Source organism: Rattus rattus, chromosome X, assembly GCF_011064425.1.
Source record: "Rattus rattus isolate New Zealand chromosome X, Rrattus_CSIRO_v1, whole genome shotgun sequence".
In the NCBI taxonomy this organism is placed as follows: Eukaryota; Metazoa; Chordata; class Mammalia; order Rodentia; family Muridae; genus Rattus; species Rattus rattus.
Genome location: NC_046172.1, coordinates 116,232,294 through 116,376,472, shown reverse-complemented (window position 1 = coordinate 116,376,472; position 144,179 = coordinate 116,232,294). Strand labels below are relative to the sequence as shown.

The window sequence follows — 144,179 nt, the reverse complement described above, 5'->3', positions numbered from 1 at the left end:
CCAGCAACACAAAAATCTGAAGAAGTTTATTATCACTGAATCTCGTTTTTAAAAGAAAGTTCAATTTAGGTGCTGGAGAGAGGGCTCAGCAGCTAAGAGCAGTTGTTGCCCTTGCAGGGGACCAGGTTTAGTTCCTAGAACTAATGTTACAGTTCTAGAAGATCCCATGTCTATGCCTACTGAGTGCATGTAACATACATTCATACATGCAGGCCAAGTATATATACACGCAAAATAAAATCTTTTTGTTTTTTAATTAAAAGGAGAGTACATCAGATCCCTTGGAACTAGAGTTATAGGCAGCTATGAGCCACCTAATATGGATGTTGGGCACTGAATTCAGGTCCCCTGCAAGAGTAGCCAACTCTTTAACCACCAATTATAAAACTATGTATTTTGTTTCACTGTGCTTCACACTGTATTGCAAATGACAAAAGACAGTCTTTGTGTCATTTGGTAAGTCAAAAATCCCTAATGTTTTCTCCATGTAGCTGTCACACCCTATGAACTCTTAACCCATAGTCTATAAAAATCTACAAAATTGAGAGCTTTCTTACACATTCTGAAGTCTTGAAGAAAACTCAAGCAAACGTGGCTTTTGGTCTGAGGAACTGCTCCTGAACTTAAGCTGGGGAATTTGGCCAGGCGGTGGTGCCATACCTTTAACCCCAGCACTTAGGAGGCAGAGGCGGGCAGAACTTGAGGACAGCCAGAGTTACACAGAGAAACTCTGTTTCAATAAAAAAAAAATGTGGGCGGTGGTGCTGGAGAAATGACTCGATGGTTAAGAGCACTGGGTGCTATTCTAGAGGACCTGGGTTTAATTCCCAGTACCCACATGGGAACTCACAATTGTCTATAACTTCAATTCCAGGGGATTCAACATCATTATACAGACACACATCCAGGCAAAACATCAATGTATATAAGAAAACAAGTAAGGTTTAAAAAAAAAAAAAGCCCAAAGCAAAACAAACAGAAATGTCATAGAAACTTTGAGTTAACATTTTCCCCCAAACTGAATCTTGTTCTTAAATTTACTCATGAACATTGCAAAGTTTTCTTTAATAACTCTTTAGACATCCCTCAATTTCTGTTGCGCAAGAAGTTGTAACCACCATTTTGCGCAGAAATTATATCAAGGAGGTGGAACAATGATTGCTGGATTTGAACGATGTGGTTACTTGTAAAGTAGATAGCCAAGGCCGAAACTAAGTTACCTACATTTGACATCAATTCATTCTACTCAATTCCAAGTGCTATTTGATGAAGAAATTTGAAAAGTCATCTCTCAATAAGAAAAAAACCTGTGGACGCTGACTGTTCACACCTATAAGAACAGACGGATTTTAAGGGTCTTCTGGCTATGTCCGTCTTTCACTACAATGCCCCTTGTGATGTGCTCACTAAATGGTTGTCTCCATGGTGCTTAAATACCTGCAGTGATGGTGAAGCCACTTCTGTTTTTAATACAGAAATTTAAACATACAGCTTTCACCCATTATTATTTCTTCCTCCTCCTCCTCCTCCTCCTCCTCCTCCTCCTCCTCCTCCTCCTCCTCCTCCTCCTCCTCCTCCTCCTCTTTAGATTTACTTAGGTTTTTATGTGTCTGGGCATGCTGGACTGTATGCTGAAAGCAGATGTGTGCTGCTGTTGGAAGAGGACAGTGACCTATATTTCAGACACATAGGACCTTATAAGTATATCCCAGTAGGTGCCCATGGACCACATGCAGCCCAGGACAGGTCTGAAGATGGCCCAACAGGAGATTATAAAATTAAGTAATCTATTTAGAGATTCTTTGCAATTTTTGGTCGTTAGCTTGATGGTGCAGCCCTGCAGTATGAACTATGTCGATGACTGACTATTGCAATGTCAGAAAATTGGACACCTCTTCATAAGATGACCAAACTTCATCTCAAAGTTTACAGGAAGTGGGTGATTAACTCCAAGCATGAGAGCAGCATGCTACAGTTTTCTAACTGGTCTGCAAGAAGAGTGGGGAATAAGTTGGACGGAAGCAGAAAGACCAGTAAAGAAGATGCCACCCAACAGAAAACCTCTGAACATCGTAGTAGTTTGCTGTCATGTAGTCCCGAGGCATCAAAGAGCATGGTCACTTGACCAAGAGAGAGCTGCAGCCTCTGGGGACAATGTTCTGTAACGAGAGGGATTCAAACAAAACTTAGCTCTTTACTCAACTGAATCCCAACCTTCCCAAGCTCAAACTGGGACTTGAGCTGACTGATCCACTCCTCCTATCTACTGTGAAAACATCCTAAAGGAAGTCTCAACACCTCCGTTTCCTTAAAATTTTATTGCATAGAATTATGTAAGGTCATTTTCATGCAAGCCTTTAATGTGCCTTGAACATTTTCCACCCCCATACTTGGCTAGTCTACCTCCTTTTCCTGGCATCTCCTCTTCACTGGAGTTCTTTGTTCCCCTAGAGCGGTGTTTCTCAACCCTCCTGATACTGAGACCTTTAATACAGTTCCTCATGTTGTGGTGACCCCAACCATAAATTTTTTATCATTGTTACTTCATAACTCATTTTGCTACAGTTGGGATTCATAATACAAATATCTGATATTCAGGCTATCTGATATGTGTCGCCCAGTGGGGTCGAGACCCACAGGTTCAGAACCTCTGCCTTAGACATTTCATTGCTTCTTTCTGATCATCTGAACATAGATGCTTGTGTGAAAATAAATCTCGAAGCCCCAAATGAGAGCAAACATGGCATGTTTCTCTCTGAGACTGGCTAGATTCCCTGCATGTGATTGTCTGTAATAGGATCCCTCGAGATTAAAAATATTCAGCAGAGCAAAAGAAATAATTAAGCAGTGAAGAGATAGTAACTAGAATGAGAAGAAATCTTTTCTAGCTATACATCTGACAGAAGATCCATACCTAAAATATACAAATAACTCAAAAACTAAATTACAGACCTGTGGCAATTGATTCATGGTGGCTTATAACCATTTGTAACTTCTGTTCCAGGGGATCTGACACCTGATTCTGATCTCCATAGACAAGAGTCTCCCTAGGACATATATGTGCATGCAAAACATCCATACACATAAAGTAAAAGTCAAAATATCTTCAAAACAAAATGGCATGAAATCAAACAGCTCAATCAACAAATGGTTTAATGACAGGAGCAGACAGTTCTCAAGTACAAATAAACATGAAACAGCTAAGAAAGCTGAATTTTCTTAAAGTTCACTCTAGAGGCCGTGGGACCTGGGAGAACGCAGTGGATAAATGAGGGAGTCTAAAGCCCCATGCAATCGCCAACTTTATTCAGAGCATCAGACAGTTCATCCTCTGAGAGTCAAAAGGACTCACTGTGTAAAGTGTAGAATCACAGGGGCAGCCACAGGACACAGGCAAGGTACACTGCATGTACTGGGCAAGTCACATGGTGTTTCCATAGAGACATAGAAACAGAGAACAATAGCCAATAGTAATGAATAATTTGAAGTAAACCCACCTTTTTCTACTATACTTAGGAGGAACACAAAAGCATAATCTAAGAATAATTCTGTGTTTTTGAAAAACCTGAGGGTACAAGACACTTGTTTTGGTTAGTTGGAGCTTTCTCATAAGCACTCAGAAATCTCTTCATAAGAGTCTGTTATTGGACCATGGTCCAACACCTACCCATAAAAGAAAGAAATACAAGTAAAAACTACATTGTGATTCCATTTCACCCCAATCAGAATTCAGCTGTCAACAGAAGATTAAGGTCCACAATGCTGACTGGGGTGGGTGGTATCTCACAAGGTCCCATCTCTAAATCAGGAGCATTCTCAATAGGTGATTCAAGCCCATATAGTCAGTTACAAACGTGCGCGCGTGCGCACACACACACACACACACACACAGGGGTGGAATATAGATGTATAATTAAAATGTACTAATTAAAGAACACATGAATTTTGGAGGGAAGGACACAGAAGGAGTTGAAGGAGGGGAGGGGGCAGAAATGATCAAATATGGTACCCATGTAGGGCATTCTGCAAAATAATTGTTCAGAAGTCTTCTGCTAGAGAGATATTTCAGTGAATAAGATGTTTACTGCACAATTTGAGGGCCTAAGTTCAGATTTCCAGCGCCTATGTAAAAGTTGAGTACAGTTGGGCCTGCCATTAACCCCAGCATGGGGGGAGGACACAGATCTCAGGGATTCACTGGCTAAGAAAATAGCAGTCATCTACAGTCCTAGTTTCTAGCTCAGGAAAATAAGGTGGACAGCAACAAAGGAAGACACTGACTCAACCTCTGTCTTTTACACTCACTTACATGGGTGAGCATATACACACATGCATGCAAGAAAGAGTGCATGCACACATGTGCACATATGCACACACACATACACACACACACGCAAAGATTTTTTTAAAGATTTATTTATTTTATATGAGTACACTGTAGCTGTCTTCAGACACACCAGAAGAAGGCATCAGATCCCATTATAGATGGTTGTGAGCCACCATGTGGTTGCTGGGAATTGAACTCAGGACCTCTGGAAGAGGAGTCAGTGCTCTTAACCACTGAGCCCCTCTCCAGCCCAAGATTTTTTTTTTAATTTGACTGAATATTTTTATATAACTCAGGCTGGCCTGGAACTTAAAATCCTCCTGCCTCCATCGTTCCAAGTGCTAGGATTACAGGCAAACACTGCCACACCTGGCTTAAAGACCATCTACATAAAAAGTAGCTACAGGGGAAAAAAAAGATGAATTAGCTTCATAAATAGCAGACTAGGTCTTCAAACTGGCATCTGTAGCCTACCTCAAAACCCTTTGCAATCTGTTAAAGCTGAAATTGCAGCCGTATTTTGGTGATGCCTTCAGTTGTTTTCATTACCGTTCCCATTTACTGTCAACACAATTGTTTTCAGTGCTGTGGACTCCCATATTCTGAGCAGTTCCTCAGGCAGAAGTCTGTCTCAGCAGGAGGCATTAGGGCATGGGGAAATGACAGGGCTCTGCCTCTAGCAAGCTGGGTAACCTTGAACAAATTAGTTCCCCTTTCAAAAGCCCAGTGATGTTTCTCATCAGTGAAATGTATCCATTTTATAGGGTTGATGTGGCAATTATGTGAAAATTGCTTTTACTGCAATATCTATTATGATCTAGGTGTTCTAGGAAATGCAGTCGATGTCCTCTTCGTGTTTGTTTGTTTGTTTGTTTTTAAAGACTTAAGACCAATTTTAGATTTCACAGCAAAATTGAGAGGGAAAAACAGAGTTCCAATCCCCCACTCCTCACCATCCCGTGTACAGACTCCCATTATCTTCCTTTTTAAGAAATAAAAAATCTCGGGCTGGGTATTTAGCTCAGTGGTAGAGCGCTTACCTAGGAAGCGCAAGGCCCTGGGTTCGGTCCCCAGCTCCGAAAAAAAGAACCAAAAAAAAAAAAAAGAAATAAAAAATCTCCAGTCAGGTATGATATCGAGTGTCTGCAATTCCAGCATTCAAGAGGTAGAAGTAAAGAGAATCAGAAGTTCAATGTCACCCTAGGCTACGGGACTTCTTGTACCAAATGCATTTCTTTCTTTTTTTTTTTAGAGACTTATTTATGTACACTCTCACTCTCTTCAGTCACACCAGAAGAGGGCATCAGATCCCACTACAGATGGTTGTGAGCCACCATGTGGTTGCTGGGAATTGAACTCAGGACCCCTGGAAGAACAGTCAGTGCTCTTAACCACTGAGCCATCTCTCCAGCCCCCAGATGCATTTCTTAAAGGAGGACTAGAGAACCGTCTAAGTCACTTAAACAGGGGCCATGCAAATATGAAAACCTAAGTCCAAACCCAGAGTGATGTTCACCTCAGCTTTGGGAAGGCGGAAGCAGAATTCTGGTCCTCCTGGGCAACAGTCTAACCAGTTAGCAAACTCCAGGTTTGGTGAGAGATCCTCTCTCAAAATATAATGTGAAAGGTTGGTGAGATAGCTCAGCAGGTTAAAGCAACCATTGCCAAACCTTGCAGACCTGAGTTTGACCTCCACAATCCACATGGTGGGAAGAGAGAACCAACTTCTGCAAGCTGTCCTCTGAGTGATCTCTCTCTCTCTCTCTCTCTCTCTCTCTCTCTCTCTCTCTCTCTCTCTCTCTCTCTCTCTGTCTCTGTGTGTGTGTCTCCTAAATAAATAAATAAATAAATAAATAAATAAATAAATAAATGTAACAAAAACTAAGGTGAAGAGTGATTGAGATGCATGCCCAAGTGCACATGCATTTATACCTGCATGCACAAGAAGGGGCATAAACACAATTTTTTCCTTTCATTGATAAAAGAGTTTATTCTTACACGATATATCCTAATTATGGCTTCCCCTCCCTCTAGTTCTTCCAGTCCCTCCCCACCCACCCCCTTTCCATCTGGATCCACCTTCTTTCATCTCTCATAAAAAAAAAATTCTAAGGGATAAAAATTAAAAAAAATAGTAAAATAAAACAAAAACAGTCACATCAATGTTGGACAAAATAAACAAACAGAAGGAAAAAGAGCCCAAGAAAAGGCACAAGGAAAAGAACCCCACTTGTTCACACACTCGGAAAAACCCATAAAAGCACTAAACTGGAAGCCATAATGTATACACAAAAGGACCTGTGGGGAAAAAAGAAAAGAGGAAAATATATAAATAACATAATATAAAACATCAAGATAAATATTTTAGAAAGAAAGAAAGATGCCCTGACACTGTATTATGAGACAAGGAACTTCCAAAGATGCTGTGAATTCCCATTTGCATGGGTTATCCATTGAAGAAAGCTTCTGTGTTAGGGATGGGGCATGTGTACACTTCTCCTTTCAGCTCTAAGACTCTTGCAGGCCCTGTGCATCCTGCCTCAGTCTCTGTGACTTCATATGTGTGTCAGTCTTGATTTAGAGGGTGTATTAGTGTTCTGTTGCTGGGAAGAGACACCATGACCCAAGAAAGTTTTACAAAAGAAAGCATTTAATTGTGGGCTTGCTTATGGTTTTAGAGGCTTAGTTAATTATCATCATGGCAGGGAGCATGGTGGCACACACAGCACTGGAGAAGTAGCTGGGAGTTCCATCCTAGTCCACAGGGAGAGAGTTGGCCTGGACTTTTGAAACCTCAAAGCCCACACTCAGTGACATGCTTTCTTCAATAAGGCCACCACTCTCTGATGACCAAACTTTTAAATCTGTGACCCTATGGAGTTCTCTCTCTTTCAAACAACCATAGTATGTGTTCCCATTGCTTTCAGGAGGAAGCTTCTTCAACGATTGCTGTGCAAGGCCCTGATCTATGAGTATAGCAAAATGTCCTTAGGATTTGTTTTATTGCTACATTTTTTAGAACAGTAATATTTGGTTTTAATCCACGTTCCTGGGCTTTCTAATCTCTGTTTCTTGGTCATCCAAGCAGTGCTGGGTATGGGTTCCATCTCCTGTAGTGGGCCTGAAGTTAGATTAAATTAGATACTGGTTGGTTACTCCCACAAGCTTTGTGTTTTTGCCCTAGCATATCATGCAGGCAGGGCACCACTGCAGATCAAAGGGCTTGTGACTAGGTTGGTGTTTGTGTTTTTCCTTTGGTAGCATACAGTGTGCTTTCCTGTATCAAAGATGCTAACACGTAGGGATGAAAGCTCTGTGTACCAGCCTGACTCTTCCATGTTCAATGAGTTGTATAGAGGTCGTCTTCAGCAATGGGACCTTGCTGTCAGTTTGTGGAGAGCAGGCTATAGTCTTGACAACAGCCTGTGTTGTTTGGGGGTTCTCATGGGACCCCTTTGGACAAAAATTCAACTAGATGTAACCCAGTCCTGGTACTAGAAGCTTCATTTGTTGAAAAGAGATGTCCAGTTGACATTATTTGGCAATTTCATTTAGAGAACCTTTTTTATGTATATATTTTAGGAAGCTTCTGCTATATTAGGTCTGATGCTATTCCTAAAATGGCCCTTAATTTTAGCTGTTTTTCCCCATATTTCTCTCTCAATCAAGGTTAATCTAAATAAAAACAAATGGGGAGAGAAAGGGGAACAGAAGATAGGCAGGTCAAATGGGAAAGGGTATTGAAAAGTCAAATGTTCTCTTTTTGCACATCTATGTTGAGAATGAAGACGACTTTCAGCTGTCACATTGTCCAGAATCCAGAAAATGCCACTACTACTCTGAATGGATGCACAGTTGTGGTAAAGGGATCCAGAGGAAACCTTTGAAAGGTGTTGAACCACATCAATGTATAGTGTCTCCTTGGAAAGAAAAAGAGGAGGTTATGGGTTGAATTCAAGATGGGCAAACAGAAAGGCCATTGTGTGAAATATCTGGAGTCACTTACAGAATTGATGAAAGGAATTACCCTGGGCTTCTGTTACACCATGATGTCTTTGTACCCCCACCCCTATCAATGCTGTTGGGTTTTTTCAATCAATATTGTCATTCAAAAGAATGGATCTCTTGTTAAAATCTAAAACTTGTTTCACTGAAATTTTCATCTGCAGGGTTTGGATCAAGATGGGTATTACCTGTTCTGTTTATCAAGTCCAGAAAGATGAATTAATATTGGAAGGAACCTATATCGAGGCAGTCCCTTGGTGACCCCTCCTTCTGTCAGGCTCCCAACTTGGGTTGCCCACTTTCCCCATGGCCTGGTACCTGGCTTTAGACTTCACCTTCTCACTCCCATGGTGAGTGAGGAGGAGGGGTCAGGAAGCCTGGAGTTGGGCTGGGTGAACCCTCAGACCTGGTTAGGGTCCCAGCCCCACCCAAGTGGGCCTAGAATGGGGCCAGGTATTGGACAAGGCACAGAGGTGCTGGGGATCTACCCATGTCCCCGCCACTGTGGTGGTTTGTATATGTTTGTCCCAGGGAGTGTTGGAACAGGTGTGTCCCATAGTTGTAGGCTTTAAAGTTCTCATCCTAGCTGCCTAGAAGCCAGTCTTAGCAGTCTTCAGATGAAGATGTAGAATTCTCAGCTCCTCCTGGACCATGCCTGCCTAGATACTGCCATTGTCATGCCTTGATGATAATGGACTGAACCTCTGAATCTGTAAGCCAGCCCCAATTATAAGAGTTGCCTTGGTCATGGTGTCTGTTCACAGCAGTAAATCCTGTGGACCTTAGGTTGGATTGGGACTAGTGCCTCAAGTTGGCCTAGAGTCTTTGTAGCCTGAAGGACAGGCAGGAGCACAAGTGGAGAGCAACTCAGAGAGGGCCTCCCTTGGGCACTGTACTGTCCACTCCAGTGCTGTGAAGTTGGAGAAGATGTAACCAAGTCCCCAGGAGTTCCAAAACAAGAAAGCCCCGCAGGCATAACTAGAGCAATTTGCCAAACTGCTGAAGCAGAAGAGTACACTCGGGCTGACATGGGCCCCCCATGGGTGTTCTCTTAGGAAAGGTGTTCAGCCAGACCACTATCCATGGCTTTGAGGTCCGGAAGCTCAGCTTCAAGGACTTGTGTAAACTGAGGCTCCTGCTGGAGAAGTGGGTGGAGGAAGCAGATAACATTGAGAACCTTCAAGGAGGTATGCGAAGCAGAAACCCTGGCGCAGGCCTGCAAGAGAAAGCCAATGAGCATTGAGAACTGTGTGAGGGGGAACCTGAAGAACACGTTTCTGCAGTGCCTGAAGCCTTCCCTGCAGCAGGTCAGCATCGTTACCAAACAGCTTGGGCTGGAGAAGGATGTGGTCTGTGTGTCATTCTGTAACCTGAGCCAGGAGGGCAAACAAATGATCAAGCACTGACTATTCCCAACAAGTATGAAGCTGCAGGGTCTCCCTTGGGGGCAGGCTCTATCCTTTCCTCTGCTTCCAGGGCCCAATGTTGGTTCCCCAGGCTATGGGAGCCTTCATTTCACCACACTCTACTCTCTAGTCCCTTTTCATGAGAGTGAGGTCCTTCCCTCCGTTCCTGTCACTGCTCTAGGCTCTCCCATGTATTCAAGCTGAGGTGACATCCTGGCCTGGGGATGAGGTGAGCCTGGGGAAAGGAGGTAGATAAACGGAACCTGGAGCCACCATGACTTTGGGATTGAGCTCATTTACTGAGGAGAGATTAAATCCCAAAGAGGGTAGGGGAGGATGAAAGTTAGTGATGCTTTAGAGCGTGAGCCATCGCTCATCATTCTGTTCTTGAATTAAAAAGGCCTGGGACAAAGTAAAAGAAAATACTGAATTTGTTTCAAATTTAGCAATCCATAACAGTGAAAATCAAAAGGATTCTAAAACCTTTTTGATAGTGTCTATGTTTCTGCAAAAGGAACTGAGCAACAGGATGAAAAGTTATCCAGCTCCATAAACAGGGTCCTGGATCATAAGAGCAATTTGGGACCTTTTTTGAAACAATAAAAGATTTCTATTGAAAAAACAAGTGCGAACACTGTTCATTTAATTGAGTGTGAATAGACGAATGAGGAAAAATCCTACAATTTCTCCTGCTGATGCTTCCATAGCTCCAGTAGCACATGGAAAGCTGTTGGATTGTACACTTAATACTAGAATATGTGCATTATATATCACTAAAGGTATTTTTATACAAATATATTAAACATACCAATCAAATCTTCTAGATTGCCAGAATAAAAGTAAGACCCAACTACTACACAGAACATACAGCAAATCCACTTTAAATGTTGAAAGTCAAAGAATGAAGGGAGGCATCTTTTGCTTATACTAAGCCTGAAAAGGTTGATGAAGCCATGTTTCTGTTACTAGATATATAGCAGAATATTTCATAATGATAGAAGACCAAGGGAAACATCAAGGTCTGGTTTTCAGTTATGACATGGAGCCAGAGTAAAGCCTGAAACTTTGAAACCCCTAATGGAGAACACAGAGAAGCACTTCAAGAAGCTGATGGAGGAGGATCTCGGTCGGCAGAGTACTTGCCAAATGGGTAAAGCTCTGAGTTCCATTCCCAGAACCACATAAAGCTGGCATGCTGGTAGCCATCTGCATTGTCAGAATGGGGGAGTTAGAGGGAAAAGGATCAGGAGTTGCAGGCCAGCCTTAGCTACATAGTGAGTTGAGGCAACCCTGTGCTACACGAGACTGTCTCAATTAAAAATAAAAGGTATGAATATAAGCAATGACTTCCTGAATGGGACACAGATGGCTGCAGAAATAATGGCAAGAATTGACTAATGGCATTGTAGCAAATGAGAAAGCATCTTCTGAGGACCACTGAGGTGGCCCATGGGTAAAGGTACTTGCTTCCAAGCCCGAGGACTTGAGTTCAATCCCAAGGTTCTTACTGAAGAAGGATACATTCAATTCCTGCATGCTGTTCTCAGCCCTCCACATGCTTGTTGATATGGCTGGCTTGTGTATCCCATAAAAACACACACACACACACACACACACAATAAAAACAAACAAAATGTTAAAAAATGGTCTTCACAGTAAGAGAAACAGCCAGGCAAAGAGGCAAGGTAAATAGGAGAGAATCTTTGTCAGGTATTTGTTGAATATGTAAATAAGTTTAAGAAATTAGGCAGAATTGGAGAGAGGTTCAATAACTAAGAGCACTTATTGTGAAATCAAGACGACCAGAGCTTGATTCCAGCATTCATGCACCAAGGCTGCTCTCTCTCTCTCTCTCTCTCTCTCTCTCTCTCTCTCTCTCACACACACACACACACACACACACACACACACACACACACACACACCCGTAACCACAGATCCCAGGAGAATAGAAACAAAGATCTCTGTGGCTTGCTGGCTTCTGGCCTAGATTCAGGGAGCGATCTCATCTCAAAGAACATGCAGTGCCCTCTTCTGCCCTCTGCATGTGCACTGGCCAGCCCCCACTTATGTGCATATACTCATACACAGATATACATGCTTACATATTGAAATAAGGAACGAAGGAAGGAAGGAAGGAATTTTAAAAATTAGCTCAAAGAGCAAGAAATGCAACCAATGAGTGGACAAATGAATAGGGAATTCTCAAATGCACAAATGGGCACTAGATACATAAAAAAATACTCAACATCTTTAGCCATGTCTTACTTCTTTTCCATTGCTGTGATAAAACACCATGACAAAGCACAATTTCAGAAGGATAAGAGTCCATCATGATTCAGGCAGTGGTGATGAACACTTTTAATCCCAGCACTCAGGATACAGAAGCATCTGGATCTCTGTGAGTTTGAGGCCACCCAGATCTACAGAGCAAGTTCTAGGACAGCCAGGGCTACACAGAGAAGCCTGTCACAAACAAACAAACCAAAAATCCCAGAGTCCTTCATGGCAAAGAGGCATAGTAGCAAGCAGCAGGCATGGTAGCAGGAACAGGAAGCTTAGAGCTCACATCTTCCAATAGAAGCAGGAGGCGGAGAGGGCAAACTGGATGGAGGGTGAGGTATATACTCTCAAAGCCTGCCCCCAGTGGCATATTTCCACCTACACCCCTAGAACAGTGCTGGCAACTGGGAATCAAGCGTTCAAATACCTGAGCCAATGAGAACCTTCTCTCATTCAAAGTGCCACAGCGAAGCACATCGAAGTGTGAATCAAGCCCACTGTGAGAGCTGAATGTGGCAGTGCACAAGCGTGGGCAGGAGGATGCCCTGGTGTACACTGCACTCAAAGACAGGCAGGAGGATGCCACAAGCTCAAGACCAGCCTGATCTACACAGAGAGTTTGAAACAAACAAAAAAGTACCAACGTTCCATCTTGCTTCAGTCAGAATGACCATTTTCAAGAAAATAAATAGCAACTACTGGCAAGGCTTGTTGTGAGGCTCAAAAGAGAAAACCAAATCCAGGTCTGAAAGTTATTTTTTTTAATTAGGATCTACATGTTTTTTATTTTTGTCTCTATGTGCACCGTGTATGTGTTCAGTGTCTATGGAAGCCAAACGAAGGTGTTGGATCCTTTGGCTGTGAGGTGCTCTGTGCTGAGAACCAAACTCGGGTCATCTAGAAGAGCAGCAATTGCTCTTAACCACGGAATCATCTCTGCAGCCACACTTAAAATACCTCTCGATTACATTTATTAATTGTATGTGCATGTGTGTATGTGTGTGCCTATGCCATGGCATGCATGTGGAGATATGAGGAGAACCTGCAAGAGTTGATCCTCTCCTGCTGTGGGTCCCACAGATAAAATACAACTCCCACAGTTCATCAGGCTTGGCAGCAAGCTCCTTTATCCTCTGAGCCATCCCAGAAGCCCTCAAATATACTTTTGTTGGGATTGTTAATTACTCCAAGAAGTAGAGAAAACAGTATGAAGATTCCTTAACAAACTAACAATAGAGCTACCATATGACCCTGCTATACTACGCCCAGGTGTTTACCTGAAGAAACCATAGACACCACACTACAGAGAGCCCTGAGCACCATTTTCTACTGGGCTATTTACTGTAACAGTGCAATCAGCCTTTGTGCCCATCAGCAGATGAGCAGATAAAGAAAATGTGTCGTGTGTACACAATGGAGTATTACTCAGCCATTAATAAAACCATGTAATTTTCAGGAAAATGGACAGAACCAGAGATCATAATGTTAAGTAAAAATACAATAGACTCAGAAAGAAAAAAATTATATATTTATTATCATGTGGCATCTTGAATATAAAAAAAGACATGAAAGTAGAAAAGGGATTACTGGGAATATAGAAGGAAATCAGGGGCAGGGAGATAAGTGGGAACAAGATCAAAGTATGGATATTTATACATGAAACTGTCGCAAAGAATCTCATTAATTTACACAGATAATATATGCTAATTTTAAAAGACTTGGTACATTAATTTTAATATTAATATGAAAATTAAAAGTGCCAAGAATAACCACCACGATCTCAAAATTAGAACAGTATTGGCAGATGGATTTGATTTGGTGGGGTTCTGGGCAAGGCTAAAGAGCAGGTGGATAAACTAAAGAAAGGCAATGGGGCCCTGGGTGCCAGTAACAGTGAAAATGCATTGCAGTGCTACTCTGAGGCAATTAACCTAGCTTCCCAGAACCACGTACTGCGCAGTAATCACGGCTGCAGCCTATGCCAAGAAAGAAGACTACTAGAAGCATTGTGAGAGTGTCAGCAAAACCAATGATCAGAAGCCTGACTGGGGAAAGGGCTACTTGCCAAAAGCAACAACTCCCGAGTTCTTTCCGTCTTTTCTTATGATGTGTGTGCATATGCTGTGTGCATGCATGCACACCTGCGGAGATCAAGGAAAGTGCAGAGTTGTTTCCCCCTCACCTTTTACCTTGATTGTGACAGGCTCTTGTTTGCAGCCGTGTGAACCAGGACAGTTAACCTGCAAGTTTCTCCAGAGTCTCCTATCTCAGACTCCCATCTTCCTCTATCCCTGCAGGCCTCTAGGGAGTCTCCTATCTCAGATTCCCATCTTGCTCTATCCCTGCAGGCCTCTAGGGAGTCTCCTATCACAGATTTCCATCTTGCTCCAGGCATACTGGAATTACATTAAGTGCCGTACGCATCCAGTTTTACAATACTGTGGATAGAAAATGCAGATTCAAAAAGTGATAGAGCTATTTAAAAGCTGGCCATTCAATCTAGGCATAAGACTATAAAGTCCTGGACTCATGAGAGCTCTTATTAGCTTCCTTTGGGTTGATCTGGACAGTACAGATGATGAGGAAGAAGTGGCAATAGCACTCCTGCTTTTTCCTCCTCCCCAAGAAAGGAGAGAAACTTAGAACCAAGGGACAATGTCCCATCAGAGAACAAGAAGTGGGTATTGAAAGAGAGTTGGGGGGGGGTTGGGGATTTAGCTCAGTGGTAGAGCGCTTTCCTAGCAAGCGCAAGGCCCTGGGTTCGGGCCCCAGCTCCGAAAAAAAAAAAAAAAGAAAGAAAGAAAGAAAGAGAGTTGGGAACTGATGCCTATGCGATGAAAAACTTGATCCCCAAGTGAAGTGGAAACTTCTAGTTTCTTTGGAAAGTTAGGTCAAATGATGGTTTGCTGGGGGCACGCAGGCAAAAGGAAGTTTTGCTAAAGCAGACACAGGTGAAAGAATGTTTTCCTGAAGCAGACACAGGTGAAGGGATGTTTTGACACAGCAAACACGTGGAAGGACCCAGGATGAAGGCGTATAAATATGACTCCACAGAGCGTGGGAGACGAACACTGAGCATTGGCTTGGTTCACTCCACATTGCTTTTCTCTTTTTTTCTCTCTCTCTTCTTTATTGGATATTTTTTATTTATGTTTCAAATGTTATTCCCTTTCCTGGTTTCTAGTCCATAAGCCCCCTATCCCATCCCTCTCCCCTTCTTCTATAAGGGTGTTCCCCTACATTGCTTCTCTAATGATACCCATGTATTGGTTCACCTTACATAGCATGGTTGAGCTTAACTTGTGGTAATGCAGCCATTGAGAGAAACTCACCCAAGAACTGCTCAGAAGGTTCCTGCAGCAGCTTAACTGCTTCTGTGGCCTTGCCTTAGGCAGGTTGGTGAGCCTGACAGTTTCTTCAGGATTGAGCTACAGCTGCCTGGTGTCTGCCTGCCTAGAGGCCTGGTCTGCAGCTGCTGAGTCATATTTGGTGTTTGCTACAGGACTGAACTCTTGCCAAAGAATATCAAGCTCGCCTCCACCCCCAAATCTATTGCTGAACAGGTCCACCTCCCCACATCCTAATAACTGTTCTCCTCCACACTTCTGCTGGGTGGTGGGCTAGAGGAGAGGTTGAACCCTTATGAAAAGTAGGTTGCAAAAAAATTTATGCCTACAACCAAGCCTTCTACCAAACGAGGTACCCCCAAAAGCCACTGCCTTGAAACATTAAAACTGAGTTGAGAGTAAGACTCAACCAAGATGTCTTGCATTACCAATCAAGAAGCACTGTACTTTAAGAAGGAATACTATAGTAAATGCCTGGTGCTGTAAGAGAATGGATGTCATTGGTGTGCGGAGAAGTCTACAGTCAGATAGCCAAGGTTTATGCTCAGATTGGCAGTTCCCAAATCAAAGAAGCAAAGTACAAGGATGCCGTTCACTTCAACAACAAGTCTCTGGCTCCAAACCCCAGACATTTCTCAAGATGTGGCTACAGGGAGTTGGAGAAATGGATTAGGTGCTCTTCCAGAGGACCGAGGTTAAATTCCTAACACCCACCTGGTGGCTCTGGTTTGAGGGATCCCGAACTCTCTTCTGGCCACTGCATGCACATGACACACAGACATATATGTAGGCAAAATACTCAAACATATAAAATAAAAATAAATCTAAAGAAACGGTGACAGGGAAATGCTGAAGGAGCAAGAGCTGGTGGTCTACGTCAACTCCCACTTTGCTTTGGAGAAGGCGAGTGGTATCCAATACTTTTAGAATGGGGCCGGCCCCAAGCTATAATGCACTATATGGAAGCAGTTAACCAGAACGCTGAGGTGCTAAATTGCACATGGAGGTGTCTGCTCCACTGCTCCTGGTTGTTTGATCACACACTGAAGAATGGATCCATCTGGAGCAGACATTCCTCACAAGTTACACATGGAAAACAGCTGCCTTAGAAGACATTGGGAGTGTGCAATAGCCATGGCTGTGCACCAAAAGGCACTGGACCTGGACTGCAGGTGGAAAGAGGGGGCAGATGGCTACCAGCAGTGCATGATGGTACAGTGCAAACCACTACGACATCCCTAAAGATGTGAAGAGAATGGTCATGGTCAACCTAACCTGTGGCTGATAAAGAATTGCCTCCAGGTCATACTGCTGCCCCTGGAGTAGCTGTTGAAAGACACCTTCTTTTTCAGCCATTCAGAAAACACTTAAAGAATCCTATGGTAGGGCCAGCAAGATGGTTCAGCTGCTAAGAGTGCTTGCTGCTAAGTCTGATGACCTGAGTCCAAACCTGGGAAGATATATGGCAGAGGAAAAGAATCAACCCCATATATGTGCTGTGGCCTACAACATCCCCTCCCCCTTACAATAAAAAATAGATGTTAAAAATTAAAAGTTTTGTTCACAGTCAGGGGGTGGTAGCCCATGCCTTTAATCCCAGCAACAAAAGAGGCAGAGGCAGAGGCAGATGGATCTATAAGTTTGAGGCCAGCCTGGTCTACAGAGTGAGTTCCAGGACAGACAGGGCTATACAGACAAACTCTGTCTCATAAATAAATGAATGAATGAATAAGTAAAGAAAAATTTAAAAAAGAATCCCAGGGTAGCACAGGAGATCCAAAATGGGATGCAAATGGGTCTGATTGGTATTCAGTGAAAACGACTATTCCCTTCTCCTGTTAGGTAAAAGAAAGCTGGGATGGATGCAAATACAACATAGGAGAACAAATTGGGCCTACCCTGAGCTGTATCTCCAGGCAAAATAGCTTATCTATATATTTATCCAAGCCCAGGAGGAAGGCAAACTCATTCCGACACTGCCCTGTGCACTTGCCACACAATTGTTTCTACATGGTAGCCCTGACTCTGTGTCTTCCCTCTGTACCCTGTCTTGGCTGCTTCCCCAACAAATGGTTATTGTTTATTTGGAGACTTGGGCACAGAAGGAGAAGAGAAAGTACCATTCCTAACCCAGACTCTCCACTGTCTTCACAGGGTTAACTCCAAGTCTCTTCTTTAACCCAAGAGATTGTAATACTTTGAGGGCAACCATAAATGTGGAGTAATAAAACCAGGTAGCACAGAAAGATAAACAGATTAAGGGTACAGGCAAAGGACAGACAGACAGACAGACACACGCAGCACACACACACACACACACACACACACACACACACACACACACAGAGCAGAGAAAGAGAGAGAGAGAGAGAGAGAGAGAGAGAGAGAGAGAGAAGGTGGTAATGGCTTTGGATACTCCCATAATTTAAAATAAATGGATATTTATCTCTTACATCACATCACACACAAATATCAATTTCAAATGTCTGGTGGATCTAAAGGAGAATGGTAAATCAATAAGCTTCTATAAGAAAGCCATGGAGAATATCTTCATGACCTTGACAAAAAGCAAGTATTCTTTCTCCAGACAGCAGCGTTTCTGGTTTCATTTAAGCACAAATAAAACACACACATGAGCTCTCTCTGTTTGCCTTTATGAACAGCTTGGCATTGGGGTGAGTTAATCTAGTGGCCGACTCAACTGCCTGTTTCCTGAGCAGTTTTGTAGTTCCTGGAGGAAATGTTATGATTAATCTCAGCATGGTAAGATTTGCTGCACAGTAGTAGTATTTCTGGCCCCATGACACAAGGGACTGGGAACTCTCGGGAGCCACTGACTTGCATTCTTGTTGCTCTTGTAAACTGGTATTTGACATCAGTATTCGGCCTTTAAGTCACTGATGCATCCTCTTGCCAGTGCCTTTGGGTTTTCATGCATTGTACTTCATTTTGACATGTCATTCTGATTGATGATGTATGATCTCTTGGTCTTCTTTTTTTATTGTCTTCAGCTTCACAAAAGTTCTGAGCATAGTGATGATGTCAAGCTGACAGTGGTCACCTCCATGGGCAGCACAGACAAAGGGCAATTGCTTAGAAAAAACAGAGGCATCAAAAAACGCTGATAAATGAAACTCTATTAAATGGAAAAAATTCCATTTATTAAAAGAATCTATGGAGAGAATACAAAACAGCTCAGGAAGTGAGAGACTAAACTGTCATTGGATAACTGGCAAAGGGCCTCCTGGTATCTGAAATACACAAAGAATTCCCACAGATAATTAAGAACAGTGTGGATAACTATTTAGAAATATGGTGTGGGATTTGTGCACAGAACAGCAAATAGATTAACAAAGCAGAGCGGGGCCAGAAACTTATTCACATGATGGAGAAAGATACGTGCTATACACGGCGGCCATGAGAAAGCTATAGAGGTAAAGAAAGCTGCCATGGAGATGCTAATATCAGCTGAATAAAGCAGGGTGGGAAGAACAGTGGCTTGTGCCTGCGATCCCAGCTAGGGAGAGTGAGGCTGGACCATTGCTGGTATTTAGGGCAACTAAAGAAGGCCCTCTGAGCTCAACCAGCAACACCCAAGCTGGAGAAGAATATTGTATATTTTTAACCAGGCTGGCAGGAAAGAGGATGTTCTAAAGAAACACTTGTGCCCCTCACGTTGGCTATCAGACCAATGAAACAATGGACCTCAAGAACTTGGAATTTCCTTAGGAGTCTCAAGCTGGGAGAAGGAAAGGGTTGGGTGCCTGGTGCCAGCCAGAGGGGGAACTCCTCTTCCAGTAAAAATTATCACACAGTTCTGATAACTTATGAGAGCAACCTGCAGGATGAGACAAAGCCATTAATGATGGCGCATTAATGATGGGTGAAACTACACCCTGCCCAAGATTTCCTACCTGTGCAAACCTCTCTACATAAACTGCATTTCAGGTCGCCAAACATGAAATTCGGGACTTATTGGATCTCTTTTTTTTCCTCTTCCCAGTGTGACAACATAGAATAAATCTCCCCTTATGGCCAAGGCTAGTTTGTTAGGGCTGTAAGAACCCAGGATCTGGGGCTGGAGAGATGGCTCAGGGGTTAAGAGCACTGACTGCTTTTCCAGAGGTCCTGAGTTCAATTCCCAGTAACCACATGGTGGCTCACAACCATCTGTAATGGGGTTGGGTGTGTCTGAAGACAGCTACAGTGTACTTATATATAATAAATGAATAAATCTTTAAAAAAAAAAAAGAGCCCAGGATCTGACCCTGTTAATTCACAAGCAGTTCACAAGCACCGAGAACTCCAGTCCCAGGGCATTCGGAGGCTCTTTTGACCTCAGAGAGTTTCTGCATAAACATGGTGTACATATGTACACTCAGGCACACACACAAACACATAAAAATAATGAAAAATTTAAAGGATGAAATGCTTTTTTAAAAGTTAATAATAGTGATGGGATAGATGTAAAAATCCAATAGTTGGAGATTTTAGTACAGAACTTTCTATAATGTGTTAAATTAGCTGAAGAATCAAGGAAATAAAATTCTTTTTTTTCAGTGCTAGGGTTCAAATACAAGGCCTTATAGATGCTAGGTAAGCACTTTACCATTATGCTACACTGTCATTGTGTTTTTTAAAAAACTATTTATTTATAGTTATTTTATATGTATGAACATTTTGCCTGCATGTATGTAAGTGCATTACATGTGTGCTTAGTGCCCTTGGAGGCTAGAAGACATTGTTAGACCCACTAGAACTGGAGGCACAGGTAGTTATAAGCCCCCTGATATAGTTTCAGGATCTCTGAAAAAACAAACAAACAAACAAACAGCAAGTGCTTTTAACTTCTGGGTCATCTCTCCAGCCCTTAGCCCTTAGGTTTGTTTGTTTCTTTCTTTGAGACGGTCTTACTATGTACCGACCTAGACCATGCTGGCCTTGAACTCACAAACATTCTTGCCTCTGATTCCGAAATGCTAGAATCATGGGTATGTGCCACTATACCCAGATGAAATAGAAATCTTAAATAATGTAATAAATAAGTAGAAGCTATTGCAAAATTCGAAATACACATTCTTTTGAAGAACACTTCAAAGATGTATATTAAGCATTGAAATAAGATCCATTTGAAATATACTTAAGAGGATTGAAACCACGCGGAGTGTGTTCCTTGTTCACAATAAATGAAGTTAGGAAATAATAATATAAGGAAATTGTAAAATACACAATCATGTAGAAATTAAACAACAATTCTTAAGTAAAAAATGGGACAAAGAAGAAGCTACAAAGGAAATTGTAAAATTCATTCAGATGAATGAAAATGCAGACACAACTATTAAAATTTATGGAATATGGCTAAAAGAAGACTTACAAGCAACTTTATAGGTATAAACACTTGCATTCTTTTTTAAAAAAAAAGCAAGATTCAGAGCTGGAGAGATTGCGCAGTGGTTAAGAGACTTGTTGGTGGAGCAGAGGACATGGGTTCAATTCTCAGCACCCAGAACCATCTGTACCTCCAGTTTCAAGGGCTCCGATATCTGTTTGGATCTTTGTGAGCATCAGATGCACACATGGGGGCACATACATACATGTAAGCAAAACCCTTATATGAATAAAATAAAATGAATAAAACAAGATCCAGGGCCAGATGAAGTGGTACCCACCTTTAATTACAGCACTTGAGGCAGAGGCAGAGGCAGGGGCAGGGGCAGGGGCAGGGGCAGGGGCAGGGGCAGGGGGCAGGGCAGGGGCAGGGGGCAGGGCAGGGGGCAGGGGGCAGGGGGGCAGGGGCAGGGGCAGGGGGCAGAGCCAGAGGCAGGGGCAGGGGCAGGGGGGTGGGGCAGAGCCAGGGCAGGGGCAGGGGCAGGGGCAGGGGCAGGGGCAGGGGCAGGGGGCAGGGGCAGGGGCAGGGGCAGGGGCAGGGACAGGGGAGGCAGGGGCAGGGGCAGGGACAGGGACAAGTGGGTCTATGAGTTTGAGGCCATCCTGGTGTACTGAGTTCCAAGCTAGGCAGGGCTGTACGTTGAGGTTGTCTACAATGAAAACAAAATCACAAGAACCACAACAAAAAACAACATTCAGAGGTAGCAAGATGGCCCAATGTGTAAAGACACTCACTTCCAAAGCTGACACCCTGAGTTTGATTCCCAGACACAAATGGTAGAAAAAAGCAGCAATTCCTGAATGTTGTCCTCTGACCTCCACACAGTACCACTCTGGCACATCATGTTGCAGCCACATGCACACACTAAAATAAATAAGTATAATTTAAAAAATGTTCAGGTGAGGATATAACTCAATAAGGGTGTTTTGTACATGTGGTGCCCTTGGTTTGAGCTAAACCACAAAGTAAATGTAGTAAAAGGAAAAATGAAGGTTCAAAGTAGGTAATCTAGCCTTCAAGTAGAAATGAGAAACAGGAAGACAGCAAACACAAAGCAAGTAGAAATGGGTAATGAAAACTAGAAATTAATGAAATCAAGACTAGAAACATGAAATGGAGAATAGAAAAAAAATTGAGAAAAAACAATGGAGATAATTTTTTTTTGCAAAGTTCAAAAAATGAAAACACTAGGGGGAAATTTTGAAAGCTCAATTTCCCCCAAAACAAGAATGAGAGAGATGAGGTCAATAAAAACCTTGCAAATATACAAAGAAGTCTAAGGGTGTAATGGGGACGACCAAAATGCCAGCACATTTGATGACTTAACTGAAATGAAAAAAATTACTAGAAAGCCATGAACCACAGCTGACAGAAGAAAACCTAGGAACAAATCTAAATAGACACCCCGATTAGAGGTGGAATCCATTTGACAGTTACTCCAAAGAAAGATGCCCAAGGAGATGTTATCAGCACCTGAGAACTTTACAAACCCTCCATGATTGAGAATCTCATTTCATGATGCTAGTGTCACTCTAAAACCAAAAACCAGACAATGACATAGGAGGAAATGAAGGCTAAAGGTCAATAACCCCAAGAAAATAGGAAAAATAAAATAATCCTCAACAAGATAAACTTCAAACTAAACCCAAGAACCTATTCAAAGGAATACACACACAACCAGGTGGAATCTGTCACAGAATAACAGGGTGGTTTGACATCCAAGATCAATGTATAAAGAAGCATATAAAACTCACAAGGATTTCTCTACTTTGGGGGAGGGCAGGGTATCACTATGTAGCTTTAGCAGGCCTGTAAGTAGCCATGGAACCAGGTTGGGCTGGCAAGATGAATCAAAAGATGAAATGTTCTTCCCTGAAAGCTTAGTGACCTAGGTAGATCCCCAGAACCCACATGACAGAAGGAGAGAATGAATTCCCCACAGGTTGCTCTCTGACCTACACACACACACACACACACACACACACACACACACACACACACACACACACACAGAGAGAGAGAGACAGACAGACAGACAGACAGACAGACAGACAGACAATAGACAGGAAGAAGAATTAGAAGTTCAATGTCATCCTGGGCCACATAATTAGTTTGAAGGAACCATGTGTTACATGAAACCCTGTCTCAAAAATATACCCACTATATTTAATCATACTGGCACAAGTTTCATACATGAATCCATATAATATCATTGGGAGTCCAGAAATCAACTCTCACATTTATGAACAATTGATTTTCACAAATGTTGCCAAATCAATTCACTGAGTGGCAAAAACAGCATTTACACCAAGCAGTGCTGGGACAACTGGAAGTCCCCAAGTGAGAGTATAACTGGATCCCTCCCTCCCCTCATGTTCAAAAGTTGGCCCCAAATTGACCAGTAGTCTAAAAATACTTGAATAGGAAATAAAACCATTTTACCCTCTCAGGGTCTGGGGTGCCTGGGGTGTAAAGCAGTGGTAATACATGTGCCTACTATATGTGGGGACCCTGGCTTAAAGTGTTAGTTAATTTTGCATTGCTGTGACATAATGCCTAGCAAATCCAGAAAATGACTAAAATAAGAGTATATTTTGATTGAATTTGAGGGTACAGTTTATTAAAGCAGGGGAGGCATTGTGCCAGGCTGGTCATCTCCCTCTCTCTGCCCCCTTCTCTGGAAGGGATTTCACTGTGTATCCATGGCTAACCTGGGATTTACTATGCAGACCAGACTGGCCTTGAAGTCACAGAGATTCGTCTGTCTCTGCCTCCCCAGGGCTGGGATTAAAAACATGTGCCACAAATTTAGTTGTGTTCTCCTTTTAATTTAGTCCAGGACCTCAGCCCATGAAGCAGAATTGCCCACAGTTACAGAAGGGCTCCCCACCTCAATTTCGAAACACACTTGTAGCTTGCTAAGAGTTTCGTGTCCTTGATGATTCTCGATGCTATCAAGTTGACAATCAGTATTGGCTATCACAATACATAGGTTTTTAGACTTATAAGAATTATTTAGGGGGCTGGAGAGGTGGCTCAGTGGTTAAGAGCGCAGACTGCTCTTCCAGAGGTCCTGAGTTCAAAACCTAGCAACCACATGGTGGCTCACAACCATCTGTAAAGAAATCTGATGCCCTCTTCCCGTGTGTCTGAAGAGAGCGACAGTGTACTTACATATAAAATAAATAAATAAATCTTAAAAATATTTAAAAAAGAATTATTTAACAGAACATCCAAAAGGTCTGTTCTTAGGTAACTTTATATTAATTTTAATAGATCAGTTGTTTGTCTAACAGCTCCTCTGATTCTGTAAATTCATCGTACAGTTTTATTCATTTTTAATCTTATCATGTTTGAAGTCCACAAATTTCTTCCAATGGAAACATAAGTGAACTTTCTCTTTTAATTAGAGAGACCATGTCAAGGTACAGAACTAACATGAAATTGTAAAATTAAAACTAGATTCCAATTAATTTTGAGTTGTAGAGGATTTCTGAAAGTCCTGTTTAACTTGACTGCCCTTTTCTGGTGACATTTTATTCTCAGTTCTAAAGCTGTCTGATTTCCAAAATTTACATTTTCACCATCTGCTGAATATGCAAATAGAAGAGCAAAGTTTAGTTTGTACTTGGACAAGATGTCAATAATCTTTTTTTTTTTTTTTTTTTTTTTTTGCATTGTGAATTCGGCAGGTCCTTTATGCTCTTTGTAGAAATCAGGAGGATTTGGAACTCACTTTTTCAAATTTTAAAAGTACCTAAAAGGTCAGAAAAACAGTAATTTGACACATAACTTTTCATACAGTTGAAAGCACGATCGTCCTCAAGATCTGACAGAACCAGCTCTACACTGGCATAGACCAACACATCTAATACCCTAACTTCCCTTTGTTCACCCATAAGAAATTTAGTTTGTGAAGCTTGAATCAGGAAATGTAACCTTACTCCACTTCATAAGTATCTGAGGGAACAGTACAATGCAGGTTTGTTGATATGGCGTGCCTTGCCTGAATGTTTCCCTTGAACATTAGTGGTTTTGAAATTTTTAATTTCAGACATCAAATAGATGTAACATTTAACTGATTTGCAAGTATTTGTCAACCATGGTGGAATTTGAAATGCTGTTTCCACATGTGCTTTCACATTCTCCCTCTTCCTTGGGAAAATCAGACTGCATGCTCTACTTTGGTTATTGAACTCCCTCATCTAGTTGTACATGTCCTCTCATGCGCTATTAAAATGTGAATATTTTCCTTCTTCTCTTCCTCCTCCTTTTTTTTTTCCTTTTTGAGAAAGGGCTTCACTATGGAGCCCTGGCTGACCTTTAGCTTGCTATGCAGACTGTACTAGCTTAGAACTCAGTGATCTGCCTACCTCTCCCCTTCTGAGGGATGAGATTAAAGGCATGTGCCACCAATTCTGGCTCCAAAAAAAATCATTTCTTTTTAAGTGTTATTGTTACTGTTTTAAATCATATGGATCTGTCTGTGAGAATGTGCACATGAATGCAGGTGCTCACGGAGACTGTCGGTGTCGGATGCCCCTGGAGCTGGAGTTTCAAGTCCTTGAAAGTGATCTGATATCAGTGCTAGGACAGGAACCCAGCCCCCCAGGAAAGACAGTATGTGTGCTCTCTTTGGCTCCTGAAAGAATATCGGTTGAGTACCTACTCTGTGGAGGCATTCTTCTCAGCACATATGATAAATGATCCAACTGATCCTGCCTTTGTATTAGCATTGGTCATATGAGTTTTCCCCAGAAGTGACGACATTCTTCTATCCATCCCAGATAGGATACTCATGACAGAACAACAACAAAAATGACTCCAATCAAGGGAAGCATGCTTCAAATGAGTTTTACAGGTCTATGAAGGAGCTCGGATGACTCAAAAGCAACTGCATCACCAAAAAGCCCACTGGAGCACCAGTGAGGGCTCATGAAGGTTATATTTCTGGAACACCCTGCCCAGCTTGCAGTTGACTCCATGGAAGTCTCCCTTCTCAGTACAACCCCCTAGGGTGTGGCCTCCACTCCTACCTTTCTGAGCTTCCTGAGCCTTTTAAGTTTTGTTAGCTCCAGAGTCTCATGAGTCTCCTTCTCCCCTCTAGGATAGAATGTTTCAATTTCGAGGAAATAGCTGAGAACAGCATTCACCTCTGGTGACTAACAATAGCATTCACAATACAGTCGGTAGGCAGAGTTGATTGACAGCTGGGTGTGACTTATACCTGGATCAGTTACTTTCCATTCATAATAATGTCTTCTCTTAGGGCCTGAAGGAAGACTATCTAAGTGGCGGATTAACATATGAATCGATTAGAAAATTGCAAGCAGCCTGTATACAATTAAATGCTAAATTGCTTTGTGTGACTGTAGGTACAATAGCAAGGTACAGGATCCAGAGCCCAGAGTATAAGGCAGCAGTCTTAGACTGGAGAAATCTTTCAAACAGAAGAGCTGTCACATACTTATTTGAGAACATTAGACAAACAGTATGCTAGGTGCATAGGATAAGAAAAAGCTGTAGGATGTGGCTGGCCCCTTTTCCTCAATGGCCCACTGCCTAGTGGGAGTGGCGGAAGAAAGCACAAGCAAGTTCGGTACGATGGACAATTTTAAGACAGAGGTCTGGGATGGGGACAAACTGGAAGGAAACCTCACCTAGTCAAGGGGTAAGGCATGGCTCTAGGGACATATAGGGCTGCCACTTGAACTGAATCTTGAAGACTTAGGGTCTTAGTGCAAGAAAACTATAAAACGGGAGCTTTAGGAAGTAAGAAGTGACGCTTAGATAAAATAAAGGCTTTTGCCTCTTGATTTCACTTACCAGAAAAAGCTATGGGACACTCAATTCCCTGTACATAGAATAAGGGAAAAGGATTCCAAATCAGCAACTGTGAAGCTAACTCTTCTAAAATTCATTTAGTGTGTGTGTCCAAGTGTGCAGGCACATTCACCCACGTGGAAGTCAGAGATCAACTACAATTAGTACCCATTGGGTATGTCTGAAGGTAAGCCCACCCCCCCCAAATCCAAAAAACAGTCCAACTATCCAGAAATGAGTTCCACTTGGACTATGGAAGGATTTCTGGAGATTAGATAAAAGCCAGTATTCCCCAGGAACTTTTGGTCCCCATCTGGTGAAAGGAGTCATTTACCTTATCTCTAGCAGCAGGGACATATGGCTATCTGTCGCACCTATTAGCATATCAAAGCACATGATAGGATCACAAGTACCTGTTACACATTTCAAAGTCCATGCTAGTAGCATCCTAGCCATCTCACCTGCTCCTCTGCCTTAAACTCCAGCTCATAGGCTTCCCTCTCTCCAGCTAGCCATTCTCCTAGTAACTCTGCTATTCTCAATATGTTCTCTCTCCGTATGCGTGTGCATGAGCGTATGCGTGTGCGTGTGTGTCTCTGCTTCTCTCCCTATGTTTTTAATATTCTCTAACCCTTACTATTCTTCCCTCTCTCTCAAATAGCCCTGGCTATGTCCAGTCTGCTGGCCATCAATAATCTACTTCTTTCTCCCAGGAAGAGTCCTGCTCTGGAGTCTTCCAAATCTCTCTCTCTCTCCTTTTCTCCTCCCCCCATCTCATAGCTACAATTAAAAACCTTTCCCTTGCCCATGCCTCGGAGCAGTTGTGTCCTCAGTTTATACGGTACCCTTACTGAGGAGTGAGCTCAGAGGCTTGGAGATGTGTCTTTTCTCAGCTTCTTGGCCCCTAAAACTAACTCTTAGAGCTAATATTTGAAGAGTTCTATGAGACAGAAAATGTCAAAGTTTTTTTCTTTAAAATAAAGTTTTTTAAAACTATAATTTATTTTTACTTTTGTGTGTGTGTGTGTGTGTGTGTGTGTGTGTGTGTGTGTGCTGCACATGTGTGTGAGCACGTAAAAGCAGCTTCTGACAGGTCTCCTGAAGCTGGAGTGACAGGCAGTTATGAGTCAATCACTATTTGTGCTCAGTTCATCCTGCCCTTTGCCTCCACATTTTGCGATTCATTGGGAATGTCAGATCCTGAACAAGTATTGTCCCATTACAATGTCTCCCATATTCCAGTTTTACTACTACACAACACTAGAGGTGGTGGAGATCTATTGACCTGGTCATGGTATATAACCAACAATCAGTAGTTGCCAGTGGCAACAACAAATTAGTACATCCTCACTAAATCCTGTGTTTGGGGATGATATTAGTATTAGTATTATTGAATGAAGTTTCTTGGGCCTTCCAATGTTACAAACACACGAAGTACCTGAGACTTTATATGTATTACACTGTAATGGCAGACAGTCAATGACTCTTAAACTTTTATGCTCATCACAGCCTTACTAGATAAATGCATAGCCCCCGGGGCTGGAGAAAGGACTCTGAAGTTAAAAGTTAAAAGCACTGGATAGCCTTCCAGAAGACCTGTGTTTGGGTCCCAGTACCTACAAAAGCAGCTGTAACTCCAGTCTCAGTGGATCCAATGCGCACTTCTGGCCTCCTTGGATACCAGGCATGCATGCGGTGCACTGACATACATGCATAGAAAACACCCTTACCTGTAAAGTAATGCAATAACATTTCAAAAAACATTGTAAAACAGAGTTCTAGGAAGTGAGGAGTGATGTGTGATGAATCAAACGCTCGAATGTCTCTATTTCACTTATCCAAAGAGCTGGGGACATTTCTATGTGTGTCACTACATGGGTGAAGGTCAGAGAACAATTTGTGGGAGCTACATCCCTACTCCCAGAAGTTTTGCTCTGGACATAAAAGTTTTAGAGCCTTTGAATCAGCTTCTTTTTTTGTTGTCTCTGTGATCTTAGAAGAGTTACTTAATTGCTCAACAATCTCTTCCTCTGTAAAATGCAACAAATGACAATCCTTAAGTGGAAAAGAAGAAAGGAGATAAAAATAGAAACTACTTTGTTACATCGTAACTGTCGGTTACATTGTCACTGACAGTTAACTCCTCATTTTGCAGACATCAGTATGATGGTTTTACAGTGTCAGCAATACATTAAGTTCAGCTTCTGTGTTTATTCAACAGTACTTTACGGGGTGTACATGGTTCCCAAAATCATTCCTCTGGCCACCATAGCTAGTTTCCTGGGCAGAGGCTATATCAGATTAAGCCTCGAATTTCCAAGTGGAAAAGGTATATCAACAAATAGGTCCATTCAAAAGCCTAGCTCCCAAGCAGGTATCCGGAAAGCCACATGGACTAGACACACTTAGGTATGTTGAAAGCCTCGATGATAAACTTTATGGAAGACAAAATGAGTTGCAGAATGCTGGGAGCTAACACTATTGGGGAAGTGAAGCACAATGTAGTTACCAGATGATATAACAGCCAGTGGATCAGTAAAACTTGTCATATTTGTTGGGGAAGAAACGTGATTTAAATTGTTATCTGTCTTTGTACTCCAATCAAATCTTGTAAATATTTCTCTTTCGACTGATGTAGAAATTAAGGTTCAGAGTGATCAAAGAGTCCACATTCAGGTTCCTTTTCTCTTAGACAAAGTCTCATACAGCGAAATCATGTTTCTTTACAGGGACATCTACAATATTTAACCCAGGCAATTTCAATTTTAAAAAGTGAGAAATAGAAAAACATTTGGTATAAAAGCCACAACTATGACCAGGGAATGGAGCTCAATGGGAGAACAAAAATAAATAAATGAATAAATAAATAATAAAAAAATAGCGTGAGTTCAATCTCCTCTGCCACAAAAAAAAGCTTTACTCTAATTTTAATTTTCAGTTTTATTTCAACTTCTATTTAAATGAAACCTAAATAAAAGAGATGACACTTCTGTCATGGGTGAAAGTTCACATTTATTTTTGTACTTCCTCATGGTAACCTCCTCTACTGCACCAGAATGTACATACCTACTGAGTTCACTTTTAATCTAACATGTAGGAAGCAATTGGCGTGTCTTCGGTGAATAGATGAGTGATCTACCAGTGTTGACTACAGCCAGAAGCTCATGGGCATATAAGCATACTTAGGTTACAGTCAAAACATTACACCAATCCTCCTGAAATGAGTGGAAAGATTTCTTACCTCTGAGCTTCTTCCATGTGAGCATCAGCAGAAGGCCTGAGAAGTTTAAGGAGGCATGTTCCTATACACAGGAGATTTTTACAAAGCAAACATCCGAACAACAAACCCACTGCATTTTTAGCAGGTTCCTCAGATCTTATTTCCATAGCTTGACTGCTTGGCATGGAAGAGCAGCAGACCAGCACAGGGTGTGACTGTATCTTGGGAAAACTCTGCCTTATATCATAAAGAGAAAGAAGAAACTTTAGAAGAAACCAACACAGCATGCAAGTGAAAAATCTCGAGAACTGTTGCTTTGAACCAAGGAAGATGGGAGATTCAGGGCTGGACAGATGGCTCAGTGGTTAAGACGATGTTGTTACTCTCTCAGAGAGAGGTGTCCAGATCACAGAACCCACATGGCAGCTCACAACCGCCTGTAAATCCAATATCAGAAAGCCCAATACCCCTGTCTCGCCTCTGTAGGCACCAGGTACACATGTGGTGCACAATGCATACAAATAAGGAAAATCCCCAGATGCATAGATTAAAAACAAATAAATCTTTAAAAGGTAAGAAAAATGGAAATTTCAAGTCAAATGGATAGCCCAAAGTATACAATATACCTGATATGGAATGAAAAAAAAAGCCAAAAACAAAACAAACAAACAAAAAAAACAAAAACAAAAAACAGGGAAAACAATTCATCATGGGCTTTGAGCATATTTTTAGTAAATGCATGACAACAGAATTCATATTTTTCTGGACCCTTGACCTGTCCTCAAAGATCCAGATCAAAGGAATGGTTCTCAGGGATGTACTTCCTGGTTTTCTGGGCAGTGTCCAAATCCTCCGGGAGAGTGATTATGTTAGAGAAGTTCATCTATTACACTGAAACCTAGTGAGTGGGCTTTACTACATTCTGTACATAGAGAATCCCTTGAAGGCAGGACCTGTGTCCTTGTCTTTACTTTCAGCCCTTTTATTCCCTTGGTTTTATTGAGATATACTTCAAAAATAATTTATATATTTAAGTTGTGTAACTTGATGAGTTTGTGGGGGTTTCCCCTTATTTATCTTTTAAATTCATTCCTTTTCATTTTGTGTGTATGAGTATTCAGCCTGCATGTTTGTCTGTATACCTCGTGTATTTCTAGTGCCTTTAGAGTTGAGAAGATGACATTGGTCCCTCTGGGACTCTGAGTTACAGGTGGTTGTGGGTGTGAGGAACTGAACCCAGGTTCTCTGCCAGAACAGCCAGTGCTCTTGACTTCTAAACCGTCTCTCTAGCTGCAAATTTATTTTTGGGTCAGGGTCTTGCTGTATAGCCCAGGCTAGCTTGGAAACCTCAACGTCCTCCTGCCTCGAATTCCTGGAAGCAGGGGTTACAGGTGAGCACCCTCAGTCGCATCTAGCATCCACTTGCTGTGTTAGTAAGGAGCTATGCCAAGTCCCCTTTCAAATCTCTCGAATCTCCCATACTACTTGCCATACAGAATCCACCTGTAATTTCTGTTGAATAAATGGCTGGGGACTAAGTAACTGGAGGCAAAGGGCAGTGGAAGCAGATGGATGTTTTTAAGAGTAGAGACAAGCTAGAGCTAAGCAGCTGGTGCCCCAGGCTAGAGCAAGTGGATCAGAGCAAGATGGATGTAGATCTTAGCTCAGATGATGTGGGGACCTTTGGTGAGTATGAAGTACAAAAAAAGAAGCAGTAACTGGAGCCCGAAGGAGAAGAACAGAAGAGTATTGGTATTGGTGAATCAATAGGGGATCAGTGTGGCCTATGCTATATCCCCAGGCACCATGAGCATGAAATAACAGGCTGCATCTGTCAGTCATGCTAATTGGGGCTGGTCACCACAGCTGGGTCCGAAAGTAACTAAATCCACTGATAACCCTCTTGGAACTCTGCATTTACTTCTCACTGTCTGTGAGGTACTTCTTGCTAATGTCTCTTGTTGTAGCCATTTGTCTTTTTCTTATTAGCCTGGAACCAGTTGAAAGGAAAAGCTGTGTCTTAATCATTATTGTGCTGTAGCTGACCACAGCGCTTTGTACACACCAGGTAGTGCATGTCTCTGCCTTAGGCGTGTGCACCTTTACCGTGTCAGTCTGTATTGGTTTACTTGATGGCCTCAGTATTTAGATAGTGAACTCATGTTGGATTAATCTGTTTCCTTTCCGTTTGGAACTTGATTTTTGAAAACTTTTATTGGCTTAAATTGTGTTCAAGTGAGTGCACAGATGAAAGAATGACTGAAAGAAGGTAAAAAAAAAAAAAACCAAACATGTGGGACTAGGGCGTCAAAAAGACCACATGCTGTTCAAGCACTGCATTTTCTCTTACATATTTATCTCTGTCACTCTGGCATCGATAAACCTGTAAATCTTGGAAGATGGTGGTGGATGGTCTATGATTTACATACAGTTTAAATGGAATACACGTTGTGGATCTTCCTAGGCAAATCTCTAGTCACTGCCTTAGAGAGTAACCTGAGGCAAAGGGCAGTGGAAGCAGATGGATCTTTTAAGAGTGACGGCAAGTGGGGGCAAAGCAACTGGTGCCTGATGCAAAAGGAGCTTCCAGAGCACAGGAGAGATGCAAATTAAGGGGGGCGAAGCACAGTTTTAGTTGCTAAAATCAGGACCAACAGATAGCTCAGTACCTGCATTAAAGAAAGATACTTTGTAGCTAAATGATTGGTGTGTAGGTTCTCATTGAGTTCCATTTGAATGAATCAATGTTACACCACTATGGATACTGTCTTCATGCACAATGAAATTTAAGGTTGACCTTGAAAAGAAAAAAAAATTAAAGATTGAAGAAACAATGTGTGAAAACATTGGATCCAGGGTGTAAATCCACTCCCATTGCAGGAAACATGGCTAGATCAAAGACAGCTTTTTAAGCCTCACTGGATCGTTAGATTTTCTTTTAAAAAAAATTGGTTTTCCCTCACAGAGGCCAGCAGAAAATAACAAAAGTTGACCCTCACATAAGGTATACTATGTCCCCAGGCATTATTCTGATGAGATTTGTATATATTAACTCATTTCTCACATTTTGTGAGGGACACCATTGCGTTCTCCATTTTAGAAATGACAATTCTGAGGGATAAGAGGTAATACAACTTGATCAAGGTCATAGAGCTAGAAGTGAGGGAGCTGAGATTCAGTCAAGAATGTGGCTCCAATAAGCTACAAAAAAGGCGGTGTTTTAGGTATGTAGCTAATTTATGTGGAATAGAAAGAAAATCGCTCATCTTTTTTGATTATGGTAATTCCAGCATTTACAAAGAGCCAGCCAGCTATTACACTGGGGACGGTAATACATGCTTCAGTTGCATCCTTAGTCTTCTTCACAATAAACTTGGGAGGTATTTCATCCTCGTTCCAAGACATTTCCCCCTCAAAAAAAAAAAAAAAAAAGAAAAGAAAAAAAAAAAAAAAAAAAAAAAAGATTGAGTGATTAAAACGATTAGTCCGAAGACAGCCATGCACACGGGCAAATTGCACTGGGAGCTGTCTTTGCTGGCAGTGAAATCAGGCGAAAGGAGGACCCCACAGGGATGCCAGGAGAGTACAATGAAATAATGGATGTAAAAAGGCCTCGACGAACAAGTGCAAGGGCTAAGGCCTGTGCATTTGCGTCGCTGGAAAACCGGTTCCCCAGGACCTGGTTCCAGGCTTTCTGGCCCCAACCCAGCGCCTTCTCCTCCCAGTGCCCAGCTTTCTCCTCGAATCTCTTTCCCTGTCTCCTCCGCTCCTGCCCCCAAAGCCTAAGCCGGGCGGCAGAGCGGAGAATAGAAGGTACGCGCGCGAGCAGGAGGCGGGGCGGTCGCCCCGAACCTTTCGAGGGGCTGGTCTGTGCGCTTGCGCCATACTTCGGCGGCTTCAACCGCCCCAGCTCGTTGGCCAATCAGAGTCCCCGGCGCGCTCGAGACGTCTCAACGTCCTGTGGGTCGTGTGCGTACGGAGGGAGGCAACGTAAGGGCGCTCGGCCAGCCCGTCTCTCCTCGAATGAAAGGAAACAACCCCTGGCAACAGAGCTCCGCTCTTCGGCACTGCCGGAGAACCGACTCCCGCCTTCCCCGTCTCCCCTCGTGGGCGCTGTCCTCCCTTCGCCCAGCCGTGAGCCCCACTGGTGAGTTCTCTGCGGTAGCCAGGGGCCCCCCATTCTCTGTCTGGCGGGAGAAGACGAAGAGGATGGCGGTGGCCAGGTTGCCGCCCCTGCCCGTTGTTACAGGGGGGACTCGCGGTGGTCTCCCTTCATTGTCAGGGGACCCCCAGAGGCGCCACGCATTGTCGGTGCTCCCTACAGAGGCTGGCGACCTAGTGCGGCGGGGGCGCTGAGGGACATGCGAGGCGGCAGCCTGGACTTCGGGGGAGGGGGCTTCACATCGGAGGAGAGAAAAACTGGGATGGGGGTTCAAAAAAACTCTGCTGTCGCTTAGACGGTTTTAGTGGTTAAGGACGGTGACTCTACTTTCGAAGTGTAAGAGAAAAAAAATGTTTAGGATGGCATGAGGGTGAGCCTTTCGGAATGAGGGGGAGAAAAAGAAAAACTCCCTAGTAAGGGGAATCGGGTGAAAGTGATGGATAAGGAGATGCTTTGGAGTCAGGTCCTTAGAGGACGAACTCCTGGGGAGGGGAGGAATGTGAAGAAGGTGAAATTTTCCTGAATTCCCGAGACTTGGCCAAGGACAATCGGAAGGGGGGGGGACCCCGACTTTCTGGCTGAAAGGAACCTACTGAAGTGTTGGGAAGGAAGAGACTTTTTTTCGAGTTTATCCAGCGCTTTGGTTAGAGGGAGATCTAGGAGGCTAGTGTGCGATTGGGGAATAAATAACGGAGAGAATCCGCTCTGTTTCCTGTCTGGTCCTTTATTACATGGGCGAACAGCACGGCGTTCTTTTTCAATTTCTATTCGTTTCGATATTCTGTGTGAAAGTGAAAAACAAATCTTTTGATCTTTGAAAAGCCTTTAATTTTCCTCTGGTTCCTACGTAATATCGGGTATTATTCATACAGTTCAAATTTCTTCACTACCCTTTGGCTTGAAACAACTGGAAAATTCCTTTAGTTTCCTTTTGAATAACCGCAAAAAAAAAAAAAAAAAGCAGTGCGAAGCATGTAATAATATCGTGCAACCAAATTCAGGTGCCCTTCCGGTACATTTCCTATTCATTTATTTCTCTTCACTGCAACTTTGCTGATAGAGCCGTGTTATCTTTGGAGGATCGCACTTATATCTGTGAATTTCAACCGGCTTGCATGCGGAAGGTTTTTCATCTTCCGGAACTGCAGTTTTTGTTTTGTTTGTTTTTCTGTAGAAAACGTTCTTTTCAGATACCAGCCATTGAACGAGCTCTGGAGTTGGTTCTCGGAATGCCCTCCTTGGTCATCCAGGTGGTTTCTACCTCGATGCTTCACAGCATCATGGAAAATCGGAAATGCATTCATTGTTTCAGCCGGGTACATTTTTCAGACATTTAAACAATATTTCCCATAAGGATACTGTTGTTTCTTTCACCTTTACACATTATCCATAATATTACCTTTCTTTGAAGGGAAAGGTCTCATTGTCAAGCTAAAATATTAAACTTTGAGCTTTGCCTGTTCTTGAAAACCCTTTAAATTAAAACGAAAGCGCTAAATAGTTGTTTTTGAAGCCCATAGTAATGCTGATTGAGCGTCCTTATTCCGCCTAACCCTAGACCACAAGTGTGACAGCAGGAGATAAAAATCTGTATTTTTTGATAGACAGTTTTGCTAGGCGTCATTGTTTCCATGAGGGGCTCTGCTGCTGCATGTTTTATAAGGCAGATGTAAAAAATCAGCAAGCTATGCACACATGCATTATTTGAATTTTAGTGGAAAAATCCAATTAGTCATTGCATAGCAGGGCAAAATTTTAATCGTTTGTTGCACATTTTTGTGTTTCTGTTCACTTTACAAATAAAATATAAATTACCAAGAAATACCTGAGTGTTTTACAATGCAAAGTATATGTATATGTATTCTCTTTTAGCTTTTAGAATCTTTGGTATCTAGAAAAGCAGGTTCTGAAAATTAACAGGAAGAAATACACTGTTTATTAGTGAACAGGAGGCAGTGTTCAATGAAGATAGAATGGGGAGTACCATTTCAGAGTCAATTTTGGGAAGAAAGAGTGATTTTCCCTCTAAGAATTGTGCTTATTATCTCCAGCCATTTTTTTTTCAAGTTAGTGCTAGGATTGTATAGAAATGGCAAATTAAAGATGCCTATGAAGATTAGATTTATAACGTACCACCCTTTCAGCTGCCCTGGATGACCTGGAGAAATGCCGGATACATCATGGTGACTTACCAGTGCCTATTATTCATTGCATGGTAGTAAAGAAAACACATTTGGAACTCCAGTCGCAGATCTGGGTGCTATTTATGAATCTTGGTGTTTTTGCATAGCTCTGAAAACTGGAGCAGCTATATTTTTCATAAAGCAAGTGAACATATACTTGCCGGAGCAAATGCAAACACACTTCCTCTTTTGTTTCTTTTGTTTCTCTGCTTTGTTTTTTTTTTTAAATGCTAAAAGATTTGCCACCTATTTCCAATCAGCTTCCCAGTTTATAGCGAGTGTTCTGAAATCAGTATTATTGAGAAGGATCCCATGGCACTTGGGAGACTGGGGTATTTAAAATTCGAGATAACACTAAGAGTTTGTTAAACTCATCAAAGGAGAGACAGCAAGGCCTTTGAAGTCTTGTTCAAAAGCAAATAGTGGGTATAAATTAATGGAAGAAATGTTTTCTTTGTGGCTTCATATTACGTTACATCCTGATGATCCACTGTGCATAGCTCCGAATGGCGTATTACCTTTGCTGCTGCTGCTGCTGCTGCTGCTGCTGCTGCTGCTGCTGAAGAGATGCTTCTCAGAGAGTTACCAACTGAGTTAGTGAGCCAAGTGTCTAAGCACAATGTCCTGAAAATATTTAAATGTGTATCAATGGCAATAACTTGAGCTAATTTGAAGACAGATATTTGAGATTCTATTGATTGTGATGAGTGTTAATGGCAACCTGGGTAGGCTGTTTATTCCCAGTAATTGAGTGAATTATACAGATCAAAATACTGATTTGAAATTTGTTGAGTGATGGTATTAAATGATCTGTGTTGAGAATGATGATCCATATCTGTAGACTTCTGTGTTACAGCTTCTCTTCCCTTTTTTGGTTTGACTGTACAACCTATAATTATAATCTGATCAAATGCAAGGCTCATTCAGAATTTTCCTTCCACCGCACAGCATTGCTGACTTACGGATGGAAGTTACTGCATGTAACTATCGGATTGGCTTTTAATAAGTAGATTTGGGATAAATCTCAGTCAAATCAAATGGTTTAGTAAATATTGGGGCCCTAAAGACTATTTTATGGTATAATATTAGAAGTTTTATTATTTCATTACATGAAAAAGGAACAGAATAGCAATAGTCTTGGATCAAAACATAATTTTCTCAAATTTGAAGTATTTCAAGTTTTAAAAATAATTGTTTCAAAGTTATGCTTAATTTTACTTTTAATACTTCATTCAGTATGTGAGCTGGAAGGAATTAGGCAATTAAAGAATTCAGTTCTCTCGGTATTTTGTAGTTTTCTTTGTAGTTTTAAATTGTTGTTAGATCTTTATCATGTTGTTTCCTTCATGGACATATGCCTAAGCTTGAAATTTATTTTTATCTTTAATGACACTCGTGGAGGAGTTAGTTTTGTGATTTTGGTTTTCTGCGTATTTCTGAGATGGGCCTCAGGCTCACTTGTTGCCCATGCAGGCCTCAGATTGGTGATCTTTTGCCTGGATCTCCTAAGTGCTAAGATGACAGCCATGTGCCACTGTGTGTAAGAGTAATTTTATTTCACATATTTTCTAATTTGAATTTATTTTGATTTCTCTTAATTACTCTAGATTTGATTGCGTTCTTGCCACTTCTCTCTTTCCCTTTCTTAAGATGTATGATGTATGCAAAGCATCTTGGGTTTTTGATATTTATCTATACTAATATTTAAGTAACTATATTAAAACCTAGGTCAGCCATTACATTGCTTGTGTGGATCTGTATGACCTAATTTCTAATTGAAATTAACCATTTCATTGCCATTCTTATTCTCTGTAGCATTTTTTGAGGCTTAAAGTGGCATTCTCTAAACAATTTAAAAATCATGTCAAGCTCAATTGAACAGAAAAAAGGGTCTACGAGACAGCGCAAATGTGGCTTTTGTAAGTCAAATAGAGACAAGGAATGCGGACAATTACTGATATCTGAAAACCAGAAGGTGGCAGCACACCATAAGTGCATGGTGAGTATATTGGCATAAATCAAGAGACTTCAAAACCATTCTCAAGAAAGAATCAATCTTAATAACTAACATATTAGTATTGCTGACTTTGAAAGTAAAAACCAGTTAGATCTTTTAGAAATGGTTTAACACTGTGCAATGTCATTTTAATAGAAAATTAATTTTTAAGTTTAACATCTTAGTCATTGTCTTGATGTAATTATATGCGAACGGTAATTTTTTCAAATGTTATTTATAGCTGTTTTCATCTGCTTTGGTATCCTCACATTCTGATAATGAGAGTCTTGGTGGATTTTCTATTGAAGATGTCCAAAAGGAAATTAAAAGAGGCACAAAGCTGGTAAGTTGGTATTTCTGCCTCTTAAGCATAGAATTACTTAAGACTCATGAAGAAGGAAATTACTTATTTTAAAGTGTATTACTTTGTAAATCTCCTATAATTTTAAATTGGGGCAGTTTTTATTTTCTAGTCAATCCAAAGCTTGATTTGTTTTTGCCTCAACAAAAAGGAGTGAATCAATACCTTGAAATATTTCTTTTCAAAAGGATAAATCTTCTTAAAGACTGGGATCACTTACAAAATAAGCAGTTTACTTAATTTGCATGCATCATGTTTAAAATCTTCATTCCTATGTATTTTTCGTAATTCTGTTATGTCTTCCCTTTTCATCATAGAGTTATTAGGAGTCATCACAAACTGAGATGACAGTGGCCCCTCAGCCAGAAAGTGATAACCCTTGCTAACAGAATCTTGTTTTGGGCTTTGGCTACATGACACAGCATATATGACTTTGGCTAACTTTTGGTGAATTTTCCAGGAGTTTTTCCGAAGCTGTGCTAGAGTTATGCTCCCGTAGTTATCCTTATCACCATAACCAGATTGGCAAGATGTTTTATTGCTCCTTGGGAAAAATAGCCTCATCTCAATTGGTATTTACAACACCTGACTTATCACGAAATACTTAATTGATTAAAAGATTTCTTTTCAGTTGGCTGTTTTGCTTGCTTGATGTCTTAATTGAAATTTTATCCGTTGTTATAGTGAGATCTTAACTGTAGTGGATTTTATTATCCCAACCCTAAAATTTATAAGAATACAAAAGATTTGCGGTTTTTAAATGGGATCTTCTTTGATGGCTTTTCATTGCTTCATGTAACTGTAGTGTGCTGATTGTTTTAAAGAAACCAGTATACCATATTTTTTTTTTATTTCCTTGTCCTTAAAATGAATTCAGATATAATAAGAAAAGGCTGTTTACTTGAAAATAGTGCTGTAAACCTTATTTCTTTGCCTTTTCTTTGTCATTATAAGTAAAAATCCTTCTTCTTCTTGATATGCATGTTAAACTTGATCATACTTCCTGTAGTCAAATTTGGTATTGGCCTCTGATACTGAAAGAGGATTATGAAATTCAGTGCCATTGCTTTAAGTGTTACGTGAAGCAGAAGTTTACATCTGTCAGTGTTGCTGTATTAAATCAAAATTTAATTCATTTGAACCTGTTTATAAAGAAAATACCAGAATTTGATACCTTTTACTTTTAGGAACTATTTTGTTTTGAATGTCATAAACTGGTATGTTAATCTCTCCCCCACTCACCCCACCACAGGTGTAGTGTGCTATAAATAACTCAAATTGCTCCTTGGTCTAGTGAGTGGAATAATATTGAGGGTTAAATGCCTAGAAATAGTAATAGACTTGGGCTTGAGTCCCATCTCTGTCACTAACTGGTGACCCTGAGTAAAGTTATTTCCTTCCGTAAGCCATGCATTCTTATAGAAGTGATAACGAGCAGACCTGCCTCACAGAGTTATAACTAGGATTAAAAGAGAGTCTGCAGGACTAATTAAGGTGCTCAGCACATAGTAAAGACCTGATCAATGGTAGCCACCTCTGGGGTTATTCCTTATAGATAAAAATAAAATCCTGCTAATGTCATTGAAGACTAATTAAAGCATGCTAGGTAGACAAGTCACGAGATCAAATATTTTTAGGTGCTTGAGATTGAATCCATGCCTTAAATATGCAAAGCAAATGCTTTACTCCTAAACTATACCTCCAGCCCTATAGCCTTTTTTCTGGAAAATGACCATGGACACATTACCATTATGTTAAACAAGTCACTAACTTCCTTGCCTTTTGCCACCTGTCAGTAGATACTGTTTTACCATCACACACCAAACAGCAATGACAAGAAATTGTTATAAAAGGTAGAAAAATTTACCATAGGCAGGTGGGGGTGACTCATTGATAGAACATTTCTCAAGCATGCACACTATTACCAAGAGTTATGACTTGTTTCAAAAGTGACTTGACACTATGGGGTGTCTTGAATTGTGGGATATCGGCAAAAGACAAGTGTATTCGAGCCTCGACTGTTTCTTCTTCATCATCCAAGTCTTAGAATTTCAATTACTTATATAGTGAATTGGAGAGCAGCATCCATAGGTTTCAGTTTGAAATGATTTCTTAACTTTTTGTTTATTTTATGTGCATGAGTGTTTGCCTGTTGTATATATGTATGTGCACGATGTGCATGCCTGCGGCACATGGAGGCTGGAGGACGATGTTGGTCTCCCCCAGTATTGGAGCTGCCATGTAGGTAATCCTCTGAAAGAGCAACAAGTGTCCTTAACTTCTGAGCCATCTCATTAGCCTCTAAGATTTAGCTTCTCTGTCCAGGTATGTTTATATGAGTGCAGTTTCCCATGGAGGCCAGAAGAAGGCACTGGTTTCCCTGGAGCAGGAATATAGGCAGTTATAAGTTGCCTGATATTAATGCTGGTAGCAGAACTGAGTCTTCTGCAAAAGTACTATAGTGTCTCAACTGATAAACTCTCTCTCCAGGCACTGAAATAACTTAGCTTTCAGTTTCCTCTGTACATTATATCGTTTTCCTTTTAATGAGGTACCGCCAAATGACCAATATTCTTTTTGAGTTTTCTTTTCCTGGTGTAGCTTTGTCTAAGCAATAAAAGGACCACAGATCAGATAGGAAAGAATAAAAAATAGTTTTACGTATCTAAGGTACATATAAACCACATAACTGGCTTCCCTGGTCAGCTTTTTAAAGCATTTGATTCTGTGAGCCTTTTTGCCCTTGTTCCTGTACATCTTAAGATGAAAAGGGTCGTGAATACCCATTGAAATCAGTCAAAAGCAGGAACCCGGGCTGCTGTGTGCATTCATGGTAAAATCACTCAGTACCTGGTGTTGCTCCTGAAGTAGTCATTTGCCCCATAGAAGAGGGGCTCACTCGGGGCATGATGTAAGGTGCAGGTGGCTGGATGAGAATCTTGCCGAGGTGGGAATGCTCAGTAAAGCAAGAAACGTGGGTATGTGGTTCCTGCAGATATACAGTTCCCGTACCCATAAGCACGTTTCCACACATTTCCATATCAGCTTCATGGATCAGAGAGGAAAAGTTATTTTGTATGAACATATTTATCTCTTTTCTCCATTATATTAAATATGTAGACCCAAAACTGTGCTTGGTGGAACATGCCTTTATCCCAGTACTTGGGAGGCAGTGGCTGGTAGATCTCTGTGACTTCAAGGCCAGCTTGATCTACAAATTAACTCTATAAAGCCAGAGCTACACTAAGAAACCCTGCCCCCCCCAAAAAAAACTTAACTAACTAAATAAATTTATAAGCCTAAGATATAGGAAGAGAAAAGAAAAAAACCCCTGTATTTGTAATTCTTATTTATTTTCCCATAATAACTTCCAGTTCTTATTGAAGACATGTAAGACGCCATATCTGTACCCTGTACCAGCTATATTTTGTTTTTGTTTTTGAGTCGGGGGTAAAGTGTCCATGGTGGGCTTGAAACTCACTGTGCAGCTCAGGATGACCTTGATTACTAATCCTCCTGACTCCTCTTTCCAAGGGTTGAGATTATAGGTATAAACTGTAGCCACCTGTAAACTATCTTTTTTGTTCACCATATAGACAAAAAATATAATTTCCAAATAACGTTTTAAGTAGCCCTTGCCTTTTTGAATTTGTCGTGAGACACTAGCGAGCGGTATTTGAAGAATGTATCCTTTCTGAAGCAACTTGGTGAGATCACTAAGATCTAACACTGATAGTTACTTCTACTAATTGGTACCTGTGTCAGATAGATAACAGATGTCAAAAGAATTCAGGAGATCATGTAGTTCACCTTCCTTACCCCTAGGCTAGATTACCTAAGTCACCCAGGATGGTATGCTCCTCTGCCTTGTCTGGTGTTAGGAAACTCAGTCTACTCAAGTCACACAAAATCAGAACAGGAATGTATTGGAGAAACTCATCCATCTGTGATTCAAGCACTTCTCTTAATTGGAAGCTCTTTATTCTAACTCTGTTTTCATTAAAGAAGTATTCAGGGTTTTTTTCCCTCTTTTTATTTAAAAAGAACCCTACCTACATACAGCGGCCATCCTCACATGATTCCCAAAGTGTCCTATTTTTAAATGAGATTTTTGTACCACACCTTATGAACTCCCCTGAATGAAAGTCTTATACTTTTTCTAGTAGTAGAACTAGCTGACAGTGTGTGCTTGGTGTGTGCTAAGAATAGGCTATTTTAAATACATGATCCTAATTAAGCCTCACAATCGGACCGCAAGAAATGAAAGTATCTGTTCCTGCGTTACACAAAAGGAAACCGAGGCTCGCAGAAGTCAAGTCTGTGATCATATAGCTAGCACATAGCAGGCTGTAGATTTGAACCCACAGCCAGAGCTCCTAATCATCAGGTTATACTAGCTGTTCTTTTAAGCTGCTCTATACCAAATCTCATTTTTTTAAAAAGTATGATAGCTTTCTAATGCAGATTGCCAAGTATAGAGCATACTCTGACTCCCATTTAATGTATTTTGTCAGTTAGCATTATCTTGCTAACTGTTGGGACAGAACTCTATAAGTATCCTAGGTAAAAAATGGTCTATTCTTACACTGAAGATATTTTTTGTAGTCTCTGATTATAAGAGAACGCATTCTATATAGCATTTACTCAGTAGGAGGGGAGCGTGTGGCACTGCAGAGGCAGGGGGAGTATAGTTATGATTTAAATCGACAACTCCTAGTGTGCATTCTTTTTGGAGTGTGTTCCCTATTTAAAAGGTTAAGATTTCTTCCTAGAGATAGTCAGATACTGGAATGAATGTAGGAAACACTTCAAGTTTTACCAGATTAAAGTTGAATAGGAATGGTTGTCACGTATTTTAAAATGTCGGACAAGAGTTTTAACTCAGAAAGGCAAATAGGACTATTTGGAGACAAGTTTTATACTCCAGCTACTGTGGCGATGAAGCATAATGGTTGCCATTTACTGGCCTGCTCTCTGTTGATGTCCTGCAGGCATGTTAAACTCCACCTGTCTGAACCAGTATTTATAACCTCCCACCCTGAAATCTGATTCTCTTCTCCCTCCACCCCCGCCCCCAATCCTTTACCTTCAACTCTTTCACACCTGGTTTGTGGATTCTCTTTCTGAGCATGTTTTGTCTTTTAAAGATTTGTTTATTTGTTTGCTTTATATATATGAGCACACTGTAGCTGTCTTCAGACACACTAGAAGAGGGCATCAGATCTCATTACAGATGGTCGTGAGCCACCATGTGGGTGCTGGCAATTGAACTCCATACCTCTGGAAGAGCAGTCAGTGTTCTTAACCACTGAGCCATCTCTTTAGCCTGTCTTATCTTTCTTAACGGTACTCTACATCAAGCTTTCCTCTTCTTGTTTTCTGGTAAACATAATCACTAGTACTTGCTTAACTACTTTTAACAGCTACTGCCAGGCTTGCGAGATGGTTCAGCTCTGGTAAAGGTGCTTGCCATCAAGCCTGACAACCTGAGTTTGATTCCTAGGAAGCACATGGTGGAAAGAGAGAGCCACCACGATCCTGAGAAGTTCTGTCTTAATGTACTTTTCCCAGCCTTGTCTCCTTTCTCACCTTTTCAAACGTCCTTTCTGTGTTCCTTCACTGCTGCATCACAAAAGTTCCTTTTGTATGGCTCAGTTCAAACTCATGCTTGCCTCTGCCATATAGACTAGCACTGCATGCTTGGTAGTCAGGACACATGGGCAAGCTTTTTCTTCCATGGTGAACTGAGGTCTCTAAGAGAGTTGAAACTATGTTCTCTTTGCTTGGCGGGTAGCATCACATGGGCATAGCACATGGAAGTGTTTGGCACAGTGCTTTAAATCTTCTTTGTGCTCAGTACTGTTCTAATATGTAAGTGGGCACTGATCAGTCCTTGCATTTCAAAGAGGAATGGGTCTGGTTAGGAAGATAAAAGGGAAGCCTTTAAGAATGGGCTGGGTTTAAAGTGGAATAACATAAAAATTCCTGATTTGGTTAATCAGTGTTATAGTGTTGTTTTGAGGCTTTGGCAGTTTGAAAGGGGAGTAGAATGAACTACATTAAAAAAATAGCCTGGTTATTTCTTCAATATGGTAGGGAATATATATTTCTCAAACATGAGAAATGTTTTCAAATATCTCTTTAACCATCACTCACCCATGCTGTTACTTTTGTTCTATTCTTGGGCATCATATTTGTCAGGTAAACCTTAGACTTTATCTTTAGCTGTATTTATCAACTATTCCAGCACCTACTTCGTGACAGGCACAGTGCTAGGTACTATGGAAGCAGACTTGAAATAAATCAGCTTTAGAAGTAGAGTGCTGTGGGAGGGCTGGGAAAGAAGACCACAGCTGATATACCTGAGAAGTCAAAGGCTTTGTGGGAAATGACATCTGAGCCTTCTCACAATCATCATTAATGCCAGTACTCAGGAGGCTGAGGCAGGAGAAGGAGGTTGGGAGTTCCTGGCAAGCTTGGGCTACAGAGGATTACTTTTTCCTGAAAAAAAAAAAGGAGAAGGTGGTCTGATACTGTGGAACTCAAAGGTGGAAAGGAGGATTTCAAGGAAGAGGTGTTGGGTGACTGGATGCTACGTAGGTTTATTCTTTTAACAGTGATCCTTCACCAAATGAGAAAAGGGGTGGTTTTAAGGAAAGCACAGCTTGGCTTGTATAAAATAGTCTCACTGTATACTCTAGGCTGACTGAAATTCTCCTGCCCTAATCCTCTGAATGCTAGGAGTACAGGTGTCTGTCACAAGGCAAACTGTCTCATAAAATCCCAGATAATGAAGTTGTAAGGCTTCCCCTCGCTATTTGTGGTTAAATGGCAACAAAAACCCAATGCTTATTGTTGCGCTGCAGTTACAGTTCATTTACAAGAACAAGAGGTAGGCCATGTTGCTCCCGGCACATTTGCCACAGAATACTTGGGGAGGAAAAGAGGTACATTTTCACCATGAAGATTTTTCTCTTCATCTTCATGTGTACACATGCATTATGAATGCATTCGTGCAAGTGGGAATTCTTTTCAAAAGCCAGTTATGGCATGCAAGTTAATATTAATGTCTGAGGTGTTTTATCAGGAATTTCTATTAAAGTGAATTTTACCTTTGTGGTGATTAAGTAGAATAAGCAGTGATAGAGAGAACCGTCTTTGGCTATTACGGAAATGCCTTTATTTAAATGCACTCTTTTTTCTTTGCCTTCCTGTAGTGGTTTTTGTAATTGTAACTTTATGTCATAAAATTCTCATGGGTGTTTGCTAACGGAGGAGAACCAAAACCAGTAATATAAAACCAGCACTTTCAGAGGTGCAGCTCGCTGCTAGATGGTTTGCATAGCATGTGTAAGGACCTGAGTTCAAGTCTCAGAACCACAAATACAATTGAGCAATAATGTCAAAGAATTTCTGTGTGGCTTGGGGGACTCTCTTGGTGCTCACTTGACTGTGCCTATGTTTTGGGCCTTCTTTACAGATTAAATATAGCAAGCACCCTGGAAGTTCACAGTATTCTCAGCTGCAAAGACCCATAGCTGAGAAAAATCTAAACAAAAAAGTCTGCACTTGCAAAATGCCTGAAATTTTCAGTGGAAGAAAAGGAAACAAGAAACTCGAAATGCTCCAATTGGAGAATGTTTTTCTTCTCAGACATGGTTTGGGTAATTAGATCAGCAGGTCAGAGGGGGTTAAGTTAGGCAAGAACTTCACAGTCCAAGTTTACTGTCCTTCAGTTTCCAAGTCTCCCTCGCCTACTTCCATTTAGTTGGTTACGCTGGTAAGAGTATATGATATGACAAGTGCTTTTCATTGACTATTTTTTTAGAGGTAACCGGAATTTGAAGTCCAAATCTGTCTTATAAGCAACTTGTCACTTTTCAAGGACTTGAGAGTGCTCAGATTTTATTGAGGGTTTTAAGTTTCCTTTTAGCCCTCCTAAGTAAGTTATTTGTGATCCCTTTCAAAAAGACTTTGAAAACAAGAGTAGAGCTATAATATCACATCAAAGCAGTTTGCAATTCATGCCCCATCCCTGGCATGGCATTCTTTTTAAAACTTATAACAAGTAATTTGGTGACTGTCAGCTAACTAGGTAGGCCAGAGGCTGCTTCTGACTGACTTGTCTACATGAGGTAATGTTATTCTAAACTGTGGTTCTGGAGTTATACAGCAATATTGGGACTTTCTGACTATTTGCCTTCACTATACTGTCCTGCTTTCTGTTTTTATGGGAGATAGTGTTATTACAGCCAAAAGAAAGAGCCGGGCCACTGTAAGGTGGGTTTGTCTCTTGTGAAAACACCCTACATATGGGTATCCCTTTCTTTAGGTGCTTTTGACAATTTGTCTCTTTGCCTTACAGGCTCAGGACCGTGGCTTCTTTTTATATCTTCCTTTGCATTTTCTGTATTCAAAACAGTTTTCTGAAGCAAGTTTCTCCAACGCAGTTAACCACATTGATCTGCTGTGAGAACGTGTGTGTGCTGGGAGTTCCTCTGCCAGAGCTGAGCTCTGTGAGACTGTGCTATAAGGGTTTCCATGTAGCCACTGGATTCTAGTTTTTCCACAAATGCTTTCTTTTTCTGCCTAGCCATGAAGTTGGCAACCTCTTTTTCATTTTCTCCCTCCCCCGGCTACTGAGAAAACAGTGTTTTTCCTTTTTGATCCTTAAGACTTTGTGGAGACCTGGTTTGGTTCTTGGCCCTGTTCAGTTGACTGAAGCGCAGGTATGCTTCGCTGTCTGCTTCCTAAGGTCCAGCTAAATTTTCGTCTTTGAGTTCTTTGTGTGGCCTCTCATGCGTGACTTGGTTCCTCTTTCATCTGTGGGGTCAGCTTCTTGAAACCTGCTTCTGTGGTACAGCTTAACCCATGTTAGCATACCAGAACCTCTGGCTGTTACCATGGCTTCTGAGCATACTGCAGAAAGGCGGAGGAACCCTCATGAGAGGACAGGGCTCCGTTTCCCAAACTCTCCACCTTTGGAGCCAGAGATTCCGAATTGAGGTTTCTCAGGCCTTCCAGGAGCAAGGTGAAGAAGGGGTAAAAGCAAAGCATTATCAGTGACAATGTTTTTGCCTATTTAAAACAAGAGCGTGGAATAGGATACCAGCAGAGTAAGCTGAGAATTAACATTTACACCTACATCGGGGGAAAGGAAATTAGCTCTCAAGAGAATATTTAGTAGGTAGGTCAGCGTCCCCCTTTGAGCAGGAAAGGACACTTGAAAAAACATGTTCCTGTCAGATTAGTTTGTTTTCCCACATTCAAGACAATGGGGACACATTGGAAGTGTGATAAAATGGCAGCTGACATTCTTCTAGAGACAAGTAGTGGTAAAGAGTGATACAAATTTTAGAGAAGATATTCTCTGTAAAGGCAGACACTGGATATGGAGTTACATTCCTCTCACATACCTTGATGGTAGCAATGGTGGGGTGTCATTTGTCTCTTGTTTTAGAGAAGGGTCTCACTTTGTACCCCAGCTGGCTTAGAACTCACAGACATCTACCTGACCCTGCTTCTACCTCCATGGAGCCGAGATTAATGCATGTGCACTGTGCCCAACATGCTTTGAAATTAACTTTTCATATGTGGAACATTTCATACACTTATCATATGTACCTACCATTACCTCCCTCCAACTGCTCCTAATGTTGCCCACCTTGTCACCCTGCTAACTCCATGGCCTTCTTTGTTGTTCCTAGCCCTGAGTCCAATTATTGCTGCCCATATGCATGTGTGTGTGACACTGTCCACTGGGGTATGGGGAACCTATCAGCAGCCAGGTCCCCAAAGGACAGTGCTTCTCCCCTCCTTTCTATGGTTTTTGTTTTACAAAAAGCCTTCTCTTTTATTTCAATATGGTTTGCCACCGCATTTCAGAAGTGGCTCTACCCACCTATCTTCTTTCCTAGCTTCTTTAATTATGATATTTATCTGTAAGCTTTCAATTTTGTTTCGAAGAGCTAATCTGATCTCCCTACATTCTGTGTTCATTGAACCGAATTGTCCTCAATTTTACTTTTCCGGTCTTTGATCATGTAGCTCGTAAGTTACTTTGTGTGTCTTTTGTTTTAATGTATGTGAGTGTCGTGCATGTGCTGGGCAGTGCCTTCAGAGGTCCGAAGAGAATGTCGGATTCCCCTGGAAGTAGAACTAACCTATTGTTATGAGCCACTGTGTTTATCCTGAGAACTGAACCTGGGTCATCCCTCTTACTGTTTCTGAGTAAGGGTTTCAATGTAGCTTAGGTTAACCCTGAGTTCAGGTTGCCATCACACATGAAGTCCTCTCGCCTGAGTCTCCAGAGTTCTGCTATTAAAGGCATATACCCACATCCAGTTCATAATTATTTTTAGAAATACCTGAAGGTAATTAGGTAAAGTCTTCAGAGTGTGTGTGTGCGTGCGCGCGTGCGTGCGTGCGTGCGTGCGTGCGTGCGTGCGTGTGTGTGTGTGTGTGTGTGTGTGTGTGTGTGTGTTAGAAGACAGCTTTGTAGAGTCAGTTGTCTCCTACCTTTATGTGGCTTTTAGAGATTGAACTCAGGTCACCAGACAAGCACATTAACCTGCTGAGATATCTTGCCAGTCTAAGTCAGCAATTAAAAAACAACAAAACATGGACAAGGAAAAAAATGTGACATAAGATGTTCCAATCTTCAGTAACAGAATTAACTTAGAATCAACAAATTTACTGAATGTGCTCTTAGTTTTCAAGCTCATTTGGTCTAGGGCTGGAGTTGTTAGTCAGTGGGAGAGTGTTTGCCTACCATGCACAAAGGCTTGGGGTCTTTCTCTAGTGTTATCTAAAATAATATAGAATGGATAGTTAGTAAAGTCTATCCATTTATAAAATAATAGTCAAATAAGGATCAAAATTATAAGAGCTAAGAAGTTGGTGTGTGTCCTGTCCCATAGGAGTTCAGGGGGAAGAATTAATACAGGGATTTGTGCTATTAGCATAGACTCACTCTTAGGACTATGAGAGGTATAAGAGCGTATGCCTAATATCCTAGCATTTGGGAGGCTGACATGGGATGGTTGCCAGTTGGAGGCTGGATTGGCCTAGTGGTACCTTATCTCAAGAAGTAAAATAAGTAGCTGGAGAGGTGGCTCAGTGTTGGTAGCACTTGATATTCTTCCAGAAGACAATACTTCAATTCTGAGCACCCACATACGGTCACAACCATATGTAACTCCAGTTCCAGGGGATCTGATGCTCTCTTCTGATTTTCTTGGGCACATAAACACCCATATACATAAAAAAATAAGGAAAAAATTAAGTAAAACACCCTCTCCCCAAAACCTAAAGCTCCAAAGAAATTCTATTCCTAACCTCGACAACTATTTTCTACTGGAAAATATTTTATTGATATTTTATCCTACTCTTCATTGAATAGAACTAAAAAGAAAATAAGCTTTGATCACTTGAAAAAGCTGATCTTCTGGGGCTGGTGAGATGGCTCAGTGGTTTAGAGTACTACAAGTCCTGACTGAGTTCAATTCCCAGCAACCACATGCTGGCTCCTGACCATAAGGGCATTTTGTGCCATCTGCTGGCAGATGCGTGTACATGCAGCAGAACACATGTTAAAATTTTAAAAATGGGGCTGGAGGGATGGGTTAGCGGTTAAGAGCACTGACTGCTCTTCCAGAGGTCCTGAGTTCAATTCCCAGCAACCACATGGTGGCTCACACCCATCTGTAATGGGATCTGATGCCCTCTTCTGGTGTGTCTGAGGACAGCAACAGTCTACTCATATAAATAAATATAAATAATTTTTCAAAAATTTTAAAAATGGTCTTACTCTGTTTTCTATTACTATTTATGAAATTGCTTTCTGTTACATTAGTCACTTAAACCACTAACTTTGAACAGATCTGAATTTATAGATTCCCCCCCCCAATTGTTCAAATATTTTGGTTTCCTTTGCTTTTTCAGTTAAGAGGCAGGCATGAATGCATTGGCCACACTATTCCTGATACTTTTAAAAATAAATTTTTGTATAACAAAATACTTTGAATATTGTAGAAAAATCAGAAAATACAGAGCATTAAGAAAACCGTTCAAAGATAGCAGTGCAGCATTTTGCTTTATTTACTTCCCACCCATTTTCAAAGTTATATACTGGGAACATTATTGAGATTGAAAGTCACATGTTTCAGAGTCCGTATAGCTTTTCTACTTAACATATATAGGCCCATTACTTTGAAGCTGGATGTGCTGCTCACGCCTGCCATTCCAGCACTTGGTAGTTTAAAGCTGCGGATCGCAATCTGAGTTTAACTTAGCCAACAATCGGAGATGTTCTCTGAAAGAAAAATTCTCAGAAGGAGCTGCAGAGAACATTCCTTCATATGAATGTGATTTATTTAAGCATATTTCAGTTGTTTTATAATTGGGAGTATTCACAACTATTCTGCAATGAATATGCTTATATATACATTGTGTATGCCTGCTACTATTTTCAGTAAATAAGTTGACATATAATTATTAGAACAAGGGCTATATAAACTTTGGAAAGGCAGTATTTCTAGTCCTTGGAGGGGTTGAAATTTGAACCTAGGGCCTCACATGTGTGGGCAAGTGCACTATGATCTTGTTATACCCCCATCAGCACATCGCTTCTTTTTATGGTAATTACTTGAAGTTTCAGTACTCATTTGAAGAAGTGGGTTCTTTCTTGTGTATTAATAGTGGATATAGCCCTCGTGTTTTCTGGGAAGTACCTATATTGAGAACTTTTTTTTTACTTACATGGGTATTTTTAAAAATGATATCATGAATGAGTTTGAGTGTTTGATTTCCTTAGAGAAATGTAAGAAATTTTATTTGAATTTATATTAACCTCTTAGTACATCGACATTGCTTAGGAACCAAGTAGCCCAGATGTTGGATCACAAGTGTCTGTTTGCTTCTTGTTTGATTTTGGTTTGGGTTTTTGGAGATAGAGTCTCTATAATGTAGCCCAGGCTGGCCTGAAACTCAATCCTGCCTTGGCCTCCTGCGTACTGAGATTGTTGTTTAGAACAAGGTATCTGGCAACCAGGAAATAAACTGAAGGTTTTGGTTTTGCCTTACTATGATTCACTTTGATATGGCATTTATAGATTAGGAGATGGCACATTAAAAGCCTACTGGGTACACTGTGTTTTGTGAACCAAAACTATTACTAATGATGGTTGCAAACTTTTAAAAAAGAATTGTTTTTGAAATATAGAGCTGGCCAATCACTATCTAATAGGTTCAGAATGTGAGATAAATTGAGTTGAAAGAATCTTTTCTTTTTTTCTGTTGACTTGAATTCATAATACAGAAGATAAGTAAGATTAAATTTAAGCAGACAGACATATTTTCACAGTATAATCAATTAGCTATTACAAAGTATCCTCAACTCAAGGTATTAAAAGTACTATAAAATTCTTTTATCCTCTCTACTGGCCTAACTTCCAATTGATTTCACCAGATTCACAAACTAGTGTGGTGCCTCACAGATTTTCATTTAAATCTTCATTGATTTTCTTTAAATCTTCATTCAAATCTGATTGTAAGAAAATTTTTACAGTGATATTCAGACTGGTGGTAAGCCATTGTGGCTGGGATAGCAGTATAGCACTGAACTGTATCATTAGCCTTCTTACAGATTTAAGTGGAAGTTTTAGAAAGAAATTCTCAAGAGAGATTTTTCCTAATTACTTGTATCCAGCAAGTTCTGGATTGCAAAAGAGATCTGTTTTTATAGTGTTATTTACATATAGCTCTGCTCCATGATTTACAGTATTTCAAATGTTCTCTTGACCACAGCACAATTACAATGTCACACATTTATTTTCTTTCTTTTTTTTTAAACATTTATTTATTTATGAGTACACTGTCGCTGTCTTTAGACACACCAGAAGAGGGCATCAGATGGCGGTGAGCCACCATGTGGTTGCTGGGATTTGAACTCAGGACCTCTGGAAGAGCAGTCAGTGCTCTTAACCGCTGAGCCATCTCTCCAGCCCCAATGTCACACATTTATAACATCCTATATATTTTGTCAGTAAAATAAAAAGTACTATCAGGATAATTTTATTCTAATTTTTCAGGAGGCAAAATAAGAAAAATAACATGAATTGGACTTTTTTCTATAACCAGTTTGCTTTTTTTTCTGGCAGAAATTGGAATGTCCCTAGCCTTTTTGTGACAGTATTAGCAGAATTACATTTGAATATTGTTTTGTTGTTTTTCCCTAGATGTGTTCTCTTTGTCATTGTCCTGGAGCAACCATTGGCTGTGATGTGAAAACCTGCCACAGGACATACCACTACCACTGTGCACTGCATGATAAAGCTCAGATCCGAGAGAAACCTTCGCAAGGCATTTACATGTAACTCTTTTATTTTGCTTGGTTTTAAAGCAGTCACACTGTCCTTCAGGCTTTCACATCTTCCTCCACTCAAATCATTTCATCATCACTATAGTTAAAGAAATGACTAAAGAAGTGTCATACAGAGGTTTATAAAAATAAATCCAGTTTATGAATAGGGTGGACTGTGCTGCTCATTTTTGAAATATGAAAAATGAATTGAATTTAGTTTGCATAGTTCCTAATTTTGTATTTTCCCCCCTCAGGGTTTATTGTCGAAAACACAAGAAAACTGCCCATAACTCTGAAGGTATGTTTCTTTAGACAGTTGTAAGTTTCAAGAGGAAATGAGAACAAAATGTGAACAAATAGTCCTAAATTAAGTTTTTCCTTAAGATAGGTCTTATTATTCAATATCTTTATAATTGGGGATGTTATTACATCAAACCAATGTAAATAATCAAAAAGAGCTAAATTATTAAATAAAAAAATTGTCCCGGAAATCTTGTAAAGTATACACTGAAAACTTATGGCATATTCAGAAGAAACAGTGGTAGGGGTGACCCATTTCTCTGCAGGTGGTAATTGGGATTCTTCCTCCCATCCACTATTATAGATGGCGTGAACCTAGGAATACTAATGTACTTTGGATCAGTATACAGTCTGGTGAAATTTCAATGCCTTATCTATGCTTTTGTTTTTTCATGGTTCAGATATTTCATGAGCTGTCATGATCCAAAAATGAAAGTTTCCGAAAAGAAACACGTTTTTAATCAGTTTGATTATAATATATTATGTTTTATTAATAGTTGTTAATGTCTTACTGTGTCCAAAATTTATAAGTCAGACTTTATAATGTGTAGGCATGTGTAGGAAACCACATTTAGTATTGTTCATGGTTTTGTTTATCCACTGGGAATAACATCCCTCTGAGAAATAAATGGAGACATACTATGATTTTTCCAGAAAAAAAGTTTGTAAGTAACTAAATTTAAAATAGAAGCTTATCAATTTATCTTATAGTTTGTTTTCACTTAAATTTATAAAACTAGTTTAGTGATGTTTATATATTGTTAGCCAAGTTATATTTGGTTTTAAAAGATCTGAGGAAGTTAGTTCTAAAGTTGAATTCTGACTTGAATCAAACTTTCTTTAAAATGTTTATTCTATTTTAAGTGTGTGAGTGCTTTGCCTGCGTATATCTGTGGACCATGAGCATGTGTGGTGTCCATGAAGTTCAAAAAGGGGTGTCAAATATTCTGGAACTAGAGTTACAGATGGTGGTGAGCCACCATGTGGTTGCTGGGAATGAAACGTAGATCCTCTGGAAGACTAGCTAGTGCTCTTAACCACTGAGCCATCTCTCCAGCTCTGGGTCAAACTGTTCAAACAGATGGTTTTGATACATTTAGTTGCAGTATAACATGGATTAGATTCAATCTCAGATTATTCTGTTTTCATTTAGCTTTGACTCAATCTAATTTTTTGTTAGCTTCTAAGACTGTTCTGTTCAAAGTCAAAAATGGATCAGATACTGATATTTTAGCCAGTTGGTCCTTTTGAGACAGGGTCTCTATTATGTAGCCTGGACTGTCCTGGAACTTACTATAGACCAGGCTGGCCTGAACTCAAAGATATTCACCTGCCTCTGCCTCCCAAAATTGCTGGGATTAAAGGTGTGTGCCACCATACTGGGCTTTGGAAGTTTGATCTTTTTAAAGACTTAGCTAGAGGCTAGAGAGTTATATAGCCTTCTTGTAAAGGATCTGAGACGAGTTCCCAACTCCCATGCTGGGCAACTCCTGGGGTCTGATGTCTCTGGCTTCTATGGGCACCTATATTCATATATACCTAAAACACACACACACACACACACACACACACACACACACACACACACACACACGAATAGCAAAGTAAATCTTTAGAATAGATGTACCTAATTCCTGTATAAATATCAAACCTGGTTTCCTTTTGATCTCTTATAATTTGTTTTCTAATACAAAACCATACTATTTTTCTACATTTGAAGTCTACATTAATACAAACTGCTGGTTCAAAATATTATCATCGTATACATGTATTAAAATCTACCTGTGCTGTGTATACATCATACTTATTATATGTTAATTAAGATATTTAAAAGAAATGATTTAGGAGACATACATATAACCATGATTATATTGAGTTATTGTGCTGTCTTCTACAAATAAATATGTACAAATAAAATAGCAGTTGAATATAAATTCAACTCAACATTGAATATAGATGAGCAGGTACATGTGACACAGGCAACAGTAATAAATGAACTTTTTAAACAGTTTTTTGTGCTTTTTTCAGAGAAAGGAGAGTATAGGGGCTGAGATATGGCTTGAGATTAAGAGCATTGAATGCTACTGTAGAGAACTAAGGTTTTGGTTCCTAGCAGGCCCCTCCATCTGCCTGTGACTCCAACTCCAACTCCAGGGAGCCAGTGCCCTCTTCTGGCCTTATTGGAAATAGCCTGGATAAACAATAAGAACAAAATACTTTGAGGTAGTAGAGTGTGACTGAAAAGCCCATATAACTATGTTTTTATTTTTTTCTCAATTCTAGAACTAAATCTAACATCTTTTGTGAAAAGTTATAAGTAGGGACTAGCAGTATATGTCAGTGGTAGGTGGCTTGACTGGCATGCATGATGCTCTGGGTTCTAACTCCAACACTGCATTTAAAAAAGGAAGAAGGAACCACTGCAAGGAAGCGTTCCTCAGTTCCATTCCTAAAAGGAAGACCCGTTGTAAGGGAGCGTTCCTTAGTTCCATTCCTTCAAGATGTTAATGTGTATTTATGCAGTGTCCTTTAGGATTAGAGTGGCCATCTATGTGAAGAGCTGAGGATTAAGATTCATGATCTGATTAATACAAGTATATGAATGGACTGGACCGGGATACTTGAAATACTTAAAGATGATTAATATATACTGATTAACATAGCTGGCTCCTATTTTCCTTTCTAGACTTCTGAAGCCAGTTCTCCCTCTGGTGGTAGAAAGCCACTTTGATGTAGACTGTATAAACAGGATGATAAATTGTTTTTTAACATTTTTTAGTTGTGTGTGTGTGTGTGTGTGTGTGTGTGTGTGTGTGTGTGTGTGTGTGAGAGAGAGAGAGAGAGAGAGAGAGAGAGAGAGAGAGAGAGAGAGAGAGAGAGAGAGAAACTAACATGTGGGAGTCAGTTTTCTCCTCCTGTCTTGGGTAACCCAGAATTGAATTCATGTCTTCAGCCTTAGTAAGTGCACTTTTCTGCCTGAATCCTCTCAAAGACTCAACTAAAATGACTTAAGAGTGACTTTTTCTTAGTGAGAGAGTTCTAATTCTATTTCATACTATACGAACAACTTCAAATTGGCTTGATTTTGGTTCACAATATAGATTATCAGGCCTTTTTGTTTCCTTCGTATATAGCGTACGTTTATACTTACATTGTGGAATTTGAGGCATAATCTTCAAGTATTGCAGTTTTTAAGATATATTTTTATAATCGTTTGCTGTGTACACCTGTACTGCACGAATGCCTATTGTCCATGGAGAAGGCCAGAAGGCTCTGGATCCCCTGGAACTGGAGTTCTTGAGAGTCGCAAGCTGTTGTGTGCGTGCTCGGAAGAACAGTCAGTGCTTGAACCCATGAGCTATCTCCCCGGCCCCAGTATTGGCCATATTTGCATTTAGAGAATTTGGCTTTTTAGCTCAAATTTATTTTCTGTTGAGTACTTTGTCAGAAACAGCGAAGATTTGTTCTGATGGGAAACTTGTTCTACTTTATGATTGTAATTTATGATGGAGATTTAAAGGATTTTTATTTTAGGCATTCTCTGAGAACTATGTACTTCATTGGTCTCTAGAGCAAAGGACTTGATACCTGTGACAGTTTCTTTACCATTTACTGTCTGTAGCTCAATATTTCTGATATTAATCTGTCGTGTTAGCCTTATACAACATGAAGTGTTGTGGAACACTAAATTCAAGTGTAGTTTTATAATAAAGCAATTTAATTTTCCAATCCTAAGTAAAATATTATTTTATATTAAGTGTCTGAAACCCATGTCATCTCTTTTGGAAATAAAACTTAAAGGTTAAATCTAGTATCAAGATGAGGCAGAAGTATCAGAGGTAACCCCAAGGTTTTTGATATAATTAATGAGTTTCCAGAATCAAGTCCCGTGTGTTTTGCCTTGTGTTGTTTTCAAACAGGATCTCACTATGTAGTCCAGGCTGATGTCCAGCTCAGTGTCCTGCTGCTTTCTGGCTGAGTGCAGGCACCATGGGCATTTGTCACAGGCTTAGCGAAGGCCTACACCTTCTGTTGTCTTCCTGTGCATGTGTGTTCGGATAGGAGCTCTAGTCTTTATTTTAACTTTGTAGTTATTCACTTTATATTTGCACATTTTTACAGCTGTATGTATTTGTGCATGCACAAGTTTGTATGTGTATGTAAGGGCTAAACTCAGATTGTCAGGCTTGGTGACAAGCATCTTAACCCACTGAGCCAACTCTCTGGCCCCTTTTTACTCCTTTTGAAAGCAACAGTTTAAAGATAGTAATCGTGGGGCCAGAGAGATGACTCAGCAATTTGGAGATCCGGGTACTCTTACAGAGGGCCTAGGTTTGGTACCCAGCACCCACATGCCAACTGTCTGTAACTCCAGACCCAGAGGTACTGACACTTTCTTCTAGCCTCTGTACACACTGCACATACATGGTACACAGACATATAGTCAGGCAAAATACCCATACACATACAGTAAAAAGAAATGTAACTTCAATAGAAGTTTTAAATTAATAAACACGGGGCTGGATAGCTGGCACGGTGTTAAGAACACGTGCTGCTCTTGCAGAATACACAGTGCCCAATACTCGCATCAGGTGGCTACTCCTGTAACTCCAGATCCTGTGGATCCAGCATCCTCTTCTGGCTTCTGTAGAAGCCAGTGTGAGTGTGTACACATGCAAAAACATAAAACTAAATCTTTAAAAAGGTGAGTATTAGCATTAGCAACTAGGTCTAGCTTACAATTATTACTACTCTTCTATGCTTATCGAAATAATTTGATAGCATAATTTATAACCACTAAGCACTTTGAGTAGCTACAAGAAACTATGATTATGAAAGGTGGTTTATTTGAAGATAATTTTTAGGCTGCAGATATGGCCACTCAAACCTACGGCTCCAGCACTCAGGGGTCAAGGAAGAGGGATGCCATAAATCCAGGGTCAGCCCAGACTACAAAGTGCAAACCAGTCTTGAAAAATGTTTAAAAGAGGTTTGGAGCAATGCCGCAGTTGCAGAGAGCCTGAATATGGTTCCCAGCACCTATGGGGTGCCTCATAATTGTTTATAATTCCAATTCTGAGGGGTGCAGTGCCCTTTTCTGACTTCCTTCAGCATCAGGCACATATATAATAAACATACATTCATGGTGGCACATCCATACATGTAGAATAAAATAAGCAGAGCTTTCTAAGTAAAAAAGAATAAAAATTGTATGAGATATATTCTCCTCAGGGATGGATGAATAGTCCCCATTCTTACAATTAGAAAAGCAGCATATTGCTTATTTAAACCACCAAATAGTACAAAGGTGCTATTAAAATTAGTTTAAAATTTTTACTACATTTACTTGTGTGTGTGTGTGTGTGTGTGTGTGTGTGTGTGTGTGTGTGTGTGTGTGTGTGTGTTTGGGGGAGGGATCATGCACATGCCACAGTGTGCACATTAGACTTGGTTCTCTCTTTCCATCATGCAGATCCTAGGGATTGAACTCATGTAGTCAGGGTTGACACTAAGCACTTTACCTACTGATTCACTATTTCACAGGCCCCAAAGTTGGTTTTCAATACTCTCTTCTCACCCTTTGGGACTAATTGATATAACATTTAAAATCTAATACTTGTATTATGCCTGAGTTTACGTGTATTCAGATATACCAATTGAGATGTCCTTTACTGTCGTGAATGCATGTCCTAAAGAAAGGTATTGGCATCTGAGAATAGGAGCTGATATAATTTCTAATTGAAAAATTAGTTTCTAGAATTACAGTCAGTAGCATGCTAAAGGAAAGTCAATGAATGTTTTAGAGAGTTTTGCCTAAAACATTTATAGTGAATTAAGGTGAATTAATATTTGGTTGTTATACCATTTTCAATACTAAATACATTATATATAATGAGATTAAAAATGTTTACTGTGTGTATGTATGATGCATGTTTGTGCCGGAGAGCACATGTAGAGGTCAGAACAACTTCTATTTCCACTGTTATGTTGGTTCTGGGAATCAAAGTTAGGTTACCAAGCTTGGGTGCAACACCTTCACCCAACATGCCATTTCATGGACCCATATAGTGGGCCTTTAATAAATAAATATTTGTAGTGAATAGCTGAGTCAAACACTTTCTGTTAATGGTAGAATTGTTTTATTTATGGGAAAAAGTAGTTGTATTTCTAAGAGTTACATGAAAGTATATGTGTATATACAGCTAACTCACAAAATGGCTTTTTATTGCTTATGTTAGAGCTTTTTGTATTGGAACATGTTTCGTTACTTGATCGATTAGCTCAATCATAGATGGCTTTCAAGTTGAAGCTGTTCATTCAGTTTTCATAATGGAGGAACTATCTACATCAATGCTGTCCAATTCAAAATGCAGTAATGGTAGCAGGTCAGGTGTCTGCTGACACTGTTGCCACTTGCCTGGTGTGGCAAATTAGGTTTTGAGATGTGGTCAGTGTGCATAGAAAAAAGTCAGATTTTTTTTTTATTATAACTGACCTAATAATGTTTAGAAGCCAAACAACTTGTAACACAGAACCCATTTTTATAGAATTACAAAGTCAAAGGAATAAGGCTACAGTGGTTACAATCAAAAGGCTTGTTGTATTCAGTTATTTGAGACATGAGATTGAACCCTGTTGAGTAGACCATAGACCAGGCGTCCCTCCTAGGGGCTACTTCATGCTAGTGAAAAGCATAGTTTCTGGAGACCCCTGGATCTACTGCTGGTTGTTAAGGTTGACCCATGTAGAGCTTCGGTTTCTTTTTGAGCAGCTGATTTAGAAGAAAGTTTTAATGAACATGAACTGGAGCCCTCATCTCCAAAAACTAAGAAGAAAAGTCGCAAAGGAAGACCAAGAAAAACCAACCTTAAAGGTCTGGCAGAAGACACCAGATCCACATCCTCCCATGGAACAGATGAAACGGAGAGCAGTTCCTACGTAAGTCAGACCTAGTGGACTTCTCCCATTTGTTGCAACATGAATAGTTTCATTTGAACTGTGTCTACAGGGAAGTCTTACTGTTTGAAGAAGTAAATAAGCTTTGAATTGATTTATAAGGGTTTTCCTCCTTTTTTTATTTACAGCGAGATAGGTCTCCACACAGGAGCAGTCCTAATGATACCAGGCCTAAATGTGGATTTTGCCATGTAGGGGAGGAAGAAAATGAAGCCAGAGGGAAATTGCATATATTTAATGCCAAGAAGGCAGCCGCGCATTACAAGTGCATGGTAGGCATGGTATTTCTTGTGTATTTTTAAAAAATCATTTAGCTGGTAATCTAATATGGTACTTTTGCTTCCAACATTGTTTTAGGGCTTTGCATAGTAAAGTATAGTGAAGTATTACTTTCTGCATTGCTTTGACAAAATACATGAGCAGCTTAAGAAAGGAAGGCTTGGGAGGAAAGGAGTGCTGCGCTTGCCTTTAATCCCAGCACTAGGGAGGCAAAGGCAGGCAGGTCTCGGAGTTCAAGGCCAGCCAGAGCTTCATAATGAGACCCTGTCTCAAAAGACAAAAAGAAAAAGAAAAATAGAGGGAGGGAGGGGAAGACAGTAGGTAGGTTTGTTTAGTTTGGATTGTACTGTTCAGGGGAATGTCCATGGTGATGGGGAAGTGAGGTGATGTGGCAGGAGCATGAGGCAGCTGGTCACAGTGTATCCAGGACAGTGACCATTTGTGCTCAGTTTGCTTCTCTTATTCAGTTTGGGACCCCAGTCCATGAAATGATGCTACCTGCATTTAGGGTATGTCTCCTCACCTCAGCCTAATCTAGAAATTCCCTAACAGACATCTGAAGATTTGTCTCCAGGGTTCCGACAGATTGTGTCAAATTGGCAATGACGACAAATCATCACAATTAATATGTTATGCTCTGAATTTTTCAAGGCAGGGTTTGTCTGTATAGCCCTGTACTGCCCTGGAACTTGACTAGGCTGGCCTTGAACTCAGAGATCTACCTGCCTCTGCCTCCTGAGTGCTAAGATTAAAAGCTTGTGCCACCACCACTGGACACCAAGTCTTAATACACTTATGACTTTTTAAAAAACATATTGAAATACACTATAATTAATTTATAGTATAAGCATTTCATCTTTATAATCATCATTAAAACATTTATGAATGTGTATAAATGTTTTGGGCTTCAACTTATAACCTAATAAATATCACTATTATGGTATATAACACACTATATTGCTGTTATTTATAAATGTATTTTTTTCTATTAGACTCTAATGTCCCTTGGAGAGATTCTATCTTTACACCTACAGATCCTGACCTGATTGATCTTTTGAGCTAGATTGTATCGAATTACTAATCTCACTTATGATTAATTTTGAAAAGTTATTTAGATAAGAAGTTGTTACTTAAGTATGAAGTCATGAGGCTGCGAACCCTGCACTTTGGAAGCTGAAACAGAAGGAGTGTCTCAAGTTTAAGTTCAAGGCCAGCCTATAGCAAATAGTGAGGTACTGCCTTAAAATCTAAATAAATTGGGCCAGTCAAAGGGCCAGTCAGGTAACGGCATTTGCTACCTCCAGGACTTGAAAGTCAGAAAGGACAGACAACTTTGAGTTCTTTGACCTCCACCCACATAAAGTGTCACATATAGAAATGTATAAGTATAATAAAAAATTTAAGACAATAACCCCTCAATAAATATCCAAATAAACAGAAGTTCTGGACTAGAATGCATAGTAGATTTACCCAGATTTTTCTTTTTCAAAATATGTGTCTTAAGGGACCTGCATGGATTAGATTTTACTTTATATATTTGTTTTAGAATTAGAAGATCAGAAAGTATTCTAATTGTATCATTAGTTGAAACTCGCCAATTTAAACTACTTTTCAAAAATTTTTCTGGGAATATTAACTAGGCAAACAGGGTGATAGTATTATTGGAATCTTTGTTCTTTAAAGCTGGGTATTTAATCTTAGTTGGGTTTTTAATTGTTTCCATTTTGGTTTATATTGTAATGAGACAAGAAAATATTTAAAATACTGGAGTTGATACTGATTCCTTAGGCAACGTCTTTTGCTCTGGGAGGTTCCTGAGTGTCACTGTTACTGTGCTGTTCGCCGTCTTCTCTACTGAGAGCTGTGCAGGAGTGATGCTTTGTGTTTTTCTTTTGTAGTTGTTTTCTTCTGGCACTGTGCAGCTCACAACAACATCAAGAGCAGAATTTGGAGATTTTGATATTAAAACTGTACTTCAGGAGATTAAGCGAGGAAAAAGGATGGTCTGTGATTTTATTATATATGTATTTGTGTTATGCCATGATACTTTTGATTCTGCTTTAAATTTAGGATACATCCCCTATCTATCCAGTTATCAAGAAAATTAATGTAAAGCACTTAATAGTTTTAAATATGGCTACTGGCCAGTAGCTTTAAGTGTAACCTTAGAGTTGGTGACTGCAGAGAGTGTCAGTGGAAGGCAAACTTTTTCAAGTTTGGTTTTGAAAAATTTCAGGCTGGTAACAATACCAGTCCTTACCCTGATTCATCAGTTACCAAGTTACCAGGTATAGTACTGAAGTCACCTGTGCTTTCAATTCTTGTTGTGTCAACTCTTATGATCTCTGTGTGTGTGTGTGTGTGTGTGTGTGTCTGTGTGTGTGTCTGTGTCTGTGTCTGTGTCTGTGTGTCTGTGTTTGCTTTGTGCCTGTGTGGAGTGCGTTTGGGCAAGAGTCAGATGTCAGGTGTCCTGCTCTGTTTCTCTCTACCTTGTTCCTTTGAATTAGTTTTTCTCTGAACCTGGAGCTAGGCTGGTGAACAGCAACTTCAGTGGTCTTCCTATGAAATGTCTTATGGGCTTTTTTCCAATTTTACACTTTATTTTTAGGTCTCTTTCTCCCTCTCCCTCTCCCTCTCCCTCTCCTTCTCCCTCTCTCTGTCCCTCTCTCTCAGTGTATGTGTGTGTATGTGTATGTATGTATTTCTATGTATACATGTTTATGCATGTGCCTACAAAAGCCATAAAAGGGCATTAGAGTCACTATAGCTAGAGTAACAGGAGGTTGTGAACCACAATGTGGATGCACCTCTGCAAGACTGGTATATATTCTTTACCATCGAGCCATCTCCCCAGCTCCTGGAGTGGTTCTCATATATATTATAATCTGGATGGGTAGACTGGTATATATTCTTTACCATTGAGCCATCTCCCCAGCTCCTGCAGTGGTTCTTATATATATTATAATCTGGATGGGTATTTGGTCTGCATATATTCATGTGCATGAAGTGCCTGTGGAGGTCAGAAAATGGGTTTATTGGTTTGGGTACTTTGGAACTGGAGCTAAAGACAGTTCTGAACCATCATAGGGTTGCTGGGAATTGAATCTGCTCTTAACTGCTGAGCCATCTCTTTAGCCCCCTCTACGTCATTTCCTATGATTTATTTCACATCCTATTGTTTTCTTTTTAATCTTGTTTTTCATCCTCCATATTTATATTTAAAGCGGGAATTACAAAGCCTAGAAAGACAGCTCAAGGCCTAAGAGAACATACTTGTCTTTGAGAGGACCTGAATTAGGTGCCCAGCACCCAGATCATAACTCCCTGTAACTCCCTGTAATTCCCTGTAACTCTAGCTCCAGGTCTAACACCCCTTCTGAATTCTACAGGTACCTGTACTTACATGTGCACATTTCCGCACACAGATACACACATAGAAACCTAATTTAGAATAAAAGAAATACTTTGAAAAATTAAATAAGAGGTTAGAGAGATGGCTTAGCAGTTAAGAGTGCTGGCTGTTCTTACAGAGGACCCAGGATCAGTCCCCAGTACCTACACAGTGATCAATTGTCTGTAACTTTAGTTCCAAGGGATCTAGGCATTCATGTAGTATACATACATACATTCAGTCAAAACACTCATAATATAAGACAATTTTTTAAAAGTCGTCAATTAGGAATTACACATAAGGACATAAACAGACTTGGTTTCACCTCTTAGAGCCATAATACTATTACACAGGAAGGACTGTATCATCCCATGTGGACCTATCAAGTCCACAATGGCTGTCTGGGATGAGTTGGTCCATTTGTTTCCCCTTTTGTGAAGTTCTTCAGTCTTTCATGTGTGAACCTCAGATGGTTATGGTTCTTGTCAGATCCACTAGAAATGCCTGTTTTTGTGGAGCTTCCTATTTTAAAGGGAAAATGACCTGTTTTTTAGATTCAGGTCATTTGGTTGTTAATTTTGATCACTTTCACTGAAATCGTTAGTACTAAAACCTAATAGGAAAACCACCTTATCCACAGCAAACAGTGCTATGATGTTTAACAGAAGTCTAAAGTGAATGGGACAGAAATTTAGTTTTCTTCATGAACTTACTGTATGGCTCGGTTAAAGGTTAAGGTAAATGCTAACCAGCCCCCTGCATGTACTCTAATAGAAGTGAGCCCATCACAGTCCTCCCCCAGCACTCAATAATAAAAGGGCATCTGCAGTTGAATGAACTTGCAAGCTGTTTGCTATGCCCCCCTTCCCTGAGAAGGGCTTTGAAACATTCTGGAAAAAAGAATGTTTGCTTCCTGCTTGTTGGTCTGAGTGCACTATGAACCCTCTTTTGCAGCGGGCACCAGTTAATCTCACAGCATTATTTAGGAGAAGCTTATCTAGGCTATACTCAGAAGCTTTGAAAGGATTTCGGCCCCATCGTTGTCCCCGTTCCATTCTAGAAACTTTGCAGAGCCTCCTAGTGCAGGAATTGCTTTCCTGTTTTTCTCATTTTTTCCAATCATAATAGGAAAGGATCTCATTTCAGGAAGGAAAGGGAGTCAAACCACTAAAATATACAGTATCATTCTTTTTGTGCTAGTAAAATTAAGGAGTGTCATCTATATTTAGAGTCCAACCTTACGTGGTGTCATGACTTTGATCATATGCTATATAAACTTACTTTTTTGGGGTATTTTTTGCCATAGAAATGACTACTGTTTTTCTTCTTTTCTTACTACTTATTTTTATTTATGGGTATGTCTGCTGGCTGTATGCACACATGTATGTGGTTGACCATGAAGGCCAGAAGAGGGGATCAGGTACCCAGAGCTACAGGCAGTTACAAGCTGCCTGCAACCCATGAGTACCAGGTAGCTGGAGTTATAGGCATTGTGAGCTATGCAGCATGGTTGCTGGGAACTGAACTCTGATCCTCTGCAAGAACAGCCAGTACTCTTCACCACTGGGTTATTGCACCAGCTCTTTGTGTGTGTGTGTGTGTGTGTGTGTGTGTGTGTGTGTGTGTGTGTGTGTGTGTGTGTGTGTGTGTTTAAACTGAAGTAGTTGGCTAAAACATAGAATACATAAGATTGCCTGAACTTTGAAGTATTGCCCCTCATTATTCTTTCTTTTTTTTAACAGAAATGTACACTTTGCAGTCAGCCTGGTGCTACTATTGGATGTGAAATAAAAGCCTGTGTTAAAACCTACCATTACCACTGTGGAGTACAAGACAAGGCAAAAATACATTGAAAACATGTCCCGAGGAATTTACAAGTAAGATAACAAGTGTCTGTGTTTCCTAACATGTCAGTAAGTTAGTGCCTTTAAAAGATAACACTAGTTTTTTATTAAATTTTCCCCCATTTCCCTTAGAAGGGGAAACCCTCCTTTCAGTGTCACCCTCCACCCCTACCCTATTCATCAAGTTGCTAAAGGACTAGGCACATCTCCCACTTAGGCCAGACAAGGCGGTCCATTTAGGGGTGCAGGATCCACAGACAGGCAAGCAGGCAACAGGGTCAAACATGTCCCTTCCCAAAGAGAAGGAGAAGTCCTCTCGGGTGTCACCCCCACACTGAAACCTCCCACCCCTATTCTTGCAAGTCAAGTTGCTATAGGACTAGGCACATCTTCTCCCACTGAAACCCATTTAAGCGTGCAGGATCCACAGACAGGCAGGTCAGGATAGGGTCAGGGACAGCCTGCTTCGTTTGTTGGTGGACCCACATGAAGACCAAGCTGCTCATTTGCTACATATATGCAGGGGCCTGTCTCCAGCCCAAGCTCAGTCTTTGTTTGGTGGCTCAGTCTCTAGGAGTCCCCAAGGGAACACTAGTTGTTTTTTTTTTTTTTAATCTCTATTATTTGACAATGTTTCAGGCAAATTTAGAATATTAAGACTATTGTACAAGGAGTGAGAACTCCAGTTAGCCTTTTCTCTTACTGTATGTACGCCCCTGGTTTAACATTCATCCATTTGTAAACCATGCGGGAGCTGATATTGACAAGACTGGCCTCAGGAAGCTTACAGTTTATTGGGCTCTCCCTACAGCTCTACCTTTTAATTAAATGGCCAGACAAATCAGTGCTCAATTATACATTATAAAAAACACCTAGTGCCCTAAAAGATAATACTAGTTTTCAAATTAAAATGTTTATGTATTCACTCATAAGTAGTTAAAAAGCTATAACATTGAGATGAAAAGAGGTGACACCTAACCCGTGGTAAGAAGTATTTGAGTTTGCTTTTGAAATGTGCTAGAGCCGAGACCAAGAGGGCAAAAGGGAACCTGCTGTACATAAGCACGCCAACACTGAGAGGAACTCTAGCTTAAGACTTGGTTTTGGTTTTATTTTATTTTTAAGACAGGGTTCTCACTGTGTAGCCTCACTGGCGTCCAACTCAAACATCTTTTGCCTTGGTGTTGGGATTAGAGGCATTTGTATTTGGTGGCTACCCTCACAACTGCACACTAAAGTGTCTCCAGTTCTCACCTCAGTCATTCTCAATAGCCTGTTCATCCCTCTTGTCTCCTTTTGCTTCTGCTCTACCTCATGTACTCAGATTAAGGTGCTTGTTTGTTGTATCTAAGTTCTGCTTTCACTCCTCCACTAAGAGCGGGAGACAGAATGTATTCTGAAATTCAGGATTGCACATTGCTCTTTGTTTTCCACTTACCTGTGTATCTATACTGGTTCCATTCTTTCCATCAGAAGCAGAGTAATTGGATAGGAATCCCTGAACTTGATGTGTCTTTGAAACTTGTGAAACACTTTCATGGGGGTTAATATGCAGTAAAACAATAACTAACATTCAATGAAACAATTACTTTGTGCTCTCGTGTTTGTGGATAAAGCAGCTACACATTAAGTCATCAAACCCTTTGGGTGCCCCACATAACATGCTAATGCTGGGGGGCTGGAGAGATGGCTCAGAGGTTAAGAGCACTGACTGCTCTTCCAGAGGTCCTGAGTTAAAGTCCCAGCAACCACATGGTGGCTCACAACCAATCTGTAATGGAATCCAATGCCCTCTTCTGGTATGTCTGAAGATAGCAACCATGTACTCAAATACATAAAATAAATATTTAAAAAGAACATGCTAATGCTGTTAGGCCTTTGAGCAACAGATATTGTGAAGATTATTATATAGACATCTAACACAAAGCAAGAAATGGAAGACTTTTACTTTATTGTAGTAAGATTTTCTTTTTTTTTTCCTTGAAGCTGAGGACCAACCCAGAGCCTTGTGCTTTATAGGGCAAGCGCTCTACCACTGAGCTAAATCCCCAACCCTGTGTAAGACATTCTTTCTTTTTTTTTTTCCTTTGAAGCTGAGGACCGAACCCAGAGCCTTGTGCTTGCTAGGCAAGTGCTCTACCACTGAGCCAAATCCCCAACCCCCTCTGTGTAAGACATTCTTAACTAATGGCAAACAATTCAAATCAACAAACTACCTGTCTCATCAGTATGAATTATAAAGTCAGTATAAATTTTATATATGTTAATATAAATTATAAACATACAACCCAAAAAATTGAAAATAAGTGTTCATGTGATTTATTGTAAATTAGCAAAGAAAAACCATGTTACCACCTCCCAAGTAAAAGGTGAGAGTCCAGTTTATAACTCTTGAGTGTCAATGCAGAATCTTAGAGTATTATATCAAGGGTACTTTTACTAAGTTGGGAATCTTAAAAGGATGACCAGGAGAAATCAACAAATAGTTTATTTAGTGTTAAAGTAAAAGCAATGTTCCCAACCCAGGGTTGGGCCTCAGAATCACCAGACTTAGACTGGGCCTTTTTTGGAACTGTCTATGCCTGTGTCCTACCACAGATGTTTTAATTCAGTAGGTCTGCAATGAGGGTCAAACTTGAGGCCATTCTCATGTTCATCCCTAATAGAACAATTAGATTAAATACATATTTATTCAGATTAGGAACAAGACAAAGGCACCCACACCAGCATTATCTCCAACATACTCCACAGGGTTAGCTCTTGCAACAAAAGAAGAGAGAAGGGCTAGTGTGTAGCTCAACAGCAGCACAGTTGACTAGAACATTCAAAGCCAAGTTTCATTCCCAGCACCACATAAAGAAAACAAATAAATACAGTGATTAGTTCTGGTTACTGATATTATCTACTAAGAAAATGCAAAAGAATCAAGTGTAAACTCAGGAAAATGAATGAAAGCAAATTAAGATTGTACAATATGAGATGCATTTTAAAAGGCAATTTCAGTCATAATTGGTTTGAAAATGTAAAGGAAAAATGTTTCCCCTCTGTCTCCCTATGTGCACATGCACACATGCACATACTTTATCCAACTTTGAAAACAATTGCATTTTGCTAAGCACTCAAGTGAACTATATTACATTCCTCAGTAGAAGGACTTAGCATTGAAAGATACCTAGTCACCAAATTAATGTAAAAACCAATAGAATGTTAAGCAGATCCAAAAATGTTAACAATTTTATCTAAGCAGTAATGAGCATAATTAAACAGGATTGAGGGGCACACAGAAAAGATGTCAGATGTGGGAGACAGTTGGTTACAATCTGTTTTCCCTTTGTTGTATCTGGGACATTGAACAATTCTACATCTGTTTTATGGTTGTATGGTTTTTCATTGTATTGGTTAATCACTTTTTTATTGGCTCCTGTTTTAGACATTTAGATTAACTTCTTGGCTGTCAGAAAATCATATTATGGGGCTGGGTTGGCTTAGTTGGTGGAGACTTGCCTAGCATGCATGAAGCCCTGAATTCAATCCCTGTCACAGCATAAAAATGGGTGTGTATAGCACTTTGAGTGTGGAGATGGGTATTTAGCGGTTCAAGGTCATCCTGTGCTATATAGCAAACTCAAGGTCATATGAGGCTTTATGAGTGCCTACTGTCTCAAATAAGTGAAGAAAAAAATCATGTTTCAGTGGCCACCTCTAAAAAGTATTTGGCCATGATAATTTAAATTGTTCTTTAAACTTTTCACAGTAAAATATGCTTCCTAAGGACTGGAGAGATGGCTCAGAGGTTGAGAGCACTGACTGCCTTTCCAGAGGTCCTGAGTTTAATTCCCAGCAACCACATGGTGGCTCAGAACCATCTGTAATGAAATCTGGTGCCCTCTTGTGGCATGCAGACTTATATGCAGGCAGAACACTTTGTACATAATAATCTTAAGAAAACAAACTTAAAAAATCTTGTGTGTGTGTGTGTGTGTGTGTGTGTGTGTCCTGAAATCCCTGTAACATCTGTTGCAGATAGACTGTTGATCTCAAATGGGTGTCCTTGTGCACATAGATTATGGAGAGAAATAGCCAAACAGGTGCAAATGCAAAGGAATATTTCTGAATGAAGTGGCATCTGGGCAACTTAAGTATGGCCTCCCTTCTTTAACAGCCATTTTAAATTATTTATTTTTATTTTATGGACATCGGTGATTTGACTGCATGTTTGTATAAAGGTGTCAGATCCCCTGGAACAGGAGCTGTAGACAATTGTGAGCTGCCATGTGGGTGCTGGGAATTGAACCTGGGTCCTCTGTAAGAACAGCTGGTGCTCTTAACCACCTAGCTATCTCTCCTGCCCCGTCGAACAGCTATTTTTAATCTCTGACTTTATAGTTGAAAAGTCAAGGGAATTTGGGTGTGGTGGTACATGCCAGAGAGAGAGAGATGCGGGGTAGGGAGGCAGATGCCATGATGGTTCTTCTATAGAACAGAAAACACTTAGTACAGACTCCACCCCATCACTCCCATCTCTCCTCTCCTACTTGAAGGATCTTTTGTAAGCTTCCTTGGAAAAGTTCTCTAATTCTGTACTTCTCTGTTTACTGTCCTGATTCTTACTCTGTTTCCTCTTCCCTCTCCACCTTTCCTGTAAACTTCAATTTGGTTCAAAGGTTTAAGTTAGACTGGGGCTATGTTTGGGGGAAGATGCTTAACAGATGATGGTTCTGCCTAGAGTTCTCACTCTGGATCCCTGAACCTCTGGTTTAAGAATAATTGATTTACATGATGTAGTCCCAATGTGCAGTATTTGAAGAGTACAGATCTCTGTGAAGCTGTTAAATGTTTTACAACATGAGGTATGAACAAAACTAGATTGACAATCTGAGCAAGAATAGTTCATGCATGTTATCCTAGCACTCCGAATACGGAGGTCAGCCTCGGCTACAATGAGTTTGAGGGGGACCTGGGCTATATAAGTCTATCTTGGTGAAACAGAACAAACAAACCAAAAAGTCCTAAATTAAGGATGGCAGGAGACATAGCTCATTGATGTCACTCATACAATAATGAATCTGAGCTAGGCTACATACAAATTGTAGGTTGGCCTCTAGGATTGCTTGTTCTCATTGGCTACATAATGAGACCCCTTCTCAAAAATCCTCACATAGCTTGTAGTCAGTTATTACAATACGCCAAGCCCATGCTTACCGTCTATTCTATTCAAATGTTAGTTGTAAACCTTGTGGGGAATAAATGCCTATTTTTATCCAGAGGTAACCACAAAAGGATACTGTTCTATCTTTGTGTAGTGTAAAAGCTACCTAAGACCAAGTTTGAGTTAGACCACCATCCTCTTTTTCTCCCCCTTCTTTTTGTTACTATATGCTAACTGTATAAGTGAGCTATGTTACAGTATCTATACAATATACTTTAATCACCCTCAGCCCTGTTACTTTCTTCTCCCCTACCCCATCCTTAATGGTCCCCTTTTAGTTTTGAGGTCTTTCCAGCCTGTAACCTCCACACACTTTGTCTTCATGAAATTGGTCTTAATTAACAGGACGTTCTCTCCACTTCCACCCATTTTTCTGTACCAATACAAATGTATTCTTGATGGCTAAGCAAAACTATTGAACACATGTGCCATATTTTCTTCAGATCACCTTTCCTATGACTGTGTGCATGTGTGTGCATGAGTGTGTGTGCGTGTGTGTGTGTTCATTCGTTCATTTGTGTTCTCCGACCATGTGGGATTAATGGCGTTTAGTCCTGAGGATTAAACACTGGACAGTAGGGTTGGTGGAAAGCACCTTTAATACATTCCTTGGCCAGAGAGATGGATCATTGTGCTCTTTGAGGGGATCTGGTCTCCTTCTCTGGCTTTTGGGTGTGCCTACCACAGAGACAAATACAAAGTAAATATGCTTTAAAACTACATTTCTCAAAGTGTAGTTGTAAATTATGTACATGATATAAATTTGTGCTGTTTGATTAGTTCATTTGTTTACCTCAAAGTTGACTTTTGGATTTTGTTTTGAATTGTCTTAAAACACAGTGTCAGGTTGGAACCCAGGCTGGCCTTGAACTCATAAAAGCCCTCCTATCCATAAAAGTTGTGTTTTAGAAGAAATTTGTTAAGTCTATTTTATTTATTTGTTGGGTGGGTGTACATGTGTGGCATGGTGTATAAGAGGAGATCCGATGACAACTTTTCTGTGTTCATTTTCTCCTTCCACCATGTGGGCTTTTATCGTCAGGTGCCATTACCTGATGACATACCTCATGGTACCAAGTATGAATGAGCAAACCCATATCTTACAAGGGAACCGACCTCCTCTGCTAGCAGTGATATGATTATATTCTTATCACCATTAGAGAAAGGATTTTGAGATGTTTGTCTTTCATCATTGTAGACTATATTGTAAAAAACCATAGTGGGAACGATGAACGAGATGAAGAAGATGAAGAACGGAGAGTAAAAAGCCGTGGGAAGAGTGGCGATTGATCAGCAACTAACCCAGCAGCAGCTTAATGGAAACTAGGTATGCAAGTTGATTTAAAGCTCTGTTGTCATAATACCATGCACACTGAAACAGAAGGACGAGATGCAGCAAAAACGTTAAGCCTATGGTATGTAGTTATAAATGTGGGGGGCAGGATGCTTAGGATTATGTAGCCCTGTGCAGTTGTATTTGCTTTGCTTTTAGCTGGTCAATTTTGGAGTCATAACCAAGTTATCTACGTCATCAGTACTCATAGTTAGAATATGGCATCAATAAGATACCCTTGTTCCTCAATAATGTTTGTTGATTATATCACCTTAAGCATCATATTTTACATTTTTTATCATCTTTTAAACAGGTTCGTGGGACAGAGAGAGTTAGAAAACTGAGAATAAAACAACTATAACTCCTGTGCTTCTTTTCCACTCTTTTCTAAAATAAAGGGTTTGTAACTTTTTACTACCCGCCTCTTAGATCCTTCATTGAACTGTCTAAAAATACCTTGCTAGTTTTCTTAGCCTTCAGTAGATGGCCGAATTTGACATACTGATATTACGTAGCTGTAGTTTGCAGTTTCTGGGAAGCAATCGAAACACTATTAGCCCTGTGTATACTGTCAACAGTTAAAGCAGACATTGAATGAAGTAAACTGTATTTCTGGACTGAACAAAGTTCTACTATTTAGAGTGTTTAAGTTTGTGTAGTAGATCCATGCGCAAAGGAAACCGGAAGCAAGTTGTGCTTCACCATGCAAACACGCCTCTGGTAGCAACATCTGGTAATGTGGGGACTTTTTCTTGTTTTCATACTCAAGCAGTGGAAACTACAAATGAAGAGAAACTTCTTTTTGGTCTTGGCTTTGACAGCACATGCTCTAACCATTTCTTTCAAGGAGCGTGCTGAAGCCTTCCTTTGGTCCTTTTTACAGTTGTTCTCACTGAGCAGCATGGACTCTGGGCGACTGGTGATGACAAACTCTGAGTTCCAGTGCTTCTGCCAAAACTCTTGACAGTACGCCTTTCTGTGCTGTACAGAGAGCTTCTGGCGACATAATGGAATCGTATCAAGATCAAAATAACATTTGGCAACATCAGATTAAACCTCTTTGAGATGAAAGAGGTCACCAACGCGCTAAGGACTTTGGACATCCTGTCTGAAACCAGTTTTTCTCAAGTGCCCTGTTGTGTGGAACACTTCACATATTGGCCCAATGTATATAAGGAGGTCTTATGTGCTAAAAGATTTTTTTTAAAAAAAAAGGAACCATCTTTGTGCAAAACAGTATTTATTTTTGATTCTGTGACCACTATTTTAGAAACATTATTTAACGCTTTCAGTCATCAGTTTGCTTACATATTGAATAAGCTTTTGTGCCCTGTTTTTCTTCAAGGGCTCAGAAGTGTTTTCTTAATGACCAGAATTTTAGAAAGGCTTTCCCCTGGTGTTTCTCGCTTGTGACACACATCCACTTACCTGCTGAAGCACACTTACATATTTCTTTATGGCAAAACCAAAAACTTTAGTTGCAGTCTGCCTAATGTTACCATAGCACCTCAATATGAAAGGTAAGGATTCTGAGTCCAAATCATTAGTTACCCTACCACAATGAATCAGATTTGCAAATAAGAAATACCGTACTAACTGACTGTACATTGTTCTGTTCTGTAGCTGGTAGAGCAGCATTTTTAAATGTAACAGGTGGAAAATCACACTGTGCTTATTGACTGGGTTTTTAAACTGCTAGTCCCTTAAGATCATTTTTGTTAAGGTGTGTATTTACACATTTACTTAAATCAAGGAACTCAATGCTCGTTTTCTTTTAACCATCTTTTATTGTTATTTTAGAAGGAAACTAGCTTTAGTAGTGGATTGCCTTGTGCGTCTTCTCCTTCTGCTCTTAACATGCCATGATGTGTATGTGATTAATTTTCAAGGTTCATCACGACTTGAAGTGCAAGGACAGATCTTAGTTTGTTTACCAAGCGATGTGACTTTTCCCAAAGGATCTGTACTTTATTTCCTTATAACAGCTTGAAAACCATTATTTTTTAAATCTTTAAATCACTGTGTCTAGGTAATTTTTACATTGTGTGCCATAGAACTTACCCATGGAGAAATAGAGCTCCTTCATTTTTGGACAACTACTGTAATGATTTTTTTTAAAGAAAAATGGAAGGTGCCAGGGGTAATTATGGCCAGTCAATAATTATATAAAGGACTTCAAATACTATAGCTGTCAGTTGATGGATTTGATATGTAATACATGTATGACTTTGTATGGGTTTCTTCAGCCCTTTCTCTGCCACTAGCAACCAGAAAAGCACTTTACCTTTTGGTTGCTTAGATAAGTGGCTAACTACCTGGTTTTTTTTCACTGTGGTGTGATTGGCTAAATAACCTTCATTTAAAGTTGCGATGTAAACTGAAGTCACATTAAACACTCACGTTTGGTTGTAAACTTCCAATATTTTGATTCTTTGTTCCTGTTTTCATTCTATGCTGAGTAAAAGTGCCTTACAATGTAAAAATTGTACAGTACTTACGTTCTCAAGTAGCATCTTCATCATCTGGCTAGTAATCACATTGTGGTATTAATATTTAGATAAATAGACCTCAGCAGTGTATTTACTGTACAACTCTTAAGTCCTTAACTGTAGTTTTAATAAGCATGACATTATTTGGCAAATATATGGCATTTACATCATTTCCAAAAATACTTCCATTGCCGTCTAACGCATATTTTTAGCCTGAAATTTTGATGCGTCTATTTTTCTTGTTTTTTTTCTTCATTTGTTTTGTTCCTTTTTGTCATTATTAATATTAAACTGTGTAATCTTTGCAAGCGTATATTGAAGATTATTCTGGAGCATTTATTGCCTTACCAGAAATGTTAGTAAGACATGTTCTTTAGAGTAGAAGGGTAGACTTGAGTTTCTATACTTTAATAAGACCTCTTTGTTCCTGGGGGGAGGGGGGTTTTGCTTTCATCTCATTGTTTTAAAACCCACACCTGAAATGAATTTCATGTCAAGGATCAGCAGTTTCCAAACTTGAGGTGGTACTTGCTTAGTACATGACTCAAGATCCTAAGAGAGTAACATGATCGATCTACAGATCTGCTATCAAATCGAATCTATGTACTTGAACAAATGTGTGAATCTCAAATATCTCAAAGCAAAAGTGTTGTAGAATGTTGTTGCTTTTTGAAAAAGCACTGAAGTTAGACCAAGGCACAGTTTTGTTTTAACAGACATTTAAGTTAATTGTAAAGATAAGGAATGCATCATGGGTCAGAAATCAAACATTCCTCAATGTTATGTATATTTTGTTCCTGTTATATTGGCTTTATTTTCAAAATTGTAGTTTGTAGTATTAGTTTCCTTTAAATGGTATTCTTGCATATACTATTCATTCAATAAATGAGTTCTGAATTTCAGGTCTGCGCTTCTGTTTTGTGAAAGTGTGTATCAGGGGTAACAGTTATAGTGCCGTGTTTCTCTTGCTTTACCTTGAAGTACTACAAATGCCTAGGACATTTAATAGCTGGACAGTAAACAGATATGGGAGGGTGTAGAGAGTAGTTCTAGGATACTCTTTGCCCTGAGTTCAGTCCCTTGGTATGACAAAACAAACAAAGAAACTCAAAATACAGATGGACTGGAGAGCTGTGGTTAAACAAAAATGAGTATGATCAGTTCAGACTTTCACAATATAAAGACATCATGGGGAGAAATAGCAGCCTTTGAAAGACCGGAAAGTTGTGTTTCGTCTTGGTCCTTCTGATACATGGTGCAGATTCCCACGGCTTAAATCAAGCCCACTGCCTCCAAGTCAGTATGCAACTCTGAGAGTGAGCACATCAATATGCCTGTACAGATTATTTCACAGGTAACAGGTCATTCAGCTGTTCCACACCATACACCTAGGTTATTCCCTTCCCTCAGACCGCTTGCTGCTGGAACTTTGTACATCTGTGCTACTGGTTCCTACCCCGGTCAGAAATCAAAGTTTTGCTTGCTGAACTTCACTTTTCCCAGGCGTAGTTTCTAACCCTCTGTTCTTATAAAAGATGGTGGGACACACAGAGCATGCTTTCATATACATCATAACTACACATGCGTGTGTGTGTGTGTGTGTGTGTGTGTGTGTGTGTGTGTGTGTGTGTGTGTGTGTATGTGTGTGTGTGTGTATTATATATAAGACTCTGTAGCTATCTTCAGACACACCAGAAGAGGGCATCAGATCTCTTTACAGATGGTTGTGAGCCACCATGTGGTTGCTGGGAATTGAACTCAGGACCTCTGGAAGAGTAGTCGGGTGCTCTTAACCGCTGAGCCATCTCTCCAGCCCGTGTGTGTGTATGTATTTAAAATCCATGATTAAGTCTCAACTAAAAGACTATAATACAAACATGAAAATGAGTTACATGGTTCTCTTTAGCTAATTACACCTGTTGACAACTTGCTTAATGTTTCATCTACAGTCCCTAGCAACTGCTGAAAGACATACCAAAACCCTATTACTATTTTGAGCAAAATTCAATGACAAGGCCATCTGTCTATTTATTTAGAGATAAGGTGTCATAGCATAATCGATATAGTCAAGGGTGACTGATCTACTGATTCTCCTGCCTCTACCTCTCCAAGAACTGTTGTTAGAGGTGTGTGTGTATAGCTATGCCTAGTTTACCTACTAGGTCCAATTTTTTTTTAAAGAAAAGTGTGTGTGAGGGGAGGGGGGAGAGGGAGAGGATGTTTCAGTTTCTGAGGAATCCAGGAGAGGTTAGCAGAACTCCTGGAGCTGTGAGCCATATGACAGATGCGTGCCAAGCACCAAACTTGGGTCCTCTGCAAAAGCAACAAATTAAACTACTGATCCCCACATCTACCTCTTAAAAATATCAACAGGAAAACCTCCTTGTATATTGTCTTCAGTTGTGTAGGCAAAGTGCTAGTTCATGTACTTCTCTGGTCACCTTGTTTGGATGAGGATTCAAATGGACATAAACAGTATATGACAAACATGCACTTGACTTCATGCAGAAGAGAAAAACTATCAAGTACCATTACTTGAAAAGTTATATTTGAAACTCACTGTGGTAGATATGTTGTCCATGTATGTGGTCAGTGTTGTGAAGTCAATCAGACCTGACTTTTTGTCAAAATACAGCAGAGAGCCAGGCATGGTAGCACCCACTTTTAATTCCAACTCTTGGGAAACAGGGGCAGTTGGATCTCTGTGAGTGGAAAGCCAGCCTAGTCTACAAAGCTACATATGGAGATGTAATCTCCTGTAGAGCAGGAGGGAAGCAGGGGGGCAAAGTGGTCCATAATTTATTCCAGCACTCAGGAGCCAGAGGTAAGCGGATCATACACTTAGAACCAACTTTGGGTTACCTGGTGACACTCAGTCTCAAAAATAAACAGTGGTACACACCTGTAATCTTAGCATTTAAGGGATCAGGAGTTTAAGACCATCTTCATTTACCTAACAAGCTCAAGACCAGCCTGGCTACCCGAGACTGTCTTAGAAAAGAACAGATCTCAGACTTCCAAATTATGCCTTTTACTTCTCCGTAGCTCTGTTTCTTTTATGGTACTGGCAGGGAGATTAGGAAAATAAAAGCCAGATGGACAAGGCCAGGTGTACTATATGAATAATAGTACTTAAATAACATGATGTGAAAACAAAAGTCCTGTTTTAGGAGCCTGTTAGAACCCATCTTTTCAAAACAGAAACAAAGAACTGTTTTTGAATGGGGGTCGTTAATCTTGGAAATACGATCTCTTGCTAGAGATTACTGAGCGTTATTGAGGCCAAACTAGTGTAACATGGATGCTGGGTTTCAAGATGTTCTGTTGGGATTTCTAGAAAATGATTTGTATATAAGGATAAAGTGTTTCTGCACATTTTAGAAATCAGCTTACAGACTTTTTTTTTTTTTTAACTTACAAAAGTAATCTACGGGGTTGGAGAGATGACTCAGAAGTTGAGTTCCTACAATGAGCAGGAAACTGCCTCTAATTCTAGTTCTAGAGGATCCATTACATGGCCTTGTTAGGCACTTGTACTCATGCACACGTGCCCACATATAGATGCATACATATGCATATAATTAGAAATAGAGGTTAAATCCTTTATAGAAGTACTGTGGAAGAGCTGGAGAGATGGCTCAGGAGTTAATGCTACCCTTGCAAAGGGACCAATTTCACTTTCCAGCACCCCGTGTTGGGCAGCTCACAACCACCTGTAAGTCCAGTTTCAGGGAATCTCACCCTTCTTCTGACTCCTCCTCAGGTATTTGTACCTACAAACGGACATTCCCACATACAGACACATAATTTTAAAAAAGGAATCTAGGGCTGGAGAGATGGTTCAGTGGTTAAGAGCACTGATTGCTCTTCCAGAGGTCCTAAGTTCAATTCCCTTCCTGAGGTCCTGAGTTCAATTCCCAACAACCACATGGTGGCTCATGACCATCTGTAGTGAGATCTGATGCCCTCTTCTGGTATGTCTGAAGACAGCAACAGTGTGTTAATATATAATAAATAAATAAATCTTTAACAAGAAAAAAAGGAGGGCCTTCCTGTAAATGACTGAGCTTGGCTGCCATTGGTCAGCTCAGGGATGATGTCACATTTCCCCTTCTTTGGCGCAACAATGCCCACCAGCACTGAAAAGGCTGGGCCCTGTCTGAGGCACACACAGAGGGAAGATTTCACCCCATGGAGGACACTATCTAGATTGCTCCTGTAGTTAAGACCAATCTCTGCTATCTAAATCAGCAGGATCGGAGTTAGTGCTTCTATAAACATGGGAAAAGACAGCATAGTAAACCCGGAAAAGTGAACGCTCTCCTTATGTCCATTTTAAGGATGGACTTCAGAAATCAAATGAGGGGAGCAACAGCCAACACCAGTATGATTTTACCGAATTTTCTAGACAGTGTTCTAAAAAATGAAGACCATCTCAAAGAAAGAAAAAAGAAGTATGAAGCCCGGGCATGCGACAAAGATCGGTACTAACGAAATGAGAAACTACACCGGCCCGAGAAGGGAGAGAAGAAGAAGAAGGAGGATGAATGCAACCAAGAAGCCCCCCATCCTCGTCCTGCTCTTCTCCCAGGACCATTTTGACGAGATAAAAGAACAACACCCGAACTGGACTGTGGCGCCAAGGGCCAAGGCTGCAGGGGAGAATGTGGGCCAGTTGGAAGAGGATAAAATCCCCACGAGGAGAGGGGCTGCGGTTCTGAGGGCCAAGTACCTTGAAGAATGGGAGGCCTACTACCGCCAATGCCAGCGCAGGAACTAAAACTTCAAGGGATGGGGCAAACCCAATCTGAAACAATAAACCTCATTCAACTGGCTTTCTGGCTCTGGTGTTTAGTGTTTTCAGACTGCCCTTGGATGCTATGCTGTGGTAGTGAGTGGTTTGATTCAGGTCTAGCCTTGGGAAGGTTGGCTCTCAGGGAGGCAGCTCTAAGATAGGGAATGGCTGCAGGACCCGAATGGCCTACGTTGACATGGGTGGGCAAGCACATGTGAAAAGCCATTTGTGTACGGGGAACCAGCTCCACAGCTGCCTTTGGGACCAAAAAGTATAGTGATCGGATCAGTGATTTCTTAATACAAATCCTAGCTTTTGCTGCAGCTTGCATTCTCATGAGAATGGGGCCAAAAAGACAGCGAATTGTGCTGTCTGTGCAGGCAGCCATCTTGATTTTGATTACACTCTGGGTTTGGAATCAAGTTGTTTGATTTCGACACATCAAGGTCCATGTGACAGGATAGGTTCCATCTGGGGCTCAGTCTCTTGAGGGTTAGGGTGCATCTTCTGACCAAACCCAGACCCCGCTGTCCCTCTGCTGTATATGTGTTGGGGGCTCATCTCAGCTGGTGTATGCCTCGTGGTTGGTGGTCCAGTGTTGAAAGATCTTGGGGGTCCAGGTTAATTGAGACTGCTGGTCCTCCCACAGGGTCACCCCCTCCTTAGCTTCCTCCAGCTTTTTCCCTAATTCAACCACAGGTCAGCAGCTTCTGTCCATTGGTTGGGTGTACACATACCTGCACCTGACTCTTTCAGCTGCTTGTTGGGTCTTTGGGAGGGCAGTCATGATAGCTCCCTTTTTGTGAACACCCCATAATCTCAGTAATGGCATCAGGTCTTAGGACCTCCCCTTGAGATGGATCCGACCTTGGGCCTGACTCTGTTCTTCTTTTCCTCAGGATTTTCTCCATTTTTGTCCCTGCAGTTCTTTCAAACAGGAACAATTCTGGGTCAGAGTTTTGACTGTGGGATGGCAACCCAATCACATTGTGGAGAGGAGAGCATTTGTGCCCGGGATTTGACAGCACATACATAGGAGCTGGTGAACAATCTCTGTAGAGTAAGCTAGGTGCTTGATATCTCATGCTGAAGTGTGGATTTTATGGTAGAGAGGGGAAGATGTCCCTTAATTTGTAGTAAGGAAACACATCATGGAACAGAAATTGTGGGATACGTGGAAGGTTTGATTGATCAGTCAGAGGCTCAGATCACAAGTAGTGTCACTTACATATGGGGCAAGGTGTGTGTGTGTGTGTGTGTGTGTGTGTGTGTGTGTGTGTGTGTGTGTGTGTGTTGAAATCTGCCCATAGTGGTGTTCCTTCTGCCTTCCAAATCTCCACCTCAGTGCATTTGTTTATGGACCACTCTAATGGGGTTAGAGATGAGAGCTCAGTGGTAGGGTCCTTGCCTAGCATGTGTAGGGCCTGGAGTTCCCTCTCCAGTACTTCAAAACTACACAACAAACACACAAATCTTTCTTATAAAAAAAAAACCACACAGGAAAGGGGAGCTCATACAGGAAAACACACAGGAAATATATACAATTCAGCCTAGCCACTACAATGCATTACTGAGCCAGCACAGGGGTCATAATTTTTGATCATTACATGCTCATTTTTTGTCCCCAGTCCCCCTCCCGTTTCTTCATCCCCCTCCCTTCATCTGAAAAGGGCATCTATACCCCCAGGCCCCCCCCTTCCCTGTGGCATCAAGTCTCTCCAGGATTTGGCACCTCCTCTCCCACTGAGACCAGAGAGGGCCAGATTCCCAGGGCCAGTAGCAACTCTATTAAGGTTCAGATAAGCCTTTGTCATTCCTTAGAGGCAAAGAAAGTCCTGGAGAAGCCAGCCACTAAGAGGGGCTCACCTGGGGCTGGAGAATTGGCTCAGTGATTAAGAGCACTGACCGTGGGGGTTGGGATTTAGCTCTGTGGTAGAGCGCTTGCCCAGGGTTTTGTAAGGTCCTGGGTTAGGTCCCCAACTCCGAAAAAAAAGAACCAAAAAAAAAAGCACTGACCGCTCTTCCAGAGGTCCTGAGTTCAAATCTCAGCTACCACATGGTGCCTCACAACCATCTGTAATGGAATCCAATTCCCTCTTCTGATGTGTCTGAAAACAGCTAAAGTATATATTTAAGCTTTAAAAAAAGAAGCCAGACACAATAAGTTAAAAATGGTATGATTTAAATTATACAAGGTTCCCAGAGAGTCAAAAGTAAAAAAAAAAAAAAAAAAGGCAGATTATCGTCAGTATGTACAGAGATGGTGCATTGAATATGTTAATAGGTGTAGGGCTATCTTTTGTCAATGAAGAGTGAAGAAAGATATTACAAATTGTACACTTGTTTTTTAAATTATTTTTTATATTTTGAGACTATAATAAAAATTACATCCTTTCCCCCTTCCTTTTTCTCCCTATGTAACCTCTCCTTGTTCCCTTTCAAAATTTTTTTTTTAAGTTTTATTTTATGCATGTGAGTACATTGTAGCTATTTTCAGATACACCAGAAGAGGGCATCAGATCCCATTACAGATGGTCATGAGCCACCATGTGGTTGCTGGGAATTGAACTCAGGACCTCTGGAAGAGCAGTCAGTGCTCTTAACCACTGAGCCATCTCTCCAGCCCGTTCCCTTTCAAATTTAAAAAAAAGATCTATTTTATTTATATGAGTACACTGAGCTGTCTCTTCATGCACACCAGAAGAGGGCATCAGACCCCATTACAGATGGTTGTGAGCCACCATGTGGGTGCTGGGAATTGAACTCAGGACCTCTGGAAGAGCAGTCAGTACTCTTAACCACTGAGCCAACTCTCCAACCTCCCCCCCACCCAGTGGTCTCCTTTTTACATTAATTGTTGTTGCACCCATATATATTCCTAGTGCTCGCTTCGGCAGCACATGTACTAAAATTTGAACGATACAGAGATTAGCATGGCCCCTGCGCAAGGATGACACGCAAATTCGTGAAGCGTTCCATATTTAAAAAAAACATATTCCTAAATATAACCTAGTCAGCCAGTATTTTACTTGTATGTATGTTTTTAGGGTTGTCCATTTTGTATAGGATAACTGATTGGTGAGCTCTTCACTTGGAAGACTATTTCTCCCGCTGTCAGCATTCCTCATTTGCCATTGTTTCTTCTTGGAGGTTTGAGGGCTCAAGGCCTTTCCCCCTTCCATGTTAGCATGTCTATTATTACCCTTGTTCAGCTCATGTTTGGGCAATCCAATCATATTGCTGAGACGTTATGGGGATAACTTGAAACTCCTAGAAGACAATCTCACAGCCACTGCCTGATCCTCTGGCTCTCAGATTCTTTCAACTCTCTCTTCTGAAATGATCTCTGAGCCTTTAGTTGTGAGTGAATTAACACACTTTAAGAGAAAGAATTTGGGGTTGGGGATTTAGCTCAGTGGTAGAGCGCTTGCCTAGCAAGCGCAAGGTCCTGGGTTCAGTCCCCAGCTCCGAAAAAAAAAGAGAAAGAATTTGATGTTATATGAGTTTTACTTCAGCATTTTACAAAACTAAAGCTGGGAATGGTGTTGCATGCATTTGCTTATAAGCCCAGAGGAGGCTGAAGTAGAATTAGAATGTCAGGGATGTCCTCAGCTACATAGTGAGCTTGAAAACAACTTGAGCTACATAAGAGCACCCACCCACCCACACACCTAGTATGTGGTCATTACATACATTTAAAGTGTAGAAAGGTATATGTGAACTGTCCCTTTCCCACAACCTACTCCCCAAAAAGATAAGTTTCTTATACATGCTTTTTATGCATATATAAGATTCTCTCTCTCTCTCTCTCTCTCTCTCTCTCTCTCTCTCTCTCTCTCTCTCCCTCCTCCCTCTGGGTTCTGGGTGTAAGGGGTTGAGTATGTATGTTTCAAGTCATGACAAGTCATGATAAGAATTGCCACTCAAGCAACATTTCATGCCATTTGTAACTTGTTTGTCTGCTTTTCAACTTTTGAAGGGTACTGACAGCCATAATGACTCATGCCTATAATCTTATTCCAGCACTAATAAGCCTAAGACAGGAGGACTGTCATTAGTTTGGGGCTAGCCTGGGTTACCTAATGAGTTTCAGCCAGCCATGAGGAGAATGTAAGACCCTATCTCTGGAAAAAAATGTACTTGAAAAGGCTGAAGGAGTGTCTTGGTGGTTAAGAGCACTGGCTGCTCTCTTCCAGAGGACCTGGATTCAAGTACCAGCACCCAAATGACAACTTGCAACCATCTCTAACTGTCCAGATCTGGGATATCTGACACCATCACACCAATTACATAAATAAAAAAGTAAACTGTGCTAAAATTAATGGGGAGGGGGAACATGGTGTGGTTCTGTGGGTTTTAGATTTTTCTGTGAAGCCATGACTATATCTCAGTGATATGTGAATTATTTGTGGGAAACCAGGCACTCACTATGTTTCCATTTCCAAAAAGAATTAAAAGGTTTTATTTTGGCTGGGACTAGGATTTACCCCAGGAATTTGGCAGCATTTGGGAAGATGAAGCAAGGAGAATCAGAAGTTCAAGGTCATGCTCAGGTACATGGCTTGTTCAAAGGTAGCCTGTGCTACCAGGAGACCTTGCCCCTACTCACCTCAACCCAAAACCACACTGTTTTCATTTCCTATGTTTTACTAACCATGGTGGATGGTCATTTTCCTTTCTCTTGATTTCTGAAGAATAGCATGTTTTGCACTATTGTCTAGTGTTTCCAGATAGGCTTGCTTCTCCACATCCAGGGTCATACTGCTTCAGTCCCATGTACTTGGCAAGGGCAACATATTACTGAAGAATTTGCATAGCTTTATGCTGGGTCGTGGCTCTTAACCCCAGTTATAACTGTGTCTAACAGCTGGTCGCTTTTGTGAAAAAGGAAAGCATCATTTGAACTTCTAACTTTTCAGCTGCTTGTTTTGGCTTTGCATAAATAATAAAACTAGCTAGGAAATAAGCTTTTGTTCATTTGCTAAAAATGATTTTTGTAAGGCAATTACAAGCAATTTGAATTTAGCAATGTCTACAATGTCTGAAAAGAAATTATTAGTTAAAAAACCCAAACAAACAGGGACCTATTATGCTGGCTAGTCACATCAAAGTATCTAAATGAACGCAGTCAAGGCTGAATCAACACATGAAATTATTTTCTAATTCCCAAAATTACATTCTATGCTAATCGGTATTATAACATTAGTAAAACATTTTAATTTTTTGCAATGTCAAGCATTACAAAAACAATTTTGATGTTTTACTAGTAACCCAGCCTTTGATTGTGTTTGTATTTATTTGATCATTATCAGTTTGTTAAATAATTAGGTAGGGCCAACAAAATCAAGTGACTTCATTAGAGTCCTTTGTGTAACTTACAACTTCACTAGTCATTGGAACTACAGTCATTCATTTGCCTTTCACAGGTAGACAATTGAATGCAAAGGAGTATTTTCAAATCTTCCTGATCCTTAAGCCCCCAATAGACTTACATTCTATATTTGATATGGATTTGGTAGCACTGGAAGCAATGATTCTTTTTGTTTGTTTGTTTTAAGATTTATTTATTATGAATACAGTATTCCTCCTGCATGCATGCCTGAAGGCCTGAAGAGGGCATCAGATCCCATTACAGATGGTTGTGAGCCACCATGTGGTCACTGGGAATTGAACTCAGGACCTCTGGAAGGGCAGCCAGTGCTCTTAACCGCTGAGCCATCTCTCCAGCCATTCCTCCTTCCTCCCAACCCTGCAATGATTCTTTGGAATATGGTTTCATGTGTTTTTAGTTAGAGAACAAGCACAGAAGATATGTGGTTTAAAACATTGATCAAGAGCTGCCTGTGTGTGTGTGTGTGTGTGTGTGTGTGTGTGTGTGTGTGTGTGTGTGTGTGTGTGTGTGTGAGGTGTGTAGTGTAGGTCAAGGAGAACTTTAGGTGCCAGCCATCACCATGTACCTTGTTTGCTGCTGCTTACACCCAGATAACCTGCTTGTGATATCTCATCATTGGAGCACTGGAATTACATGATGCATTCCTGGATTTTTTATAGGTTCCTGAATTTAAACTGTCCTTGTGCTTGCAATGGAAGTGATTTACCTCTGAGCCATCTCCCCTGGGCCCTAAAAAGCTGAAATTTAACATTCTGGTGGTGAAAAAGTCACCATTTAGTCCTGAGAATTTTGGAACTTGCTGTGGTGGCAGTGTCCAGGCCAGTGGAACTGCATCCAGCATTGGAGCTCACCCGTTAGCATGGCTACTATGAGTGTACCTTGGAGAAGCAAAGTCCTGCAGGGATTATGCCCAGGGTGCCCTTAGTTGTTGCTAGGGCTCCTTGTGCTTGATGTCATTGTGTTCTCTTTGTATTTAGCTTGGTGTGATCATTTTGTGGAAGCTTCCTACTCCTCTCTGGGCAGTTTACCTGTAGTACATGACAAAAGTGATGTTTTTCCCAGGATAACATGGTTTAAAAAGGATTAATGATTCAATTGAACTTTCTGAAAATAGTTTTTTTTTTTTTTTTGGTTCTTTTTTTTCGGAGCTGGGGACCGAACCCAGGGCCTTGCGCTTCCTAGGCAAGCGCTCTACCACTGAGCTAAATCCCCAACCCCCTGAAAATAGTTTAAAGACAGGAATGGCTAGGGCTTCAAATGAGGATATAGAGAAGATAGGAATGAGACAAAAAACCAGCAAGACCAGGCTGGCCTCAAATTCACAGAAGTTTGCTTCCCTCTGCCTCCCTAAGAGATGGAATTAAAGATAAAGAACCCAACAGCAAGCTTAATGTACATACTGACTGTTTATTGGCAGGGTTCTCTCTGTAACCCCAGCTGTCCTGGAACTCCTTGTGTAGACCAGGCTGGCCTTGAATTCAAACATCCACCTGCTTCTGCCTTGTAAGTGCTGGGATTAAAGCCTTGCATCCCTACCTTCCTCCAGTTTAACATGGTTTTTAAGTATATTTTTTATAGGCATGTTTTAAAAGAACTGTTCACGCATTTCAACCTATCCTATGCACCCCAATGACTTAAGGGAGCTAGCCAGAATGCTGAGAGTGTAAGATAAATGCTGAACAAAACAGGTAGCACTTAAAGCTAGTGATAGAGTGGGTAGAGAGCTTGCCTAGCATGAGGGAATTCTCAGGTTTCATTCCCAGCACTACATGCAGGAGTTCAAGGAGTTCAAGGTCATTCTCAGCTACTTAATGAGTTGGAAGCCAAAATAGGTGTCTTACGGTTTTACTGCTGTGAACAGACACCATGACCAAGGCAACTCTTAATAAGGACAACATTTAATTGGGGCTGGCTTACAGGTTCAGAGATTCAGTCCAGTATCATCAAGGAAGGAGCATGGCAGCATCCAGGCAGACATGGGGCTGGAGGAGCTGAGAGGTCTACATCTTCATCTGAAGGCTGCTAGGAGAAGACTGACTTCCAGGCAGCTAGGGTGGGGGTCTAAAAACCCACGCCCACAGTGACACACCTACTCCAACAGGACCACACCTCCTAATACTGCCACTCCCTGGCCCATGAATATACAAACCATTACACTAGGCCCTATAACCCTTTATCTAAAAAAGGAAAAGATACAGGAAGGAGTCTGGGGAGATAAGTGGGTCACATGCCTGATATATAAAAACCAGGACTTAGTTCCAATTCCCAGCATACATGTAGAAGGCAGGTGTAGCAGTGCATGTATAAAATCCTAATACTGGAGAATGGAGACAGAATCCCTGGGGTTTTCTGGCTAGCCAGTTTAGCTGAAAGGAAGAGCTGCAGGCTCAGTCAGCAACCTTGTCTCAAATAAGGTGGAGAGCAGTGAAGATGCTAGATACTGATTGATCTCTAGATGTCAGACACATATGCATGCATTTGTGTACACACACATATACACACACACCATACACACATATACACATATAATACACACACACACACACACACACACACACACACACACACACACACACACACCATGCATGCATGCACGAAAGAAAAAGGAGGTAATAGGAAGATGTCTCAGATGGAAAAGTGCTGCTTGAGTAAACATCAGGACCTGTTTCTTTTTCTCAAACACCCACATAAAAAACATAGGTGTGGTTGGCATGCACGTGTACCCTCAGCTCCAGGGATGCAAGACAAGAGAATCTCTCGGTCTTGCTGACCAGGCTGTCTGGTTGCATCAATAACCTCCAGTGACAGACCATGTTTCAAGAAAGAAGCTGGAGAATGATAGAGGAAGACACCCATCATTGACCTTGGCCTCCATGTGCACACACAGGAACACATATGAATGTGTGCACCTCCTCCCCACAACACACTCAAAGAAAAAGAAGTCATTTGTGCTCTGAGGTTTGGGAGTCCCAGGGTGAGATAAGTGGCACATTCCTTTGGGTCTCTAATGAGGTCTTCCATGATGGGAGCACATAGCAGAGTAGAACTGCTCCTCTTATCCAGGAAACTATGTGGATGAGAATAGTACCCTACACTCTCATACACAGACATTCTCAGTAACCTAAAATTCTCCTGCTAGGCCTCACCTCCCAAAGGTTCCACAGCCTCGGAATAGCACCAGCAGGCAAACACACCTAACCAGCAGGCCCGAGAGAGTCTCTTGTCTTGCTTCCCTGGAGCTGAGGGTACAAGCACATGCCAAAGATACCTAGCTTTTTATGTGTGCCCCAGGGAGACACCAGATCAAACTATATAGCCTTGGTGTTCCAGTCTCTGTCATATCATTCTCACCATTGCCCACCTATATACTCCACGTGGATATCCATTACTGAAGCTCCGGGCTCTCAGCTCCTCTCATGGATATTTCTAGCCTGGGTGATGTCTACTCAAGCATGAATCCCAACCTAAATGTTCCTGACCTTGAGTTCTTGCTGTCTGCTAGCTATGGGCTTCTATCTCCACCCCACCTACTACTAAATTTCTCAAAAATATGTCCCTCTGTCTTTTAGATCCATCCTCTCTTTTGTACATCCATCTGTCCATCCATCCACCCACCCACCCATCCATCTATCCACCCACCCACCCATCCATCCATCCATCCATCCGTCTGTCCATCCATCCATCCTTCCTTCCTTCCTTCCTTCCTTCCTTCCTTCCTTCCATCTAATTACATGTATGTGCATATGTGGGCATGCATGTGCCATCTGTCTGTCATCTGTCTATCTATCTAATAATATGTCTGTCTGTCTGTCTGTCTATCTATCTATCTATCTACCTACCTACCTACCTACTATCAATCTATCTATCTATCTTGCCCATAATCCCAACACTTAGGCTGATGAAATAGGATCGTCATGAGTTTGAGGCCAGCCTGGTTTACATAGTATGTTCCAAGTCATTCTGAGCTACAGTGTAAAACCCTGACTCAAAAGCAAACAAAAGCCACCTAATCTATCCATCCATCCAAGAACATCTATGTTCATGTGTGGGCATGCATGTACAATCTGTCTATATCTATACTATATATTTATTACATGTATATTAATGTATGGGCATACATGTGCCATGGCACGTGTACAAAGGTCAAAGGACAACTTGCAGAAGTTGTTTTTTAAGCCATTTCAGAGTCTCTTCCCTTCTACTTCCCCTTTTTAAGCCATACAGAGTACTTTCGTTTTCTTTTAGTTCTTTCGTTTTCTTTTGGGGGCAGTTCTTGGCCATTGTCGTTCATCTGCATTCTAAGGTTATTTGTGACTGTGCTGGTTTCACTTCTCCTTCCCCAATTTTGTGCTACTCCTTTGTCCCACGTGTCCAACTGTAACTTCTACTTCACCTCTACTTACGTAGTTGTCTCTAAAGCTGGCTCACACCTCACAATTTTGCTTTCATTTTACTCTCAACAAGTCTGACAGAGTTTGCAGTGCCTGCTGCAAAGACCAGTGGCCTTTCTAATTGTTCCCTTACTCCTTGGCTTTATTTTTTATTCCCATTAGTTTAAGTGCTGTCTCTAGGTCCTCAGCTAATCTGCTTTTGTCAATGACCCCAGAATAGAAGTCATCTATTAGATGGTAGGACTAAAATTTAAAAGTCTGTGGCTCTACACAGACTCTTGGCCTAGCCTCTTACTTGCTGGCAGATATTTAATAGGAACCTACCCCAAAGTTGGTAGTTTGTTGGCAAAGTAAAGGCAAAACTGCCCAGATATAAGGGTAGACAACTGTAGATCCTGAGGCCATAAAAGGGGCAGGAGTGAAGTGAGAGGAATGGAAGCTGAAACAAGGTGTGTCAGGAGAAATGGGGGTTTTTCAGAGCTGATTTGCTTAGGGAAAATCTTGCATGGAAAATAAAGCCAGATCAAAATTTGAGGCCAGGTGTTGGCCCCTGCCCATAATCCCAACACTTAGGAGGCTGAGGAAGAAAGATTGTCATGAGTTTGAGGCTAGTCTGGAATACGTAGTATGTTCTAGCCATTCTGGGCTACGGTGTGAAACTCTGACTCAAAAGCAAGCAAAACCCAAAATTGAAGCCCTCGTGAGGCATGTAAGCTTAGAGATAGCTTACCAACCTGGGCCTGCAGTTGGCTTGGCCTAGACATGCACCCTTCCTTTAACAATGTACCTGGCAACCTAAGATGTCCACCTTCATCAAGTTGCAGGTACACCATATTGCAAACAATGGAATACCTTTCTCCTCCTCTAGCTTGAAAAATACTCCTTTTCTGGTCAGTTTCCACTCAAATATGTTCCCAGGTTTTTGTGAGCTTGTCAGGCAGGAAAGGAAGTTATCTGAACTGTTTTTGGAATACTGCACAGAAAAGTAAACTGTCCTAGAGTGAATTTTAGGGAAAAACTCTTTTTTACCTGCTTGTACCTATGCATAATTGGGTGTGCATATGATTAAAATCAGATGCATTGTGGGAACAGACATGTACTGAGAGCAAAAGCTTACATAATCTAATAAGCCTGTCGATCAAAACAGAACCACCTGTCGGTACACCCCTTAGAAACCAAATACCTTCTGTTCTTCCTTCAGCCCATAAAGGAAGTACCCACATTCTTGTAAAGAAACAATAAAAGGGGCTGGAGAGATGGCTCAGTGGGTAAGAACACTAACTGCTCGTCCAAAGGTCCTGTGTTCAAGTCCCAGCAACCACATGGTGGCTCACAATCATCTGTAATGAGATCTGATGACCTCTTCTGGTGTTTCTGAAGACATTGAAAGTGTACTCACATACATTAAATAAATAAATAAATAATAAATTAAAAAAAAGAAACAGTAACAGTAAAGTAAAACAAAGGAAGGAAGGAAGGAAGGAAGGAAGGAAGGAAGAAAGAAAGAAAGAAAGAAAGAAAGAAAGAAAGAAAGAAAGAAAGAAGGAAAGAAAGAAAGAAAGAAAGTTAGTTTTATGGCCCAAAAAGCCTGTGACTGAATTTGAATGTTGGCAAGTAGAATCTGGGCAGTTTTTTCTACTGCTCTCAGTCTCCTTGATCTCTGTGAGTTCAAGACCAGCCTAGTATACATAGAGAGTTCTAGGCCTCATAAGGCTGCAACTTTTATACAAATGTTCTGTTATACCTATTGTCAGTTAGGGTTTTACTGCTGTGAACAGACACCATGACCAAGGCAACTCTTATAAGGACAACATTTAATTGGGGCTGGCTTACAGGTTCAGAGGTTCAGTCCATTATCATCAAGGCTGGAGCATGGCAGCATCCAGGCAGGCATGGTGCAGGGGGAACTGAGAGTTCTACATCATCTGGCGGCTGTTAGCAGAATACTAGCTTCTAGGCAGCTAGAACAAGGGTATTAAAGCCACATACCCACAAGCCCATAACTAGTCCAACAAGGCCACACCTCCTAATAGTGCCACTCCCTGGGCCAAGCATATACAAATCATCACACCCATTAAGGTTTTTTTCAGGATGGAGAGGTGGCTCAGTGGTTAAGAGCACTGACTGTTTTTCCAGAGATCCTGAGTTCAATTCCCAGCAACCACATGGTGGCTCAAAACCATCCATAATGGGATCTGATGCCCTCTTCTAGTGTATCAGTACTATAGTGTATTTATAAATAAATAAATCTAAAAAAAGAGGATTTTTTTTGCTTAGAAATTGCAATCTTTTCCTAGGTCATGAAATAAACTCTTATTCTTACTGGCTACCTAATAGTCAATTCTGTAGCACACTTTTGTTTCATGAACCATTTGAATACTTTGCAGTATTTTATTGTTGCTATAAATCATAAATAAATAGCAGAAACCCACAAATTGAAGTTTGTTCTTTAAAATCACTGGCCCGAACACCTGAAAAAAGTCTTAAAAACCAGAGAAAGGCTTAAGATCTGATTGAGATAAATGGTGACAAGAGGGGTAAGCTAACCCGAAGGAATGCTCAATGTGGAATTCCACCCCCAATCAGAAAATGACCATTTCACTATAAGGTCATTTTAGAAAGTATACAAGCTGAAGGTAAATATGGGATGAATACTACATAATGTGTCAATTTCCTGATTGTAGTCATTGTCTGTAGTTATGTAAGAGAATCTCCTTGGTCTGGGTTGTAGCACAGTAGTCTAGTACTGCAAAAATGAAAAAAATATTGAGAATGCTGTCCTCCTACAGGGTCATGCTCTGCCTCAGCAGGATGGGGAGGGGTTAAAATCTGGAGTGTAAAATAGAACAAAAAATAATAATAAATAAATTAAATAAAAAATATTGTGGTTAGGGAGTCGGTTCCACAGGTAAAGGGGATTGCTGCCAAACCTGACAACCTGAGTTTGATTCTTTTTTTTAAGATTTATTTATCTATTTTATGTATATGAGTACATGGTTGCTCTTCAGACACACCGGAAGAGGGCATCAGAGCCCATTACAGATGGTTGTGAGCCACCATGTGGTTATTGGGATTGAACTCAGGACCTCTGCAAGAGCAGTCAGTGCTCTTAACCTCTGAGCCATCTCTCCAGACCCCAAGTTTGATTCTTAAAATCTATGTGGTGGAAGGAGAAAGCTTACTCCCAGTAGTTGTCCTCTGACCTCCATATATGCAGTGTGGTACAGTCTCCATTGTGTGTCTCTCTGTGTATCCTGTGCTCTTGTGATCTCTTGTGTTCTCTCTCTCTCTCTCTCTCTCTCTCTCTCTCTCTCTGTGTGTGTGTGTGTGTGTCTTACTCTCGTCTCACAGTTTTTTTGGAGGGGGATTTCTTTTTTTGATTCTTTTCGAGTTTCACATCATGCACCCCAGTCCTATTCATCTTCCGGTTTACTCATATCTGCCCTCTTCCCCTGCAACTTCCCCTCACAAAATAAAACACACACACACACCATCTTGTCTTGGAAGCTGTAGTGTGTCACACTGTGTCCCACTCTCCACACATCTTCACTAGCTAATGTTCCCTGCAATGAGTCATTGGTCTAGTTTGAGACCTCTGGCTTCTGTGACACCATCAATATTGGATCCTCACCAGGACTCCTTCAGGTTATCCTGTTGTTGCCCTGTGTCATGGAGATCCTGCAGCTTTGGATAAGCAGCACTGGCCCTTTGAAGTGCCCTAAGAGTTCACAACTGTTGGTCTGGGCCATCTCAAATGCCTGGATCTGAGCCTCTTTCTTATCTGCACCACCCAAGCAAACTGTCTAGCACTGCTCTTGCTAAACCATCCAATGCCAACATCAGCAGGAGGCAGGGTTAGTTCTCTTGCTCTCTTGCCCTGGGACTGGACCTGGCTCCAATGTGCTGCACAGTCAAGGCATGGGGCCCATTCTCCCAAGTGCTGCAGCCAGCAAGGGGTGTGGGTCAGCTCTTGTCCTATCACACCCTTGGGGCTGACTCACCCATGACTTCAAGATCAGGGCCAGCTCCACTGTGTTGTCCAGGGGAGGTGTAAGGCCTGCTCTCCCAACAGTGAGAGGCAAGACCAGCTTTCCATCTCTCATGATCTAGGGGCCAGCTCTTCTGAGCTCATGAACAAGGAACCACAGGACCAGCTTATCTGTGCTCCCCTACCAGGGCCAACTCTACTGTGCTGCCTAGGAGAGGCTCAGGGCCTGCTCTCCTGAATGCAACAACTGGCAAGGGGCAGGGCTATCTTCTCTTGTTTTTTGAGATAGGGTTTCTCTGTATAAACACTCCTGGCTGACCTGGAACTCATTTTGTAGACCAGGCTGGCCTCAAACTCACAGAGATCTGCCTGCCTGTGCCTCTTGGGGGTTGAGATTCCAGGTGTACACTCTTTGTGTGTGCGTGCGTGCATGTGTGTGTGTGTGTGTGTGTGTGTGTGTGTGTGAGAGAGAGAGAGAGAGAGAGAGAGAGAGAGAGAGAGAGAGAGAGGAGGAAAGAAGGGAGGAAATGAAAAATGTAAGAAATTTATAAAAGAATATTGCCCTTAGAAAACATATTCAGTGTTTAGGAACAAAGGGGGCGTTTGTACAACTTTTCTGTGATTTTTAAATCTTTCACAAAGTTGAATATACTAGCCAAAACAGCAACTCCAGGGGCTCTGAAGAAGGTAAAATCTAGTGACAGCAAACTCCAGGAACAAGAGAAGTCCTGAGAAAGGCACTAGAATATTGAACTTAGAAACTACATCTCAGCTGGTTAATGCTATTTGTGAGTTCCAGGACAACGTAGGCTGAAGTGTCAGATCCTTTTTGAAAACACAATTTAGATTGGTGGTGGCAGTGCACACCTTTAATTCTGGTACTTGGGAAGCAAAGCAAGTGAATCTCTGTGAGTTTGAGGCCAGCCTGGTTTACAGAGTGAGTTCCAGGACAGCCAAGGATACACAGAGAATCAACGCAAGGTGTGGGAGAAGTGGTTTTTCCCGGCACATACCAATTGGTTATCCAGTGCCAAGTGGTTAACCCTGAAAAAGATGCACAAAAGTAACATTATTCAAACTGAATTGGTTTAATTTAAAATTGTAAAGAAATAATTACAAATTGTCCTGCAGTTGAAACATATCTGAATGTTACCATTATCTGTTCTCCTGGATTTTAACAGTACTTTGCAATCCTTGAGAATGATATTGGGGCTGGAGAGATGGCTCAGTGACTGCTCTTCCAGAGGTCCTGAGTTCAATTCCCAGCAACCATATATGGTGGCTCACAACCATCTGTAATGAGCTCTGATGCCCTCTTCTGGTGTGTCTGAAGACAGCTTCAGTGTACTCATAATAAATAAATAAATAAATAAATAAATAAATAAATAAATAAATAAATAAATAAATCTTTTTAAAAAAAGACTAGAGAGAATGATATAATTCCAACTAGGATGCTGAAGTCACACAAGCACACACACACACACACACACACACACACACACACACACACACACAGACATTTAGATGGGTATGTTGAGTATTCTGTTTAGCATTTAATATCAACCTGACACCACCTAGAGTCACTTGGGAGTAGGGAACATCAAACGAAGGACCGCCTTGATCTATTTGGTCTGTGGCCATGGGTGGGGTGTGAGGAATTTAGCTGCTAACCGAAGTGGGAGGGAGCATTCTACTTTGGGCAACACTGTTCCTGGACAGGTGGGACCTAGGGTATAAAGGAAAGCTAGCATTGGCTGGGCATAGTGGCACATGCCTTTAATTCCAGCAGTCAAAAGGCAAGGGGAGGCGGATGTCGGTGAGTTTGAGGGCAGCCTGATGTACATATAGTGAGTTGCAGGACAGCAGAGCTACATAGTTAAAACCTGTCTCAAAAAAAGAAAGGGTTGGAGAGATGGTTCAGGAGTTAAGATCACTGACTGCTCTGAGGTCCTGAGTTCAAATCCCAGCAACTACATGGTGGTTCACAACCATCTGTAATGAGATCTGATGCCCTCTTCTGGTGTGTCTGAGGACAGCTAGAGTGTAAGTAAATAATCGTAGAAAGAAAGAAAGTAAAGAAAACTATCATTGGGGCTGAAGAGATGGCTGAGTGGTTAAAGTACTGGATGTACTTCCAGAGGATGCGGGTTCTAATCCCAGCACATGGTAGCTCATAGCTCCCCGTACCTCCAGTTCCAAAGGTTCAATATCTTCTGACCTCGATGGATATTACACACGTGTGGTACAGACATGCATGCAGGCAAAACACCCATGCATATTAAAAAATGTCAAAAAAATGTTTTCTTTTTTTTAAAAGATTTATTCATTTATTACATATAAGTACACTGTAGCTGTCCTCAGACACACCAGAAGAGGGCATCAGATCCCATTACAGATGGTGGTGAGCCACCATGTGGTTGCTGGGATTTGAACTCAGGACCTCTGGAAGAGCAGTCAGTACGCTTAACCACTGAGCTATCTTTCCAGCCCAAAAAATGTTTTCTAAAACAAACAAACACATCCCAAAACAAAACAAACAACAACTAAAAGAGCAAGCCAGTGATCAGGTTCCTGCCTTGAGTTTCTGCTCTGACTTCCGTCCATGATGAATTGTGGCAACCTTTGTATGTTGCTTTTGGTTGGAGTATTTTATCACAGCAGTGGGAAGCAAATGACAACAGTGGATCACACTGGAATCCCAGCAGTTGAGAAGCCTAAGGCAGAAGGATTACCAGAATGTTGAGGCCAGCCTTAGCTAGAAGCTCGGATCCAAACCAGCCTGAACTACAATGAGATTTTTTTAAAATGTACTTCGAGGGTCAGAAACACAGCTTAGAGAGAGCAAAGCTGCCGGATACCAAGCCTCACAACTTGAGGTTGGGACCCAGCAGGAAGGAAAGAACCAACTTCTGCAAATTATCTCTGACCACCATAAGCGGGTCACGGTATACATGTCACGAATACATACAATACACACACATCAGCAAACAAATGAGTGGACAAATAAATACATGTAGTTAGAATTATTTTTACAAGTGAAAAGCAAACAATGATATTTAAAATGTTCATGGTTGCACATGTCAGTAACCCAGCATGAAGGAACGAAAGACAAAGGATCTCAAGTTTTAGGCTATCCTGCGCTGCACAACAAGAATACAAGAAACCGTTTCTTTTTTTTAAACTCTCACGCTAAAAACTGAAAGGGCTGCCTCCAGAGGAGCCCAGACCTTTTACAGTAGTGATGATACTTCTGCAGTACACATGCAAGCACATATATTCATACCTTCCCAGTGTGCACATAATTACACATGTGGAATTGCATGCATGTACATATATAGTATAGTCAAGGAAGGTGTGCTATGAGAACTCCACTTGAAGCCATAAAGACATTCTGTTTTAAAGATTTGTTTATTCGTTTTATGTAAGTACACTGTATACTGTTGCTGTCCTCAGACACACCAGAAGAGGGCATCAGATCCCATTACAGATGGTTGTGAGCAACCATGTGGTTGCTGGGATTTGAACTCAGGACCCCTGGAAGAGCAGTCAGGGCTCTTAACCGCTGAGCCATCTCTCCAGCCCCAAGAAATCTTTTCTTTTTTTTTTTCCATCTTTATTAAACGGGGTATTTATTATTTACATTTCAATAGTTGTTCCCATTCCCGGTTTCCAGGCCAACATCCCCCTAAACCCTTCCCCTCCCCTTATATATGGGTGTTCCCCTCCCCCATCCTCCCCCCATTACCGCCCTCCCCACAAGAATCACGTTCACTGGGGGTTCAGTCTTAGCAGGACCAAGGGCTTCCCTTCCATTGCTGCCCTTACTAGGCTATTCATTGCTACCTATGAGGTTGGAGCCCAGGGTCAGTCCATGTATAGTCTTTGGGTAGTGGCTTGGTCCCTGGAAGTTCTGGTTGCTTGGCATTGTTGTTCATATGGGGTCTTGCCCCTTCAAGCTCTTTTCCAGTCCTTTTCTGATTCCTTCAACGGGGGTCCTGCTCAGTACAGTGGTTTGTTGCTGGCATTTGCCTATGTATTTACTGTATTCTGGCTGTGTCTCTCAGGAGAGATCTACATCCGTTCCCATTGGCCTGCACTTCTTTTAGCTTCATCCATCTTGTCTAATTGGGTGTTGTATATGCTGGGGCCACATGGGGCAGGTCTGAATGGGTGTTCCTTCTGCCTCTGTTCTAAACTTTTGCCTCCCTATCCCTTCTATGGGTATTTTCTTCACCCCTCTTTAAAGAAGGAGTGAAACATTCACATTTTGGTTATCCTTCTTGAGTTTCACGTGTTCGGTGCATCTAGGGTAATTCAAGCATTTGGGCTAATAGCCACTTATCAATGAGTGCATACCATGTGTGTTTTTCTGTGATTGGGCTACCTCACTCCGGATGATATTTTCCAGTTCCATCCATTTGCCTATGAATTTCATAAAGTCGTTGTTTTTGATAGCTGAGTAATATTCCATGGTGTAGATGTACCACATTTTCAGTATCCATTCCTCTGTTGAAGGGCATCTGGGTTCTTTCCAGCTTCTGGCTATTATAAATAAGGCTGCTATGAATACAGGGGAGGATGTGTCTTTGTTGTATGTTGGAGCATCTTTTGGGTATATACCCAGGAGCGGTATAGCTGGGTCCTCAGGTAGTTCAATGTCCAATTTTCTGAGGAACCTCCAGACTGATTTCCAGAATGGTTGCACCCAGTCTGCAATCCCACCAACAATGGAGGAGTGTTTCCTTTTCCACATTACTCGCAGCATCTGCTGTCTAAGGCGGAGTTTTTATCTTAGCCATTCTCACTGGTGTGAGGTGAAATCTCAGGTTGTTTTGATTTGTATTTCCCTATGACTAAAGATGTTGAACATTTCTTTAGGTGCTTCTCAGCCATTCGGTATTCCTCAGTTGTGAATTCTTTGTTTAGCTCTGAACCCCATTTTTAATAGGGTTATTTGTCTCCCTGCAGTCTAACTTCATGAGTTCTTTGTATATTTTTGGATATAAACCATTCATCTGTTGTAGGATTGGTAAGTTATCTTTTCCCAATCTGTTGGTTGCTTGTTTTGTCCCAACCACAGTGTCCTTTGGCCTTCAGAAGCTTTTGCAGTTTTATGAGATCCCATTTGTCAATTTTGATCTTGGGGCATGCCATTGTTTTTGTTCAGGAAATTTTCCAGTCCTGTGTTCAAGATTCTTCCCACTTTTTCTTCCATTAGTTTGAGTATATCTGGTTTGATGTGGAGGTCCTTGATCCACTTGGACTTAAACTATGTACAGGGTGATAAGAATAGATCGATCTGCATTCTTCTGCATGCTGACCTCCAGTTGAACCAGCACCATTTGCTGAAAATGCTCTTTTTTCCATTGGATGGTTTTGGCTCCTTTGTCAAAAATCAAGTCCCATAGGTGTGTGGGTTCATTTCTGCGTCTTCAATTCTGTTCCATTGGTCTATCTGTCTGTCTCTGTACCAATACCATGCAGTTTTTATCACTATTGCTCTGTAATACTGCTTGAGTTCAGGGATAGTGATTCCCCCTGAAGTCCCTTTTATTGTTGAGGATAGTTTTAGCTATCCTGGGTTTTTTGTTATTCCAGATGAATTTGCAAATTGTTCTGTCTAACTCTTTGAAGAATTGGATTGGAATTTTGATGGGGATTGCATTGAATCTGTAGATTGCTTTTGGTAAAATGGCCATTTTTACTATATTAATCCGGCCGATCCATGAGCATGGGAGATCTTTCCATCTTCTGAGGTCTTCTTCAATTTCTATCTTCAGAGTCTTGAAGTTCTTATTGTACAGATCTTTTTGGCTTGGTTAAAGTCACAATCGAGGTACTTTATATTATTTGGGTCTATTAGAAGGTGTCGCTTTCCTAATTTCTTTCGGCTTTCTCTTTTGTGTAGAGGAAGGCTACTGATTTATTTGAGTTAATTTTATACCCCATCACTTTGTTGAAGGTGTTTATCAGCTTTAGTAGTTCTCTGGTGGAACTTTTGGGATCACTTAAATATACTATCATATCATCTGCAAATAGTGGTATTTTGACTTCTTCTTTTCCAATCTGTATCCCCTTGATCTCCTTTTGTTGTCTGATTGCTCTGGCTAGGACTTCGAGAAATATATTGAATAAGTAGGGAGAGAGTTGGCAGCCTTGTCTAGTCCCTGATTTTAGTGGGATTGCTTCAAGTTTCTCTCCATTTAGTTTAATGTTAGCTACTGGTTTGCTGGATATGGCTTTTACTATGTTTAGGTATGGACCTTGAATTCCTGTTTTTTTCCAGGACTTTTATCATGAAGGGGTGTTGGATTTTGACAAATGCTTTCTCAGCATCTAATGAAATGATCATGTGGTTTATATCTTTCATTTTGTTTATATAGTGGATTACATAGATGGTTTTCCGTATATTAAACCATCCCTGCATGCCTGGGATGAAGCCTACTTGATCATGGTGGATGATTGTTTTGATGTGTTTTTGGATTCAGTTTGCTAAGAATTTAATGAGTATTTTTGCGTCGATATTCATAAGGTAAATTGGTCTGAAGTGCTCTTTCTTTGTTGGGTCTTTGTGTGGTTTATGTATAACATTAATTTTGTCTTCATAGAATTAGTTCTGTAGTGCTCCATCTGTTTCAATTTTGTGGAATAGTTTGGATAGTATTGGTATGAGGTCTTCCATGAAGGTCTGATAGAATTCTGTACTGAACCCATCTGGTCCTGGGCTCTTTTTGGTTGGGAGACTTTTAATGACTGCTCCTATTTTTTTAGGAATTATAGGGTTGTTTAAATGGTTTATCTGTTCCTGATTTAACTTCGGTACCTGGTATCTGTCTAGGAAATTGTCCATTTCCTCCAGATTTTCAAGTTTTGTTGAATATAGGCTTTTATAGTAAGATCTGATGATTTTTTGAATTTCCTCTGAATCTGTAGTTATGTCTCCCTTTTCATTTCTGATTTTGTTAATTTGGACACACTCTCTGTGTCCTCTCGCTAGTCTGGCTAAGGGTTTATCTATCTTGTTGATTTTCTCAAAGAAGCAAATTTTGGTTCTGTTGATTCTTTCTATGGTCCTTTTTGTTTCTACTTGGTTGATTTCAGCTCTGAGTTTGATTATTTCCTGCCCTCTACTCCTCCTGGGTGTATTTGCTTCTTTTTGTTCTAGAGCTTTTAGGTGTGCTGTCAAGCTGCTGATATGCTCTCTCCTGTTTCTTTCTGCAGGCACTCAGAGCTATGAGTTTTCCTCTTAGCACAGCTTAGAAACCTTTTCTTTAAGAGCCCCCTACCCACAAGTCAGAAAAGTCTAATAACATACCAACTAAGTAGCAAGTCACACTTTTTTGGTTTAGAAATTGAGGTGAATGGTCCATTGGTAATTAATTTTTGAGACATTATGGTCACCTTAATGGTACCGAGAAGCTAGGGTTATAGGTCAAGGTCAGAGTGCTTCCATGGCTCATAGACTATTCTGGAGTCATTCCCAACAGCATGAAAACAAAATGGGAGCACTAATAACCTGACATCTTGTATTAAACTGAAGATTGGAGGCAAAGCACAAAGGCAAGGGGCTTGCCTATGCCCACTAGAAAATGTAGAAACAATTCCATTAAGATTCTCAAAGAAGGGCTGGAGAGATGGCTCAGGAAAAGATATAATTTCATTACAAAAACACTTTACCTATTAAAAAACAACCTAACATGAGTCACGCTTCTTTCTCACTTTAGTAAATTTGACAGGGGGTTTGAGGGATTGCTCAGTGGTTAAGAGCACAGTCTGCTCTTTCACCCAAATGGTGGCTCACAATTGTCTATAACTCCAGTTCTAGGTAATCTGAAGTCCTTTTCTGCCCTCTGTGGGTATCAGGCACCTACATGGTACATCGACATACATGTAGACAAAACATACATGCACATAAAATAATAAAACAAAACAAAACAAAGGTAATTAAAATTATAAATTAATAGTAAGTAATTAATACAATCATTGTAAAATAAAAACAAACTAATTTTGTTACATTTTGTGCATGTGAGTTTTCATGTGCCACTATACACATGTGTCGATCAGAGAACAATTCATGGTAATTGGTTCTCTCCTTCCACTATATGGATCTCGAGGGTGGAATTAACGTTACCAGGCTTGGTGGGAAATTCCCTTTCCAGATGAGCCATCTTCCTAGCCCTCCTTTCTCTTTTATTTTATTTTTTCCACTTTTCTTTATGTTAGTGTCTCTGACCCTGTACAAAAATCTATTCAAAATGTATAAAAAACGCCACACTCAGGACCATGCAAATGCTCAGTACTGACCTACCCCTGGAGCTCATAATTAATTATGCCTCCTGTCCTGCTCTACTCCTTTTGCTTGTGAGGCAACAACATTTGGGTCATGGGATGTAGAAGCTAGCCTTTGGTAACAGAAATAATCTAGGAGATTATTACTAAATCACTTTAATACTATAAAGGTGGGTGGAACATGGGATACCATAACTGGAGCTCATCATAGTCTACACTTTTAAAAAATATATCTTTAAAAATGTAAATAGGTGTTTGTCTACCTGTGTGTCTGCATTCCATATGTGTGAAGTACTCTTGAAGGGCAGAAGAGAGCTTTGGATCCCGTGAAACTTAAGTTACAGATTGTGAGTCGCTATATAGATGTTGCAAATCAAACCTGGGTCCCCTGTAAGAGCAGCCAGTTTTCTTAACCATTGAGCAATCTCTCCAGCCCCATAGTCTGTACTCTTACATATTGCACAATGTATGCTTGTGGCCAGACATGTGTGAAAATCCCCACATTCCTAGAGTTTCTGCAAAAGGTAACGTCTGGATGTCTTGTGACTGGAAAAAAAACAATTGACCTCACAGATCTCAGAGGGTAGAAATAACATCAGTAACTACAGGTTGCAGATAGCATCAGAGCCTACAGGTTAAGGGCTCTGTCTTATAAGACTCTTTCCCACTTCAGGTGCCAATTCCAAGTCCCAGGCTGTGACCTGTACTTCTGACCAACCAGCAATTAAACAGAGGTTCTCATGATACCTCCTCAGATTCAGTTCTGGTAAGCACAGTTGTAGTACAGGGAATCCCTTAATGCTTAGCAGTGTACTCTAAAGGCTATTAGAAAAGATGGCGATGGGGTGGGGGTCATGGAGTGCTCATGCTCTCTGTGGTCATGCTCTTCCCCCCAGCATCCCAGAAATGCACGCACCTTATTATTCAAGAGTCTTTAGCTTTATTTTTGAGATTGCAACATAATAATATTTCTTCCCCCCAAATCTTCCCATATATACCTCCCTACTCTCCTTCAAATTCATAACTTCTTTTTTCACTAATTATTATTGATTGCTTGTGTATGAGTAGGAATATATATACATATACATATACATATACATATACATATATACATATGTACACACATATATAAAACCTTAATCTGTATAATGTTACTTGCATATATGTTTTGGTTTTTAGGGCTGGCCATTTGGCACTGGACAAACGACTGGCATGTTCTTCCCTGGGGAAGAGCACTCTTCTGCTCCCAGTTTCCTATACTCCATTCTGTAGGGATGAGGCCTCATGAGACTCCCCATTCAGTGTGGCCTGTCCCACAGTGTTGTTGTCCCGGGGTAGCTCCAGCATAGGCAGTCATGCTGGTGAAAATTTATGGAGCTTGCTTTTGGCATTCACTAGAAGTCAACCCATAGCAATCTCCTGATCAGTTCTAAGGGTCTTTTATAGACCTGGATTTCGGACATCCCAAATGTCATATGTGAAACTCAAATTCCAGTCCTCTTATCGCTTAATCTTCTTGTGATAAGCCCAAAGTTACCTCAGTACTATTTGTAAGTTATCTATTAACAGCCTCAACTGGAATCGAATGGTGCTGGTGATGTAGCTCAGTGGCAGAATGTTTGTCTAGTATGTCCTGGGTTTCATCCCCAGCATCACAGACAAACTCACCTTTGGCAGTGAGCCCCACATGCCATCCCCTCACATCTTAATTTGAAGATGACTAATAATCTCAGTCTGTCTAGAAGCAGTAAGTGTTTCTTCTTTGGGAAATGTACCTCTCACTGAACACTGAAGACAAGCGCCATTACTACAACATTTCTGGTACTTATTAGAACACCTGGAATTTAATCACGTGGTAATATCAGACTAACCCAACTGGAAGGGAATTCTGCAGGAAATTGGCCAGTGTTCTCCAGAAATACATGACAGGCTGAGACTGAAGAAGCCTTGCATGACAACAAAGAGTAAGGAAATGAGTAAAGATAAACCAGGCGTGGGTAAGGAAATGAGTAAAGATAAACCAGGCATGGTGGATTCCTGCACTCCCGAGGTAGAGGCAGTGGCAGGTGGGTCTCTCTGAGTCCAAGGCCAGCCTGGTCTACATAGGTAATTCTAGACCAGCCATAGCTACAGAGTGAGGCGGTGTCTCCAAAACAAACAAACAAACGAACAAACAAACAAACAGAAAAAAAAAGATAACATGTGTCCCTGGATTGGATCCTAGTGCAGAAACACACAGCAAAATTGGATCTTCTAGCCCAAGACTCCTCAACTCTAGGTGTGGATGAACAGAGGGTGTAGGAAACAGTGAAGATATGTTTGGAATGCAATTTTTTTTCCACGTGGAGAGATTTAATGGGAGAATGAGACAGGGGGAAGGGACAAGAGAAAGAAGAGAAAGAGAGAGAGCAGAAGATCTGGAATGCGATTTATGTAGTTCATCCACTGAGCCCATTTTCTGAGAATTTGTAGTATTTGGTAGATAAAGGCAGGATCAGAAGTTCAAGGTCATCCTTAGCAACAAAAAGAGTTCAAGGTGAGCTGAGTTGTATGGCACCCTGTCTCCAAACAAGTACATGTAGGGAGGGTTGAATGAAAACAAACTACTGGAGAAACTTATATTCAGAATATAAGAGAGGGAGCTCATCAGGGGCTTTAAAAGATTGCAGAAAGGTGCTACTGCCCAAAGAATCTTTGTTCTCCAGTGCCCTCTGAATCCCCTTTACTTAGACCAAATGACTCTTCTTCTGCCTCATGTTCCACATTAAGTTTCTGTGCTCATTATGAAAAGTAATGCAATACTTTTAATAAGGATCACTAGTAAATCACTGGACTTCACAGATAGCTCAAGAATGCAAGTTAGGTACTGGACATTTCAACTAGAAAATCAGTTTTATTAGTTGAAGTTTTCCATAAAAACAGCCAATCTGTCTACATAGATCTCTCAAGATATTTATTTGGGGAGAGGAGGTGGGGGATAGAGAATTTTTTAAATTTGTTTACATGATTGTGAAGGCCCTGGTGAGTCCCAATTTGATAGGGGTAGTCCCAGTAGGTTGGAGACTCAGGGAAGAGCTACATTCTGTTTACAAAGCAGTCCGCTGGAAAAATACCTTCTCACTCAAAGGAGGTCGATCTTTGCTCTCTTACGATCATCAGCTGAGGAGATGTAGTCTAATGAGGGTCACTTAAAAAATTCCAACATTGTGAGTTAGAGCCCTTGTTGAGCAAGCATAAGGACGGGAGGTTGGATTCATGTGATCTCCTGTTTGTCTGTAAGGCTTCTGGAGGCAGTGAAAAGGGGAGAATGGTAGATAGGTCAGCATGGAACTGGACAGGACTGGATGGAGAAGAATTATGCAACTGTCCAGATGCCAGACTGAAAGACCCCCGGAGTGGGGAGACCCTCACTCAAGTCTTGGGATGACGCAACCCCCCAAGAACTCACACAAAACCGTCCTTGTAATTACATGAGGTTTATCGATAGCAACCAGTGCACTGGGGTTGAGACTCGTATCCCACGCAGGGGCAGTGGAGTTCGACCCCGAGAGGCTGGGAGAAGAGGTATTTAAAGGGAGAAACCACAACCTGAGGGGGCAGGGATGGCGTCATAGAATAACAGTGAAAAATCACAAGGAAGAACTCTCTGTCTCCCAAGATTGTTTCCTAGGAGAAGCTGTCTCTTACTTCTCAGATTGTTTAACTTCATGGTCCGCTAGTTCTTAGGAGACATTGTTTCCTGCTTCTCAAAATTGTTCTCTAAGATTTATGGTCAAATAGTTTCTGGGAGAAAGCTGTTGAGCTGGCCAATGTAATTATCCATTCTATAGCCCTAGGAGAGGCTTCTTGGAACATACATACAATTCTGGGGCCTAACCTGTTTTCTTTTTTTTTTTTTTTTTTTTTCTGCTCTAAACTTTGTGTCTAGGGGAGCAACTTAAAAACCTTTTATTTTCAAGACTGCTCCATGATCAAGGAATAAAGAGAGAATAGCAGAGCCTCCTCTAGCCCCCATGCTCACGGGCACACATATTAAATATGCACAGATACATTATACACACACACACACACACACACACACACACACACACGCCTAAGCAAGCACACACATGCACACACACAAAACAAAAAACTTAAAAAAAATTAATATTAAGAATAAGTGGAGAGATAGCTCAGTGGTTAAGGCCACTAAATGCTCTTCTAGAGGTCCTGAGTTCAATTCTCAGATGGTGGCTCACAACCATCTGTAATAGGATCCAATGCCCTCTTCTGGTGTGTCTGAAGACAGTGACAGTGTACTATTCATATACATAAAATAAATAATTCTTAAAAAATTAAAAAAATAGAATAAGTGGTTTGTGTAATATTTCTGTGGAAATATATCTTTTTTTTTTGAGATAGAGTCTTCTGTAGCCCAGCCTGCCCTCAAATGTGCTATCCCACACAATCACCAGACAGATACAAATGAAAGGATCTCTGTTCTCTTGCTTCAGCCTGCCAAGTGCTGGGATTCTAAGTGTGAGCTATCTCAGCCAACTCCAGAAATCTGAAGGATTATTTCAGAATCCAGCATGGCCTTGGTAGGGACAGAATGACAGGGTTCCTGCCCCTGGGACAGGGCTAGCAGGCATGGGCCTCCACGAATGTCAATGGCTGTTGTGGGCATAAGGCTTGTTTGTATAATAATGCACATATTATCACATGTTCCTCTGAAGAATGTCCACCCTGTTAACATTCATGACTCCACGACAATCAGACAGCGGCAATCAGACAGCGTGAGTCCAGGAGGTGAAGGTGTGACAAATGTCTCAGCAAAATGGTAAAAAGACTGGACCCTTCAGGACAGCCCTTAAGGCTGTGGAAAAGAACTCTAAAAGCATGAGTTCAAAAATATATAATTTCTCAGCTATGCAAAAATATAAGGATGAAATAAATATAAATTATATAAAGAGATTCACAGATCTAAAGGAACAGAGACTCCACTATGAGTCAGCTTGTCAGAGATACAAAGATAGGTAGATACAAATGCAGGCAGATTCCTGAGTTCAAGGTCAGCTTGAGAATTTAGGGCCAAGCACGATTGGAACGGTAATTCCAGGGTGGGGTCCCACCCAGATATCTTTTGCTTGCTGTCTCTTCCCAAGAGTCTAGGAGCTAAGGTCATGGAATGCAGATTCATAGGCTGATCCAGAGGGAACCAGGAATAAATCATTGATATGTAAATAAAACGTGGGCTTTTGGTCTGCAGGAGATGAGCTAGCATAAAACAATAGCAGTCCTTTTTCTGCTATTCTTAGAATTTTTCTCTAGTGAGAACTTAGTTGTCTGGAGATTGAAGGAGAGCAAACTCAGGAATTTTTTTTCTGGGGTTTACAATCCCATAAGAACAACAGCATCAACCAACCAACCCCCCAGATCTCCCCGGGTATAAATCACTATCGAAAGAGTACATATGAAGCGAACCATGGATCTATTCGCTTATGTAGCAGAGGATGGGCCTTGTAGGACATCAGTGGGAGGAGAAGCCCTTGGTCCTATGAAGGCGCGATGCCCAGTGTAGGATAATGCCAGGACAGGGAGGCAGGAGGGAGTGGGTGGTTGGGTTGGGGAGCACCCTCATGGAGGCAGGGGGAGGGGAGTAGGGTAGGGGAGTTTATGGACGGGAAACTGGGAAAGGGGGTAACATTTGAAAGGTAAATTTAAATCTCCAATAAAAAAAAAGATTTCTGATTTTAGTCAGAACATCCATGGAGAGCGAACATGGCTCTATTAGAAATTTTCGTAACTCTTTTAGGACTTTTTCTAATAGATCAGAAATCCCAAGAATCAGGTAGAGATCTAACACAGCTCTTTTAGAAGGTTTTCTAGCAGCTATCCAGAGCAGGGTATCTTAGAATTTTTTCTGGCTTTCTGAGTTTTATTGGAAAACCCAAGAATTATTTGTTGAATTTTTTCCTAATAGGATTTCTGACTTGGTCAGAAGACCAAGAATTTTTTTATAGTAGCAGTTCTGACTTTGGTCAGAAAACCCATGAGCTATCCAGAGAACTTTTAGAATTTTTACTAGCAGAGAAAAGCTAGCTGTCTCAACCAAAGAGTTTTTAAAATAGCAAGAAAAAGCTGTCTAGAGCAGAACAGAACACACACACACACATACACACACACACACACACACACACACACCCCACCCCCCCACACACAGACACGCACACAGAGAGAGAGAGAGAGAGAGAGAGAGAGAGAGAGAGAGGAGGAGGGAGGGAGGGGAGGGGAGGGAGGGGAGGGGAGGGAGGGGAGGGGAGGGAGGAGGGGGAGAGGAGAGGAGGAGAGGAGAGGAGAGGAGAAGGAGAAGAGAGGGAGACACTCTGAAAGCTATCTCAACAGAACATAGGCTGCTGGCTTGGACCCACTATTTGACATCAAGTTTCATGCTGCCCCTGACACCCCTTCTCTTGGGAACCCAAACCTAGCTGAGGTATGCTATAACACCAAGGTAAAATTAGGTTCTTGGGAACAGGGGATATGGTTTTGGTCTGTAAAATGCCACAGTAGCAGCATGAGGAGCAGAGTTCAGATCCCGAGCACCCATATAAATGCTTTTAGTGGAAGGCTAGTAGCCATCTGTAATTCCAGCCCACATTTGGGAGAGACAGGAAGTCCGTAACAAACCAGCTAGTAGCTAGACTAGCCAAATAGGAGAACTCTGGGTTCAAGTGAGAGACCATGCCTCAATATATGAGATAGAGAGTAATTGAGAAAGACACTGACATCACCCTCTCATTCTCCCTCAGACCTCCAAATACCCCTCCCAACACACACACACACCCAAAACAATTACAGAATAGCCCAAAGTCTTGCTTGACATAGTGACTTATTTCTACAGTCTGAGTGCTTCAGGGTGCAAAAGCAGGCAATCACCCTAAGTTCAAGTCTGGTCTACATAGGGAGTTAAAGGGCATCATGGGCTAAGAGACAGGATTTGTCTTAAAAAGGAAACGAAAGCAAGTAAAGAAACGTAAAAGATGAATAATACATCAAAAAACCTGTGGAGCAGAAACATATATATTTGGAACTGTTTATGGTACCCAGATAATTCATAACTGTCCAAACAAAGGTAGGAGTGTGGTACTATTTCTTTCTTTTGCAGTGCCTTGGAGTCAGTCCCAAATCTCTCACCTGTTGTTGAACTATGAGTGGGCTACTCCAGATCCAAGGCAGAGAAAATTTGGGATCCATTTGATTGTATATAACATTATTTTCAGTAGTATCATGTAAGAATTAGTAATAGTCACTTTCCCGTTCTCATATTAAATTGGAAAACAAAAGTTTGAATGAATACACTCAATTCTACATAATGTCTGATCTCAGTAAAGTGCTTTGTATACCAAGTTGTTAACTTCTCAAAATACCAGGACTTCTATCAGCTTGCACCCTGTGGGTTATTTCCCACCGTACAATGAGGCAAGAAGGTAGAAATTCCAGGCCAACAGGTACTAAAAAGACACAAAACAAATAAAACTCCCTAGACCATTGTTAAAATGTAAGAAGATCAGGGCGGTGCTGGCACACGTCTTTAATCCTATCCCCGAGAAGGCAGATCACTGTGAGTTCAAGGCCAGCCTGGTCTATGGAGGGAGGGTCAGGACAGCCAGAACTACACAGAAAGACCCTGTTTCAGAAAACAACCAAACCAAACCAAGTAAAACAAAACCCCCAAATCTACCATCACATCTTTCGTATTAGTATATAAGAGAGGCCACTGACCACAGTCAAGTGTGGTGATTGGTGCTGGACAGATACTAACGGAGATATCAGCAGTAGCAAGTAGCAACGGCTGATTGCTTCTGAGAGTAAATAAAGGACGATTTTGTTTTCTAATTCCACACTGGATAGTCAGCTGCTTGTAATCCCGCTTCTTGGGAAGTGGGGACAAAAGGAACACGGGTTCCAGGCCATACTCAGCCTGGGCTATAGGCAGACCTGTCTCAAAAACAGACTATCTAATAAATAAGGAAAATATAAAGCAATATCCATGCAGGAAATTGTGGAGAAAATAAATGTGAATAACGACCACAGTTTGCATATATATTGTGTCCCATATGTATGCTCGCTCAAATGCATGTGCAGAGCCCTTTAATTCCCCATATTCTCATCAAGTACTGTTAATATGCTCACCTTACCTATTTATTTGTTTATTCATTCTTTTCTTGTTGTATAAGTTGAACCCAGAGCCTTTTACAACCCAAATGTATTCCTGCTATGTTATATTCCTGGCTTTTATTTTTTTCAAACATTAACCAGTTTGTTTGTTTGTTCATCATTTTTCAGCCAGGATCTCACTTTGTAACTCAGGGTCATCTGGAATTCACAGTTGTAATTCTCCTACTTCTCCCTCTGTAGTGCTGGGATTAAAAGTATGTGTCGCCACACTAGGCTAAAATCAACATCTAAGAAATGACATTTTATTTGTTAATATATCTGGTAATATATGAATCTCTATCACCATTTCTGTGTGTGTATGTGTGTGTGTGTATGTGTGTGTGTGTGTGTGTGTGTGTGTGTGTGTGTTGTAGTCATGTGCAGGTGCTTGAGGAGGCCACAATTTGATGACAAGATGTCTTTCTCAAACCCTATTCCACCTTATCAGATTTTATTTTGAGGCAAGATCTCAATTGTCTGGGTAGGTTGAATATACATGCGATCCAATCCTCCTTTCCTGGTAGCTGGGCATATAAGCCATTCTCACCGTACCGGGCTTAAAATGCTCACTTTATGTAAAGGCAAAGCAGTTTAGGGTCTAATTCTCATACGCTTACCAAGGAGTTTCGTTTTCCTTTTTTTTTTTTTTTTTTTTTTTTTCGGGGATGGGGACCCACCCCAGGGCCTTGGTTTTTCTAGGCAAGCGCTCTACCACTGAGCCAAATCCCCAACCCCTCGTTTTCCTTTTGTATTGGTACCCTGATCTGGCTGTTTAGGGCTGTGGCGCTCAATTCTTACGACAAAGTAAGAATGTTTGAAAGAACTGGGCCTAAATCACGAGGAATCACATCATGGGGGGGAACCCTAAGAGCTCATGAGGGAGTAAAATGCGGAAGGAGTTAGGTATGGTTATTTGGGTTATTAGGGTATGGTTATGAGTCCCCTGGGGGACTACAGTGGGCCTGGAGGCTGCAGCACGGCCAGTACCATTTTCTTCAGGAACAAAATTCCCAGGCCCAACTTGTCAGAACAGAGTCCAGGAACTGCCTGTGGAGGCTCCTGGGAGAACGCCCGGCAGAGCCTCAGGGGACGAGACCTGGGCGGTCCGAGGGGCGGTCCGCGGGGGCGGCCCGAGGGGGCGGTCCGAGGGGGCGGTCCGAGGGGCGGTCCGCAGGGCGGGGCCTGATTCGCCGCGTCTCTGAGGTGTTGTCGAAGCGGGCGAAGACGAGCGTTGGGCTTACCTCACTGCTTTCCCAAGCGGTAGCACCTCCTCCGCCAGTTTCCTCCTCAGACCGCTTTTCCCGCTAGCCGACCGGTTCTGTCATGTCGACCGTCAGTCCCAGCGTCGTGGTGAGCCAGGGGGACTCCGGTAGAGCCCTACGGCCAGCCCCACGCGGCCGGTCGCACAGTGACGCCGGCCGGGGCCCTGGGGCTCCTGAGGCCGGCTCTGGGCGTTGGGGCGGCCGGGACTCTCGGGGGCGTGGGCGGTCGCAGATTCCTGGAGTCTGGCTGGTTGCCTCATGAGGGCGACGGGCAGGACGGAATGGCGGGGTTCGGGGCTGGGGCGCCCCTCTAGTGAGCCCCGAGAGAGTGAGAGAGGGCTGGCTGCGTGTGGGCCCGGAAGGTGGAAATGGCGTTGGACTAGACATGTGCGGCCAGCGGGCGCGCTCAGCGGTGAGGGGCGGAGGGCGGCTTCGGGAATGATCCCGCACGGGGAGGGCGGGGGAGGTCTCTCGGGAGAGGCCCAGCTCTGCAAGTTTGGGACTCGGCGGCCAGGGAGCACCTCTAGAAGGAGCTTCGATACCCCAGACCACAGCATGGGAGGGCATGTTCAGGCCTGGGCTTTGCTTCTAATTCTGCAGATGCCATAATTCATATTTGTGGGAATGCGCAATTGCTCCGTTGAATCAGCGCAGTGGAAATCACGCCTATTTTCCACCTGAATTGTGGAAAGGCGGCTCGTTTTGGTTTTTTCCCCATGGCCCAGAATAATGGCTTTGGCTTCAGATACAGTTGACTTGGGAGCCCATGCCCTTGGATGCTGTGGGGAGTTAAAAAAATAACAAGTATGGATTTGGTTGTTACGATAAATGATATCTTGCCTCTTCTCCCATTGTCTCTATTTTTGTAACTTGCCAAGCTTTTGTCCCTTTATTTACTCCCACCCCACAACCTTGCTGATAATGCTTGCTAAACCATCCCAAAACTGCTTCTGATTCACCACTTTAGCCTGCTCTTTTCTTACTGCCCCTGGTACTACTTAAATGTCATATTATTATGCGTTATATACTACAGATTTAGCAGTTATCTACTCACTTGTTGATTGACTTTCCCACTCACACATACTTAATTTATTTTGATTTTCTTTTTCAGGCAGGGTCTTATTATGTAGCTCTGGCTGGTCTGTAATTGGTGATGTAGACCACCAGACTGGCCTTGAACTTGTGACAGTCATCCTGACTTCTGCCTCCCAAATGCTGCATCACCATGTCCTGCTTTTTTTTTTTTGTTTTTTTTTTTTTTTTTTTTTTTTTTTTTTTTAAATTTTAAAATCCATTTTAGGGAAAAAACCCTTGTTCTACTAGGTAAGCAAGTTCTCTACTGGGCCAAAGGCCAGGCCCCTACACAACCCTTCTAAAGGCAGGACTCACAGCTTTAGCATGTGTAATGTCTGGTTTGTGGGGAGTTTTCACTAATAGTTTGTTGGGTGAATTAATAACCATTTGTATTAGTCATTGTGGCTTAAGGCAAAACCACTGTTCTTAGTGACCTGGAATCCTGCTTGTCGAGAATATGTTCTGTGTGGGCTTCAGTTTCTTCACCTGGGCTCAAGCTTTCTTTTTTAGACAACTTCTTCCTGTGTAGCCTTTGCTCCAAGTAGACGATGCCTTGAACTTACAGCCATCTTGCTTCTCCCCGAGTGTGGGAATTAAAAGCAAGCATACACCACCATTTGGTTTTGCCTTTTTCTGAGATGCTGGCTGCTGGTGTTGAAAGGACTGGAAGATTGTAAGCAACACTTACATAGTCCCTGACTGGGAACATATCCTAATTAGTATTCAAAATGACCCTGTAACAATGACATGTTCACATTATCAGACACAAGAGGGGAGAGCCCCACCCCAATTAGGTACTAAACCCTGGTTTAGATCACCAGCACCAGAAGCAAGGATACATTTTAGAAAGTAGAGCTATGTTTCAAATCTTGGTCTGTGCCTGGGGTCTATGCAAGTACATACTGTATGGTGGATACAGTAGATACTACAGTAGGTGTTACTTTTATTTCGTTGGGAAGTTATATGGCTGCTTTTAAGCTTTGAGATATGGTACTTGTTTAGTGTAGAGTTCATTAGTTCTTTGCTAGAAGTGGCTATTCTTAGTTTTGTTTGAATATCAAGAAATTCACTGTATTTTTAGTTTGCAAATTCCCCTTCCTTTTTTAATTTTTTTTTTGTTTCCTTCCCCTAAATTGTCTGCTAGGAATAACAAACACTTAAAAAGTGCTTACTACATGCTGCTTGCTATTCTAAGCTCTTTAGCTGACTTGACTTTTCCAATTTTTTCTGTTTATAGCTATTTTGCCTATATATGTGTGTGTGTGTGTGTGTGTGTGTGTGTGTGTGTGTGTGTGTGTGTGTGTGACATGTGTTTGCTGTGGAGTCCAGAAGAGCTGCCATACAGGTGCTGGGAATCGAACCCAGGTCCTCTGGAAGAACAATGAATACTCTGAGCCACCCTCTAACCCCTACCTAACTTCATCTTTAAAAATAATTACACAGAGGAGTTAAATAACTTGCTTTCATCATTCAGTGCTACTACATTTGAACTTGTTGATCTGGCCCCAGATTCTACCCTTAACCAGTAAACATAAGTCAGGAGCTACGGTGGATGTTTATTAAATACTTGCTCTGCCTTTAGCATTGCCAACTGTTTTGTGGACATTATCTAATGTCAACACCCTAAAGTTATGTAATAAGTACCTCTTGAACGTGACTAGGGTGACACAAGGTAGAGGAAGGATGTGCCTAATGGAGAGAAAACATGCTGTTTGTAAGTAACTATCAGTCTAGAAAAGGCTTCTGGCTTCTTGCAAACTAATGTGAAACACCAGATAGGTTTTATGTGGTGATATGGTGTATACTTAAACTTCAAGATGACCCAGATAAAAGTATGATATAGTAACTGAACTTAAAGCTTGTTAAATGATGTTTTTTTTTTATTTTAAAATGTCTTAAGACAAAGATACACTCTGTAAATTAATGTTGTCTACTGGCCTTAAACTAATCCTTCTGCCTTCCATGTCCTCCATGTTCTAGAATTAGAATCATGAGCCCTTGGCTTAAATGCTTTTTGAGATACTTTCTCTGTAGTTCTAAGCTGGTCTCCCAACTCTTCTGAGTGTGGGAATTAGAAATAGACATATTCTGCCATGCTTGGTGTGCTAGTAAGGGTGAGTCTGTGTTTTGAAGATCTAACTCGAGGTCTTACATACCCTGATAAGCATGGTTTACTATTGAACTATACCTTTATTCATCTGCTAATTTTTTTCAGTTTTTAAAGACTTATTTCTCTTACATGTTTGAGGGTTTTGCCTGAATTATATATGTGTGTGTACCATTAGGATTCCTGTGGATGTCAGAAGAGGGCATTTCATCTCCTAGAACTGGAATTAACAGACTATTGTGAGCCTCCTCCTGGGATTTCCTACTTTTTTAAAATTAATCTATTTTTAATTCATGTTATATCTGATCACAGCCCCCTCCCTCCTCTCTTCCCAGTCCTACGCTCCCACCCTTATAATTCCTCCCCCCCCCATTGCTCCCTCAGAGAAGGGGAGCGCCCCCTTTTGCTACTGCCCCAGCAGGTCTCCCACTGAGGTCTAACCAGGTAGTCCAAGTACTACTAACCATTGAGCCATCATACAATCCCATGATTTTTTTTTCTCAGAATTGGTTAAATATTATAGTTTTTGTCTAACACTGTTTTGTTATTGTCAATGATAACTAAAAAAAATCATCCATTTCTAAATTAGACCAAAATGAATTATTTTGATCACTAAAAAATGGGAACAGTTCTTCTTAGAGGTTTCTTTATGTAAATTTTGTACTCTTGTTATATATTTATCTTAATTATTTGGATACAAATCTGGATTATTGTAGCAGGTAGGAAAAAGACTTAATTATATTAGAAAAAAGATGCCTTACGGTTTTATTTTCAGTAGGGTTCTTTTGCAAGGGATTAGTTTAGTTTAGGGTAGATTTTCTTTATATAGGTCAGGCTGCTCTCAGACTGGGAATCCTTCTTAGTCTCTTAAGTGTTGGGATTATAAGCATGTACTGCCATGCCCAGTATTTTTTACTTTGTACAATTTTAGATGAAAGGAAAAACAGCTAATTTGTTTTATTGTTACAATGAACTACTATCATGATTTTAATTTTCACTTTTATATTTTTGTGTGGTTGATAGTTCAGAAACCTTTACAGGTTTTTAAATTTTCATTCAATTTTTAAAAAGAGTTTTCACTCTTTGTTTTATTGTTTGAGACAGGTCTCTATATAGCCCTAGCTGTCTTGAAACTTACTATGACTAGGCTGCTGGCCTTAAACTCAGAGATCTGCCTGCCTCTACTTCCCAAGTTCTGGGATTAAAGGTGTGCCATGTGTCACAACACTTGACAAATTAAATAGAATTTTATCACTTTCCCCTTCCCTTTTCTCCCTTTGACTCTTCCCATTTGCCCACCCTAGAGTCCCTTTTTTGTTACATACATGTATGTAAATGTGTCGGCGTATATTGTCTGTTCTGTGTAAATGGTTTCAAGGTTGATCACTCTGCAATGGATAGCCAAAAAGATAACTTTCTGGGAGTGGCAAATTTTTTCCCAGATGTCATTGGTTGCCTGTAGTTCTTTGTCTAGGGGTGGGACCGAGAGAAATTCCTCAAACTCCTGCCTGAGTGTTCGGATTATAGGTATCTACCACCATGCATAGCTCTTGTAGTTTTTTTTGTTTGTTTGTTTTTTTTTTTTTTTTTTTGAGATAATATGTCATTATGTAGTGGCGGCTATTCAGGAACTCTCTTACTACTGTGTGTAGAGGTTAGATTAAGTTTGGCAGCAAGTTCTTTTACCCACCATACCATCTTAGCAGCCTGAGATGGGATCTGGCTATATTGCCTAGGCTAGCCCTGCCTTAATTTTCCAGGTAGTGAGGACTACAGACACCCTATACCCAGTGGAATGTGTTTTACTCTTCCATAATTAATTAAACAATGGTCCATATAATTTTTCTTCCCTATATAGTAAAGGGGTACTGAAATTGTGTTTGTTCAGTCTTTCTGTAATTTTATGTTGTGTGGACTCACTAACATTGACAGATCACATAAAAATGTTAATTTCTACCAATAATAGTACTATTGAGACTCAGTTGTTATTTTCCTGTTGAGGACTGCCAAAATAACTAAAATTTAAATAATCTGTTTTTAATAGGAATTCATACACTTCAAATTGCTTTGAAACTACCTTCAGTTTTTTCTTGCTGTTCAGTGTCAACATATCAATTATACTACTGTGCATATTACTAAAGGGAAAGATTATGTTTTTTTAAAATTCATATCCTTACAGTATGGTAGTTAGAGGGGCCTCCTTGCCTAGAGTGGTTATAATTTATTCCTGGGCCGAATAGTCCACTACCTTATTTTAATTTTTCTGATAGCTTTAACCCTTGGAAAGGAGAAAAACACTCTATACAACTTATAAGTTAAAAATTAGAAGATGAACATAGTACTATTTTAAGTTGTTTTCACATTTAAGAGTATCTATCACTAAATTATAATTTTTAAATCATATTAAGAAATAAAATAAATTATCTTGAGGATAGCCTATTATCTGTTTTAATGTTTTTGAAGAATTTTAATATATGTGAATTAAGTTAGTGTCTCACTATGTATCCAAGGCTGGCCTCAGAGTTGGTAGTCTTCTGTCTCAGACTTCTGAATGCTGAGATTATAGGTATATGCCAACACGCCCAGCACAAATCCCTATTATAAATTAATGCATATTTGTATTAATGGCAGTCACATGAAAATTCTTGTGGTTTCCACATAAAATTTCTTGTTACACAGGTACATTATCAGAAATAATATAAAAAGGGGAAATGAACTTAAGCTATGATCAACTCATTGTATACAATTCAGATTATTTAAGCCTTTGTAGTAAAATAACATTGTTCATTGGCCCAAGCAAGACTCCATTAAATGGAAGTGGGACTCACTTGGGAGGCAGGGGGAGAAGGTTGGCTTCAATCATTCTCAGCCTCATAGTGAGTTCAAAGCCAGCCTGAGCTCATGGGACTGTCTGAAAAAAGAAAACTATTAAGAGTTGGATAACAAGCCAGTTGTGGTGGAACATACTTCTAATCCCAGCAAGGACAGGGAGAGTTCCAAACCAGCCAGTGATGAAACAGGAAAGGGTGTGTGTGAGAATAATAGAAAATTGTTGTGTATTTTAGGAATAGTAATCAGCATGTCCAAAGTTTTAGAATGGACAGAAATTGCTAGGTGTGACCTTCACATACACACATTCAAATCCATGTAAATACACACACACACACACACACACACACACACACACACACACAAGCATCTAATATGAAGAGTTGTAACACTATTTTTGCTTTTTGGGGAAGAATTGTATCATTATGGCTTTAATAAATTGGGTATGATGGTTCATATTTGTAAACCCCATCATATGGGTAGCCACGGCAGGAAGATTGCCCCAGGTTTGAGGATGGCTTGGTGTCTATATCATGAGATTCAGGTTAGGGTGGACTACAGAGCCAAGACTATCTGAAATCAGAAACAAAATTTTTACTGTTAAAATAACAATATAAATATCTCAGAACAAAACGAAAATTCTCAAACGTGAATCTGTTTTAATTAGAAATCAAGACTTTTGCATTGGTGAATAGAGTGGTGTGATGACAGAAATAGAATTTCTATTTTTGAGTAATTCCTGATTATCTGTTTGAATTCTTAGGCTACATGACTGAGAGTTGGGTGCACATCTGTAATCCCAGCACGCAAGAAGCAGAGAGAAGAAGATGATAGCAAGTGTGAGGCCAGTCTAGTCTCTATATCTAGGTCCAGCACAGCTAGAGTTACATAATAAGACCCTGTTTCAACACACATAAAAAGACTGGGATGAACTTGGCAGAGTTCACATGGGATTTGTCTTTAATTGAAACAGTCTTTGAAGTTCTTGGGTAGTTACCTGTAGAACCTGTAGTCAGGCACTGAGCCATTTTGGTAGGTGCAGTGGTATGATGAAACCTGGGTGTGATATGCCACAACAGAAACAGCGAGTGAGCGGGTGGAGCGTGTGGGTATGCCTCAGGAAAGTCGGTGTGGTATACTAATCTTGATTCTAAGGTACTTTGAAATGATCCGAGTTTATTTTTGTTAGATTATAGTACATACATTCTCATGAGCCTGGCATGACTGTGTTTTTCTTATAAAATTGCCAGTCTGTCATCTTTCCTCAAAACATAAACTAAAATTTCCTTAATAAAGCTTACAGGGGCTGGAGGGATGGCTCAGCAGTTAAGAGCACTGACTGCTCTTCTAGAGGTCCTGAGTTCAATTCCCAGCAACCACATGGTGGCTCACAACCATCTGTAATGGGATCTGATGCCCTCTTGTGTGTATGAAGAGAGTGCCAGTGTACTCACATAAAAAAATAAAAATAAATAAATGAATAAATAAATATGAGTGAACACAGAACCTTTTTTAAGAAAACTTACAAAACTGCTCTTTTTTTTATAAAATATTCTTTGAATGTTCCTTTATATGATACAAATGTCCAATTTCTATTTTTGCTAGTAAATGCATTTTATTTTTTTTTCTTTTCTTTTTTTCGGAGCTGGGGACCGAACCCAGGGCCTTGCACTTGCTAGGCAAGCGCTCTACCACTGAGCTAAATCCCCAACCCAGTAAATGTATTTTAATGTAAATATTATGTGAATTTTTTGTTTTTTTTATAATTTTATCTATTTCATTCTTATATATGTAAGTAAACTGTAGCTGTCTTCACACACACCACAAGAGGGCATCAGATTTCATTACAGATGGTTGTGATGGAGTGCTTGCCTAGTATGCATGAAACCCTGGGTTTGACACTGAACACTAGGTAAACTGGGCTGTGATAACTCATGTTCATAGTCCAAATGCTCAAGAGGGAGAAACCAAAGGTTCACGAGTAGAAGGTCAACTGCACAGTGAGTTTGAGCCCAGTTTGGATCCATGAGAGAGACCCTACGCCCTGCACTATCTCACTATAACATTTACTGTCAAAGATAATGGCTTTTATGGTTTACAGTTTGGGGATATTTTTAAAGACAGGGTCTTTGTAGCCTCTAGCTAGCTAGCCTGGGATTTACTTAGTAACACCTGCTGGCCTCATTCAGGAACTTCTACCTCAGTTTCCCAAGGACTGGGTTAACAGGGATGTGCCGATTTAGCTGTTAAATGAATTTACTGTACTTTTTTCTGTGTGTACAGGTACATGTATATTTATAAAACTATCATACTATATTTTCTCCACCAAGGTACCATATCATTAATACTATTAAATATTTTGTATGCTGGGCTCTGGACATACTAATATAACCAATATGGTACAATGCAAAACAGTTTTGAGTATCTTCTGTGAAATTATTGTATTAGATTGTAATCATCTCAGACTTTTTAACTTTGAGTTTTTTGAAGGATCAGTTTTTGGTGACCTGCACACACACACACACACACACACACACACACACACACACACACACACACCAGACAACATAATCTAGGGGATCAAGGAGATGGCTCAGTCTATAAAGTGCCAGCCATGTCATCTTCAGGACCTGAAGTTGGAACCCCAGCACAGAGAAGGCAGAGACAGGGAGATCCCTTCGCTTCCTGGCCAACTAGACTAGCAAAATTGGTTGACCAGGTTCAATGAGAGACCCAGTCATAAAACATAAGTAAAATTTTTAGACCCAATTTCAATCTCTGAACTCTCTATATATGTCACCTTTGTCATACCTCAGTTTTTTCTCTTTTTCTCTTTGTGACCCAAAGGGAATTCTGTGTCATCCCCCCCCCCCAACCCCCCGGAGCTGGGGACCGAACCCAGGGCCTTGCGCTTGCTAACTCTACCGCTGAGCTAAATCTCCAACCCGTGTCATGTTTTACTTCTCATTCTTGACCCTTTTCAGCAATAAGACACATGGTTTTCTTAGAGAAGTATAATTTATTACAAAAATGGTAAAATTTAACTGCTCTAAATACCCCCTCATACCTAAATTCCTCTGGTAAACTAAGACTTATTATTTAAGTTGAATTAAATGTGGATATCTTATAATGCTTTGTTTTGAAACAGCTGTCTTTCTTTTGCAGATTAGTGATGATGAACCAGGTTATGACCTAGATTTATTTTGCATACCTAATCATTATGCCGAAGATTTGGAAAAGGTGTTTATTCCTCATGGACTGATTATGGACAGGTTAGTAAGACCTTGATAGAAGTTATTTTTAGAGGGGTGTGGGGGGGCATATGTGATATATATGTGAAGTGCATGCATGTATATGGAATCCAGAGAAGGACATTAGGTGTCCTAGTCTCTTGCTCTCTTATTCCCTTGAATCAGTGTCTCTCATTGAACCTGGAGCATACATACTGATATGGGTAGGCTGTCTGCCTGGCTAGCAAGGCCCAGGGATCTGCTTGTATCTGGCCCCGCAGTGCTGAAGTTACAAGCAGGTGCAGCCACACCTGGTTTTTATATGGGTGCTGGGGATCTAAACCTAGGGCCTGATGCTTGCACAAGTGCTCTCACCCGCCAAGCCATCTTTCCAGCCAAGAGGGTTTTAATTCTAACTTAGCAACTGTTAAGTAGTTGATATTTGAATATATAAGCTAAGCCAATTTATTAATGAATACAAATTTTCTATTTTTTTACTTGTACATATGAGTTCCTACATGTATGTATGTGAAGCATATGCATTCCAGGATGCCAGAAGTCTGGTGGATTCCCTGGAACAGGAGTTACAGATCATTGTGGACCAGTGTATGGGTGCTGGGAACTGAACTTAGGTCCTCTGCAAAAACAGGGAGTGCTCTTAACTGATGAACTGTCTTTCCAGCCCCAATGTTTTCTATTTTTAAAGTCCTTTCCTCACAAACACACACACACAGCAGGAAGCCTTACTAGTTAATCACCCAGTTTTAGACATAAATAGTGGGAATCCATAGTAAATAAATCAACCTTTTTTGAAGGAAGGTTAGAAGATGATTATTCTGTTTTCTCAGCTTACTGTACATATGTTCTACCTAGACAATACCAATTCACATACACTGTAAGTAAAGTGTGCACACACACACAGGCATGCAAGTTACATACTGGGTCATATACTACTAAAAATGTATGGACTTTAATATTTATATCTAGAGCTGTCATTTATCTTTTAAAAATTACTTTTTACAGTTGATGTAGCTGTGTGTGTGTGTGTGTGTGTGTGTGTGTGTGTGTGTGTGTGTGTGTGTGTGTGTGTGTGTGAAGCATTTGCTCTTTGAGATAGGATCTCACTGTTTAGCTCAGTCTGGCTTGAAACTTTCAGACTGGCCTCAAACTCAGCAGTCCTCCAAACGGCCTCTCATAGGTATGTGTACCATACTCAACCCTACATGCTACTTTGTTTTTAATTGTCCTAAAGAGCTTAGACTGACTTCTAAGGCAATGTGTAGCTAAGGATGGTCTGAACTTTGATCCTACAGCTTCAACTCCTGGTGTGCCATCATGCCCAATTTGCACAGTTGTGAGAGTAGAACTCAAGACCTCCTGTGTGTACTAGGCATGTACTATACCAGCTGAGCTCCATCCCAGCTCTGCTACATTTATTTTAAAGATTATAGGCTACTCTATTCACAAGTGTGCCATAACTGATTTAACCACTGTACTATTGATAGGCACTTAAGATCTCCATTATTTTTGTTGGAGAGATGGCTCAGTGGTTAAGAGCACTAACTGTTCTTCCAGAGGTCCTGAGTTCAATTCCCAGCAACCACATGGTGGTTCACAGCCATCTGTAATGAGATCTGATGCCTTCTTCTGGTGTGTCTGAAGACATATATAAGGTCTATATATAAGGTCTACTCGTTATAATAATAATATAAATAAATAAATAAATAAAATAATAAAATAAAAAAGGTCTATTCATTATAATATATAAATCTTAAGATCTCCAATATTTTGTACTTAGTAGAGTTATATTAGAGGGAATAAATCTTAAATACACATTTTGACACTTGCTTAGCTTTAGGCAAGTAAAAATTACTAGCCAAGGAAATTTTATTGGATGTTTCTATACTGACAAAATCATCCTCCCAAAGTTATATCATTTTGTACTTCAGGGGTATGTGAGAGTTCGTTTGTCTTTAGGCTCTTCTAATATTATATATTAGAGAACAACTAACCAAAATTTGCCAATCTAGTAAGCTTTGAAAATTATATCTTTTTATTTGTATCTTAAATTTTATATTATAGTGTACTTGTCTTGTTTCCTCTCCTCTCCTCTCTTCTCTGGCAGGATCTTGTTATGTAGCCCTAAGTGATCTAGTACTCTGTAGTCCAGGCTGTCTTTCAACTCATGGCATCATGCTTAGCATATTTCCTGTTTTAAAGGTATCCAGTTTTCACTTTGGTTGAGCTGCTGTCTGTATTGGTGTATATCTCTAATCTCCGCACATGGAAATAGAGACAAGGATTATGATTTAGAGTCCAGCCTGGGCTATTTAAAGGAATTCTCTTTAACCCCCCCCCGTACCCCAAAAATCTTACCTTTGGTATATGAAAAATAAAGTCTCCACTTTTGCAAAAAATTGCTTAATGAATCAAGAATTGCCTTCATGGAGACAGGATGTGTCCTGTAGAAGTTTAATGCTTAAGAGGTATTTGTTATAAAACAAATATTCAGAATCTTTAATTTCTGATTTTATTTCTGCAGGACTGAAAGACTTGCTCGAGATGTCATGAAGGAGATGGGAGGCCATCACATTGTGGCCCTCTGTGTGCTCAAGGGGGGCTATAAGTTCTTTGCTGACCTGCTGGATTACATTAAAGCGCTGAATAGAAATAGTGATAGGTCCATTCCTATGACTGTAGATTTTATCAGACTGAAGAGCTACTGTGTAAGTATAATTAACTTACAATTTTTTAAAAAAGGACTATTCTAGTTTTATCTATATTTTCTTTGAAGTTCTCTAAACTATACTGTAATCATCTTACTTGATGATGGTGCAATTACTATTATTATATATTAATTTTCTGTGCTGGAGTGGAACCCAGGGCCTAAGTACTATAAAATTGAGCTTCATCCCAGTCTTTTTTTTAAAGACTTATTTATTTATTTATTATATATAAGTACAATTTCACTGTCTTCAGACACACCAGAAGAGGACATCAGATCCCATTACAGATGGTTGTGAGCCATCATGTGGTTCCTGGGAATTGAACTCAGGACCTCTGGAAGAACAGTCAGTACTCTTAACCACTGAGCCATCTCTAGATCATCCCAATTGTTTTTTAAAATTTTAGTTGAGACCCTTTCCACTAACTTGCTCAGACCATCCTTGAACTCATTACACAGGCTCGTATGGAAATGTCAGTTATCTCGCCTCAGCTTCTCAAGTAGCTGGGATTGCTGGCAGGTGCTACCACTTCTGGCCCTGATTGTTGTTGTCGCTATTATTATTATCATTAATTCATTGATACTTTACATCACAACACAGAATACTAATCACTGTAGTTCATGACCAACATAAAAGTTGTACATGTTTCTGTTGTCTTATTTTGATCTGAACTTTGATTTGTTTCCTGACACTGCGCAGGCTAATCTCAAACTGCGTGGCTCAGACAGTCCTTTTTCTCTTAGGACTGGGAGTATAGGCAGCACTGCACACAGCTGTTCTCATGTTTCAGAAACATAACTGCTAAGAATTGCTATTGAGTGGAGTGGAGAGATGAGATGGCTCAGCAGTCACAAGCACTTGTAGAGGACTGGGGTTTGGTTACTAGCACCCCAAAAGATGGCTCACAATTATCTGTAGCTCCAGTTCCAGATGATCTGTATAGTAAATCTCCATGCATATAGGCATGCAGGAAAAAATGCTAAACATAAAATATTTCGGTCTTAAGAGAATTATAGTACCTCAATACTGATACCTCAGTAGTCAAAAGCGGCACTGGCTGCTCTTCAGAGGACACAGGTTCAATTCCTAGCACCTATGTAGTGGATTACAGTGCTCTGTACCTCCGGTCCTAGGGATCTGACACCCTCTTCTGGCCTCTGAAGGCACCAGCCACTCAAATGGGGAACAAACATGCAACAGAAATATCCATACACAGATTTTTTTTTAAAAAAAGAATTGCTATTGAGACTTGGTGTTTTCTCCACTGTATATGCTAGTGGCAAATCTCACCGGAGATAAATTGCTTTGAGAGGAATTCTGAGTTGTCTAAGAAAAGCCTTATTATTAACATTGCGATTATTTCTCAGAAAACAGAAAATACTTTTGACTTGGGGCCCCTTTACCTTTGCTAGAGTCTGAAATGACTGAGCATTGACAGTATGATGAAAGAAAAGAAATGTCATCTTCCTTTCCTTTTTTGACTATGTAGTCCCAACTGTCCTGGAACTCACTATGTAGACCAGGCTGGCTTTGAACTCAGCCCCCTGCCTCCTGAGTGCTGGGATTAAAGGAGTATACCTTCACTGCCTGGCTAAAATATGTATTTGTTTTGAAAGTAAAAGTGCAGAAAACTATAGAGAAAAAATTTAAATCATTCCACAGTGTACTTTAAAAAAATAGATGCAATTTTATTTGATGTTTTTGAGGGTTTTTTTATGTATGTGAGTATGTGGACCATATGAGTGCCTCATGTCTGCAGAGGCCAGAAGACATGGGATCATTGAGTTTCAGATGTTTTTGAGTTGCTATGTGGGTGCTGAGAACTGAGTTTGGGTAATCTACAAGACAGTAATGCATTTTTAAGCTAGGGCTATCTCTAGCTCCCGTGAGCACTTTTTTATTTTGAATATTGAAAGAGTTTTCCCACTCTGTACATGTACTCATACTACTTAGAGCTTATATAATCAGTGTTAGCTCAGGTAGTTTTTAACTACCTAGGGTTTCCAGATATCTATTTTATTAATAAAATCAATACCACTGCATTTGCCTGCTGTTAAGAAAGAAACTACCCGCCTAGTTACATGGTGCCATGAATTATGTTTTCAGAGGTGATAAAGTATGAACATGCGTGTTCAAACAGTGAAATACAGTGTTATATATTTGGTGACATTTTTCTGTTCCCAGCGCTCTGCTACCACAAATAAGTTCCATTTTGAGTTTTATATTTCAGTTTTATAAAATTCTAAAATAGTTGAATAAAAAAATTAGACCTTACGAGGAAAGTTTATTAGTAAACAAGTAATGTTTTGAGTTTTATTTTTAAATTTGTAATTATTTTGAGTGTTGGATGAATCTAAGGTCTTAAGTATGCTAAGCAAACTCTCGTTGCTATTTAGAGATTGTCAGAAGTGCCAGTGATGGAAAAATAGGAATAAAACTTCTTTCCTGTCAGCCCCATTTTTCCCATCTGGATTCAGAGAGGTAGACAAAGTAGAAACAAACATTGAGGCTCTATTTATAGAAACCCGAGCTTCTGGGGAAATATATATATATATATGCAATGAATGTTTGCCTGTATACATGTCTGTGTACCACATGTGTGCTTGAAGTCCACAGAGGCCAGAATAGGGTGTCTGCCCCACCTAGAATTGCCAGGTATAGACAATTGAGAAGGGCTGTAAGGATGCTGGGAATTGAACCATTGCTCTGGGCCACCTCTTCAGCCACCTCTGGGAATTTTTGGTAATGGACAGTAGTGACACCTGAATGAAGGACACTTCAGCCTGATGGAGTAAAGAAAGGGAAAGAAAGAGAAGAGGAAATCTGGAGAGGAAGGACTGTCCTTTTCATTCCAATCACGGCTTCTTAGTTTACAGTAATAAACATGAGGCATGAGAGAGGCACCAAGTGACATTTGTGTTCAGACAGGGAGGTTGCTAGAGTTTTTCTGGCCACTCGGGTTAGGTAATTAATTTATGGATTACATTTGTAAACAGTCTAGGCACTTGCATAACAACTTTTGATGAACTTGTTTATTAGCTTCCATTTAAAAGGAAGCTGTTTCCTAGAAAAAAAGTTTCAGGTAAACATAAGCTGTAACACTTGAGGTTAATAGGTCTGTGGAAATTTGAACATCTTAGAGTGCCAGTGTTCTGTGTGCTTTGGGGTTCTGTTTCCTCTGGCCCTGTAGCAGTAGCCTTTTGGATACCAGTTGAATTTTAGATCTTAATTCTTTTTGTCTGCCCTTCCTTTTTGAAATGGGAAGAAATTGGTGCTGACTGTATTACCACCTTTCTACAGCAGATGGCAGGATTTACCAGGGTTTGCCATTACTAATAGCACTCAGCATAATTCCCTCTTTATTACTTTCAGGTTTTGTACAGTTCTTTTTCTTTTTTCTTTGTGCCATTAATTGGTTCTGTGTGTTTGAAATTCTGAGTTTTAGGTTAGACTAATACAAGAAATAATATGCAAAAATTAAAACGCCAATATTTAGGTTAAGCTTGGACTAGTAGTATATTTTTATTTTGCCCCCCCCCACACACACACATGCTAGGTAAACATTTTATCAACTGAGCTATCATTTTTTTTAGAAAAATATTTTGAGATAGGGTTTTGTTAGGTAGCCCACAGTAATCTCCAACTGAAAACCTGCTCCTCACCTTCAAAGTGCCCCCCCCATACTTCAAAATACCAAATAAAAATTGTTTGATAGGTAGTATATTGGTTTGCTACTTGGTGTTATTAACTCATATTGATACATACAAGAATATATTCGATTAAAGAAGAATATATTCAATTGTGTGATTCTTTTTAATAGTTTTTTTTTTTTTTTTCGAGCTGGGGATCAACCCAGGGCCTTTGCGCCATAGGGCAAACGCCTACCACTGTTTAAATCCCCAACCCCCAATAGTTTTTTTTAATTGTAGTATTTTTTTGTGTATAATGTTAATAGGCGTTACTGTGTTTTTTCAAAAGATGTCATATTGCTTTCTGTAATCTAACCAGCAACTTGAGTATTTGTTTCTCCTCAATATATTATCAGGCTTAAGTGCTGTAAATGTGGATGCGTGAACACAGAATCACATGTAGGATTTGTCAGATTGCCATCATTTTATGTTATAGACTTTATAAATTGTTCAACATTTTCCAGCAGTTCTTTTTTTTAAAAAATTGTTTTGCTTTGTGTATATGTGTGAATGCCAGGATGCATGTATGCACACCATGTGAATGTCTGTTGCATTTGAGGCCACAAGAAGGGATCAGATCACCTGAAACTGGAGGTATGGGCAGTTGTGAGCTGCCCTGCGGGTACTGGAAACTGAACTCAGGCCCTTTGCAAGATGAGCAAGTGCTAGTGATGGCTGATCTTTCTCTCCAGTCCCGTCAGGTGGGCTCTTACCTTGAAGAGTAATATACCTTAGGAATGGTGGTTACAGAGCTTTTTAGTTGATGTTCGGGATTAGTTTTTTGCCAAGAATACAGGGGAAAAACATATATTCCTAGGGGCTAGAGAGATGGCTCAGCGGTTAAGAGCACTGTCTGCTCTTCCAAAGGTCCTGAGTTCAATTTCCAGTAACCACATGGTGGCTCACAACCATCTATAATGAGATGTGATGCCCTCTTCTGGTGTGTCTGAGGACAGCTACAGTGTATCCATATACATAAAATAAATAAATTTCAAAATAAAATATTCCTACATTTTCTTCTAATCCACTTATAGTTCTATTTTTTACATTTAGATTTTATTCCATCTGGAATTTATTTTTGTGCATGGTGTGAGGTAGGAACCATGCTTTATTTTTTCCCAAATGGATAAGTAATTGACCGAACACCATTTGTTGAGTAATTCATCTCCTAATTACTGACTCAAAATATCATTGTCATATACTAAATTGTCATGTGTTTTTGGGTCTGTTTCTGGATTTTACTTGGTCCCTTGAACTTTTTGTCAGTCAGTGTGCTGGTTCTATACCAAGGGAGTTGCTGTAGCTTTTGGTATGCTTTGCTGTCCCAGTAGAGTAAGCCCAAGCTCTCTTAATCACCCATTTTAAACTCAGTTTTATCTTAATTCCAGCACATCCAAATTATAGCTATTTCCACCAACTGTAGTGAGTGTTCATCTCCTTTGAAACCGCCAAAGCTTTTCTGCTAATTCTCTGAGAAGGAAATGAGAACCTAAGAAGTATGTTCTAATAGACTAGTATTCAGACCTGGTTTCTCAGACAATTCTGAAAATGACCTGGATATGAGCAGGGTTGAATGTGATACCGACCACCTTCTACAACTTGTGTAAGTCACAGGAATGGTACAGGGCCAGAAGCAGACACCTGTCATGCTAATAAATTGTCCTTTGTGGTTGAGAAGCACCTGATTGATGATGAGTAGCTATAATATTCCCACTCAGAAATGGATATACTCTATTTTTAGGACTCTTCAGAGTATCAAATACTAGTATTGGCCAATTAAGATTTTTAATTTGTACTAATCTCTATGTGAAATTTACCTAGTCATTCATTTCTAGAAACCTAATTCTTACAATTTATATAATTAAGAATACCATAATATTGTGACCATTAGATAGCTAACTTCTTAGATCTTATAGATGACATCTAATAATTTGAGATTCTTGTAAGCACACAAGAATATGCATATAAATGATTTTTTTTTAACTAGAATGACCAGTCAACGGGGGACATAAAAGTTATTGGTGGTGATGATCTCTCAACTTTAACTGGAAAGGTATGTATCTTGAAGGGGAAAGAAAACATTTTTATACCAAGAATCAATTAGTAACTGCTTTCAACTACTCAGAGTTACTTTATTAATAAAAATAAGGAGGCATTGTTTAACTCTTAAAAGTACTTGATATAGGGGATGTTTGCCCGGAAACCGGGAAAGGGAATAACACTCGAAATGTATATAAGAAATATTCAAGTTAATAAAAAAAAAAGTACTTGATATAGATTAATGTTATCTCCTGGATTTATAGCTAAATGACAGCAGAACATCACATTCCATATTGCTAATTACTGCTTTCTATAACACTTTGAAAATCTAATTTGTGATCCATCAGAAAATACGGCTGGGGAGGGGCAGTCTTTTTTTAAATAGATTCAAATATAGTTTCATTTTAAGGTGTGTGCTCACACAAGCGCGCACTTCTCTATGTGTATGCCAGTATGCGAACCTGGATATGCACACAGGCTAGAAGAGGTGTTAAATTCATCAAAGCTGAAGTTACAGGCATTACAGGATGCACCACTTGTTATATATATGAGTGCGGTGATCTTAACTCCAGGCCTTAGGATTCTTACCCATGAGCCCCCAGGCTTCCCCCCTTTGATATCCCTAAGAAGACAGAAAATTTGTATTGGGTCGTGGCTGGAAACATGAGTTGTAGAATCTGACAGTATTGATCAAAAACCTGACTCAGCCTTTCCTAACTCTGTGACATTGGGGAGGCATCCTCTGTGCCTCAGAGGTAGGTAGACCTAAGGTCTTAGTGGTGGCTACTGCAGAGTAAGAGGATTAAGTGCTTATTGGCAGAGTTCTTACCATATTAGAGTTTATATTAGTTTCTGATAAATAAATACTGTGAATAAATTGAAATATAATACTATGAGAGAAATCTGTAGAGTCTTGCTTTATTTTTTATTTTGTTACATTTTTAACATTGGTTTATTCCTATGTGCATGTGCCTGTGTGTGCATGTGTGTGTGCATATGTAGGGGGCAGGCATGAGTGTGTAGATGTCAGATACAATATACAGGAGTCAGTTCTCTCTACCATAAAGTTCAGGGGTGTGTTCACATCATCTGGCTTGGTGCTGAGTGCCTTTACGCCCAATCCGTCTCACCAGCACTTGTTTTTCTGAGATACAGCCTTACTTTGTAGCTCACACTGTCCTTGAACATCTCATATACAAGTCAGGTTGAATTCAGCCTCCCAAATGCTAGCATTGCAAGCATGAGCCACCATACTAGACTGATATGTTTTCTAAGCTGCTAGTTATTTTTTACTTGTAGGCACTGTGCCATATATGTATTAATCTAGTGAGGACAGTTAAATTTCCATTTTGCAGATCAGGAAATTAAGCAGTACACTTACATTTTCAAAAACTGCATGGGATTATGAGATGTAAACAGTCTCAAAGTCACGAAAGCAGGAAGTGGAGGAGCATGCATGCTGACGCCAAATTTTCTTTCCTGTAGCTTTTAGCTCTTAGTGCTCACTACTTCCTTATACAACTTACTCCTACTTACTATACTGAACATCTTTAGGAGAACTTTAACATAAAATACTTGTGAAATTCTGTAGTCCTGTATCAGGTCATGCCAAACTAATGTTGCTATCAGCAGTGTTTAGAAACTAAGGGGAGAGATTGCGATCTGTTGGTTCTTTTTCTCTGCTGTTCATTTTGGTGTACAACTGCCAGACCTCCTTCCCTTTTGGCATGCTTTGTCCATATTTAGAAGCTATTTGAAATCTGCACTTCTATAATCAGTTTTTGGCCTAGACAGTTTTTGGCCTAGAAGTGGCCTAGCCTCAAGGCCTCCTGGGATTTAGTAGTTGAACCTTGTCTTTTTCACCTAATGGCTCTGTCCCACTACACAGCTCTATGATCTTCAACAGATCTCTGCTTCTAAAATACCTTTTCATGATAACCACAATAGATTCTTTTTATTGTGGAGAACATCAAGGAGTAAAATTTTAGTGAAGTTAAATCTTGGGGATGAGATTATGGGTTTATTTAAAACATTTTTTGTGGAAATTTATCTAATGTGTATTCAAGTACAGACATAACGCACACATTTTCCCATTAACACTTGAGAATGTAGTGTTTGAATCCAAAATTCACTTTTATTCAAACCCTTCCTCTTGCACTACTGTTTACTCCCTTAGGTAGGTTATTTGATAACCAAGCCTCATTGCTTTCATTATTAAGTAATGAGTATCAACGTGACAAAATAAACTGTGGTAGCAATTCTCAGCCTCTATAGTAGAACAATAGTCTAGTACAGTTTTGTATTGTAAAAATACTTAACCTCTGGACTTTGTTGGTTTGTATAAGATGGCTTATGCTAATAAAATCTATAGTGATGGGCCAGCAAGAAGGGTTGATGCAAGAAAACACCACTAAGACCTGATTTCTACATGTAATCTATGCTACAACCTCCCCAATGAAACATAAAGTAAATGCAAAGAATTAAAATATATACTTATGTCCACAACAAAGTTTGTTTACTGTTAGATACAAGATTAGACTAGTAATTCATCTGTCCTAGAAGCCCATGCTTTACCACTCTATAATTTTATAATATTGCAGCAGTATATCTACTGCTGTGAACCATTTATTGATGGGCTATGTTACCTTTCAGATGTTCAAGGCAGGGGCCAAAGTGTTGAGAAAAGGCATAGTGGATAAGGAAACAATTACTGATTCATGAGTTAACTGTTTCACTTTTGCTGAAGATTTACATTGTAGTATCTTATGTTTGTGACTTCATGTAGCATTCATAGTTGCCCTATAAGGGACTCATTATCCCTTTTCCATAGAGAAAGATGTTGAAATTCAGTCATACAACTATTAGATGACAGAACCAGTATTTGAATAAAGAAATGTCTTAGTCCAGTTCTGTGTTTCTTACACTATACTAGTATTCATTTGAGTAGCTACATTGCTTTTTTCTCAGTATATTAATGCATATTCAGTTTACTTAGAATTTATATAGACCTCATAATTAAAACATAGTCATGTTATTCATTTGTTCCATAGTCTATGCCTCTAAAATGTCCCAAATTACAATATCTTGTTTTATTTTCTGTGCATATCCTGAGCTTTACTTTAAAGTGACCTTTTCCTGTTTATAGAATGGACTGCAGTTGTAGCTTGTTTGCCAGAAGTTGCATAAGTCTTTTGGTAGTAATTTATCTTTTAAAGTAAATTATATATTAATATAAAATATATATTATTTAAAGTAAATTATATATTAGTACAGACACATTAGAAGAGGGCATCGGCTATCATCACAGATGGTTGTGAGCCACCATGTGGTTGCTGCGATTTGAACTCAGGATCTCTGGAAGAGCAGCCAGTGCTCTTAACCACTGAGCCATCTCTCCAGCCTGTAAAGTACTTAAAACTATAGGTTAAACAAAATGAAGTTTGTCTTTCATTACTTTGAATACATACAATACCAAGGAAACTTATAAAAGAAAGCATGTGATTGGGAGCCTGCTTACAGTTTCAGAGGGTACGTCTATAATCATCCTGGAGGGTAGCCTAGTGGCAGGCAGGCAGCATAACACTGGAGCAGTAGCTGAGAGCTTACGTGTTACGTACACATTAGATGTAGAGTGTACCAGAGACTGTGGTGTGGGCTTTTGAAATGTCACTTTAGAAGCCCACTCCCAGTACATAACATCCTCCAACAAGGCCACACCTATTAATCCTTCTCAAAACAGTTCTACGAACAAGGTCCAAGCATTCCAATGTTAGAACCTATGGGGGAAAATTTTCATTCAAACTACAAGGTGAGAAAGAATTTTGAATCTTCATGAACTCCAGTGAATGCTATGTATTCAACCTTGATAATCACTCCCTTAGAATAATAAAGACGACATTGCAATTCTGATATTATGGTTGTTTGGCAGAGTGAATTGAGAACTATAGACACAGTATAGAATAAATCTGTTCAGTGAGCATTGTGGGCATGTGAAATGTCACCTTGTTCCTCTAACTAGCATAAACACAGAAGGTGGGGCAGTGAGGAACCAGGCATGGGAAATCACAACTGTAATCTTAGTATTCAGTAGATTGAGACAGGAATGGTGCTGCCAGTTTGAGGACAGCTTTGGCTACATTATGAGTTCTAGGTCAGCCTGGGCTACAGAGTAAAAGAGAAGAAGAGTGAGTTGGGATGGATTTAGGGTTTATGGTGGGAGTATTGGTATCTTTTCGCAGTTCCCCAAATAGGTGCACAACCAGACTGGTTTTAGCTTGATGGGAAAATAAAACTTTTGCATTCTATATTATGTTAAATACATTATTTTTGAATATGTTTATATAGATTACAGTTCTTGGAATATTAGAATCAATATGCATAAAAGGCCAGCTGGTTCAAGTTCCTCAGTTTACATATGAGACACTGAGATCCAGAGAAATTTCACAAGTTGCCTAAGATCTTGCATTAAGGATTAAGAGCCTTTTATGAGAAATGAACACATGGGTCAAATCTGTATGAAAGATTTAATATTAAGGACTTCTGAGTTCTAATAGCCCACTTGTATCAAGAAGGATTCACTAATGAAAGTACTTATAAGTATGAATTGGGGTAATTTCTTAGAATTTGTTTTATGATTTCACTGATAATTGGAAATACTATCTCACTTCATGTAAAAATTTTTATTTCTCCGTTTTCTTCTAGAACGTCTTGATTGTTGAAGTAAGTTCTACATTTACTTTTGATATACTGTTTACAATTTTCTAAATTGGTATGTATATTAATAAAGGTAAGCCAGGGAGACCTGTGTTTTCTAACCCTAAGAGAAGCCAGGTACAGTAGGGCAGGCCTGGAACACTCAGGAGGCTCATGAATTCCTGGGTTAGTCTGGGCTACATAGTGACTTTAAAGCAAAGCCAGAGAGAATCCTTATTTTAAAAACAAAACAAAACACAATTATTTTGTAAGCGATCTATTTTGCTGCTCATGAAAAAAGTTACACACTTTCTTTGTCAATTCTGATATTTCTTTTAAAACTAACCATACTATATGTATATAGAAAGGTGTATGTGATTTAGTGTGCTTATTTTATGGAATGTTATAAGAATTTTATCATTTCATCTAAAGTATCAAATATTCTTAGCAAGTAAGTAAAGGCTCAAACCATCACTGGCTATAGCCCATTGCTTTTCATCGCTATCCCGAAAGCCCAAAAGCATCAGCCAGGAGCCTACTTACTCAGAATCTTTGTGATGAACACCATCAATCTTTTTTTTTTTTGAGCAAACCTTGAGCTGATTCTGATGCATGCTAAGCTTCAAGAACCATTGATTTACTCAGAAATCACTTTCTCATTAAGGCCTTCTTTGGCTGTCCTACATAAATCTTACATTTCCATGTCTTCGATTTCCTTTTACTTTCAGAACTCTTTTAAATCACTGTTTAGCTTCCTACACACACACTTTATTTTTTGTCTGTGGCTTCCCTATTTCATATCTACCTGCCTAATTGAACTCTATACATACCCCTGTACACCATAGATTATGATCTTCCTCCTACCTTGACTCTGTTCCTCAGTTCTTCAGTATTCCTTTTAATAGATTTTCAGTGTCGTTTCAGAATACATATCAACCTCATTCTCCATCATTTTTCATTCTTTATACTTTCTGCATTTCCAGGAGCATCATTTTTCTATCCCTTAGTAGTTGCTTTTCGTTTTTGTAATCTCTTGGTTCCTATTTTGCTTTTTGTCATTTATTTTTGTGCATTGCTTTATTTATCTGAGTGTATATGTATGTGTGTGCAAGTATGCTTGCCTGTGCTTAACAACAGAAGCCAGGAGAGGATTTGTGCCCTGCTCTATTGTGCTGTCTGTCCTTTGAGGCAGGGTCTCTCCCTGAACTTGGGCCTCACATTTTCTTACATAGACCAGAAGCTAGCAAACCCAAGCAGTCCTCCTGCTTCCTGCCTTCTCAGAGCTGGGTGTGATAGGAGCAGGATGCCTGGATTTTGTGTGAGTGCTGAGGTATAAACTCTAGCTACCATAGTTAACCACTGAGCCACCTCTCTAGCCCCCTTTTTTAACAAAAGAAATTTTATTCTTTGTTTTTGTGGGGTGATAGGTGTGAAACCCAGAGCATGCTAAACAAGTGCTCTACCACCAGGCTTCACCCATAGTTCTTTGGTGTTTGTTTGCTTGTTTTGAGAGAGATAGATAAATATCTCAGGCTAGATTCTTACCTCCATCCCACCTGCCTTTACCTCCCAAGTCACGTCCTGGGATTGTAGGCATCTACCATCCTCCATGTCCTTTCTTCCCTGTCTCTTTCCCTTATTCCATCCCTTCCTCCCTTACCCCCCTCCTTCCTTCTTTTCTTCCTTCAGCAGGATCTTGTCATACAGCTCTAGATGGGTATTTTCCTTCTATGAGACCTAGTCTTAGTGTAGCGTCATCTGTCCTGGGTCTCACTATGCAGACCTGGTGCCTCTTCCCTCTGAATGCTATCATTACAGTTGTAGGCCACCATGCCTGCCCTCCATGCTGGCTTTAAACTCTTAACCCTTCTGCCTCAGCTTTTCACATGACGGAATTGCAGGTGTGTACCGCCATTGATCTGTTTGCATTTCTTTTCAAGATTCTCTTCTCTTTTTAATTGGTTCTTTTAAAATTTAGTATACTGCATCTTGTTTATGTTCCCTCCCTCTCCCTATTCCTCCCAGATCTGTCCTCCCTTCCCTACCTACCCAACTTTGTGTCTTTTTTTAACCTATCAATACAATTTGTGCTGCACATATACTCTTGGATATGTGACCTTCACAAGAGAGTGGTCAACACACCAGGAGACATAGACTTAAAGAAAGCTGACTCCTCTATCCAAAGCTATCAATTAGTTCCCTCACTCTGGGTAGGCATGATGTCCACTTCCCTCATTCCATGCTGGGAATTTTGTCTGTTATGATTCTGCACAGGTTTTGTGCATACATTCTAAACTGATGTCAATGTGCAACTGCTGTACTGTGTCAGAAAACGTTGTTTCTTTATAGTTATCCCCCACCTTTGGCTTGACTCAGAATGCGCATGGAGGTCTATGAAACATCTTCATTTCCCTACAGAAAATCCAGTGTCCTTAGACATCATTTCTTTTTTCTTCCTTCCCCTTCGCCAGTTTCTAAGATTTGCTTTTTGTGGACATATATGAATGGAATTAGATAGTAATTAATTGCCCTTTGTGTCTGGCTTCCGTCACATTTTTTTTTGAAGATGGGGTCTCACTGTTTATCTCCTGCTGTACTGGAACTTGCTATGTAAACCAGGCTGTCCTTGAACCATGGCCAGTTTGTAAACACGCACACCCAACAAATAAATGTAATTTTTACAAAGTTCATGTAGGATGATGGCACTGTACAGTCTCTGGTGTGACTGCCAAGTGAGGGACACTGTTCTCCGACTGTCCAGGGGTAATTCTCAAGTACAAAAATCACCTCTCATATCCTACTACATAGCCCTGTAACAGCCTGACACAGCCCCTTAAACCAGCAGGAGAGTTGAGTTTCTAGCCCTGAAATCCCTTGTGGTCCATCTGCTTTATGGATTCCTATTTGTTTTCTGATATTTTCTTGGTACTGGAGAATCTGGGACATAATGGGTGTCATGTGGGTGCTTTACCTCTGATAACATCATTTTATATAGTAGAACTTAGCAATTTAGATGCCTTTAAAGATAATACAAATAGGGCTGGAGAAATGGTTCAGAGGTTAAGAGCATTGTCTACCCTTCCAGAAGTCTTGAGTTCAATTCCCTGCAACCACATGGTGGGTCACACTCATCTATAGTGAGATCTGGTGCCCTCTTCTGGCCTGTAGGCATAATGCAGGAAGAATAGTATAATGTCTTTTTTAAAAGAGAAAGATTTATGGGGCTGGAGAGATGGCTCAGTGGTTAAGAGCACCCAACTGCTCTTCCAGAGAGGTCATGAGTTCAATTCCCAGCAACCACATGGTGGCTCACAACCATCTGTAAAGAGATCCGATGCCCTCTTCTGGTGTATCTGAAGACAGCTACAGTGTACTTATATATAATAAATAAATAAATCTTAAAAAAATCCTTTAAAAAAAGATTTATTCATTTATTTATTAGATATGAATATACTGTAGTTGTTTTCAGACACACCAGAAGAGAGCATCAGATCTCATTACAGATGGTTGTGAGCCACCATGTGGTTGCTGGGAATTGAATTCAGGACTTCTGGAGGAACAGTCAGTGCTCTTAACCACTGAGTCATCTCTCTGGCCCTAAATACATCTTTTTGTAAAAAGAGATAACACAAAGCAACGTTTCTTAGAGTATTAGAGTTTGGGATGTAAGAGTCTCTAATCTCTAATTTACAAAGGAAAATCTAGTATACCTTGTACAGAATTAAGCATGGTAGTTAATGACTGCAGCCCTACCTCTTAGGAGTCTAAAGCAGGAGGATCTTGAGTTTAAGGCCACCAGCCTCAGCTACATAGCTAGACCCTGTGTGAAATATAACAAAAAAATATGCATATGTGTGTGGTGTTTACATGTACACATTCCTGTTTACTGTTTTTGACCTTGTCACACCTATGAAATCTAGTTCTGGGATTGACATTCCCACTGCTTGCTTAGAACCAGATAGGCAGTAAGTTCCAGACTATCTTTGAATTGTGAGATTTTGTGATGCTGAAAATTGTGCCATAGAATACTAGAATATTGGGTTTGGTATTTACGTTTGTAATAATGACTGACTTTAAAAATGTGCTCATTTTATTTACCATTAAATGTGTCTTTTCTTTTTAAAAGGATATAATTGACACTGGTAAAACAATGCAGACTTTGCTTTCCTTGGTCAAGCAGTACAGCCCCAAAATGGTTAAGGTTGCAAGGTATGTATGCCATTTTAAAGTAGAATGCTTTGTGTGTTAATAAAGCTATTATAGTCAATTCCTTATATATACATACACACATATAATATATACACACACACACACACACACACAGAGTATATGTAGGGCCTTGGGTTCAGAACTACTTCAGATACTAACACTGCATCTTGTCTACGTTCCTTCCCTCTCCCTACTCCTCCCAGATCTGTCCTCCCTTCCCTACCTACCCAACTTTGTATTTTTTTTAACCTATCCAAACAATTGGTGCTGCACATACACTCTTAGATGTGTGACCTAGATATTTAAGTCCTTCATAAAGAATGTCAGAAGGGCTGGTAACATGGCACAGTGAGTAAAGTCATCTGTTGCCAAGCCTGACAGCCTGAGTTCGATCCCTAGGACCCATGTGGTAGAGAGAGAGAGAACTGACTCCCTCTGACCTCCATGTGTACTACACCCACCCACACATAAGTACAAATTTTTTTTAATGATAAGAGTGTTTGCACAGACCCTATGCATATTCTCCCATATACTATAACACTTATCACAGTGTTCGTAGATATTTGTAGTATAGTTATTTAGAGTATTGTTTATTTATGTGTGTCGTGTATGTATTATATGCAGGTGAGTACACACTCATGTGCAGATAGGTGCACATGACCAGGGCAGGACTCAATATCTTCAACTGCTGTTTACTCTATTGCCTGTGATGGGGTCTCTAACTGAGCTGTAAGCTCAAAGCTTTAGCCATGAAGGCTCATTGGTGACTTTTTTTGTTTGTTTGTTTGTTTTTTGGTTTTTTTTTGTTGGTTTTTTTTTTTTTTTTTGCATCCATCTCCAACCCCAGCGCTGAGGTCACAAGCACATACAGCCATGGCCAACTTTCTCTATGAACATTTGGAGTCCAACTCAAGAGCTTGTGCTTGCAGACCAAATACTCTTATCCACTGAGTCACCTCCCCAATCCCTACAATGTCTCGTCTTGATCCACGAGGTTTTCGAAATGGAACTCTCACATGCACAGAGTTCAGTAACAATTGGTATTGCAGCACGTCACTTATATCACACTTGTTCTGAGTACCATGGCAGATGATCTAAGGTCCCCTTGTGAAATTGAAAGAAGTCATACCAAAGGTAGTAACAAGTGGTGGACCCTAACATCTGGATCTCATGGATTGGAGTGGTGAATAAGGCTTCCTATTTTGTGTTGTCACTGAAATTTTACCACACTTGCTTCCTTTTTCTGAAGTCTCACAGCTTGCAGTATCTGGATGTTTGGCTTTTGCTTTCATAGTTCTTTTCTGTTTGTATCCTTCCTTATAGCTTGATTCTATAAGCTGCTATATCTTATAGATGAGGATACTGAAGCCTAGGGAATTGCTCACAGACGATTAGCTAATAAGTTATAGAGAGAAGATCTAAACATAGGAACCTGGCCCAGTTGATGCTTCTGCTATTTTAAGTTGGATTTTGTTGTTAAAAGTAACATTTTTTATTTTGTTGTTTCTTGCTTTATTTTTACTTTTATAGTTTCATTTTTATTTTAAAATCTTTGACTAATCTGTGCTTTTTGTATAGAGGAAAGCTCAGATCTTTTTGGTCAATTAGTTGGTTCTTAATTTTTAAAAAATTACACTTATTTATTGTGGAAGGAATGTAGGCACGTGCCACTTGCACTTGTCTTGCTCAGAGGACAGCCTAAGGGAGTTAGTCCTGGGGGTGGGGGATGGTGGTGGAACACAGGTTGGCAGTCTTGGCAGCAGTAGCCTTATACACTACTAAGCTATCTGTGCTGACCAATTAACCTGGCTTTATAAAATCATTTGAAAAGATCAGAGTCTCTGGAAAGTCTTTGAATCGCTATAGTTTTAATCAAACCTATTTCAGTAGTTTATCCTCATGGTCTTTTTGGATAGATGGTGCAAATATGCCTCAGTGAATTTTTGTCATGCTGGAGGGAGGTGTGTTCAGAGAATACTTGAATAATTTCTGATGATGTAGTTGTCCTACACAAGTGTATTTTGTTTGGTCTTTCCCAAATTAAAAATTAAAGACTCTTATTTGGTAGTAGTACGGTTACTTTAGAAAGTAGTTTCTTTTAAAACTGCATAGGGAACTATCAGAAGATATCAGAAGTTGTACTGAGTACTTACCCCTAGAAAGTGAAAATATATGTTGATATATTTTATCAACATCTGTATTTATTGGTTGATAGTCAGGTATGTTGGTTCACCCCTATGATCTCAGCTTTTGGAAAGTGAAGGCAGGAGGATCATATTGAATTTGAGACAGCAGCCTGAGCTGTATCATGAGAACCTGTCTTATATCTCCCTACTCAAATCTGAGTACGAGTGTTCACATTATCTGTGATAGCCCAGAATTAAGAAGCACAAAATTTGAACAAAACTGGAGCACACTTATCCCATCAAATCAGCAATAAAAAGGAAGAAGCGTTATTATGCGGCAGTTGAGAGGAGCATTCCTGGCACTGTACCACCAGCACTTTCAGAAGTACATAAGGCGCGGGCTTTGTTCTTTCTGTTTAAACTGCTTACCTGTCTCCCCGTTTTGATATGCCCAAGGTTTCTTAAAATTTTCAAGGCTAGTATAATAGGACACTAAAGGCAAAGCAATAAAACTGTATGGGTCTACTTATATAACCCAGTTTGAAATGACAAAATTAGACAGATGAGAATGGATTAGGGGTTGCCAGAGGTTGAGAGAATACAGGAGGGAGCGTACATGATTGTGGTAGTGATTAGATTAGTGTCTCATGATATAAAATTGGTGAAATCTGTACAAAGTCACTTAGTTCACCAATGTCCATGTTCTGGTTCTGATAATCTGCTGAAATATGACACTAGAGAGCTTTGTGATTTTTTTTCTTTTGTGACTTCTGTGAAAATAAAATTTTGAAAGCCATTAACCTTTTTTGGTGATATTAGGGTTTCAACTGTGGTTGTATGCATATATGACAAACATTAGAAAATTCTCATTTAACTTTATAGTTTTATATGATTATGTAATCGAACTACATTTGCAAATTCATGATTTCTATAAATAATCAATAAAAGTATAATGTAAAAAATAAAACTGCTTAAAACAGGTTTTTAGCAAGAGTCAAAAAGTTGAAAATGTAATTTAAAAATGGAATGAGTAGTTCAGTGTTCGAATACATTCTTAGTGTGATCAAGGCTCTGGGTTCAGTATCCACTGCAAAAACTTCCCATTCATGAGGCAGGTATTAAAGGTCTTGATGGAAGCATTTCTTACCTCCCTTACAGGCACAGGGCTTGTATTTCTGATTCTGAATCTAGCCCTTAGCTTTTTTCTCATTCAGAGATATTGGCATTCCCCATGCATTCGTCCTCTTCATTGCATTTCAGTGTGGGTGGTTAGGACTCTGCTCTCAGAAGCATCTTAGCACGTTCCAGGTGGTGAGCAGTGAGGGGCATTGACCTTCATGTGAACTCTCTGTGATTTACTTCTCCCTTTCAATCTTCCTATGGGTATGCAAAGCTGACCATATTCTACATGCAGATGATACTACTTAAGAACGCTGATGTTTTCTTTGTAATGCTCTGTAGTCTTCCCATATGTCCCATATAATTTTTTGTAATTAACAGCTTGTTGGTGAAAAGGACCTCTGAAGTGTTGGATACAGGCCAGACTGTAAGTAGATACCCTTTGGCCAATCATTTATCCATCTTGTAACTGAAACAGTTAACTATGAAGTGGCTTAGAGTTAACCATAGAGAACATTTGTAAGGTACATTTGCAGCTATTAGATTTGAAAGTATTATTATTTTCTCTAAAGATGAAATTGTGATTATTTACTTACAGTTGTTGGATTTGAAATTCCAGACAAGTTTGTTGTTGGATATGCCCTTGACTATAATGAGCACTTCAGGGATTTGAATGTAAGTAATGCTTCTTTTTTTTCTCGCTCTCATTTTTCAAAAACCCACATAAAAATTTAGGAAAGGGAAGAATTGTTTTCTCCTTCCAGCACCTCGTAATTTGACCAGACTGATGGTTCCCATTAGTCACATAAAGCTGTAGTCAAGTACAGACGTCCTTAGAACTGGAACTTGGCCAGGCTAGGGTGACACTCCTTGCTGGCTGAAATAGTTGAACAGCTTTAATATATAATAACTGTCTCATTGTTATTTCACATGATAAGTATAGTCATAAGTAAGAAATAAATGATTCAGTTTGAATTTTGTAATTGACTTTGCTTCAGATATCAGTGTCCTGCTCAGGGGGAAGGGGCCCCTCGGGTGAGTTTTCCGAGCATGGCCCAGGAGCAGTTAGAAAGACTATGTGGACAGTATTATCTAAAGTATGCTTTTTATTTTATTTACCTGGGCCCCTATTTTGATTCCAGCTTTATGTTTCTTAAAGTTAACATAGTAAGACAAAGAAAAGGCAAAAGTAATGGACTACAATTTTCTGCTTTGTTTTCAAAGTATGTTCTCTTCAATTGTTGGTCCAAAATACCTTGCTTGGTAGGAACCCAGGCGGTGTAGGGGATTCTCTAATGCTGGTGTTGTCTCTTCAGAATCCATTTTTCTAATGTGAATGTCTTATTCTATAGCATGTTTGTGTCATCAGCGAAAGTGGAAAAGCCAAGTACAAAGCCTAAGACAGCTGCAAGTTGAATCTACAAACACGAAGAGTCCTGTTGATGTGCCAGTAAAGAACTAGCAGGCGTTCTAGTCCTGTGGCCATCTGCTTAGTAAAGCTTTTGCATGAACCTTCTATGAATTTTATGGTTTTTATTTTTAGAAATGTCTGTTGCTGCGTCCCTTTTGATTTGCACTATGAGCCTGTAGGCAGCCTACCGTCAGGTATATTGTCACTTCCCTTTTGAGACAGACAGATCTCTTAAATTACCACTGTTAAATAATAATACTGAGATTGTGTCTGTAAGAAGGATTTAAAGAGAAGCTATATTAGTTTTTTAATTGGTATTTTAATTTTTATATATCCAGGAGAGAAAGATGTGATATTGTTAATTTAGAATAGTCTAAAGTGCTCAGTTTCATATCAGTAACAGCATCTAAGAGGTTTCCCCAGTGGAATAAACATGTTTCAGCAGTGTGAATCGTTGTCAACCGTTCCTTTTAAATGCAAATAAATACATTCTAAAAATTTACAAATTTTGAGGTTTTTTTTTCCTTAAAACTAAGGACTATCTCTTTAAAGGAATTCTCCATGCCTATCATTTTCTACAAATTAATTTAGTATACTTTTCCATGGGTCCCTTTGTTCATGTTTTAGTAGCTAATTTAGTTGTAACACTCGGTTAGCATTGCAAATAGTGGTATGTGGTAGAATGGTAGAGCGGGAAAGCCCTTACCTACCTGAAACAATCAATTACATACACTCAGCATGATTTATTATGCTTTATAAGAGAACATGGCTTTCTCTTAGCTTTCTGAGGTTGTTCAGACTGCAGTCTGACCTACAGTTTGTTTTCAGACATGTCCTGTTACCTTTTTTTTTTTTCTTTTTTTCGGAGCTGGGGACCGAACCCAGGGCCTTACGCTTGCTAGGCAAGCGCTCTACCACTGAGCTAAATACCCAACCCCGTCCTGTTACCTTTTTGGTGTGGATAAAGCTTTTATTGAGCAAAGAACAATAACAGTAAAACAGTTGTTTTGTCTTTTCAGAGTAAGAGAAATATTTTAAACTGTTACTGTGAGGTATGAACTAGCAACCTTGTGGTACAGTGCATATTTTTATTCCTTTTAGACAGTTCTTATTTTAGTGGTAACATAGGGAGCTTTTTTTTTTTTTTAAAAAATAATGTCTATGAGTATACTATAGCCCTCATCAGCCCAGAAGAGGGCATCAGATCACAATATAGATGGTTGTGAGCCACCATGTAATTGCTGGGAATTGAACTTGGGACCTCTGGAAGAGCAGTCACTGCCCTTACCTGCTGATCCATCTCTCCAGACAAAATAGGGAAGTTTAAATAACAATAAGTAAGAACCTGCTCCAGTCTAGCTGGTGAGATGGGTCAGTTGGCAAAGGTTTGCTGCCATCACTAGGAGCACCCACATGGTGAAAGAGGGGACTCCAGAAGTTGTCTCGTCACCTTCACACACAGGCACACATGTGCACACATATACCAAGCTGACAAACAAATGTAATTAAATATAAAGAGTTGCCACATTCCTGACTAGGTTACAAAACATTTCCCTTCTGTTTTCTCATTTCTTCTTCATAGCCTGGTGGTGTTACATGTGACACAGTAACAGTGTCAAGAATAACTGCTGAGTTCTTTCCTCCCATAGAATGTCACCTACCGAGGTCCACCTGGGGACCCTAGTTATAGAGCCTCAACTCGGGTTGAGCCATGTGAGATGACTGTTTTCGTAGGTGAAGCAATTCCTGACTTGGATATTGGCTGTTTGAAAGGATGTAAATGAATAGGATGCCATGTAATTAACATTTGTGTTCATTCTTTGCTATTTGCCCAACCCCATGCTAGACTGTAAGTTCCATAGAAGACAAACCACTTTGTGACAAGGTCTGTGTTACATAGTTCCAACTCACTATGTAAACCATGCTGGCCTTGAACTCACAGACA

At 40.4% G+C, this 144,179-nt stretch overlaps 2 protein-coding genes, 1 non-coding gene and 1 pseudogene across 3 annotated transcripts; all 4 read left to right on the top strand.

The window, feature by feature from the left end:
• Positions 1-8,638: 8,638 nt before the first annotated feature.
• LOC116888898 lies at positions 8,639-9,942 on the top strand (annotated as a pseudogene).
• Positions 9,943-33,780: 23,838 nt separating this feature from the next.
• Phf6 (PHD finger protein 6) lies at positions 33,781-72,247 on the top strand. The gene is given in 13 exon segments (XM_032889617.1): positions 33,781-33,947; positions 37,961-38,144; positions 38,383-38,484; positions 52,740-52,873; positions 53,119-53,162; positions 59,937-60,103; positions 60,250-60,393; positions 62,299-62,403; positions 65,534-65,632; positions 65,634-65,668; positions 72,043-72,052; positions 72,054-72,122; positions 72,124-72,247. Coding segments are annotated over 12 exon segments (1,095 nt in total). The 5' UTR covers positions 33,781-33,947; positions 37,961-38,006; the 3' UTR covers positions 72,172-72,247.
• Positions 72,248-82,342: 10,095 nt separating this feature from the next.
• On the top strand, positions 82,343-82,446 carry LOC116889582. Its single transcript, XR_004386498.1, has one exon. It is a non-coding gene; the product is annotated as a U6 spliceosomal RNA (small nuclear RNA).
• Positions 82,447-110,928: 28,482 nt separating this feature from the next.
• On the top strand, positions 110,929-142,736 carry Hprt1 (hypoxanthine phosphoribosyltransferase 1). The gene is given in 10 exon segments (XM_032889905.1): positions 110,929-111,070; positions 120,158-120,264; positions 122,765-122,948; positions 128,625-128,690; positions 133,379-133,396; positions 137,496-137,578; positions 141,205-141,224; positions 141,227-141,250; positions 141,422-141,498; positions 142,176-142,736. Coding segments are annotated over 10 exon segments (654 nt in total). The 5' UTR covers positions 110,929-111,043; the 3' UTR covers positions 142,224-142,736.
• Positions 142,737-144,179: the final 1,443 nt, after the last annotated feature.